We start from the raw sequence: 144179 nt of genomic DNA, 5'->3' as shown, positions 1-144179 counted from the left end.
TATTTTATTTTTTAAAGATTTTATTTATTTATTTGAGAGAGAGCATGAGAGAGGGGAGAGTCAGAGGGAGAAGCAGGCTCCATGCTGAGCAGGGGGCCCAATGTGGGACTCGATCCTGGGACTCCAGGATCATGACCTGAGCCGAAGGCAGTTGCTTAACCAACTGAGCCACCCAGGCACCCCTGATTAGCCATTTTAAACCAAAAAGAAATAAAAAGAAATCCTGATCTAACTAACGAATTAACTAAATTAATAAATACAAAAAATGTGACTTTTATTGCAGTACATTTCTCTCTCTTTTATCCCATACTGTGAATCCAGATCATCAAATATCATGTTATGCCATGTTATGGACTCATGGATTCAGGGGGTACTCAAAAGTATACAATGGATAATTATTCATGTTTGTCCAACATTATATACACAGCAGTCTTAGAAAAAGTTATGCTACTATCAATACAATTAAGAATAATTTTTTTAAATTAAGTTTTTATTTAAATTCCAGTTAGTTAACATACAGTGTAATATTAGTTTCAGGCATACAATTTAGTGATTCAACACATACAACACCTAGTGCTCATTACAAGTACATTTCTTAATCCCCATCAACTATTTAACCCATCCCCCCACCATACTCCCCACTGGTAACCATCAATTTGTTCTCTATGGTTAAGAGCCAGTTTCTTGGTTTGCCTTTTTTCCCCCCATGATCATTTGTTTTGTTTCTTAAATTCCACATATAAATGAAATCATATGGTATTTGTCTTTCTCTGACTTATTTCACTTAGCATAACACTCTCTAGCTCCATCCACGTTGTTGCAAATGGCTAGATTTCATTCATTTTTATGGCTGAGGAATATTCCATTGTATATATAAGTACCACACCTTCTTTATCTATTCATTAGTTGATGGACACTTGTGCTGTTTCCATAATTTGGCTATTGTAGTAATGCTACTATGAACATTGGGGTGCATGTATCCCATTGACTTAGTATTTTTGTATTCTTTGGGTAAATACCTAGTAGTGCAATTACTGGATTATAGGGTAGTTCTATTTTTAACTTTTTGAGGAACCTCCATACTGTTTTCCAGAGTGGCTGCACCAATTTCATTCCCACCAACAGTGTAAGAGGGTTGCCCTTTCTCTATATCCTTGCCAACACCTGTTGTTTCTTTTGTTGTTGATTTTAGCTATTCTGACTGGTGTGAAGTGATAGCTCATCATAGTTTTGATCTGTATTTCCCTGATGATGAGTGATGAGCATCTTTTCATGTGTCTCTTGGCCATGTTGATGTACTCTTTGGAAAAATTTCTATTCACGTCTTCTGCCCATTGTTTAATTGGATTATTTGTTTTTTGTGTGTTGAGTTTTAAAAGTTCTTTATATCTTTTGGATACTAGCCCTTTATCAGATATGTCATTTGCAAATATCTTCTCCCATTCTGAAGGTTGCCTTTTAGTTTTGTTGATTGTTTCCTTCCCTGAGCAGAAGCTTTTTATTTTGATGAAGTCCTAAGACTTTAGTTTTGCTTTTGCTTCCCTTGCCTCAGGAGACATATTTAATAAGAAGTTTCTATGGCTGATGTCAAAGAAGTCACTGCCTGTTTTCTCCTCTAGGATTTTAATGGTTTACCCTGTCTCACATTTAGGTCTTTAATCCATTTTGAATTTATTTTCATTTATGGTGTAAGAGTGTTGACCAGATTCATTCTTTTGCATGCTGCTGTTCAGGTTTCCCATCACCATTTGTTGAAGAGACTGTCTTTTTTCCATTGAATATCCTTTTCTCTTTGTCAAAAATCAGTTGACCATATAGTTGTAGGTTCATTTCTGTTTTAGTGCCAGTACCATACTGTCTTGATCACTACTGCTTTGTAATATAACTTGAAGTCTAGAATTGTTATGCTTCCAGCTTTGCTTTTCTTTTTGAAGATTGCTTTGGCTATTTGGGGTCTTTTGTGGTTCTATACAAATTTGAGGATTTTTGTTCTAGCTGTGTGAAAAATGCTGTTGGTATTTTGATAGGGATTGCATTAAATGTGTAGATTGCTTTGGGTAGTATAGACATTTTAACAATATTTCTTCTTCCAATCTATAAGCATGGAATGTTTTTTCATTTCTTTCTGTCATCTTTAATTTCTTTAGTAAGTTTGTTTTTATAGTTTTTGGAGTAGAGATCTTTTACCTGTTTGGTTAGGTTTATGCCTAGGTATCTTACGGTATTTGATGCAAATGTAAATGGGATTGATTCCTTGATTTCTCTTTCTCTTGCTTCATTATTGGTGTATAGATATCCAAAAGATTTTTGTGCATTGATATTTGTATCCTGTGACTTTACTGATTTTGTCTATCAGTAATTTGCTATTTTTTTGGTGGAGACTTTTGGGTTTTCTACATTGAGTACCATGTCATCTTAATAGTGAATGTTTGACTTCTTCCTTGCCAATTTCCATGCATTTTATTTCTTTGTGCTGTCTGATAGCTGAGGCTAAGACTTCCAGTACTATGTTAAATAACAGTGGTGATGGGGCGCCTGGGTTGCTCAGTCAGTTAAGCATCTGACTCTTGGTTTTGGGTCAGATGTGATCTCAGGGTCATGAGATTGGGCCCCACATTGGGCTCCATGCTCAATGCAGAGTGTTCTTGGATTCTCTCTCCCTCTGCTCCTCCCTGCTCAGGCTCCCTCTCTCTCTCCCTCCCTCTCTCTCTAAATTAAATAAATAAATCTTAAAAAAATAACATTGGTGAGAGTGGACATCCTTGCCATTCCTGACCATACAGGAAAAGCTCTCAGGTTTTCCCCATTGAGGATGATATTAATGGTGTGTATTTGTACATGGCCTTTATTATGTTCAGGTATGTTCCCTCTATCCCTATTTTATTGAGGTTTTTGTTATGTTTGGAAGTTGTACTTTGTTAAATGCCTTTTCTGAGTCTATTGAGAGGATTACATGGTTATTATCCTTTTTTATTAATGTGGTGTATCATGTTGATTGATTTGTAATATTGAACCAACCTTACATCCCAGGAATAAATCCTACTAGATCATGGTGATTGATTCTTTTAATATACTGTTATATTCAATTTGCTGGTATTTTGTTGAAAATTTTGGCATCCATGTTCATCAGGGATATTGGCCTGTAGTTCTCTTTTTTAGTGGAGTCTTTGGTTTCGGAATCAAAGTAATGCTGGTCTCGTAGATTGAGTTTCAAAGTTTTCCTTCCACTTCTATTTCTTGGGATGGTTTGAGAAAAATAGCTACTAACACTTCTTTACATGTTTGATAGAATTCTCCTTGGAATCTGAACCTGGGCTTTTGTGGGAGATTTTTGATATCTGATTCAATTTCTTTGCTGGTTATGGGTCTGTTCAAATTTTCTATTTCTTCCTGGTTCAGTTTTGGTAGTTTATATGTTTCTAGGAAGTTACACATTTCTTCCAGAGCACCCAATTTGTTGGTATATAATTTTTCATAGTATTCTCATAATTTTTTGTATTTCTGTGGTGTTGTTTGCTATTTCTCTTCTCTCATTTATGATTTTTATTTATTTACTTATTTTTATTTTATTATGTTATGTTAGTCACCGTACAATACATCATTAGTTTTTGATGTAGTGATCCACAATTCATTGTGTTCGTATAACACCAGTGCTCCATGTAGTACGTTCCCTCTTTAATACTCACCACCAGGCTAAACAATCCCCCCTCCCCACTCCCCTCTAAAACCCTGCTTGTTTCTCAGAGTCCATAGACTCTCATGGTTCATCTCTCCCTCCGATTTCCGCCCCCTCTTCATTTTTCCCTTCCTTTTCCTAATGTCCTCCATGGTATTCCTTATGTTCCACAAATAAGTGAAACCATATGATAATTGACTTTCTCTGCTTGACTTATTTCACTTAGCATAATCTCCTCCAGTCCCATCCATGTTGATGTAAAAGTTGGGTATTCACCCTTTCTGATGGCTGAGTAATATTCATTGTATATATGGACCACATCTTCTTTATTCATTCATCTCTTGAAGGGCATCTTGGCTCTTGCCACAGTTTGGCTATTGCAGACATTGCTGCTATGAACACTGGGGTGCATATGGCCCTTCTTTTCACTAAATCTATGTCTTTAGAGTAAATACTCAAGAGTGCAATTGCTGGGTCATAGGGTAGCTCTATTTTTAAATTTTTGAGGAATCTCCACACTGTTTTCCAAAGTGGCTGTACCACCTGCACTGCCACCAACCATGTAAGAGGGTTCCCCTTTCTCCACAACCTCTCCAACATTTGTTGTTTATTTCCCTGTCCATTTTTGCCATTCTAACTGGTTTAAGGTGGTATCTCAATATGGTTTTGATTTGAATTTCCATGATGGCTAATGATGATGAACATTTTTTCACGTGTCTGTTGGCCATTTGTATGTCTTCTTTGGGGAAGTGTCTGTTCATGTGTTCTGCCCATTTTTTGACTTGATTATTTGCTTTTTGGGTGTTGAGTTTGAGACGTTCTTGATAGATCTTGGATACCAGCCTTTTATCTGTAGTGTCATTTGCAAAGATCTTCTCCCATTCTGTGGGTTGCCTCTTTGTTTTGTTGACTGTTTCCTTAGCTGTGCAGAAGCTTTTTATCTTGATGAAGTCCCAAAAGTTCATTTTTGCTTTTGTTTCACTAACTTTTGGAGATGTATCTGGAAAGAAGTTGCTGTGGCCAATGTCAAAGAGGTTACTGCCTATGTTCTCTTCTAGGATTCTGATGGATTCCTGTCTCACATTGAGGTCTTTCATCCATTTTGAGTTTATCTTCGTGTATAGTGTTAGAGAATGGTCGAATTTCATTCTTCTGCATGTGGCTGTCCAATTTTCCAGGCACCATTTATTGAAGAGCCTGTCTTTTTCCCATTGCATGTTTTTCCTGCTTTGTGAAAGATTATTTGACCATAGAGTTGAGGGTCCATATCTGGGTTCTCTATTTTCTTCCATTGGTCTATATATCTGTTTTTGTGCCAGTACCATGCTGTCTTGGTGATCACCGCTTTGTAATATAGCTACAAATCGGGCAACGTGATGCCCCCAGCTTTGTTTTTCTTTTTCAACATATCCTTGGCGATTCAGGGTCTTTTCTGTTTCCATACAAATTTTAGGATTGCTTGTTCCAGCACTTTGAAAAATGTCATTGGAATTTTGATCAGGATGGCATTGAAGGTATGGATTGCTCTGGGTAGCATAGACATTTCAACAATGTTTATTATTCCAATCCATGAGCAGGGAATGTTTTTCCATCTTTTTGTGTCTTCTTCAATTTCTTTCATGAGTGTTTTGTAGTTCCTAGAGTATAGGTCCTTTACCTCTTTGGTTAGGTTTATTCTGAGGTATCTTATGGTTTTTGGTGCTACTGTAAATGGAATCATTTCTCTAATTTCTCTTTCTACAGTTGCGTTGTTAGTGTATAAGAAAGAAACTGATTTCTGTGCATTGATTTTGTATCCTGCCACATTATTAATTGCTTTATGAATTCTAGTAATTTAGGGGTGGAGTCTTTTGGGTTTTCCACATAAAGTATCATGTCATCTGCAAAAAGAGAGAGTTTGACTTCTTTGCCAATTTGAATACCTTTTATTTCTTTTTGTTGTCTGATTGCTGTTGCTAGGACTTCTATTACTATGTTGAAAAACAGTGGTGAGAGTGGGCATCCTTGATGTGTTCCTGATCTTAAGGGAAAGGCTCTCACCTTTTCCCCATTTAGGATGATATTTGCTGTGGGTTTTTCATGGATGGATTTTTTGAACTTGAGGAATGTTCCCTCTATCCCTATACTCTGAAGAGTTTTAATCAGGAAAGGATGTTGAATTTTGTCAAATGCTTTTTCTGCATCAATTGAGAGGACCATATGGTTCTTCTCCCTCCTCTTATTAATGTGATTTATCACATTGATTGATTTGTGAATGTTGAACCACCCTTGCATCCCGGGATAAATCCCACTTGGTCGGGGTGGATGATCCTTTTAATGTAATGTTGTATCCTATTAACTAGGATTTTGTTGAGGATTTTGGAATCCATATTCATTAGGGATATCGGTCTGAAATTCTCCTTTTTGATGGGGTCTTTGCCTGGTTTGGGGAATAAGGTAATGCTGCCCTCAAAGAATGAGTTTGGAAGTGTTCCTTCTGTTTCTATTTTTTGAAACAGATTCAGTAGAATAGGTATTATTTCTTCTTTGAATGTTTGGTAGAATTCCCCAGGGAATTCATCAGGCCCCCGGACTCCTGTTTTTTGGGAGGTTTTGGATCACTACTTCAATCCCGTTACTGGTTATTGGCCTATTCAGGTTGTCAATTTCTTCCTGTTTCCGTCTTGGCAGCTTATAGGTTTCCAGGAAAGCATCCATTTCATCCAGATTGCTCAGTTTATTGGCATATAGTTGTTGATAATAATTTCTAATAATTGTTTCTATTTCCTTGGTGTTAGTCGTGATCTCTCCCCTTTCATTCATAATTTTATTAATTTGGGTCCTTTCTCTTTTCTTTTGGATAAGTCTGGCCAGTGGTCTATCGATCTTATTATTTCTTTCAAAGAACCAACTTCTAGTTTCGTTGATCTGATCTACTGTGTTTCTGGTTTCTAATTCATTGATCTCTGCTCTAATCTTATTATTTCTCTTCTAATGGGTGGCTTAGTTATAGTTTGTTGCTTTTTCTCTGGTTCTTTAAGGTGTAGAGTTAGTTGGTGAATTCGGGATTTTTCTATTTTTTCGAGTGAGGCTTGGATGGCTATGTATTTCCCCCTTAGGACCGCCTTTGCAGTATCCCATAGGTTTTGGACCATTGTGTTTTCATTCTCATTGATTTCCATGAATTGTTTAAGTTCTTCTTTGATTTTCTGGTTGACCCAAACATTCTTGAGCAGAGTGGTCTTAAGCTTCCAAGTGTTTGAATTTCTGCCAAATTTTTTCCTGTGATTGAGTTCCAGTTTTAAAGCATTGTGGTCTGAGAATATGCAGGGAATAATCTCAATCTTTTGGTATCTGTGGAGACCTGATTTGTGACCCAGTATGTGGTCTATTCTGGAGAAAGTTCCATGTGTGCTTGAAAAGAATGAGTATTCTGTTGTTTTAGGGTGAAATGTTCTGTATATATCTATGAGGTCCATCTGGTCCAGTGTGTCATTCAAAGCTCTTGTTTCCTTGTTGATTTTCTGCTTAGATGATCTGTCCATTGCTGAGAGTAGAGTATTGAGGTCTTCTACACTTAACATATTACAATCAATATGACTCTTTATTTTGGTTAACAATTGGCTTATGTAGATGGCTGCTCCCATGTTGGTGTCATAGATATTTATAATTGTTAGATCTTCTTGTTGGGTAGACCCTTTAAGAATGATATAGTGTCCTTCTGTGTCTCTAACTACAGTCTTTAGTTTAAAATCTAATTTGTCAGTGCGCCTGGGTGGCTCAGTCATTAAGCCTCTGCCTTTGGCTCAGGTCATGATCCCACGGTCCTGGGATCGAGCCCCGCATTGGGCTCCCTGCTCAGCCAGGAGCCTGCTTCTCCCTCTCCTGCTCCCCCTGATTGTGTTCCTGCTCTAGCTGTCTCCCTCTCTCTCTGTCAAATAAATAAATAAATCTTTAAAAACAAAACAAACAAAAAAATAAAATCTAATTCGTCTGATTTAAGAATTGCTACTCCAGCTTTCTTTTGAGGTCTGCTGGCATGGAAGATGGATGTTCATCCCTTCACTTTGAGTCTGGATGTATCTTTAGGTTCAAAATGAGTCTCTTTACACAGCATATGGATGGGTCCTGTCTTTTAATCCAATCTGCAACCCTGTGTCATTTTATGGGAGCATTTAGGCCATTCATGTTGAGAGTGATTATTGAAAGATATGAATTAATTTCATCATGTTGCCTGTGAAGACGTTGTTTTTATGGATTGTCCCTGTAAATTTCTGTTGTATATCACTCTTGGGGCCTTTCTCCTTTTATAGAACCCCCCTCCATATTTCTTGCATGGCCGGCTTAGTGGTCACATATTCTTTCAGTTTCTGCCTGTCCTAGAAGCTCTGCATTTCTCCATCCATTCTAAATGACAGCCTTGCCGAATAAAGTATTCTTGGCTGCATGTTCTTCTCATTTAGTACCCTGAATATGTCTTGCCAGGCCTTTCTGGCTTGCCAGGTCTCTGTGGATAGATCTGACGTTATTGTGATGTTCCTCCCTCTGTACATAAGGAATCTCTTCCCCCTAACTGCCCTTAAGATGTCTTCCTTGGTTCTAAGATTTGCGAGTTTTACTATTACATGCCGGGGTGTTGGCCTGTTTTCCTTGATCTTGGGAGGGGTCCTCTCTGCCTCTAAGACATGAATGTTTGTTTCATCCCCCAGATTAGGGAAGTTCTCAGCTACAATTTGCTCAAATACATCTTCTAGTCCTCTCTCTCTCTCCACTCCCTCTGGGATTCCAATTATTCTGACATTGGAATGCCTCATGGTGTCACTTATTTCTCTGATTCTATTTTCATGGATTCTGATTTTTTTTTCCCTGGCCGCCTCTTTTCCCTTTTTATCTATTATATTGTCTTCCAGGTTGCTTATTCGTTCTTCTGCCTCACTTACCCTAGCTGTTAGATTATCTAGATTAAATTGGATCTCATTGATAGCATTTTTAAGTTCTGCCAATTCACCTTTCATTTCTGCCCTTAGAGACTCTATGTTGCCATTAATTGATTTCTCTATTCTAGCTATTGTCTTCACAATTGCTAGCCTGAATTCCATCTCTTAAATCTTGGTTATATCTGCATCCATTTGTAAATCTGCGGCATAAGTCATAATCTCTGAGTCTTTCCTATTTTGGGGGTTCCTCCTCCTAGTCATTCTGTTGATTGTTGATTGAGGGTATGTATAGAGTCCAAATTATTGACCAGAACCCAAGGAAGATGCACCTGTTTTCTAGGGACCTTAAGGTTGCTGGCCTCTTGTTTTCCCAGCCTGTCTTCTGTGGGAGGGGCCTGCCGCGCTGTTACTCAGGCAACCCTGTTTGGACAGAGTTGCCCTGCCCCCCTGTGGTAGGGGATGGGCTCAGTGGGAATTAGTTTTTGGGGGCTTTTGTTCTCTGGCGTCTTTCCCTGGTGGCTTTCTGTGTCTCTTCCGAGAGTCAGAGCAGAAGAGACCGTTTCCAACCCTCTGCCTCAGAGCAGAGAGATCGAAGTCTGTTCTTCAGTGAGCTCTCCAGGCCACACCCTCTCCGTTTCTGTCCGTGCTGCTATAAACTGCAGTGTCCTGGGTTGTGCGCTCCTCCACAGCACTCCCATTCCTGCCCCCAGGTCTTGGCACCTCTCTGCCCTTTGTGTTTCTAAAGCCGCCAGCCACTCCCAGTTCGCATATGCAACCCCCGGCAGTCTGGGTTTCCATCCCAGGGGCTGTCCTAAATTCCTTTCCCCACCGCTACCAGTCTGCGTGTCTGTGTCCCACCCCTAGTGTGTGAGGCTATCACTCACCAGTGGTGCAGGATCCCCATGGCCAGGCTCCCTCCCATTGCTATCTATCATCCGATATCTGCCTGTGGAATCATGGCTCCCTGTTTCGTACCTCAAATCCAATTGCCTGCGGTATTCTGTTTGTAGAGATCCAGATCTATTTTCTTACATCTCAGGCTGATTTTGTGGGTGCTCAGAGTGGTATGGTAGATATCCAGCTCAATTCCGGGGACCAGCTGAAATAGTGTCCCCCACTCCTCTGACATCCTTTCTTCCCAAACGATTTTATTTATTTGGGTCCTTTCTCTTTTCTTTTTAATAAGTCTGGCTAAGGGTTTATCAATTTTATTAATTTTTTTCAAGAACCATTTCCTGGTTTCATTGATATATTCTAGTATTTTTGTTTCTATATCATTTATTTCTGCTCTAATCTTTATTATTTTCCTTCTTCTGCTGCCTTTAGGTTTCATTTGTTATTCTTTTGTAGGTCCTTTAGGCATAAGGTTGCTTTGCTGAGATTTTTCTTGCTTCTTGTGATAGCCTGTATTGCCATATACTTCCCTTTTAAGGCTGCTTTTGCTGTATTGCAAAGGTTTTGGACCTTCGTGTTTTAATTTTCCTTTGTTTCCATGTGTTTTTTTTTTCTTTAATTTCCTGTTTGATGCATTTATTCTTTAGTAAGATGTTCTTAAACCTCCATGTATTTGTGGTCTTTCCAAATTTTTTCTTGTGGTTGACTTCAAGTTTCATAGTGTTGTGGTCTGAAATATGCATGATTTGGTCTCAATCTTTTTGTACTTGCTGAGGCCTACTATGTGATCTATTCTGGATAATGTCCCATGTGCACTTGAAAAGAATGAATATTCTTCTGCTTTAGAATGAAATATTTGAATATATCTTTTAAATCCCTCTGGTCCAGTGTATCATTCAAAGCCATTGTTTCCTTGTTGATTTGCTGCTTAGATGATCTGTCCATTGATGTACATGGGTATTAAAGTCCCCTACTATTATTCTATTATTATCAATGAGTTCCTTTATGTTGGTTATTGTTTTCTACATTTCTATATTTATAATTGTTAGATCTTTTTGTTGGATAGACACCTTTATCATGGTATTTCTTGTTACAGACTTTGGTTTAAAGTCCTGTTTTTTAAATGTAAAAATTGCTACTCCAGCTTTCTTTTGTCCTCCATTTGCATGGTAAATGTTTCTTCATTCCCTCACTTTCAATCTGAAGGTGTCATTCGGTCTAAAATGAGTCTCTTGTAGGCAGCATATAGACAGGTCTTGTTTGTTTGTTTGTTTGTTTTTTCTTTTTGTTTTTATCCATTCTGATGCTCTGTGTCTTTTGATTAGAGCATTTAGTCCATTTACATTCACAGTAATTATTGATAACTATGCATTTTGTGCCATTTTATTGCTTGTTTTTTTGTTGTTTCTGGAGATTTTCTCTTTTCCTTTCCAGTCTTTGTTGTGTTTGGTCTTTCTTTCCTATTCAGAGTCCCCTTTAGTATTTCTTGCAGGGGTGGTTTAGTGGTCACAAACTCCTTTAGTTTTTGTTTGTCTCAGAAACTCTTTATCTCTCCTTGTATTCTGAATGACAACCTTGGTGGATAGAGTATTCCTGGCTGCAGATTTTTCCCATTCAGCACATTGAATGTATCATGCCACTCTCTTCTGGCCTGCCAAGTTTCTGTGGATAGGCCTGTTGCTAACCTTATTATCTTCCCTTGTAGGATAGGGACTTGTTTTATCTTACTACCTTTAGGATTTTTTTTTTCTATCACTATATTTTTCAAATTTAAATATAATATGTTTTGGTGTTGGCCTGATTTCATCGATTTTGATGGGAATTCTCTGTGACTCCTGGATTTGGAAGTCTATTTCCTTCCCTAGATTAGGGAAGTTTTGAATTTCCTCAAATAATCCTTCTGCCCCCCTTGCCCTCTCTTCTTCTTCTTGGATACTCCTATGATACAAATGTTATTATGTTTCCTGGAGTCACTGAATCCCCTAATCTACTTTCATGATCTAAGATTTTTCTTTCCCTGTTTTGTTCAGCTTCATTATTTTTCATAATTCTATCTTTTATATCACTTGTTCATTCCTTTTCTTCTTCTATCATTGTGATCATTACATGCAGTTCATTTTGAATCACAGTTATTGCACTTTTCATTTCAGCCTGATTGGTTTTAAGCTCTTTTATCTATGAAGTAAGGGTATCCCTAAAGTCATCCATTCTTTTCTCAACCCCCAACTATTATCCTTAGAATTGTTGCTTTAAATTCTGGTTAGCCACATTATCTATATGTTTCGATGAGATTCCTGGTTGTAATCTTTGATTGTTCTTGCTTTTGGGATGAATTCCTCTGTCTTGGCATTTTGTCTAGGTCCCTGTCTTCTTCTCTGTATTAGGAAAGCCCATTATGTTTCTTACTCTTGAGAGTAATGGCTTTATGAAGAAGAAGTCATATAATGTCCAGGGCCTGGCACTTCAGGAAGTGTCTCTGGTGTATGCTGCATGTACTCTGCTGCTGTGTTATGGCTGTTCTATCCTTCAGGCAAGTCATCTGAAGAGTTTCTCCTTGCCTGCAGTGAGGAGTGTTTGGATCTTGGCCAAAGTGTGACAAGTTTTAACTAGGTATGCTCTGGTCTGCTTGTTAAAAGAGAGCTGGTGCTATTTCCACTATAGCTAAAGCTTTTGCAGAACTCTATGGTCAGTAGATGTGCTGTGTGTAAGGGTCTGTACTCATCTTCTGGGGGATGGGCCCACTACACTGGTTTTCAGGCACACTTACCCAAGAAAAGCAGTACCATCAAAGCACAGGGGGAAGGAGCTTGGTGTAAGCAGATTAGGCAGCTAGTCTTGGTGCTGTACTATTACTGAAGTTAGTTTAGGCTGAGAGGCAGGGGAAGGAAATGACACCAGGCAGCTCTATTGTTCCCAAAGAGGGGAGTTTTTGTTTGCTGCTATCAGGGAAGCCCTCCCAGAGAGCAAATAATTTCCCCTCATGAGTCCTAGGTGTTTTTCAGATCACTGCTTTCACACTGTCTGTGTCCATGGTTGCTTGCCTGCCTGGGGTAGTGCAGTGCACTTTTGCCTCTATACCATCCAGGCGGGCTGAGTTTTAAAACTCCAAATATTAGGGACCTTTTGTAGCTGGGACTTGCAGTGCTCTTCTGGGGGAGGATCTTGTCATGCTGTGATTAATTCAGGGTTGACCCAGATTGGCAGTTGCACCAGAGCACAGGAGCATGGGGTTTGGAGGAAGCAATGCCACCTCTCTCAGATATGCCTTAAACAGAGGGAACCATCTTTCCCAGTATGTCTTAGGTGATCCTCAGATTGCACCATCTGCCCTTTGTTACCTGCCCTTCTTCTCTACTGGAGCAATACAGAGCTCTCAGAGCTCTTTACCAGCACACTGTGGACCTCTAAAACTCCAGTCTTTGAGCCCTGCTATTTGAAAAAACTCACAAAAATCAGCCCCTCTCATTTTTCTAGTCACTGGCTTTGGGGAAGGTTTTCCCTTGTGCAATCCCCCGTGAGCTCCTCTCTCTCTCACCTTTCTCTGCGACCAGGGCTCCCTCCCTTCCATAGTACTCACAGTCTGTTTCTCCTCCAAACCACATCTCTTCACCTCCTGCCTTCCACGATGTGGCCCCTTCTCTCCCTCTACTTGTGCAGTTTGTTCTGTTAGTCCTCAGAATGCTTTCTTGGTTATTCAGGATGATTTGATATTTATCTAGCTGTGTTTGAGGGAGGAGGCAAGTCTCAGGTTTTCCTCCTACTCTGCCATTTATCTCCTTCTCCCAATACACACATTAATTCTATTAATTTCCTTTTACCATTGGTTTTAGTTGCATCCCACAGTTTTACATTATTCCATTCACACCAAATTTTAATTTCCATTCTGAATTTTTCTTTTTACCTATGGGTTATTTAGAATTATTTTTGCTTACTTTCCAAACTTATGGACATTTTCAGTGTTTCTTAAATTAACTTTTTGCTTAATTCATCTCTGTTCAGATTATATTCTGTGTGATTTGGGGGTGCCTGCATGGCTCAGTTGGTTGAGCATCCAACTCTTGATTTTGGCTCAGGTCATGATCTCAAGGTTGTGAGATCAAGCCCCACAACAGGCTCCATGTTCAGTGCAGAGTCTGCTTGTCCCTGTCCCTTCCCCTCTGCCCCTTCCCCCAATCTCATGTGCACATACTCTCTCTATATATCTAAAATAAATAAATAAATAAATAAATAAATAAATAAATAAATAAATAAAATCTTTTTTAAAAAAGAATATACTCTATATGATTTTAAAACGTTGATTATTCAGAGAAGGAGACAAACCATAGAGACTCAACTATAGGAAACAAACAGGGTTGCTGGAGGGCAGGTGGGTGGGGGAATGGGTAACTGGTTGATGGACATTAAGGAAGGCATGTGATGTAATGAGCACTAGGTGTTATATTCAACTGATGAATCATTGAACTCTTCCTCTGAAACTAATAACACACTATATGTTAATTAATTGGATTTAAATAAAATAAATAAAATGTTGAGTATTATTTCAAATTTTGTAGATTTATTATTTGTGCTTTCTACATTTATGACATGCTATAAGAGATTATTTTCCTTCTATATGGAAATGTAATTTAATATTATTGAAGTCTTATAATTACCAATATGTGTAGGTTTTGCTTATGTGAATTTTTTTATTTCCCTTCATTTATGGAGGATAATTTGTTTAGCAGAGTATACTAAATTAAAGTTTATTTTGTTTCAGCATCCTGAAATTATCATTCCATTGTCTTCCAGCTCCCTTTTTACATTTAAAGACATGAAAGTGTAACTATTTCTCCTTCAAAATTAATTTTTCTTTGGATTTGTTTATTTCCCATTTTGTCTTTAGTTTGACTCTGAAATTCCTGTGTATGATTTAATTTTAATATATCCTGTGTGGGGTACACGGGTTCCCTTGAATTTCAATCTTGTCAGTGTTGTACTTTTTGGACAAATCTCAGTTGTTGTCTATTTACATTTTTGGTTTTGTCCCATTCTATATATTCTTTTTCTAAAATTCTAGTTACACATATAGTAAATCTTAATGTTTTATCCACTCTGTCTTTGAACTTCTTTGTTTTTGTATGTTTTGTTCTGTATAGTTTTATCTTTCATTTCACTAAATTTCCTATTGTGTTCAAACTAGTTAAAATATCCAATGAATTCTTAATTTCAATTATTGTATTTTCAGTTCTAGAATTTCCATTTACCTATTTTTCATACTTTCTCATTCTCAACTCAGTTTTTTATCTCATCCTATATCTATTTGAAAAATTAGATGTAGTTAATTTCAAGTCTGTGTCTATTATTACCACAATTTCTATTCCCATGGGTCTTTTTTAAATGTCTGCTGTTTTCCTTGATTTTTAGCTTGTGTTTTGTTTTCTTGTTTCATTTGTGTCTGATTATTTTTTTTTTTAGTTTAAGATATTGCATATGAAAAACTATTATAACATTAATTTCACGCCAAAGATTAGTTTTTTTTTTCTTGTGAAAAAATTTACATTTGATCTAGGGCCACTGGTAATCCCTAATCATTTTAATCCAATTATAGGGATTGAAATGACTTGACACTGTGTTCCCATCACTGAGAGTGCAGGTTTATTTACAGAATCATCCTTTTCCTAGGATGGAAATCTTTAAGGTGCCATTCCAAAGGATGGAAATTTTATTAGGGTGTTCCCTTGTTGACAGAATTTAATAAGAATTTTTGTTCTCTTTAGCCATGTGAAGTTCTTAAATTCTATTCTCAGTCTCCTTGTCAATCAGTGCTTCTTATGGAATTAGCAGGTGACTCTAAAAGAAAAGCTACCATAAATACTGGGTTCACATCTCTGGGTTCCCATATTCTCCACATCTTAAGGCCATAGGTATTTACCACAGTTTTAGCTCTTCATTGCTTTTAAGCATGTTTTTGTAATATTGTGCCCAGGTTTTTTAGTTTTACTCAATAGGAGCATTGTTTTATATTGTTTAGACTGAAATTAGGGTAGATATATATTCCTGTCTTATTTAGGTGACTCTAACTTTTAGAAAGTTCTTGCTATTAGTCAAATATGTTTCTTTATAGCTTTCACTAATTGATACAAATTCTACCGTCATAGATTCATAGCAAATATCTGATCCAACTTCTACATAATTACCTATAAAATACTTGAAGAGAACTGCATTAGCATAAGGCTTAGCTGCTAGTAACAGAAAACTCAAACTAATATTATTTCAAATAAGATAAAATCACTTTCTTATCATATAAACAAAATCCAGAGATATGCATTCTAGGTCTGTACAAAAATTCTATGATTTCAGGATGCCTGAGTGGCTCAGTCAGTTAAGCGTCTGCCTTCAGCTCAGGTCATGATCCCAGGGTCCTGAGATCAAGTCCCACATCAGGCTCCTTGCTCAGTAGGGAGCCTTCTTCTCCCTCTGACTGCTGCTCCTCCTACTTGTGCTCTCTCTCTACAAACAAATAAATAAAATCTTTTAAAAAAATCTATGATTTCTAGTGTATGGGTTCCTTCTAAGTTGTTTTAGTACAATTCTAAGATATGGCTTCCACTTTAGGTAAAAAAATGGCTGCTCCAGATTTATTTACCAGGTCTGCATTCCAGTCATATGTTCAAAGGAAAAGAAAATAGGTCACACCTCTAACTTTGTAGACAATTTCCAGAAGATATACTTATGACTTCTGATGATTCACATTTTAAGGAAACTAGTCATATCATTTAGCTTATGTATAAGTGAAGCTCCTAAATACCATCTTTAATTTTGGAAGGCATTGCCCAGATTAAATTGATGTTTGTATTCCTCAGAAAATAAGAATGTGTGTTGCAATACAATTTTCTTTGCCACAGTGATAGATCTATTTCTCTGCCCTCCCAAATGAAATTGTCTCCATATTTCTTTTTATCTTTCCTCATATGACATAATGCTTTTTCTCTCCATCTAATTGTTAGTTAATGGGCATCTCTTATGTACTAAATATTATTATGTTCATGGAATAAAACATCTAATGAGACTTGGTCCCTGCCCTAATATATAACTATGACTTGTACAAGGTAAAATGTGTATTTTTATTGTCTCCCTAACTTTATCAATCGAGGATAATATTACATTAGTTTTTTGGCAACCATCTTATTCTATTGATTCCAGGTCTGTTAAAGGACAGTTTTAAAATGTTCTATTAAGTCACATTTCTTCAAATATGTTTTTATGTACTTCTTTTTTTTCTAGCTCTATTAAATTTTGTCATGTTGCATATATTCTCAATGTTTAGTACATTTATATCCAATAGTGTGTTATCCAATAATGTTGCCCCTTACAGTATTGGGTCATCTGCAAATTGTATTATCACAGTCTTAATGTGCTTTTCCAAATCATTCAATAATGATAACAAGGAAAACATTTATATAAATATTTCAAAGGGACACCAACATATCTTGATAAAAATCCTTTCCTTTAGTGTTAATGTTCCTATTTAGTAATTATGGATGGTTCATTTTGAACAATGTTTTAATAACTACCATTTGTTATTAAAAACATTTCAAATAAGTTTCTTAATATTTGTAGATAAAAATGCATTCCCAATAGATATCCTTAGTAACAATTGTTTATGTGACTTTTTCTTTTTCCATTTGCCTCTTCAACTATCAGCTTTAATAGATACTTATATAATCACACACACACACACACACACACACACACCAGCTTTCCCACTTAGAAATTTTAGTCATAGATGCCTTAGTATAATTCTATTCACATGGAATAAAAAAGCAACAAAAATAAAACAATTCAGAGCTGGAAACATTAAAATTGCCAATTGTTGCTGGAAGGAACACCCAGAGTTCTTTCACTTTGTAAATGATTGCCTGTTCTCAATACCCACTTTAGTTTTTGACCTGTGGTCTTCAGGGCTAATTTATGTGAGTTCTTTAAAAATCATTTATTCATTGGTTTTGCACTAAAAATAAACAATACATCAGCATTTTGTTTTTATTCTCATATACTATGTGGCATACTAAGTGGTGAAACTATGGAGCAGGCTTTGGCTAACTTAATCCCATAAACAATAAACAAAAGTATATGTAGCTGATTGTATATATGCTTTCTATATGCCATTAATTTCCCACAAAACTATTCCAAGTGACTTCTAAATTGTTTTTAATTTCAAGCAAATTGCTTCCTATCTAGCTGCATTTTTTGCTCAAATACCATGTCTAAGTCTAGAAACATAAATATATACTTTAGCTGGATGAATTAATTTGTAAGTTCATGGTAGGAGAAAAGACAAATTTTAGAAGAGAATGAGAAGATCTTGTGTATATATTTATGATTTTCTGATTATAAGTCATATAGCTAAAAGTGTTTATGAAAAATAAACTTTACATAGTACATCATCTTGATCCACTTTTAACCACAGTTTTTCTCTCTTTTTTTCAAAATAACGTCATTTCCACCTTTTTTTTTTGAAATGATGTCATTTCCACCCTTCTTTCCATACTTGAGTTAATCACCCACTATTTGATTTCTTGGGTAATGCGTTGGTCTGTGTCTTGCTATTTGTTAGTGAGAGTTAGACAATCTGATAACTACTTTTCAGAGTTATTAAACAGTCCATCACAGGTATCTGTGTGCATTAACAGGTGCTTTCTGGAGACATTAGCCAAACCTAAAGATATAATTCTAATGCTGACAATTTCAGGTAGCAAAATAAACCTGAAAGCATCATTTATGGTTTTTCATATAGGTAGCTACCTTCTGTATTTGGGCAGAGCAGAGGCCAATCTTGTTGTTTCCAAGGCCTTTTAAAGACACTTGTCATCTTCAATTATCCATTTAGACCCCAAACAATGTGATTGGCATAGAACTCCCTTTGTCTACAATGAGGTGGTTATCCTATTTATCCTATTTATCTAATAAATAGATAAAGTGTAAGAACTTTTGTTTTAAAATCATATTAGGTGAAATTAAGTAATAACATGGTTTCCCTTTTTATGGCAGTAGTCTTCAGATTTATCTTTGGTGTAAACAACCAGATACATAAAGATATTTTCAGTTTAGAAAGTTAGTTAAGTAATATTCTTACTTTCTAGGTATTATTTCTGGCTAGATTTCAAAATATTCAATTTTAGGAAAAATCAATAACTTAATTGTATTAATATGCATCAAGATCATTAATTTTTGGAGAAAATTTTTATTTATCTATACTACTGAAAACTTTTGTTTATCAGTTATGTATGTTTGGAGTGTGTTCAAGAGAAGATGGGATAAATAGATAGTGATTGTAAACATATCTTTTGAGAGTTTTGCTAGAAAAAGGAATGGAGAAATAGAGGGATTTCCAGAGTGGTATAAAAAGTAAGTTTACTCTTTTTTTTTTTATTCCAAAATAGAAGATATGATAAGATGCATTAACTTTTAATGCACCTTGGTACATATAACATCTTGGCATATTTGGTAAGAATGCTTTTATCATTTACCTAATCTATCATTTCTAGGATTTTAAATAACATACTTTTATGAACTGATTATATTATTGAATAGATATCTAGGTCAAGGGAGCCCAGAGAGTTTCAAATAAGATGAACCCAAAGAGAGCCACACTGAAACACATTATAAGTAAAATGTCAAAAGTTAAAGACAAAGAATCCTAAAAGTATCAAGAAAAGCAACTTGTTTAAAAGGGAACTTCCATAAGGCTATCAGTAGATTTCTCAGGAAACAAAAAAGCAGGCTTTAAAGGAGTGACATGACATATCCAAAATGCTGAAAAGAAAACCTTCCAACCAAGAATATTCTACCCATTAAGGTTGTCATTCAGAATTGAAATATTGATAAAGAGTTTTCTAGATAAGCAAAAGCTAATGGAGTTTATCACTACTAAACCAACCTTCTAAGAAATGTTAAAGAGACTCCTTAAAGCTGAAAAAAATGGCACAAATTAATAATTAGAAAATACACAAAAGTACAAATCACACTAGGAAAAGTAAATATCTAATAAAGATAGAGAATAAATCACTTATAAAGCTAGTATGAAGGTGAAAAGACAGAAGTAGTAAAATTAAAACTACAATAATTAATTAAAGGATACATAAAATAAAAAGAGGTAAAATATGACATTAAAAACATTAAATGTGTAGAGGGAAGCAAAAGTGTGGAATTTTGGAATGTGTACAAATTTAATTTGCTATCAACCTAAAAGACTGTTGTACATAGGATGTTATATTGAATGTCATGGTAACCACAAAGCAAAATCTTATAGTAAATACACAAAAGAAAATGAGAAAAGAATCTAAACCTAACACTAAAGAAAGACATCATACCACAAGGGAAAAAAGAAAGAGGAAAAGGAACAGAGAGAAACTACAAAAACAGGCAGAAAGCAATCAACAAAATTGCAATAAATATGTACCTGTCAATAGTTATTTTGAATGGAAATTGACTAAATTCTCCAATAAAAATACAGAGTGGCTGAATATATTAAAAGGAAAAAAGATCTAGACACTGCCTACAAGATACTTATTTCAAAAATAAGGACACACACAGACTGAAATTGAAGGGATGAAAAAGATATTCCATGCAAATTGAAATAAAAAGAAAGCTGGTATAGCTATACTCATATCAGATTAAATAGACTTTAAAACATAAAAAAGTAGAGCATTATATAATGATAAAGGGGTCAATCCAGCAAAAAGATATAACATATATAAATATATATGCACCAACATAAGAACAGAAAAATAAATAAAGTAAATATTAACAAAACTAAAGGGGGAAATTGACAGCAATTCAATAATAATAAGGAACTTTAACACCCCACTTACATCAATGGAAAGATCATTCAGACAGAAAGTCATTAAGGAAACATTGACACTAAATAACATATTAGGCCAATAAACTTAATTAATAGATATATACAAAACAGTCCCTCCAAAAACTTCAGAATAAACATTTTTCTCAAGTACACATGGAATGTTCTCTGGCATATATCAAATGTTAGGGCAAAAAATAGTCTTAATAGATTCAAGGAAATTGAAATAATATCAATTTGTTTACCATAATGATATGAAACTAGAAATCAATTACAATAAGAAAAGTGGAAAAAACATAAATACATGGAAATTAATCACATGCTGCTGATCAACTACTGGGTCCTCAAAGAAATCAAAGGGGAAATGAAAGAATACCTAGAGACAAATGAAAACAGAAAATTGACATACCAAAATCTATGGTACACAGGAAAAATGGTTCTAAGAAGGAAATTCAGAGCAATAAAGGCCTACCTCAAGAAACAAAAACATGAAATAGACAATATAACTTTAAACCTAAATGAACTATAAAAACAAAGAACAAATGAAGCTCAAAATTATTAGAAGGAAGGGAAGCAGATCAGAGTGGAAGTAAGTGAAGTAGACATTAAAATACAGTAGAAAAGATCAATGAAACTAAGAGTGGGTTGTTTGTAAAGATTAACAAAAATGACAAATATCTCAACTTACCATGAAAAAAAAAGGGCTCAAATAAATATGAAATGAAAGAGAAGTTACAGTCAATACCACAGAAATACACAGGATTATAAGAGACTATAAAAAGCATACACCAACAAATAGGACAACATAGGAAAAAAAACAGATAAATTCCTAGAAACATACAATCTTCCAAGACAAAATAAAGAAGAAAGGGAAGTCTGAATAGACTGATTACTATTAAGGAGATTCACTCAATAATCTAAAACCCCACACAAACAAACTCCATGACAAGATGGCTTCACTGGTGAATTCTACCAAATATCCAAAGAGGATTTAATACTCATTTTTCTTAAATTCTTCAAAAAAATTGAAGAAGAGGGAATGCTCCCAAACTAATTTATGAAGCAAGCATTACCCTGATACCAAATCCAGAAAAAGATACCACAAAAAAAGAAAATTACAGGCCAATATCTCTGATAAACATAGATGTAAAAATTCTCAGCAAAATAGTATAAAGCTGAATTCAACAATACATTAAAGGATCATAAGCAATGACCAAATGGAATTTATTCTAGGAATATAAGGATGGTTCAACATCTGCAAATCAATCAATGTGATACACTACATTAACAAAAAGAAGGATAAAAATCATGATTATATTAATAGATGCAGGAAAATCATTTGACAAAATTTAACACTTTTTAATCATAAAAACTCTACAAAGTGGGTATAGAGGGAACATAGCTTAACATAACAAAGGCCATATATAACAAACCCTCAGCTAACATTATTATAGCTAATAAATTAGTTCAGTAAATTTACAGGATACAAATTTAATATACAAACATCTGTTGTGTTTCTATACATTAATAACAAAATAACAGAAAGGGAACTCAAGGGAAAAAAATCCCATTTACAGTTGCATCAAAAAAGAATAAAATACCTAGGAATGAATTTAACCAATGTGTTGAAAGACCTGCACAATGAAAAGTATAAGACTTTGATAAAAGAAATTGATGAATACACAAACACAAAAATATCCCATGCTCATGGATTAGAAATTTGATATGGTAAAATGTCTGTACTACTCAACCAAATCTACATACATAATGCAATGCCTATCAAAATTCCAATGGTACTTTCCACAGAACTAGAACAAATAACTCTAAAATTTTTATGGAACCAAAAAAGATCCTGAAAGCCAAAGCAACCATTATGAAGAACAAAGTTGGAGGTATCACATTAATAGATTTCAAACTATACTACAAAGTTATAGTAATCAAAACAATATTTTATTGGCATGAAAACAGAAACATAGATCAGTGGAACAAAACAGAGATCCCAGGAATAAACACACTTAGATGGTCAATTAATTTATGACAAAGGAGGCAAAATATACAATGGGGAAACAATCTTCTCTTCAATGGTATTGGGGAAATTGGACCACTATCTTACATCATATACAAAAATTAACTCAAAATGAATTAAGAGTTTAAATGTAGGACCAGAAACCATAAAACTTCTAGAAGAAAACATAGGCAATAAGCTCCTTGACATCTGTCTTAGCAATGTTCTTTTGGATCTGACTCCAAAGACAAGTTTAACAAAAACAAAAATAAACTATTGGGACTACATCAAACTAAAAAGCTTCTGCATAGTGAGGGAAATGATCAACAAAATGAATATGTATGAGAGAAGATATTTGAGAGAAGATATTTGCAAATCATATATTCAAGAAGGAATTAATATCCAAAGTGTATATAGAACACTTACAACTCAATATTTTAAAAAATCCAATTTAAAAATGGGCAGAGGATCTGAATAGATACTTTTTTCAAGGAAGACATACAGATGGCCAAAAGGCACCTGAAAATATGTTCAATATCATTAATCATCAGGGAAATGCAAATTAAGACCACAATGAGATATCACCTTTCACCTATCAGAATGGATCTTATCAAAAAGATAGAAAGCCAGTATTTGGTGGGGATGTAGAGAAAAGGCAACCTTTGTGCATTATTTGTGGTAATGTTGGTGCAGACAATATGGAAAACAGTGTGGAGATTCCTCAAAAAATTATAAACAGAACTACCATATGATCCAGCAATTCTGCTTCTGGGTATCTACCTGCGAAGAACACAAAACAAAACAAAAAAACAAAACACTAATTCAAAAAGGTATGTTTGCCCCTATGTTCCAAGATATGAAAACATAGATGTCCATCAATAAATGAACAGATGTGGTGTGTGAGTGTATGTGTGTGTGTTTGTTACAAAACCCAGATTCATAGGCACAGAGAACAGATTAGTGGTTGCCAGAGGGGAGGATGGCAGGGGGGTTGAAATGTGAAGGGAATTTAAAAGTATACACTTCCAGTTATAAAATAAGTCATGAGAATGTAATGTATAGCATGGGGAATACAGTCAATAATACTATACTAATTTTGTAGAGTAGGGGATGGTAACTGGACTTATTGAGGTGATCTCTTCCCAATATATACAAAAGTTGAATCACTATGTTTTACACCTGAAACTAATATAATATTGTATGACAATTATACTTCAATAAAAACTATTTTTAAAATAATCCCTAAAAAATTAGCCATGACCTGCAAATTTTGCCTTAAAAATAGTAAACTGTTCTGGGATACTTTTGTAGGAATCTTGTCACTTCAGGATGAATTCTGACTGCAAAACTACTGAGGATATTTTTAATATGCAATAAAAATTATACTTTAAAGATAGTTAATTTTCAGGAAAGACAATATGCTGGTTAGATTTAGAAGGGGACACAGATACACAGCCAAAAATACATGATTAATATATGAAAATATGGAGATGTTGTTTAATTATATTTAACAGACCAAAAAACTGAGGCCAAGAAACAGTAGGAGCTTGACTGGTAACAGAATGACCTGGCTGAAGACTTCACAAAATGCTGGTATCATGTTCTTCTCCATGGAAATCAATGTGAATATCCATTTTACTCAGAGTGCTGTCAAATCTTGATTTATTCTCTACTCATTCTCATTCACTATAATTAACTTGTCTTCTACTTAGTGATGTGTAGTAGAGAAGCACTCGTAGTGAGGAAAAGAAGTTGATGTCAAGAACCATAAGATGTTTTTATGTAGGACAGGTTTAAAAAAAACACAACAACCAACTATTGAGATGTAATTCATATACCATAAAATTCATCTACTTAAAGTGTACAATTCAATTGATTTTAGTATATTTCCAGAGTTGAGCAACCATCAACCATCACCACAATTGATTTTTGAACATTTTCATCACCTTGAAAAGAAACCCCAGAAACCTAAGCCTTCAGCCCCAGTCCCCCATTCTCCCAGGCACTATGAAAATATTTATTTTCTTTCTCTATAGAGTTGCCTGTTTTGGACATTTTATATAAGTGGAATCATACAATATGTGATCCTTCGTGACTGAATTCTTTCACTTAGCATAATATTTTCAAGGTTCATTCATGTTGTAACATGAATCAGTAGTTTATTCTTTTTAATGGCTACATAATACTTCATTGTGTGGATATACCCTGTTTTTAAAATCCATTCATCAGTTGATTGACATTTGAGTTGTTTCCATCTTTGGCTATTATGAATAATGCTGCAATATACATTCATGTGTAAGTTTTGTGTGGCTTTATGTTTTCATTTCTTTGCGGTATATATCTAGGAATGGAATTGCTGGGATATATAGAATTTCTGTTTAATGTTTTAAGGAACTTCTAGATGTTTTTCCAAAGTGCCTGCATTAATTATATTCCTACCAGCAACTTCTCCACATCCAATATTTGTTATTATCTATCTTTTAATTATAGTCAACCTAACAGATATGAGGTGGTATTTCATTGTGATTTGACTTGCCTTTCCCTGATGGCTAATGATGAGCATATTTTCAGGTGCATATTGGCCATTTGTATATCATTTTTAGAGAAATATATATTCAGATTCTTTGTTCATTTCTCTTTAATATTGAGTTGTAAGAATTCTTTATATATTTTAGATGCAATTACCTTGCCAAATATATAATTTGAAAAATTTTATCCCATTTTTATGTTGTCTTTTCATTTTTTGATGGTACAAAAGATTTTAATTTGATAATATCCTATTTATTTTTTTGTTGCTTGTACTTTTGGTATCACACCTGAGAAAGTGTTGTATAGTCCAAAATCTGGAAGATCTATACCACATTTGCATATGTTTATTCAGTAAAATTTGTTGAAAAGATTATTCTTTCCCCACTGAACTTTCTTGGCACTTAAGTTCAAAATCAATTGCTCATAAACATGAGGGTTCATTTCTGGACTTTCAATTTCATTCTGTTCATCTATTTGTCTATCATCATGAAAGTACCTCCATTATTTTGATTAATGTAGCTTTTAGTAAATTTTGAAATCAGGAAGTGTGAGTCCTCAAAATTTATTCTTTTTCTAATTTTTTTTTTTGCTATTCTGTGTCCCTTGCATTTCCATATGAATTTTAAGAAAAATTGTTAATTCCTGAAAAGAATGCAGTGGGAATTTTAATAAAAAATTCATTAAATCTGAAGATAAATTTGGAAAGTATTACCATTTTAACAATATTAAGTTTTTTAACTAAATCACACTAGATGTCTTGCCATTTATTTAGATTTTCATAAATTTCTTCCAACAGTGTTTTGTAGTTTTCCCAGTATAAATTTTATATTTATTTCTGTTAAATTTGTTCATAAGTATTTTTTTTCTGTTATAAGTAGAATTGATTTCTTAATATAATTTTTGGATCACTCATTGCTAGTAATTGTTTTTGCATATCAATCTTGAATCCTTCAACCTTGCTGAATTTATTTATTAGTTTTATTTTTTAATAGATTCCTTAGGATTTTCTTTATATAAGATCATGTCATCAGCAAATAGAAATAATTTTATTTTCTTCATTTCCAATCTGGATGCCTTTTTTAAAGATTTTATTTATTTATTTGAGAGAGAGAATGAGATAGAGAGAGAGAGCATGAGAGGGGGGTGGTCAGAGGGAGAAGCAGACTCCCCACTAAGCAGGGAGCCTGATGTGGGACTCAGTCCCGGGACTCCAGGATCATGACCTGAGCCGAAGGCAGTCGCTTAACCAACTGAGCCACCCAGGCGCCCCAATCTGGATGCCTTTAATTCCATTTGCTTATCTAACTGCCCTATCAGAACCTACAGTGACATGTTGACTAGAAGTAATCAGAGTGGATGTACTTATCTCATTCTTGATTTTAAAGGAGTGGTATACAGTTTTACAACATTAAGTATTACTTTTGTTGTGAAATTTTACTAATGAGCTTTATCAGGCTAAGAAAATTCCCTTCCACTCCTAGTTAGTGTTTATCACAAAGGAATGTTGAAATTTGTCAAATGTGGTATTCTGCATCAATTACAATGACATGTTGTTTTGGTCTTTTATTCTACTAATAGAACATATTAGTAGGTTTTAGGAAAATCATTAATGATTTTGGAATATTAGACCAATCCTTGAATTTTTTAGTAAAGTCCATGGTTTTACTTGCTCCTGGTATATAATCCTTTTTATATATTTCTGGTTTCAGTAAACTAGCTTTGTGTTAATGATTTTTGTCTATTTATGAGATATTGATCTATGATTCTCTTTCCTTGTGATAGCTTGCCTGAGATTTTGCTATCAGGTTACTACTGGACTCATGAAATGAGTTGGGAAGTATTCCTTATTCTCCATTTATTTGAGAAAACTTTTGAATAACTAGAATTAATTATCTTTAAATATGTGTTAAAAGTCACCAGTGAATCCATGAAGTCCTGCTCTTTTATTTTTAAGTAGTTTTAAAATTGCCAACTTAGTCTCTTTACTTGTTATAGGTCTTTTTATGTTTTTTATGTCCTCTTGAGTCAGTATTTGTAGTTTGTATATTTCTAGAAATTTGTCCATTTCAACTAAATTATCTAATTTGTTGGCATATGACTACTCACAGTATTCCTTTGTAATCTTTTTTTTTCCATCCAAGGTGATTAGTGATGTCCTCTTTTTCAGTCATAATTTTAGTAATTTGAGTCTTTTCTTTCTCTCTCATCAGTCTCTCATCAGTCTAACCAAAAGTTTGTCAATTCTGTCAATATTTCCAAAAAACAAATTTTAGTTGTGCTAATTTTCTTTATTGTTTTTCTTTTCTCTAATATAATAATTTCTGCTCTAATCTCTATTATTTTCTTTCAATTTCTTTAGGTTCAGTTTGCTTTCCTTTTTTCAAGTTTCATAAGATGGAACCTTAGGTTGTTACTTTGAGATCTAACTTTTTATTTTATTTTTATTTTACTTTTTTAAAGATTTTATTTATTTATTTGGGAGAGAGAGCATGAGCAGAAGGAGGGGAAGAGAGACAGACTCCCTGATGAGTGAGGAGCCTGACCTGGGGCTCGAGGTGAGGCTCGATTCAAGGACCCTGAGATCGTGACATGAGCTGAAGTCAGAAGCTTAACCAACTGAGCCATCCCAGTGTCCCTAACTTTTTTTTTAATCTAGGCAATTCTAACTTTAAATTTCCTTCTAATGACTGCTTTTGCTATATCCCTTTAGTTTTGGTATCTCTTTATTCTCATTTATCTCAATATATTTTCTGATTACCTCTGTAATTTTTTTCTTTCATCTATTAGTTATATAGGAGTGTTGCCTTATTTCCACATAATTTTGAATTTTCCAAATTGTATTGTTATTTGAATTTCCAATTTCATTCCATTTTCAATAGAGAACATACTTGTATGCTTTTAGTATTTTTAACTATATTATTTAAGATTATTTTATGGCCTACCATATACTCAATCATAGAGAGTGATTTAAGTGGACTTGAGAAGAATTTGTGCTATGTTGCTGTTGAATTGAATGGCCTATAGGTGCTTATTGGGTCTAGTTATTATATAATGTTGCTGAAATCTTCTATTTCCTTGTTGATTGCCTATTTGTTTGCTCTGTCATTAAAAACATAATGTCTTCAAGTCTCTATTATTGTTGAATTGTTTATTTCTCCCTTCAATTTTGTCAGTTTTTGCTTCATGTACTTTAGAGCTCTGTTGTTAGGTGTGTATCTGCTTATAATTTTTATATCTTTCTGATAGATTTACCATTGTATAATATCCATCTTTAACATATTTTAAAAAGGCTATTTTGTTTGATATTAGCATAGCCAATCCAACTACCTTATGGTGCTGTTTGTACAATGGCTTTTTCACCTTTCTATCCTCAAATTATTTGTGTCTTTGAGGGCATTCTGTGTGTCCTATAGATAGCATATAATTGGATCTTTTTTTTAATCCACGGAAAATCTCTGTCATTGGATGGAACTATTTAAGACATTCTCAATCTTATTGACATTGGATTTGTATTTGTCATTTTAATGTTTGTTTTTTATGTCTCCATATTTTCTTAAAGATTTTATTTATGAGAGAGAAAGAGAGAGAGAGTATGAGCAGGGAGAGGGGCAGAAGCAAGCTCCCTGCTGAGCAGAGAGCCCAAAGGGGTGGCTTGATACCAGGACCCTGGGATCATGACCTGAGCCAAAGGCAGATGCTTAACCAACTAAGCCATCCAGACATCCCTGTCTCAATACATTTTTTATTTTTCTGCTCTTCTTTTACTGCTTCTTTTTTGCATCATGGCAGTTTTTTATTGTTTCATATTTCATTGCATCAGTGATTATGTTACTCTATTTTTTAGAGTTATTTTGCATTGTTTCCTCTAGGATTTACCACATATACATCTTAATGTAAGTGAATCTACTTCAGATTCATAATAACCTAATTTAAGTGAGATTTAGGATTGTTATTCACATAATACTTTAACCCTCTATTTTGCTATTATTGTTATACATATTATGTCTATGCATTAAAACCCAACTTTATATTGTTTTAATGATTACTTTGTAAAACATTATGTGTATTAAAGAAGCTAAGAGAAGAAATAACGACAAATTTGTATTTAGGGATTTTGTTATATTTGCTTTTTTATTTACCAATTCTAGTTCTCAATATAGGTTTTTATGGATTCAAATTACCATCTAGTGTCACTTCCTTATTTCATACAAATTTGCTCTCACTTACCTATTCATGTTATTATTGTCAGATATATTACATTCCAATATGTTATACACCCAGCACTACATAGATAGATAGATATAGATATATAATTATATAATTACTTTGCTGGTGCTCTTTGTTTTATTATGTGGATTTGAATTACTGTCTGGGATCATTTGTTTTTAAACTGAAGAACTTTCCTTAGTATTTGTTTTAAAGCATGTTCACTATGAAAGGATTCTGTTTTTGCTTATTTTAGAATGCCATACCTCATTTTGATTTTTGAAAGATGATTTTGCTGAATAAAAGTTTCTTGATTGCCACTTTTCCCCCTTCTATTAGCTTTTTAAATATGTCATCCCACTGTCTTCTGGCATCTGTTATTTTTTTAAAGGTTTTATTTACTTATTTGACAGAGAGATAGCGAGCACAAGCAGGGGGAGCAGCAGGCAGAGGGAGAGGGAGAAGCAGGCTCCCGGCCGAGCAGGTAGCCCAATGTGGGGCTCGATCTCAAGACCCTGGGATCATGACCTGAGTTGAAAGCAGATGCTTAATGACTGAGCCACCCAGGTGCCCTGGCATCTGTTATTTTTAAAAAGTCAGGTGTTAAACTTATTGACGTTCCCTTGTATGCAATGAGTTATTTTCTTTCCTGTTTTCAAGATTTCCTCTTCTCTTTGTGTTTATCCTTTGTGGACTTTCTTTATCCTTTTGGATGTATAGATAAATGCTTTCCAGAAAATTTTAGAAGTTTTTAACCATTATTTATTTGAATATTTTTTCTACTCCATTCTTCCTTTCCTCTCATTTTGTCATTCCTAATATGTATAAATTGGTTCATTTAATGATGTCCCATATTTCTCTGAGACTTTGTTTATTTTTCCTTTTTCTCTGTTCTTTATGTTGTATAATCTGTATTGATCTAACTGCATGTTTACTGACTCTTCTGCTAGCTCAAATGAACTCTTGCACCCTTCCAGTAAATTTTTCAGTTTGGTTATTGTTCAACTCCAGAATTTAAATTCAGTTCTTTGTTATAATTTCTCTTTATTGATATTATACATTTGATGAGATATTGATATTATAGCTACTTTTATTTTTTAACCATTATTTTCTTTAGTTAATTTAACATATTTGATGTTGCTCTTCAGGGAGCTCAGCCTTGGGCATATACACAGTAACTGTGATTATAATAGTTGAGCAGGGCTCATTTTGACCATTTTTTTCCTTGATTTCTCTGTTAATCTATGCCTCATTTGTTATCAATTGCAGCTGTTAGGCTCCACTGATTTACCTATTTTTTCAGTAATTCTTTAGGGTATACATTGCTTCACAATCTAATCCAAACAACTTCAGGAATAAGCAGAATTTTAAGCCAGTCTTTGAGGTTTGTTCTAACTTCAGGAGGCCTCTTCTTCTCTGGCTCTTTACCGGTTTTCTCTCATGAACTACCTGGCCTATGGTCTAGCTTTTTGCTATTAATTAAGAAAAGTCATATTTGAGTGCCCTTAGACTTGAACTTCTTTGCATTCTGTTCACATAAAGTCAGTTCATTTGGGTAGGTATAGGTATTTTTAGCTTTCGTTTCTTATGAAATTCCTTTATACCTGTGAAAATTTGCTGAACCACTACACTGGGCTGGGGAAAAGGTTTTAGCCCCTAGCTTTCTTGGCTCACTTCTCCTGGTGTGGACTCTCTGCCCTAAAAGTGAAGTGGTAGAGCATGATTGAGAATAGTATTTCTCAGCCTGATGCACCTGAAGTAGATCCTTCATTTAATGAATGGTGCCTGGTTGGAGTAAGAGAGCCCCTGATCTTTTGGCTACACTCACAAGGAATTTAGCCTCTTCCACTGAGATGGAAGGTATTTGAAATGTGGAAGCTTACTCCACCCAATGAGAATTTATACATTTGATTGTGCACTAAATGTTTTAGAAGTCCCATCTTCTTGACCATTCCCACTGGATTGGTGCTTTTGTTGAGCTAACCTGCAGACAAGGGAAACTGAGACTCAGGCCATTGTTGAAATACCACAGATTCCACTTGCTCTTAGAAAGTTTTAGTTAATTTTCTTGGATATTCGTTTGTTTGCTGCATGAACATATGACAGTTTCCAGAGACTTTAGATTAATTAAAAAAAAAAAAACAGATTTCGACATTTTGCTTGTTTCACTGAGGATTGGGTCCAGTGAGATCCTTACAATGCCATCTCAGAAGTACAGCTAGAAGATGACATGATTTTAACATTATCAATCTTTATAAGCTTTATGTCATTTTTTCTAGCTCTTAGATTTTATAGAACACTGTGTATGTAGGTATTAAAATATAATTCTTTAGTGTATTTATTAGTTTCTCAAGTTAATATGAATTTTCCCATTACCTTCTTTGAGAAAATTCGAGAACATAATAAGAGCCCTCCATTCTATCGTTTGATTATATGAACACAAAAAATAGAATCGAGTATTTAATGTATGCAATTCTCGGTGCTATGTAGTGATTGATAGAGGTATAAGCTATGACTTCTGCTCTTGTGGTGGTTAATTTTGTATCACCTTGACCTGCCTTGGGGGCCCAAATTAAACATTATTTCTGTGTGTGTCTGTAAGGGCTTTACTGGGTGAGATGAACATTTGATTTGATGGACTCAATAAAGAAGATTGCACTTTGCAATGTGGGAAGGCATTATCAATCCACTGAGAGCCCGAATAGTACAAAAATCAAAGGAAGGAGGAATTTGTCTCTTTTTTCTTGCCTCACTATTTGAGCTGGGGCATATCATAATGTCTGCTCCTGCTCTTGGACTGGGCTCTTGGTACTTCAGGGCTTTGGACTCAGAATGAATTAAACCATTGGTGTTCCTGGGTCTTCAGCTTGTAGATGGCAGATAAATTATGAGACATCTCAGTCCCCATAATCATGTGAACCAATTCCTCATAACAAATCTCCTTTTATCTATCTATCTATATATCTACATCTATCTCTCTGTAATTTTTATTGGTTCTTATTAATCTCTGGAGAACCCTAATAAAGACTTTAGTACCAAAAATGGCCCTAGAGAAAGAGAATTTTAAAGATAAGTTTTCTAAATTGGTCTTAGGATTTCTAAAATTGGCTCTTTAATATAATTAGTTTTGAAAATACTGATATCCCTATTTCCAGTAGTAAAGAGAGTACTGAAAACCCATGGTGTAAACTGTTTATAGAGACATGCAAAATATCTGCATTGGAGGGGCGCCTGGGTGGCATCTGCCTTTGGCTCAGGTCATGATCCCAGGGCCTTGGGATGGGGCTCCACATCGGGTTCCCTGCTCGGCGGGAAACCTGCTTCTCCCTCTCCCACTCCCCCTGCTTGTGTTCCTGCTCTCGCTGTCTCTCTCTCTGTCAAATAAATAAATAAAATCTTTTAAAAAATCTGCATTGGATACACCTAATCAACTATTTACAAGAATCAAAGAGCAAGGTGATTCTGTATATACTTTTGAATATTTTTTTGAACACTAGCAAATATAATAACATTGGTAGTTTGCTCCTAATTTCCCTTGACAAAGTGGCGAAGGTAAAAGATGAGCTCAGGGTTTCAAATCCCCAGCTCAGGTACCATATAAATGACCTAAGAGCTTCTAAGTGTACCCTGAAGGAGACCTTTATTTCCTGTAGCTGCAGGGCTGAAATTGCTGAAAATCAAACATAGAACCTCATACTGCAACTGACTGAATTACATTGCAGTTTGAACTTCCAGTCTCATAAAGTGTCTACTGTTAAATTGAGGACATTGATTAGGAAACAATGGGATCTAAGTTGGGATAACGACAAGTGGGCAAAACCTATTGAAGCTGGGGACATTAAGCTCCTAAACTTTGATGATACTTTACCTGTAGAAGAGTTCTCTCCAATTGCCAGTGAGATTGGCCATCTTAACTCAAGCAGAAGTGACTTCCCCACTCCCACTGGCAGCAGTATCCCCATCCCAAGTGATATTGGCCTCTTTACCCAAAGTGATATCAACCTTTTCATCTCAATCTGATTAGATTAATGTGGCATTGCATGTGGAAACTGTAATGGCTTTACCTAAGGGAGTTGTCATGCAAGATAATGCTGATTCTTCTTAGGACCAAACTCTACCATCCCTCTTGGTTTCTATAACTATAGCTAGACTCAAATCCCATCAGGCACCTAAAGATAAGATCCAGCAAGCCCTTAAATGTGACCCATAAGGAGGTGTACTACACCCCAAAAGAACTACTTGCAGTTTCTAATGTGCAGACAGAAATCTGGTGAACATGTTTGAGAATAGATACTAAGAATGTGGAATCATGATGAAAGGAACATAAAGTTGGATCAGGTAGAATTCTTGACATGAGCTTACTAACAAAAGGTTCTGCATTTAATGTTGCATCTGTATAGTTAGAAAGAACCCTAATGGTTTTTTGTTTGGTTGGCTGAAACATGAACCAAAAGGAGACCCACCATGAGCAAATTGGAAACGACAGATATGTTTTGGTTTAATATAGTAGTTGGGAGTCAAAGGCTTAAGGGGATTGGAATTTGAGAAAGGATTTGTCAACAAAGAGTTATCCACACCGGGAGGATCCAGATTATATACCTTTTACCAACACTATGAGAAATAAATTTGTGATGGGAAATAGGCATCCCTGAAGAGCTCTGGGATCATTTCTTTTTAATGTAGGACAGACTGCACAGTAGGAACTGCAGTCACTGAATTGAGAAACCAGAATGCAATGCAAGAGTTCTTGGAGTGACTTCAGCAAAATGGTGCTGTAAGAATTTCTACCCCTTGCCCTTCTCCCCAAAACATTAATTTGAGCAACTGTGTGTATATAAAAATACCTTCACAAGAGTGAAGGGCTGCATTTGAGGGATAACAACAACTGGATGAAGACCAGAAATAAGAAAAAGACACATTGAGAATGTTAGAAAAGATAGAACTCCTATTACTCCTCCTCCAAGCCTGGGCAGCCCAGCATGGAGGCACATTCCTCATGAGAGAAGGAGAGTAAAATGACCACCTGACTTCACTGTGGATTAAAGGGACTGCCCACCCCAAAACCAGGTCAAATCTTGCCATCCTAAGTGGCTACCTGTGGGCTCCCACAAACCCAGGGCCCAGGCCCACACTAGAACCTGTAGGCTCTGGTGGCCACAAAGGGATCCTTGGCTCCAGGCTCCTGGCAGGCTTTTATGAACCCAGACCCTGGCTCATATTGGTGCCTGCCTACTTCAGCAGCCTAGGAAGCTTCTATGACCCCAGGCAGCTTCCATGGCAGGGTTCATCATGGGTTTTAAGGCCCCAGGCTCACCCTGGCATTTGCTGGCTCAAGAAACCTGAGGCATATCCCATAGCAGTTGGTTCCCTTCAGGATCCTGGAAATTCAGGCGCCCATCTCATCCAGTCACCTGCTGGCTTAACATAAGACTTAATGTAAGACTGCATGTGAAATCCAAAACTGTAAAACTACTAAAAGATATCATAGGTAATCAGCTATATAACATTGGACCTGGGGATGAGTTTTTGGATATGACACCAAAATCACAAGCAACACAAACAAATATAAACAATTAGGGCTACATCAAACTAAAAAGTTTTTGCATAGAGAAATAAACAGTCAGCAAAATAAAAAGCTGTTCTACAGAATGGGGGAAAATTTGTGCAAATCATATATCTGATGAGGGGTTAATATCCAAAATATATAGGGAACTCATACAACTCAATAGCAAAATAACAAGCAGACCAATTTAAAAATGGGCAAAGGACTTGAATACACATTTTTCCAAAGACATGCAAATGGACAATGAGTACATGAAAAGATGCTCAACAATGCTTTCATCAGCATTATCCTAACCCATTTACTGATTGACCTGAAAAGACACTAGTTTTGAGTAAGGCCCAGAAGAGAAGGCTCTGCAACTAGTCGAGGGTGCTGCTGCTGTGCAAACTGCTCTGCCACTTGAATTATATGATACCACAGGTCAAATGGTGCTTGAGGTATCAGTTTCAGATAGGGATGCTCTTTGGAGCTTTTGGCAGGCCCTTATAGGTGAACCACAGTGCAAGCTTGTAGGATTTTGGAGCAAGGCCTTGCCATCATCTGCAGGTAACTATTTTCTTTATTATAAACAGTTCTTGGGGCACCTGGGTGGCTCAGTCATTAAGCGTCTGCCTTTGGCTCAGGTCATGATCCCAGGGTCCTGGGATTGAGCCCCATATCGGGCTCCCTGCTCAGCAGGAAGCCTGCTTCTCCCTCTCCCACTCCCCTTGCTTGGGTTCCCTCTCTTGCTGTGTCTCTCTCTGTCAAATAAATAAATAAAATTGTTAAAAAATAAAAAATAAAAAAATATATAAATAGTTCTTGGCATATTACTGGGCTTTAGTAGATCCTGAATACTTAACCATGAGCCACCTGAATTGCCCATCATGAACTGGGTAAGCCTACCAAGCCATAAAGTTGGGCTTGCCCAGCAGCACTCCATCATCAAATGGAGATAATACACACATATCAGGCCCAAGTAGGCTCTAAAGGCAAATTAAGTTACATGAAGAAGTATCCAGAATGCCCATGGTCCCCATTCCTGCTACACTGCCTTCTCTCTCCCAGCTTGAACTTACGGTCTCATGGTAAGTTCCCTATAATGAGTTGACAGAGAAAGAGAAGATTCAGGCCTAGTTTACAGATCACCCTGCATGATATAGAGGTACCACCTAAAGGTGGACAGCTGCAGCACTACAGCCCCTCTCTGGGACATCTTTGAAAGATAACAGTAAAGAGAAATCCTCCCAGTGTGCAGAACTTGAGCAGTATACCTGGTTGTTCACTTTGCCTAGAAGTAGAAATGAACAGGCATACATTCATGAGCCATGTCCAATGATTTGGCTATATGGTTAGGGCTTTGGAAGGAACATGATTGGACAATTGGCAAGGAAATTTGGGGAAGAGGTATATGGTTAAACCTCTCTGAATAAGCAATAAACATGAAAATATTTGTGTCCCATGGGACTGCTCACTAAAGGTTGACCTCAGTCAAAGAAGATTTAAATAAGCAAGTGGATAGGATGACCCATTATTTGGATACAAGTCAGCTTCTTTCCCTGGCCACTCATATCGTTACCTGGTTGGTGAACAAATTGGCCATAGTGGCAGTTATGGAAGTTACTCATGGGCTTAAAAACATAGACTTCTATTAACAAGCTTGCCTATGGCTACTGTTGAGTGCCCAATATGCTGGCAACAGAAACAAATACTGATTTTCCTGTATGGCTCCATTCCCTAGGGTATCAGTCAGTACCTGCTAGTGTATTAATCACATTGGATTCCTTTCATCATGGATGAGACAGCATTTTTTTGTTCTTAACGGAATAGATATTTACTGTGGATATGGATCTGCCTTCCATGCATGCACTGATTTTGCCAAAACTATCATCAATGGGCTTATAGAATGCTTTGTTCACTCTCATGTTTCTGAACTCACTTTATAGCAAAATAAGTACAACAATGGGTCCTTGCTCATAAAACTAATTTTTACATGTTCCCCACCATCCTGAAACAGCTGGCTTGACAGAATGGTGGAATGGCCTTTTGAAGACTTGTTACAGTGCTAGCATGGTGGCAATACCTTGCAGGGCTAGGGAACGGTTCTCCATAGGCTTTTTATGCTCTGGATCAATATCCAATATATTTGCTACCCATTTACTACCATTTATTTAATAGCCAGATTTCATGGATCCAGGAACCAATGGCTAGAAGTGGGTGTGGCACCAATCACTATTACTCTTAGTGATGCACTAGCAAAATATTTGCTTCCTGCTTCCATAACTTTATGCTCAGCTAGCCTAAAGATCTTTGTTCCAGAGGGATAAATGCTCCCACCAGGAGACAGAACAAAGATTCCTTTGAACTGGAAGTTAAGACTGCCATTCAGCACCTTTGACATTCTCATGCCTCTGAATCAAGAGGTAAAGAAAGAAAGGTGTTACAGGGTTGTCTGGGGTGATTAATCCTATCCAGGGGAAATTGGATTACTACTCTACAGTGAAGACAATAAATAGTATGTCAGGAATAAAGGAGATCCATTAGAGTGCTTTAATGTTACTGTAATCTGTGATTAAGGATAATAGAAAACTACAACAATCCAATCTAGGCAGGTCTAGTTATGGTCCAGACCCTTCAAGAATTAGTTTGAGTCATCCTACCAGATAAAGAACCACAACCAGTTGAAGTGAGGTGCTTGCTGAAGGCAAAGGAGATACAGAATGGGCAGTGGAAGAAGGTATTTATAAACAACCACATAACTAGTTACAGAAAATAGTATTGTAATTGTCATGGGTATTCTCTCCTTATTTTGTTATGTTTGCATGTGTATGTGTGTGTGTGTGTGTGTGCATGCACACACTATTTATTTATTTATTTATGTACTTACCATATATATCTGTTTTCTTTTATCTTTTATTCTGTTATTATATAACATAAGATGTATTGATGTTTTATATCATAGTATTTAAGTTATGAGATATCAAGAAGAGTAAACAATGCTCAAAGACTTTACCTCCTCCTCTGGGGAAGGGGTTAGTGCATGTTCAATTGTATGCAGGATAGTTGTATAATGTTAGGTGGGATTATGATCATTCTTGTGTTTATTGGGGGATTAAGTATGGTTTAAAGAGATGCATATGGGTGCCAGATTAACAAGATGTGGATTTGTAATGGTTATCTTTATATGTCAACTTGACAGTCCATCAGGTACCCAGATTAAACATTATTTCTGAGTTTTTTTCTGGGTGTTTCTAGATGAAATTAGCATTTTATTTGGTGGACTCAGTAAAGTAGATTACCCTCCCTGATGTGGGTGGGCATCACCAATCCACTGAAGTCCTGAATAGAACAAAAGACAGAGGAAGGAAGAATTTGTATTTTCCCCCTCTTGCTGTTGAGCTTGGACATCTTATCTGTTGAAACTGGGATTTATACCATCAGCTCCCATGGTGCTCATGCCTTCAGACTCAGACTGAATTACACTACTGGCTTTCCTGAGTCTCCAGCTTGCAGATGGCATTTCATGGGACTTCTCAGCTGCCATAACTATGTGAGCCAATTCCTCATGGAGAACCCTGACTAATACTGTTCTTAAATAACTTTCAATTCAAGGTATAGAAAAAGACATTTGCTGTCTGGGATGGAAAGTTTCTTCCTCATTCCTGGCTCCTTCCATATATACTAGTGATTCCACCCATTATCATAACACTCCAAGACATTCACTTTTTTCCTCCTCAGTGGAGGAACTAATATGGAAATGAATAAAGTATTTGCTAAAAATAAACTGGGCATGCTTGATTCAATTCCTTTTTCCCTTTTCACTCCTGTCCTTCTAAACTCCACACCCACTTTGGAATCAGATTTTCCACAGGGACCATTTGCTCTGCTTTCTTCCTATATGGCTTAATTTTTATAGGATTGGACTATACTATTGAAAAAATGGGTTTTGGGAGCAAATATAGTGCAATAGACAAAAAACTTGAAAAATATACAGAAAGTAGAATTTTGAGACAAATATATAGGTCAAGTTAGAGATCACTTATGTTAGCTGTGGTTGAATGGTGAGTCCATTGGCACATCATTGGGTTTCCAAAGACAGTAGAGTGGGTAGTCGGAGTGAAAGTCCTGTGGAAATTGTTCTATTAACAGAATCCTAAGCAGATTTTTCATTTGGTACTATCTTGGGTATGGCTTGGTTTCCTCTGCCTTCCCACTTTCAAGTTCATTTATGAACTACCTTTCCAATAAATTAATTTTAGATTTAAGTTAGTCAAAAATGGTTTCTGTTTGGGGCACCTGGGTGGCTCAGTCTGTTAAGCATCTGACTCTTGATTTTGTTCAGGTCATGACCTCAGGGTCGTGAGATCAAGCCCCATGTGGGGCTCCACGTGGAGCTCTACAATGAGTGTGGAGCCTGCTTAAGATTCTCTCTCCCTCTGTATTATGCTAAGTGAAATAAGTCAATCAGAGAAAAACAATTATATGATCTCACTGATATGAGGAATTTGTGAAACAAGACAGAGGCTCATAGGAGAAGGGAGGGGAAAAAAATGTTCCTCTTATAGAAACAAGAGGAAACCAGAGAGGGAAACAAACCATAAGAGACTCTTAATCTCAGGAAACAAACTGAGGGTTGCTGGAGTGGAGCGGGGTGGGAGGGATGGGGTGGCTGGGTGATGGACATTGGGGAGGGTATGTGCTATGGTGAGTGCTTTGAATTGTGTAAGACTGATGAATCACAGACCTGTATCCCTGAAACAAATAATACATTATATGTTAATTAAAAAAAAAAAGAGAGAGACACATGTATCTTAAGCCAAATGGGAAATTCTCAGCTGTTGGACACAGTGGTGGAGGTGTGGGCCGGTGTAGTGTGCTGCAGGAAGGGACCTTGAGCTTCTCTGGTTCAACCCTCCTGATCCCCTGCCTCCCCAGCTTCCCCTGGGAACTGCAGCAATTTCTCTGTGGTCCCAAACAATCCAAGGTGTCAGCCTCTCCACTCTTCCTCCAGAGCCCTCCGTCCTCAGTGTGGGCCATCCTAGCTAGGAGATGGGAATAGAGTGGGGTAACCCAATTCATCAGCTACAGCTGACCTGCTCCAGCCTGGGTGAAGGGGGGAGGAGTAGGTTTTCAAGAGGCTTTCTGGGAGCGTGTGCTGAGACATCTTATAGTGACAAAATGGTGTCTGCATCCCTTACATATTCCGGGGTACCTCTTCCCTCACAATTTAAAATCTGAATGCAGAGGTGGCCACGACTCTTGTGTGCTAGGCACGTTCCCCCGTGAGCACCTTCTAAGCTGAACTGGAAGTAATTCACACCCCCCATAGTCCAAGACCATATAGATAATCACCTCATTCTGCTTCTCATATTCATATATCACCTTTCTTCTGTTTCGTTATAGGGTTTTCAATTAATAAAAATGAATTTAACAACAACAAAAAAATTCTCTCTCCCTCTCCCTCTGCCCCTCCCCCCACTCGCACATGCACGTGTGCACACTCTCTAAAAAAAGTAGTTTCTGTTTTTTGCAACGAAGAACCAAGTACACACTGTCACTTGTGTCACTGTCACTTGTAAGATAAGGATACTATTAGTAGAGGATTTCATGAGAACCCTCATAAAAAGTTTTTAGCACAGTGTGTGACATCTAATAAATGTTCTATAAATGTAATTTTAGACATGTATTATTTTGACAGATTTCAACAAATTTATAAAATGAGAACAGACCCTAATCAGGGCAGTAAAAGTCATCTAAATGAATTATGTCATTTAGCACAGCCTGGCAAAACAAGGTAAATAATCAATATGTTAATTCCTGTGGTACAATGGCTGGCTAACATTTTGGTTATTAAAGTCATATTAAAATATAATGGATGATACAATTATAGTTAATGATCAAATGGGTTAATTAAAAAATATGACATGATAGACTGATTTGAAACTATTATGAAAAATAAAAGTTCCAGTTTAAGTACCTGAGAGTAGTTGTTATAATAAAATATTGAATAAGCCTAGGTTATTGTTTCAAAGGCAAAATCTATATTTCTTATATACTTAGGAAATTCATTTTATGAAACAAAAAATAATTTTTGGCATAAATGAACTTTAAAAATTTAAGCTAGTTTATTCAAAGAGAAAACTACAGTTGATAGAAGTATACTAATGATGAAGATTAATGATATAAATTTTTATTATTTAATTAAGAGCTATTATTTTGCCTTTTACTCCAACGCAAAGTATTTTATTGTTTCAGTAAAATCTAAATGTTGGAATCTAGGTTCAGGGCTACACATTATACATTAAAGAGTAGAGTTGTAAATTGTTTTGTTAATTAAAATTACACAGAACCTAAAAGGACAATTTTGATTTAAAAAATTATACCTTATTTTGGGCTCTGAAATATCAAGATGATCCATCTACATGGATCACGTTAATAGAATTATCACCACCTTTCTTTTCATTTCATGCCAAGTAAACAATGTTTTGTATTTCCTATTAAAAAACAGTGAAAACAGGGCTCACATTTCAGACATTGTGGTGCCACTGCATTTTTTATTGCATAGTAAAGCACATTTATTTGAAGCAGTCACTTTGACAGTTTTTATATATTATATCCCTCGTATACTATACTTTACAGATTAGGTAGTAATTCACAATGAATTCTAGTAGAAAAAAGCGAGGAACTTACTGTGAAAGCAAATCTATGGTCTATAACTAATAGTAGTTAGGAATCTATATTTAAGCATAGCAAGAGGTGAAATTGCTTGGTAGTAGTCTGCAGTATTCCAAATCTCCAATTTGCCAAAATTTTTTCTATGATTGGTAATTAACATATGTAACAAAGTCTGACTTTAATAGTTAAATGGTTAGGGGCCCTCATTTTATCAGTTTTTTCTTTTAGTATAAACACTTAATATGTGATTGATGTTATTCACTATTTTTTTTCTTCACAATTTTCAAGTGGATAATTCCCCATTTCTCCCATGCCCCAGCCCCTGACAATCAACATTCTATCTTTATTTCTGACTTTGAATATTTTAGATACCTCCTATAAATGGAATCATGTGGTATTTCTTTTGTGTGACTGGCTTATTTCACTTAGCATAATGCCTTCCAGGTTCATTTATGTTGTCACATATGGAATAATTTCCTTATTTTTTAAAGTGGAATAATATTCAACAGTGTGTACACAGCACATTTTCTTTATCCATTCATCTGTCCACATCTTGGCCATTGTGAATAATGTCACACTGAACAGATATTTTTTGGAGATCCTGATTTCAAAGCTTTTAGATATATACCCAGATATGGAATTACCAGATCATATGATAGTTCAATTTTTAATTTTTTGAGTAACTGTGTTCCATTATGGCTGCACCATTTTACATTCCCATTAACAATTAACAGTGTACAAGAGTTCCGATTCCTCCTCATCTTCACCAACACATATTATTCTATCATGTATTATTATTTATAATGTGATAATAGCTATCCAAACAGATTTAAGATGATATCTCATTTTGGCTTTAATTTGCATTCTCCTGATAATTAGTGATGTTGAACATCTTTTCACATATCTGTTAATTATTTACATGTCTCTTTTAGAAAAATATCTATTCAGATCCTTCCCCATTTTTTTAAATTGTGTTATTTGCTTTTTGATACTAAGTTGAAGGATTTCTTTATTTTGGATTTCAAGCACTTAGCAGATAGAGCCTTTGCAAATACTTTCTCCCATTCTGTATATTTCCTTTTGACGCTATTGATTGTTTCTTTGCTGTGCAGAAGTATTTTAGTTTTAAATAGTCCCATATGTCTATTTTTGCTTTTGTTGCCTATGGTTTTAATGTCATATCTAAGAAATCATGCCCAGACAACATTATATTTTTGCTTGTAGTGTAAGATAAGGGTCTAGTTTTATTTTTTTGCATGTGGAAATCCAGATTTCACAGCACCATTTGTTGAAGAGATTATCTTTCCTAATTGTGCATTTCTAACACCCTTGTTAAAAAATTAACTGTATGTGCCTGGATTTATTTCTGGACTCTTTATTCCATTTGGTTTATATGTCTATTTTTATGTCAGTGCCATACTATTTTAATAACTGTAATTTTATTTTTTTTCTATTTTTTACTATTTCTGTGAAAAATGCATTAGAATTTTGATAGGTATTGCATTGAATCTGGAAATTGCTTTGGATAGTATTGACATTTCAACAGCACTAAGTCTTCCAATGTATGAACAGAGAAGTCTTTGCATTTATTTATGTCTTCTTTAATTTCTTTCACCAATATTGTCATTTTCAGTGTACAAAGCTTCAGCCCTCTTGGTTAAATTTATTTCTAAGTATTTTATTCTTTTGATGCTTTTGTAAATGGAATTGTTTTCTTTATTTCTTCTTTGGACACTTCATTAGTAGCATATAGAAACAAAACTTATTTTTGTATTTTGATTTTACATTGTGAAACTTTCCTGAATTTGTTTCAACATTCAAAAAAATTTGACTGGAATTTAAATAGAAACTGAGTGTATATTAGAGTCGCTAGGGCTTTCTACATGTAAGATTATGCCATATGAAAACAGAGATAATTGTACTTCATATTTTTCAATTAGAATGTCCTGCCCTGACAGCAGGAAAAGATGGGGAGGAGTAGGGGACCCTATTCCAACTGGTCCCCAGAACTGAGCTGGATATCTACCTGACCCACTCTGAACACCTACGAAATCAGCTTGAGATGTAAGAAGATAGATCTGGATCTCTACAAATAGAATATCGCAGGTGGTTTGTTTTGAGGTATGAAGCGGAAAGCCATGATTCCGGGCAGATATTGGAGGATAAACGACAGTGGGAGGGAGCCTGTCCATGGGGATCCTACACCACCAGGGAACGATAGCCTCCTGCTCTGAGGATGGGGCACAGACTCACAGACGAGTAGAGGTGGGGAAAGGACTTAAGGGCAGCCCCCTTGACAGAAACCAGAGCAGCAGGGTGGTGCATGTGAACTGGGGGCAGCTGGTGGTTTTAGAAGCACAAAGGGCAGAGATGTGCCCCAACCTGGAGGAGAGGAGTGGGAGCGCTGCTGAGGGAATGCACAACCCAGGACGCTGCAGTTTATACCGGCACAGACAGAAACAGAGACAGTGTGGTCTGGAGAGCTCACTGAAGAACAGACTGCAATATCTCTGCTCTGAGGCAGAGGGTTGGGAATGATGTCTTCTGCTCTGACTCTCGGAAGAGACGTGGAAAGCTGCCAGTGACAAAAGCCCCCCAAAACCCGTTTTCACTGACCCCATCCCCTGCCACAAGGGTCAGGGCAACTCTGCCCAAACAGGGTTGCCTGAGTAACAGCATGGCAGGTCCTTCCCCCAGAAGACAGGCTGGGAGAACAAGAGGCCAGCAACCCTAAGGTCTCTATGAAACAGGTGCATTTTCCTAGAGTTGTGGTCAATAATTTGGACTCTATACATTGCCTCAAGCACCCAACAACAGAATGACTAGGAGGAGGAACCCCCAAAATAGGAAAGACTCAGATTATGACTTATGCCACAGATTTACAAATGGATGCAGATATAACCAAGATGTCAGAGATGGAATTCAGGCTAGCAATTGTGAAGACAATAGCTAGAATGGAGAGATCAATGGCAACATAGAGTCTCTAAGGGCAGAAATGAAAGCTGAATTGGCAGAACTTAAAAATGATATCAATTTGATCCAATCTAATCTAGATAATCTAACAGCTAGGGTAAGTGAGGCAGAAGAACGAATAAGCAACCTGGAAGACAATATAATAGATAAAAAGGGAAAAGAGGAGGCCAGGGAAAAACAACTCAGAATCCATGAAAATAGAATCAGAGAAATAAGTGACACCATGAGGCATTCCAATGTCAGAATAATTGGAATCCCAGAGGGAGTGGAGAGAGAGAGAGGACTAGAAGATGTATTTGAGCAAATTGTAGCTGAGAACTTCCCTAATCTGGGGGATGAAACAAACATTCATGTCCTAGAGGCAGAGAGGACCCCTCCCAAGATCAAGGAAAACAGGCCAACACCCCGGCATGTAATAGTAAAACTCGCAAATCTTAGAACCAAGGAAAACATCTTAAGGGCAGTTAGGGGGAAGAGATTCCTTACGTACAGAGGGAGGAACATCACAATAACGTCAGATCTATCCACAGAGACCTGGCAAGCCAGAAAGGCCTGGCAAGACATATTCAGGGTACTAAATGAGAAGAACATGCAGCCAAGAATACTTGGAGATGCAGAGCTTCCAGGACAGGCAGAAACTGAAAGAATATGTGACCACTAAGCCGGCCATGCAAGAAATATGGAGGGGGGTTCTATAAAAGGAGAAAGATCCCAAGAGTGATATACAACAGAAATTTACAGGGACAATCCATAAAAACAACGTCTTCACAGGCAACATGATGACAATTAATTCATATCTTTCAATAATCACTCTCAACATGAATGGCCTAAATGCTCCCATAAAATGGCACAGGGTTGCAGATTGGATTAAAAGACAGGACCCATCCATATGCTGTGTAAAGAGACTCATTTTGAACCTAAAGATACATCCAGACTCAAAGTGAAGGGATGAACATCCATCTTCCATGCCAGCAGACCTCAAAAGAAAGCTGGAGTAGCAATTCTTATATCAGACGAATTAGATTTTATTTTATTTTTTGTTTGTTTTGTTTTTAAAGATTTATTTATTTATTTGACAGAGAGAGAGGGAGACAGCTAGAGCAGGAACACAATCAGGGGGAGCAGGAGCGGGAGAAGCAGGCTCCTGGCTGAGCAGGGAGTCCAATGTGGGGCTCGATCCCAGGACCCTGGGATCATGACCTGAGCCAAAGGCAGAGGCTTAATGACTGAGCCACCCAGGCGCAGTGACAAATTAGATTTTAAACTAAAGACTGTAGTTAGAGACACAGAAGGACACTATATCATTCTTAAAGGGTCTACCCAACAAGAAGATCTAACTGTAAATATCTATGCGCCCAACATGGGAGCAGCCATCTACATAAGCCAATTGTTAACCAAAATAAAGAGTCGTATTGATAACAACACATTAATTGTAGGAGACCTCAATACTCCACTCTCAGCAATGGACAGATCATCTAAGCAGAAAATCAACAAGGAAACAAGAGCTTTGAATGACACACTGGACCAGATGGACCTCATAGATATATACAGAACATTCCACCCTAAAACAACAGAATACTCATTCTTTTCAAGCGCACATGGAACTTTCTCCAGAATAGACCACATACTGGGTCACAAATCAGGTCTCCACAGATACCAAAAGACTGAGATTATTCCCTGCATATTCTCAGACCATAATGCTTTAAAACTGGAACTCAATCACAAGAAAAAAATTGGCAGAAATTCAAACACTTGGAAGCTAAAGACCACTATGCTCAAGAATGTTTGGGAAACCAGGAAATCAAAGAAGAACTTAAACAATTCATGGAAAAGAATGAGAATGAAAACACATCGGTCCAAAGCCTATGGGATCCTACAAAGGTGGTCCTAAGGGGGAAATACATAGCCATCCATGCCTCACTCAAAAAAATAGAAAAATCCCAAATTCACCAACTAACTCTACACCTTAAAGAACTAGAGAAAAAGCAACCAACGATGCCTAAGCCATGCATTAGAAGAGAAATAATTAAGATTGGAGCAGATATCAATGAATTAGAAACCAGAAACACAGTAGATCAGATCAACGAAACTAGAAGCTGGTTCTTTGAAAGAAATAATAAGAGCGATAGACCACTGGCCAGACTTATCCAAAAGAAAAGAGAAAGGACCCAAATTAATAAAATTATGAATGAAAGGGGAGAGATCACGACTAACACCAAGGAAATAGAAACAATTATTAGAAATTATTATCAACAACTATATGCCAATAAACTGAGCAATCTGGATGAAAAGGATGCTTTCCTGGAAACCTATAAGCTGCCAAGACTGAAACAGGAAGAAATTGACAACCTGAATAGGCCAATAACCAGTAACGGGATTGAAACAGTGATCCAAAACCTCCCAAAAAACAGGAGTCCAGGGCCTGATGGATTCCCTGAAGAATTCTACCAAACATTCAAAGAAGAAATAATACCTATTCTACTGAATCTGTTTCAAAAAATAGAAACAGAAGGAAAACTTCCAAACTTCTTCTATGAGGCCAGCATTACCTTAATCCCAAACCAGGCAAAGACCCCATCAAAAAGGAGAATTTCAGACCAGTATCCCTGATGAATATGGATTCCAAAATCCTCAACAAAATCCTAGCTAATAGGATCCAACATTACATTAAAAGAATCATCCACCATGACCAAGTGGAATTTACCCCTGGGATGCAACGGTGGTTCAACATTCACAAATCAATCAATGTGATAGATCACATTAATAAGAGGAGAGAGAAGAACCATATGGTCCTCTCAATTGATGCAGAAAAAGCATTTGACAAAATACAACATCCTTTCCTGATTAAAACTCTTCAGAGTATAGGGATAGAGGGAACATTCCTCAAGTTCATAAAATCCATCCATGAAAAACCCACAGCAAATATCATCCTCAATGGGGAAAAGCTGAGAGTCTTTCCCTTAAAATCAGGAACATGTCAAGGATGCCTACTCTCACCACTATTGTTCAACATAGTACTAGAAATCCTAGCAACAGCAATCAGACAACAAGAAATAAAAGGGACTCAAATTGGCAGAGAAGAAGTCAAACTCTCTCTCTTCACAGACGACATGATACTTTATGTGGAAAACCCAAAAGACTCCACCCCCAAAACACTAGAACTCATAAAGCAATTCAGTAATATGGCAGGATACAAAATCAATGCACAGAAATCAGTTGCTTTCTTATACACTAACAACGCAACTGTAGAAAGAGAAATTAGAGAAACGATTCCATTTACAATAGCACCAAAAACCATAAGATACCTCAGAATAAACCTAACCAAAGAGGTAAAGGATCTATACTCTAGGAACTACAGAACACTCATGAAAGAAATTGAAGAAGACACAAAAGATGAAAAAATATTCCATGCTCATGGATCGGAAAAACAAAGATTGTTTAAATGTCTATGCTACCCAGAGCAATCTATACCTTCAATGCCATCCTGATCAAAGTTCCAATGACATTTTTCAAAGTGCTGGAACAAGCAATCCTAAAATTTGTATGGAAACAGAAAAGACCCCGAATTGCCAAGGAAATGTTGAAAAAGAAAAACAAAGCTGGGGGCATCACGTTGCCCAATTTGTAGCTATATTACAAAGCGGTGATCACCAAGACAGCATGGTACTGGCACAAAAACAGACATATAGACCAATGGAACAGAATAGAGAACCCAGATATGGACCCTCAATTCTATGGTCAAATAATCTTTGACAAAGCAGGAAAAAACATGCAATGGGAAAAAGACAGGCTCTTCAATAAATGGTGCCTGGAAAATTGGACAGCCACATGCAGAAGAATGAAACTCAACCATTCTCTAACACCATACACAAAGATAAACTCAAAATGGATGAAAGACCTCAATGTGAGGCAGGAATCCATCAAAGTCCTAGAGGAGAACATAGGCAGTAACCTCTTTGACATTGGCCACAGAAACTTCTTTCAAGATACATCTCCAAAAGCTAGTGAAACAAAAGCAAAAATGAACTTTCAGGACTTCATCAAGATAAAAAGCTTCTGCACAGCAAAGGAAACAGTCAACAAAACAAAGAGGCAACCCACAGAATGGGAGAAGATCTTTGCAAATGACACTATAGATAAACGGCTGGTATCCAAGATCTATCAAGAACTTCTCAATCTCAACACCGGAAAACAAATAATCAAGTCAAAAAATGGGCAGAAGACATGAACAGACACTTCTCCAAAGAAGACATACAAATGGCTAACAGACACATGAAAAATGCATCATCATTAGCCATCAGGGAAATTCAAATCAAAACCACATTGAGATACCACCTTACACCAGTTAGAATGGCAAAAATGGACAGGGAAAGAAACAACAAATGTTGGAGAAGTTGTGGAGAATGGGGAACCCTCTTACACGGTTGGTGGGAATGCAAGTTGGTACAGCCACTTTGGAAAACAGTGTGGAGATTCCTCAAAAATTTAAAAATAGAGCTACCCTAGGACCCAGCAATTGCACTCCTGGGTATTTACCCCAAAGACATAGATGTAGTGAAAAGAAGGGCCATATGCACCCCAGAGTTCATAGCGGCAATGTCTGCAATAGCCAAACTGTGGAAATAGCTGAGATGCCCTTCCACAGAGGAATGAATAAAGAAGATGTGGTCCATATATATAATGGAATATTACTCAGCCATCAGAAAGGGTGAATACCCAACTTTTACATCAACATGGATGGGACTGGAGGAGATTATGCTAAGTGAAATAAGTCAAGCAGAGAAAGTGAATTATACAGTTTCCCTTATTTATGGAACATAAGGAATAGCATGGAAGACATTAGGAAAAGGAAGGGAAAAATGAAAAGGGGGTGGAAATCGGAGGGAGAGATGAACCATGAGAGTCTATGGACTCTGAGAAACAAACTGAGGGTTTTAGAGGGGTGGGGTGTGGGGGGGATGGGTTAGCCCGGTGGTGGGTATTAAGGAGGGCATGTACTGCATGGAGCACTGGGTGTTTTATGAAAACAATGAATCGTGGGTCAGTACATCAAAAACTAATGATGTATTGTATGGTGACTAACATAACTTAATAAAATAAAATTAAAAAAAAATGTCCTGCCCTTTCTTTCTTTTTTTCTTGTCTAACTGTTCTACCTAGGACTTTCTGATACGATATTAAATAGAAGTTGTGAGAGTATATCCTTGTCTTGTTCCTGATATTAGATGAAAAACTTTCAGTTTTTCATTAGCTGAGGAATTTTCATTTATTATGTTGAGGTAAATTCTTTCTTTAACTATTTTTTTAGAGTTTTTACCATGAAAAGGTGTTGAATTTTGTCAAAAGTTTTCCTGTATCTACTGAGATAATTATGTGATTTTTATCCTTCATTCTATTAATGTGGTGTGTCACATTAATTGATTTGTATATGTTAAATCATTCTTGCACCCCAGGCATAAATCCCACTTGGCTTATGGTATATGAATTTTCAAGGTACTGTTGAATTTGGTTTGTTATTACCCAGAAGAGAGCAATGGTGACTGTATTTGTGGGAGACCAAAGAGTTCTTAAGTCAAAAACTGTCACAAGAGACAAAAAGGGACATTCTGTAATGATAAAAGAGACAATTCACCAAGGAGATATACCAATTATAAATATATATACACTCAACATCAGAATACCTAAATATATATAACTTTAAGGGAGAAATACATAGCAATATAATAAAAGCAGGGAACTTCAATGCCACAATTTCAATAATGGATGAAACATCCACACAGAAAATTAAAACAAAAGAGTAGGCTTGAATAATCCTAAAGACCAAATTAACCTAACAGACATATAGTACATTCTACCCAACAGCAGCAGAATATACATTTTCCTCAGGCACCTGGGTGGCTCAGTCGTTAAGCGGCTGCCTTCGGCTCAGGTCATGATCCCAGAGTCCTGGGATTGAGTCCCACATCAGGCTCCCTGCTCAGCGGGAAGCCTGCTTCTTCCTCTCCCACTCCCCCTGCTTGTGTTCCTGCTCTCGCTGTCTCTGTCAAATAAATAAATAAAATCTTAAAAAAAAAAAAAGAATATACATTTTCCTCAAGCACACATGGAATACTCTCCAGGATAGATTCCAAGTATTAGCAAATTTACCTAGCAAATCCTACCAAGTATCTATTCTTATCACATTGGAATGGAACTCAACTTTCATTCTTGTTATTGGTTGAGAAGATTTCCTGTTTCTTGGATTCAAAATTTATGATTCAATTGTAACGCCTTGTGCATTTTTTGGAATTATCTGTGTTTTTTTCTAAGATATCTGATTTGTTCGTATATAATTGTTTATAGTAATTGTTAACACACTATATATTTCTGTGGTTGGTTATGTTGTATTATTTTCTCTTCCATTTCTCATTTTGGTTTTTGGGTCTTTTCTTTCTTAATGTAGTTAAAGCACTGGTAATTTTGTTTATTTTTTTTAAACTTGTCATTACTTTCAACGTCATGTTATTGTTTATTTTGCTCTCTATTTATTTCAGATTTTTCTTTGTTATTTTCTTCCTCTACTAAATTTCAGCTATGTTTCTTCTTTTTCTAGTTACTTGTGGTTCAATTTTTTTTTGGACTTTTTTCTTAATACGAGCATTTATAGCATAAATTTCACTGTAACATCTGCTTTTGCTGCATCCCCTAGGTTTTGGAATATTGTGGGTTTTTTTTCTTTTTTCTTTTTTTTTTTTTAAGATTTTATTTATTTATTTGAGACAGAGAGAATGAGATAGAGCATGAGAGGGAGGAGGGTCAGAGGGAGAAGCAGACTCTCTGCCGAGCAGGGAACCTGATGCGGGACTCGATCCCGGGACTCCAGGATCATGACCTGAGCCGAAGGCAGTCACTTAACTGACTGAGCCACCCAGGCGCCCCTTTTTTCTTTTGTTTTAAGACATATTTTAATTTGCCTTTTGATTTCTTACTTGGCCCATTAGTTGTTCAGTAATGTGTTGCTTAATATTTACATATTTAAATTTAATATTTACATTGTAGGTTGTAGATTTTCCAGCTTTGTTTTATTATTGATCTTCAGTTTTGTACCATTGTGGTTGGAATATATCCTTGGTATGATTTCAGTCTTCCTAAATTTGTAATATTTGTTATGTCTCTTTTTATGTGATTCAACCAGGGGATTCTTATGAGTGTACTTGAAGAAAATGTGTATTCTGTTTTTCTTGGATGGAATTTTTTAAAAGATTTTATTTATTTATTTGAGAGAGAGAGAGAGTATGAGCAGGGGTAGGGGTAGAGGGAGAAGGAGAAGCAGACTCCCTTTTGAGTGTAGAGCCTGATGCAGGGCTTGATCCCACCCCAGCCCCCTGAGATCATGACCTGGGCTGAAGTCAGATGCTTAACTGACTGAGCCACCCAGGCACCCCTGGAGATATATATACACACACACATACACACACATATCTTTTAGAACCATGTATTCTAAAGTATATGTCAAGTAAAAAAATGTTCTTATTGAAAAAAAAAATCTTTAACTGAGGGTACTCACTTAAAATAAAGCATATCAGATATAAATAAATAAATAAAGCATATCAGAAGGGAAGGGGGTGGGGGGAAGGGGGGAAGGGGATTAAGATTACACTTATCATGATGAGCCCTGAGTAATGATGTATAGAATTGTTGAATCACTGTATTGTACACCTGAAACTAATATAACACTCTATGCTAACTATATTGGAATTAAAATTAACTTAATAAAAAAATCCATAACAAAATGAAAACGTGAAGATACACAAATAATTGGAATAAAACAATACATTCTTGAACAGTGTATTAAAGAAGAAATCAAAAGGTATTTTCTAATATCTTGAGACAAATAAAATGAAAATAACTTACCAAAACTTATGGGATTCTGTGAAAGTAGTACTAAGAGGGAACATTTTAGTGACAAATTCCCATATTAAAAAAGAAGAAAAATCTGAAATAAACAACATAACTTTATACCTGAGCCATAAAGAAATAGAAAACATGAATAGATCTATAACTAGCAGGAGATTGAACTGATAATCAAAAACTTCCCAATAAAGAAAAGCCCAGGACCACATTGTTTTAAGGGTGAATTCTAACAACATTAATACCATTTTTTTTCAAACTCTTTCAAAGAATTGAAAACACTCCCAAATTTATTTTATGAGGCCAGAATTACCCTGATACCAAAGCTGAAGAAACTATAGGAAAAGAAAATTATAGGCCAATATCCTTGATAAACATAGATGAAACACAAAACAAATAAATAAACAAACCTCAACAAACTGCTAGCCTCCAAATTTATCTTAACACAAAATATAAGGGCCTGCTGCTATAACCAAACAATCCATTGAACAATTTCATACATTTCTAATTTCAAGATCTAAGATTTAGCTCACACCAGCACACACTTTTAGAATACGCTCTTGCTCCCTGGTAATTTAATTCCATGACTTTTCTTAACCAGTATTGGAAACTTTTGAGCATCACCACTTCCGAAAGAGTTGACAAACCTCAACTTACTCCATCTGTTATCTTAGTTTTAGTCTTTTCATCACTTGAGTACATTATTTATACTAAATATAAATTTTACTATATAATCATTATTTGTTCACATAGTATTCTTCTATCTGTATTGTAATCTGTTCCTGGTTATCAGCCTGGTTTTTCCCTCTCAGACACACATAATCATGTAAGTACATATCATAACAATTAAATAAGTGTCTGTGAAGGACTAACTGTACAGTTTAACTGAAGTACACAACTATAATGTTTAGCTTACTGAAGTAAACTCAAAATTTCATGGGCTATTCTTGTTTCCCTAGTAACTTAATAAAAATCTGTAAATGGTTAATATTCAGGTACACCATGAAAATTTAAAAATGTGCCCCTACTTCATATTCTAGAATTCTGAGTGGTGGTTTTGTCTTTAAAGAAAAGTGATAAAAGAAAGCATTTTTTTCATATAATTTTTAAAGCAATGAAAGTAAAATGATGCCTTCAAAGAGTATTCACAATTTAATGTAGCTATTTTATGAGAAGAAAGTACTACTATTATAGAATGACCCTGGTGTTTGGAAAAATTCACAATGAAAAAAATTCTCAGTGAGTCTTTGAACTCTTATTTTATATACACATTACCCTAGCTAATATTTCTGGTTGTTGGCTATATAGTGGCTGACAAGGCCTTCAGAAAGCAAGTAGGATACAGAGGTATTTATCATTTAGGTTGATAATTCAACATTCTTTAGATATTTTCAAGTGTTAGCTTCATGGCTGAACCTTCTATGGCTAATGAGCAAGTATTGTTACTATGGAAATCTATTCTTGAATCATACTAGCTTGAACACATTTATATACTATATTGAAGTTTTTTAAAGGAATTAGTAATTAGTGTAACAATAAACAACAACATATTGTCTTCATACACTGAAGTGGCAGAACCACTTTATTTTGTACAGCATTCAATGATCCTTATACTTTGAAGGAAGAAACCATATCCTATATTCTCAAAATTTTACTAGGTTTAGGGATTAAGTAGAGAATTGAAACTTTCAAGCAATAACAGTTATTTTTATTACAGAAACAAGAATAATAAAGATAAAGGAAGAAATTTCTTGGTAAAATATCACTGAATATAACTTCTATATATGACAAAAAAAATTATAGTCTGTAACTTTTGGATCAGTCAGAAACATCAGTTGAACATTGAGGAGTGGGTTGTGCTTACCCCCTCCATTCATATGTTGAAGATCTAACATCCAATATCTCACAATGAGACTGTATTTGGAGATAAGGCCTTTACAGAGGTAATTGAGGTTAAGTGATATAATAGTTATAAATATATATACTCAACATCAGGGCACCTAAATATATAAAACAAATATTGACAGATATGAATGGAGAAATAGCAATACAATAATAATAGGAAAACTCCATACCCAATTTTCAGTAATGGATAGAATAACTAGACAGAAGATAAATTGACAAAGGACTTGAATAACACTATAGACCAAAGAGACTCAACAGATATACAGAATACCCAATAACAGCAGAATATACATTCTCCTCAAGTGCACATGCAACATTCTCCAGGATAGACATGTGAGGCCACAAAAAAGCCTCATTTTTTTAATAAAAGAAATTATACAAATAATCTTTTTCTGATCACAAAAGAATGAAACTGGAAAGCAATATGAGAAGGGGAATTGGAAAATACCTTGAGACAAATGGAAACTTAAAGACAACATACCAAAACTTATAGGATATATTGAAAGTAGTCCTAAGAGTGACATTTATATCTGTAAATGAATACGTTAAAGAAGAGAAACCACAACCTACTTTATACCTCCTGAAACTAGAAAAAGGAGAAACAACTACAGTCAGGCTAATAGAAGGAAGGAAATAATAAAGATTAGAGCAGAAATAAAATAGGGATTAGAAAACAATAGAAAAAAATGAATGAAACAGTTAATTTTTTGAAAAGAACAATAAAATTGATGTATTTAAATAAATTAACTGATAAGAAGGAGAAAAGATTCAAATAAGTAAAATCAGAAGTGAATGTGGAGAAATTAAAACTGATGACACAGAAATAAAAAGGATTATAAGAGAATACAATGAAGCATTTTATGCCAACAAATTGGATAACTTAGGAAAAAATGGATGAAGTCCTAGCAATGTTCAATCTACCAACACAGAATCATGAAGACATAGAAAAGCTGAACAGACTAATTATGAGTAAGGAGATTGGATCAAAATTTTTTTTAAAAAGGCTCCCAAAAGAGAAAATTGCAGGACCATATAGTTTCACTGGAGAATTCCATCACATATTTAAAGAAGAAATAATATAAATATTTCTGAAACTCTTTAAATAATTAAAGAGGAGGAAAACTACTAAGCTCAATCTATAAGGCCAGCATTATTCTGATGCCAAAGCCAGACAAAGACTACAAGAAAACTATAGACCAATATCCATGACTACTACCGATGCAAAAATTGCCAACAGAATCCTGGCAAACTGAATTCAACACCACATTAAAGGGATTATATACTATTAAAGAATGGGAGTTGTTCCTGGAATCCAAGCGTGGATAAACATATGGAAAATCAATCAATGAAATACACCATATTTTTTTTTTTTTTAGATTTTTTTAATTTGACAGAGTGTACAAGCAGTGGGAGCAGCAGGCAGATGGAGAGGGAGAAGCAGGCTCAACAGGGAGCCCAATGTGGGGCTTGATCACAGGACTCTGGGATCATTTTTTTTTTTAGAGAGAATTTATATATATATTCATTTAACTACATGCTTTAATTATGTACATATCTTGGCTATTGAGGAATTTACATTGTGTCCCAATTATTTCTTAGAAATGAGTAATGAATTATCCTGGAATTGAAATATTCTATTTTTTTTATGTTATGTTAGTCACCATACAGTACATGATTAGTCTTATTTTTTACATTATTTTATTTTATTATGTTATGTTAACCACCATACATTACATCATTAGTTTTTGATGTAGTGTCCCATGATTCATTGCGTATAACACCCAGTGCTCCATGCAATACATGCCCTCCTTAATACTCATCCCACCACCACCCTCCTCCCTAAAACCCTCAATTGTTTCTCAAAGTCCATAGTCTCTCATGGTTCATCTCCCCCTCCGATTACCCCCCTTCATTTTCCCCTCCTTCGCCTAATGTCCTCCATACTATTCCTTATGTTCCACAAATAAGTGAAACCATTTCATAATTGTCTTTCTCTGTTTGACTTATTTCACTTAGCATAATCTCCTCCAGTCCCATCCATGTTGATGTAAAAGTTGGCTATTCATCCTTTCTGATGGCTGAGTAATATTCCATTGTATATATGGACCACATCTGAATGTTGAAGGGCATCTCAGCTATTTCCACAGTTTGGCTATTGTGGACATTGCTGCTATGAACTTGGCCTTTTGGCTAAGATCAAGTGTATGAACATTGCAGTGCATATGGTCCTTTTTCTCACTACATCTGTGTCTTTGGGGTAAATACCCAGGAGTGCAATCCTGGGTCCTAGGGTAGCTCTATTTTTAATTTTTTGAGGAATCTCCACACTGTTTTCCAAAGTGGCTGTACCAACTTGCATTCCCACCAACAGTGTAAGAGGGTTCCCCTTTCTCCACAACCTCTCCAACATTTGTTGTTTCTTGCCTTGTCAATTTTTGCCATACTAACTGGTGTAAGGTGGTATCTCAATATGGTTTTGATTTGAATTTCCCTGATGGCTAATGATGTTGAACATGTTTTCATGTGTCTGTTAGCCATTTGTATGTCTTCTTTGGAGAAGTGTCTGTTCATGTCTTCTGCCCATTTTTTAACTTATTTGTTTTTTGGGTGTTGAGTTTGAGAAGTTCTTTATACATCTTGGCTATCAGCCCTTTGTAGTATCATTTTAAAAATCTTCTCCCATTCTGTGGGTTACCTCTTTGTTTTGTTGACTGTTTCCCTTTGCTGTGCAGAAACTTTTTATCTTGATGAAGTCCCAAAAGTTCATTTTCGCTTTTGTTTCCCTTGCCTTTGTAGATATGTCTTGAAAGAAGTTGTTGTGGCTGAGGTAGAAGAGGTTACTGCCTATGTTCTCCTCTAGGATTTTGATTGATTCTTGTCTCACATTTAGGTCTTTCATCCATTTTGAGTTTATCTTTGTGTATGGTGTAAGAGAATGGTGAAGTTTCATTCTTCTGTATATAGCTGTCCAATTTTCCAAGCACCATTTATTGAAGAGACTTTGTTCCATTGTATATTATTCTCCTGCTTTGTTGAAGATTAGTTGACCATAGAGTTGAGGGGCCATATCTGGGCTCTCTATTCTGTTCCATTGATCTATATGTCTGTTTTTATGCCAGTACCATGCTGTCTTGGTGATCACAGCTTTCTAATGTAGCTTGAAATCAGGCAACATGATGCTCCCAGGTTTGTTTTTCTTTTTCAACACTTCCTTGACAATTTGGGGTCCTTTCTGATTCCATACAAGTTTTAGGATTGTTTATTCCAGCACTTTGAAAAATGCCATTGGTAATTTTATCAGGATGGCATTGAAGGTTTAGACTGCTCTGAGCAGCATAGACATTTTAACAATATATTTTTTTAAAGATTTTATTTATTTGCGTTGGTGGTATAGTGGTGAGCATAGCTGCCTTCCAAAGATTTTATTTATTTATTTGACAGAGAAAGACACAGTGAGAGAGGGAGCACAAGCGGGGGAGTGGGAGAGGGAGAAGCAGACTCCCTGCCGAGCAGGCAGCCCGATGCGGGACTCGATCCAGGGACTCCAGGATCATGACCTGAGCCGAAGGCAGTCGCTTAACCAACTGAGCCACCCAGGCGCCCCGACATTTAACAATATTTATTCTTCCAATCCATGAGCACAGAATGTTTTTCCATCTTTTTGTGTCTTCTTCAGTTTCTTTCCTGAGTGTTCTGTAGTTCCTAGAGTATAGATCCTTTACCTCTTTGGTTAGGTTTATTCCAAGGTATCTTCTGGTTTTTGGTGCCTTTGTAATTGGAATTGATTCTCTAATTTCTCTTTTTACAGTTATATTATTAGTGTATAAGAAAGCAACTGATTTCTGTGCATTGATTTTTGTATCCTGCCACATTACTGAATTGCTGTATGAGTTCTAGTAATTTGGGGATGGAATCTTTTGGGTTTTCCACATAAAGTATCATGTCATCTGTGAAGAGAGAGAGTTTGACTTCTTCTTTGCCAATTTGAATACCTTTTTATTTCTTGTTGTTGTCTGATTGCTGTTGTTAGGACTTCTAGTACTATGTTGAACAATAGTGGTGAGAGTGGGCATCCTTGTCATGTTCCTGACCTTTAGGGAAAGGCTCTCAGCTTTTCCTCATTGAGGATGATAGTCACCATGGGTTTTTCATAGATGGATTTTATGAAATTGAGAAATATTCCCTCTATCCCTATACTCTAAATAGTTTTAATCAGGAAAGGATGCTGTATTTTGTCAAATGCTTCTTCTGCATCAATTGAGAAGACCATATGGTTCTTCTTTCTCCTCTTATTAATGTGTTCTATTGCATTGATTGATTTGTGAATGTTGAACCACTCTTGCATCCCGAGGATAAATCCCACTTGGTCATGGTGGATGATCCTTTTAATGTAGTGTTGGATCCTATTAGCTAGGATTTTGTTGAGAATTTTGGAATCCATATGCATCAGGGATATCAGTCTGAAATTCTCCTTTTTGATGGGGTCTTTGCTTGGTTTGGGGATTAAGGTAATGCTGGCCTCATAGAATGAGTCTGGAAGTTTTCCTTCTGTTTCTATTTTTTGATACAATTTCAGGAGAATAGGTATTATTTCTTCTTTGAATGTTTGGTAGAATGCCCCAGGGAATTCATCAGGCCCTGGACTCTTAGTTTTGGGAGGTTTTGATCACTGCTTCAATATTGTTACTGGTTATTGGCCTATTCAGGTTGTCAATTTCTTCCTGTTTCAGTCTTGGCAGCTTATAGGTTTCCAGGAAAGCATCCATTTCATCCAGAATGCTCAGTTTATTGGCATATAGTTGTTGATAAGAATTTCTAATAATTGTTTCTATTTCCTTGGTGTTAGTCAAGATCTCCCCCTTTCATTCATAATTTTATTAATTTGGGTCCTTTCTCTTTTCTTTTGGATAAGTCTGGCCAGTGGTTTATCGATCTTATTAATTCTTTCAAAGAACCAGCTTCTAGTTTTGTTGATCTGATCTACTGTATTTCTAGTTTCTAATTCATTGATATCTGCTCTAATCTTAATTATTTCTTTTCTAATGCATGGCTTAGGCATCATTTGTTGTTTTTTCTCCAGTTCTTTAAGGTGTAGAGTTAGTTGTTGAATTCAGGATTTTTCTATTTTTTTTCTTTCTTTTTTTAAATTTTTTTTATTTTTTAAGATTTTATTTATTTATTTGAGACAGAGAGAATTAGAGAGAGAGAGCACATGAGAGGGGGGAGGGTCAGAGGGAGAAGCAGGCTCCCTGCCGAGCAGGGAGCCCAATGCGGGACTCGATCCAGGGACTCCAGGATCATGACCTGAGCCGAAAGCAGCCACTTAACCAACTGAGCCACCCAGGTGCCCTGGGATTTTTCTATTTTTTTGAGTGAGGCTTGGATGGCTATGTATTTCTGCCCTAGGACCGCCTTTGCAGTATCCCATAGGTTTTGGACCAATGTATTTTCATTCTCATTGGTTTCCATGAACTGTTTAAGTTCTTCTTTGATTTCCTGGTGGACCCAAACATTGTTCAGCAGAGTGGTCTTTAGCTTCCAAATGTTTGAATTTCTTCCAAATTTTTTCTTGTGATTGAGTTTCAGTTTTAAAGCATTGTGGTCTGAGAATATGCAGGGAATAATCTTACTCTTTTGGTATCGGTTGAGACCTGATTTGTGACCCAGCATGTGGTCTATTCTGGAGAAGGTTCCATTTGCACTCAAAAAGAATGAGTATTCTGTTGTTTTAGGGTGGAATGTTGAATGTTCTATGAGGTCCATCTGGTCCAGTGTGTCTTTCAAAGCTCTTGTTTCCTTGTTGATTTTCTGCTTAAATGATCTATCTATTGCTGAGAATGGAGTGTTGAGGTCTCCTACAATTAACATATTCTTATCAATATGTCTCTTTATTTTGCACTTGATCTTAGCCAAAAGATTGAGAAGCAATATATGTCTCTTTATTTTGGTTAACAGTTGGTTTATGTAGTTGGCAGCTTCCATGTTGGGGGCGTAGATATTTACAATTGTTAGATCTTCTTGTTGGATAGACCCTTTAAGTATGATATAGTGTCCTTCTGTGTCTCTAACTACATTCTTTAGCTTAAAATATAATTTGTTTGATATGAGAATTGCTACCCCAGCTTTCTTTTGAGGTCCGTTGGCATCAAAGATTGATCTCCATCCCTTCACTTTCAGTCTGGATGTATCTTTAGGTTCAAAATGAGTCCTGTGTAGACAGCATATGGATGGGTTCTGTCTTTTTATCCAATCTGCAACCTTGTGCCGTTTTAGGGGAGCATTTAGGCCATTCATGTTGAGAGTGATTATTGAAAGATATGATTATATTGTCAACATGTTGCCTGTGAAGTCCTTGTTTCTATAGATTGTCTCTGTAAATTTCTGTTCTATAGCACTCAGGGTCTTTTTTTTTTTTTTTTTTTTATAGAACCCCCCTTAATATTTCTTGCAGGGCTGGCTTAGTGGTCACATATTCTTTCAGCTTCTGTTGGTCGTGGAAGATCTGCATCTCTCCATCCATTCTAAATGAGAGCCTTGCTGGATGAAGTATTCTTGGCTGCATGTTCTTCTCATTTAGTACCCTGAATGTATCTTGCTAGCCCTTTCTGGTTTGCCAGGTCTCTGTGGACAGGTCTGACGTTATTCTGATGTTCTTCCCTCTGTACATAAGGAATCTCTTCCCCCTACCTGCCCTTAAGATGGTTTCCTTGGTTCTAAGATTTGCAAATTTTTCTATTACATGTGGGATGTTGGTCTGTTCTCCTTGATCTTGCGAGGGGTCCTCTCTGCTTCTAGGACACAAATGCTTGTTTCATTCCCCAGATTAGGGAAGTTCTCAGCTACAATTTGCTCAAATATATCTTCTAGTCCTCTCTCTCTCTCCACCCCCTCAGGGATCCCAATAATTCTGACATTGAAATGTTTCATGGCCTCACTTTTTTCTCTAATTCTGTTTTCATGGATTTTAAGCTGTTTTTTCCCGGCTTCCTCATGTTCCTTCTTTTCTATCAGTTTATCTTCTAGCTCACTAATTCGTACTTCTGCCTCATTTACTCTAGCTGTTAGAGTATCTAGATTAGATTGGATCTCATTGGTAGCATTTTTAAGTTCTGCTAGATCAGCTCTCATTTCTGCCCTTAGAGACTCTATGTTGCCATTAATTGATTTCTCTATTCTAGTAATCATCTTCATAACTGTTATGCTGAAGTGTATTTCTGACATCTTGCTTATATCTATATCCATTTGTTCTGTGGCCAAAGTCACAGTCTCTGAGTCTTTCCTGTTTTGGGGGTTCTTCCTCCTAGTCATTCTGTTGAGGGGTGGTTGGGGGAATGTACAGAGTCCAAATTATTGACCACAACCAAAACAAGAGTCACCTGTTTTATAGGGACCTTAGGGTTGTCGGCCACTTGTTCTTCCATCCTGTCTTCTGGGCGAGGGGTCTGCTGTACTGTTACTCAGGCAACCCTGTTTGGGCAGAGTTGCCCTGCCCCTGTGGCAGGGGATGGGCTCAGTGAAAACCGGTTTTTTGGGACTTTTGTTCTCTGTCGGCTTTCCCTTGCAGCTTTCCCCGTCTCTTCTGAGAGTCAGAGCAGAAGTCACCGTTTCCAAACCTCTGCCTCAGAACAGAGAGATTGCAGTCTATTCTTTAGTGAGCTCTCCAGGCCACACTGTCTCCATTTCTGTCTATGCTGCTAAAACCTCAGCATCCTGGGTTGTGCCCCACAGCAGCACTCCCAGCCCTCACTTCCATGCCCAGGCCCGTTTCTGCCCTTTGTGCTTCTAAAACCAAGCAAGCGTGCCTCCACAGCTCCAGGTTTCAGTCAGGGGGCTGTCCTAAAGTCCTTTCCCTGCCCCTACCAGTTTGCAAGTTTGTGCCCAGTCCCCAGCATGGGAGGCTTTTGTGCTCCTGTGTTATTTCACCCCTCCTGGCTCAAGTGCTTATGGCAGCTCCCTTCCCCTTCCATTTATCTTCTGATATCTGCCCACAGAATCACGGCTCCCCACTTCATACCTTGAAACCAAACCCTGGGTATATTCTGTTTGTAGAGAACCAGATATATCTTCTTACATCCCAGGCTGATTTTGTGGGTGTTCAGAGTGGTCTGTAGCTATCCAGCTCTATTCAGGGGACCAGTTGAAATAGCGTCCCTTACTCCTCCACAATCTTTGCCACTCCCCCAGGACCCTGGAATCATGACCTGAGCTGAGGGCAGATGCTTAACTGAGCCACCCACATGCCCCATGAAATACACCATATTAACAGAATGAAGGACAAAAATCTCATCATCATCTCAATTGATGCAGAAAACTGTATTTGACAATATTCAATACCTTTTTATAATAAAAACATTCAACAAACTAGGAATAAAAAGAAAGTACCTCAATATAATAAAGACCATACAGTTACCATCATACTCAATAGTGAAAGACTGAAATATTTCCTCTAAGTTCAGAACAAGGCAAGGATGCCTTGTCTCAATACTTCTATTCAATACCATAATGGAATTCCTAGTAAGAACAATTAAGGAACAAATAAATAAAAGGCATCAAAATTGGAAAGGAAGAGGTAAAATTATCTCTTTTTCATAGCTTGCATAATCAAAACTCTAGATATTTCACAAAAACCTGTTTACAACTAATAAAATAGCTTGTCAAAGTTGTAGTATACAAGTTAACACACAAAAGTCAGGCTTCTATACATTAATACTGAATAATTGGGAAAGTAAATAAAGAAAAATTCCATTTATAAAAGCATCAAAAATAATAAAATGCTTAGGAATAAAACTTATCAAGGAATTGAAAGACTTGTACACTGAAAACTACAAATTATTGCTGAAAGAAATTAAACAAGACACAAAATGGAAGTCATCCATGTTCATGGGTTAAAAGACTTAATATTGTTAATAGGCTTTTTCTACCCAAAGCAATCTACAGACTCAAGACAATCCCTATCAGCATTCAATGACTGTTTTTGCAAAAATATTTTTTTATTATATTATGTTAGTCACCATATAGTACATCATTAGTTTTTGATGTAGTGTTCCATGATTCATTGATTGCGTAAAACACCCAGTGCTCCATGCAATGCATGCCCTCCTTAATACCCATCACTGAGCTAGCCCATCCTCCACCTCCTCCCCTCTAAAACCCTCAGTTTGTTTCTTAGAGTCTAAAAATATTTTTAAGAAATCATTCTAAAACTCACATGGACTATTGAGATCCTGAACAGCCAAAACAATTTTGGAAAATAAGAACAATGTTAAAAATGTCACACTGCCTGATTTCAAAAACTACAATGCCACAGTAATCAAAAAAGTGTATTACATGCATGAAGTCAGACATGTAGACCAATGGAATAGAGTAGAGATTCCAGAAATAAACTCTTGTGTATTTTGTCAATTGATCTCAAGGGTGCCAAGACCATTTAATGGGGAAAGGGCTATCTCTTCAACAAATAGTCTTGCGGAAACTAGATAATTTCTACAACTAAAAACAACAACAACAACAACACAGTTTAAAAATTGGCAAAGGACTTGAATAAACATTTCCCAAAAGATGATATATAAATGGCCAGGAAGCCTAGGAAATTATGCTCAACATCAATCTCAGAAAAATGCAAATAAAAGTGACAACGTGTTGTTATATCACAACTATTAGGGTGACTACTATCAAAAATAAAACAAAATAGGAGAGTTCTGGGAATATGGCAGAGTAGGAAGATCTTGAGCCCACCTCATTCCATGAACACATTAAGATAACTGCCATATCAGTGTAACTAACTCTGATAATGATTTGAAGACTGGCAGAACAGACTTTCTACAATTAATCATAGAGAGGAGGCCACATCAAAAAGGGTAGGAGGGGTAGAGATGTGGTTGGGAACCAAATTCCCCAGCAAGACTAACCAAAAATAGAAGGGACACCAAGAGCACAGAAAAACGAGAGGATCAGACCCTACATCAGGAACCCCAGACTCAGGTCCCACACTGGGAAGATGAGTCCCCATAGCATTTGGCTTTCAGAACCAGTGAGGCTTAACTTCATAAATTTTTATAATTAGCTGGGATTAACTTCTGACACTTTAAAAATTAATGGGTTTAGGAGAGCTGGAAGGCTATTAGGCAACTCAATCCCTACCCTTAAGAAGGCAGCATAACAAAAACTTCTCTGAGATATAGCATGGAAGCAGAAGTTTGAAAAAACACCTGGGGTATATTGAAGAAAATATATTTATTAATTGCAAAATGTCCCCTGGAGGGACAGGGATCTTTAGGAGACTTCTCCAAGAACAAAGTGCTGGCAGGGCAGGTGCCATTTCTCTCCCTTCCCCCTGGCCTAGATTGTCAGACACTTGAAGGAACCAGCACAAACACTCTCCACCTATCTTGCCAGCACTGCACATTTTGCACCCTCACTGTCCAGTGGATCTGCACAATCAAACATACTCCACTTGGAGGCATTCCTACAAAGCATCTCATGCACCAATATACCCTGTAAGCAACCCCAGCATGGACCTGCACCACTCTAAAATGACTCCTTCCCTGTGGATAGGGGAAGATAACCACACACCACTGCACCTGAAATCCCAATAGCCAAAGCTTATAGCTGGCAATACAGAGAGTGCCCTATCAATCAGTCCTGGAATTGGGCCAGACATCTGGTCTGATTACAGGCCCTGCCCACAATAAAAGTCTCTCAGGGGATAATGCAGGGAGAGCACCCTGCAGATCAGTGCAATTGCAGCCCCAGCATATTAGATAAGGGCAGGTATCTTGTCTGACTGTTGACACCACCCAACTACAAGACTGCTGTGTTCCCAGACTGGCCTCTTAACAGCGTAGGAACCAAACCCTGCCTGGTGTGCCCACAACTGGCCAGGTGGGCCATAACACCCAAATGGACTAAAAGCAAATGTGGCTCAGCCACAACAGTAGGGCACACCCCTGCACACATAGGAGACACTCCTAGAATGCCTGGTTTTGGTGAATGGGGGTCATTGTGCTACAGGTTACCACAGGACCTCCTCATAATGCCCCTACTTTCAAGATCAGGAGACATAGCTAACTTTCTTACTACATAGAAACAAACACAGAGAGTTAGACAAAATGAGACAGAGGAATACATCTCAAATGAAAGAACAAGACAAAACCACAGCAAAACAGCTAAATGATATGGAGATAATCAATATTCCTGACAAATAATTCAAAGTAATGGTCATAAAAATACTCGCTGGACTTGAGAAAAGAGTGGAGGATCTCAGTGAGCCATTCAACAAAGAAAATATATAAAAAAAGACCTAGAGATGAAAAATCAATAACTGAAATTAAAAAACACACAAGAGGGAATTAATAGAGTAGAGCAGGCAGAAGAGTGTATCAGCTATATGGAAGACAGGTAAATGGAAAGCAACCAAGCTAAACAACAAAAAAGAAAAATAATAATAAAAAAATGAGAATAGTTTAAAAGAACTCATCATCATCAAACGTAATAGCATCAAATGTAATGACATCAAATGTAATAACAGTGACATCATCAAATGTAGTAACATTCACATTATATGATACCAGAAGGAGAAGAGAGAGAGAAGAGGACAGAAAATTTATTTGAAGAAAAAATAGCTGAAAACGTTCCTAATCTGGGGAAGAAACAGATGTTCAGAAACAGGAGGCACAGAGTCTCCCAACAAAATTAACCAAAGAAGGTCCACCTCGAGACACATAATAATTAAAATGGCAAAAAAGTAGTGATAAAGATTTGCATTTCCTTGATGATAAGTGATGTTGAGCATCTTTTCATATGTCTGTTGGATATCTGTATGTTTTCTTTGGAAACATGTTTATTCAGGTCCTCTGCCCATTTTTTTTTTAAGAGGGAGAGAAGGGTGGAGGGGTAAAGGGAGAGGGAGAGAGATAATCTTAAGTGACATGGGGCTCAATCTCACCACCCCAAGATCTTGACCTGAGCCAAAATCAAGAGTCAGATGCTTAACCAACTGAGCCATCCAGGCACCCCTCCTCTGCCCATTTTTAAATAAGACTCTGCTTTTGGGGGGTTTTGAGTTGTATAAGTTATTTATAAAATTTGGACATTAACCCTTTTATCAGATATATCACTATCTTCTATTCAGCAGTTGCCTTTTTATTTTGTTGATTGTTTCTTGTGCTATGAAAAAGCTTTTTATCATGATGTAGTCCCAATACTTTATTTTGCTTTTCTTTCCTTTGCCTTGGGAGATAACCTAGAAAAATGTTGCTATGGCCAATCTCAGATAAATTACTGCCTGTGGTCTCTTACATGATTTTTTTAATTTCAGGTCTCACATTTAGGTTTTAATCAATTTTGAGTTTATTTCGTGTATGGTGTTAGAATGTTGTCCATTTTTATCCTTTTACATGAAGCTATCTGGTATTCCCAGTGCCATTTATTGGAGAGACTGTCTTTTCTCCATTGTATATTCTTCCCTTTTCTGTCATACATTAATTGACCGTAGAAGCATGGGTTTGTTTATGGGATCTTTATTCCGTTCTATTGATCTATGTGTCTATTTTTGTGCCTGTACCATACTGTTTTGATTACTATAGTTTGTTGGTGGGAATATAAATTGGTACAGCCACTATGCAAAACTGTATGGGGTTCTTCAAAAAAATTGAAAATAGAATTATGATATGATACAACTATTCTAGTACTATTTCCCCAAAGAAAGCAAAAACACTAATTGAAAAGTTATATGCACCCTTATGTTTAATGCAGCATTATTTCCATTAGCTAAGATATGGAAGCATCTAAGAGTCCATCAATAGGCAAATGGATAAGAAAAATGTGCTACATACATACAATGGTATATTACACAGCCATAGAAAAGGCTGATATCATGCCATTTGAGACAACATAGATGGACCTAGAGGTTATTATGCTAGTGAATTAAGTCAAATTGAGAAAGAAAAATACCATATAATTTGATTCATATAAAACATGAATAAACAAAAAAGCAGAATCAGACCTGTAAATACAGAGAACAAATTGATAGCTGCCAGAAGGAAGGGGAGTTGGGGGATGGACAAAATGTGGAGGGGAGTGGGAGATACAGGTTTCCAACCATGTCTTCACCTCTCCTACACTTTTTTGATGTGGCATCCTCTGTATAATTGTGGAAAGTCTGTTTTGCTAGTCTTCAGGCCAGTTTCAGAGTTAATTTTACAGATGTAGGTACTATCTTATTGTGTCTGTGAGATGAGGTAAGCTCAGGATCCTCCTACTCCACCATCTACCTAGAAGTGCTTTATTTATTGCCATTTTCAAGTGTACAGTTCTGTCACACTAAGTACTTTCACATTGTTGTGTAACTATCATCACCACCCTTCTCCAAAACTATCTGATCTTTCCCAAATGAAACTCTGTAAGCATTATACACACTACCCAGGCCTCTGGAAACTACCATTCTACTTTCTGTCTTTATGAATTTGACTCTTTTAGGTTCTTCATATAAGTAGAATCATTCAACATTGCCCTTCTGTAACTGGTTTATTTTACTTAGTGTCTTTAAAGTTTATCCATGTTGTAACATGTGTCAGAATTTCCTTTCTTTTTCAAGCTCAATAATCCATTTTATGTATATACTATATTTTGGTTATCCATTCATCTTTCAATGAACACTCAGGTTTCTGGGTTGCTTTCACCTTTTTCCTATTGTGAATAATGCTGCTGTGAATATGTATATACAAATATCTGTTTGAGTTGAGTCTCTGATTTCTTGGTACCTTATTAAAAATCAGTTGACTGTATGAAGATTTATTTCCTGACTTTTTAATATACTCCATTGTTGTGTATGTCTGTTCTTATGAAAGCACCATGCTGTTTTAATTACTGTAGCTTTGTAGTATATGTCAAAATCAGGAAGTGAGAGTCCTCCAACATTATTCTTCCTTTCCAATATTGTTTTGGCTACTCTGGACTTCTTTCAATTTCACATATATTTGAGGATTTGATTTTCCATTTCTGTGAAAAATGCTGTTGCAATTTTGATAGGGATTTTGTGGAATAGGTACACTGGGGATGTAGTATTGACATCTTAACAAAGTTAACTCTTCCTATCCATGAACATGGGATAGGTTTTCATTTATTTAGATCTGATTTAATTTGTTTTAGCAACATTTTATAGTTTTAACTTACAAGTCTTTCACCTTTTTGATTGTTTATTTCTATATATTTTATTCTTTTGATCATAAATGAAATTGTTTTCTCAACTTTCTTTTCACATTGTTCATTGTTAGCATAAATAAACAAAGCTGGTGTGTGTGTGTGTGTGTGTGTGTTAGTTTGTGTGTTATGCGACTTTACTAATTTTTTTATTAGTTCAGGTAGCCTTTTTATATCAAGAGACATAACCAACAAGTTGACTGACAAAGAAGAGAAGCCAGAAAAGAGACAAAGAATAAATATTAAAATCCTATAGTGTCACTGTGAGCATGGAGACATATATGGGCTCCAAATGAGTTGGAAATATTAAATTGGATGAAAGATAACACAAATGATTTTTCTTTTTTATAAGGGACAACAGAAATTTGAACAATTTTTTATTGTTTTATACTTGTTTAGTATAAATTTTGTCTGCAAAATTTTATTCTTATTCAAATTTCTTTTATTGTGAGGTTTAATATTAACATCCATTGAGAAATGTGTTTTATTTTTGATCTTTGTCACATGGAGATTACTATTTTATGAATGTATCAGGACTTGTTTGTACAGTTTGCATTACATAGGCATTCACTTACTTGAGGTAAATGAATGAATAACAGCTTGGTTATTTTTTGGTACCATGGGTTTGAAATGATCACATCACTCTAGGGGGAGTGCCTGTCCTCTTTTACCTTCTCCATCTTTCCTTTTATTTTTCACATATCCTTTTTTCCCAAGGTTTAGGGGAGGGAGATTTTGGGAAATATCGAAGGGAAAAAAATAAAACAAACTCTTCTGTTCTGACACTATTATTTTAGTCTCAGGTTAACATTAGTTTTCTTCTCCTTTCATTAAGTAAGCTTCTTGAAAGCAGGGTTGCTATATAAAACTTCTTTGATAACTCTTATATTACCAAATATAATATATTGAACCAAAACCAGATATTTAGGAAATAACCATTGAATGAAAAAAATGAATGAATGATTATTCAATCATTAACACCCGATAGCTAATATGCCATGTAGACACAATTCTAATGTTAATTAGAGTGTGTGAAAATAAAAATTCCCTTCCCTGGGTATTTAATTGAAATATTATTTCAAAGTTAGTGTTGACTACTTAACATAAATGTAACACACTTTTATGTTTCTTACCAACTGTTTCATCACAAGGTTCAGATAAAGCAGAGCTTATTAAAGAAAATAAGAGAATCATATAATTTACACTGGCAAGGGGAAATATCAAATTAAAAAAGACATACTTTAATATATTATTTAGATGGTCTGAACATCAAGACATACTTTATTATTTAGATGGTCTGAACATCAGGTTACTAACCAAATTGATCTCAAAAATGAAGAAGAAAGTAAATATTACAAAATAGGTTATTATAATGCTGTTTTAACATAAACTATGTGTTATGGCCTAAATTATGTCCCCTTAAAATTTATATGTTGAAGTCTAAGCCCAGTACTCCAGAATGTGACCATAGTTGAAGATAGGACCTTTAACGTGGTAATTAGAATAAAATGATATCATTTGAGTGGTACCTAGTCCAATGACTTGAGTCTTACAAGAAAAAATAGGACACAGACATACATAGAGGGAAGAAAATGTGAAGACATAGAGGGAAGATGGCTATCAGTAAGTAAAGGAAAGATATCTTAAAAGAAACCAACCGGTCTATGTGTAGATCTTGGGCTTCCAGCCCCCAGAAGTGTGAGAAAATAGATTCCTGTTTAAGTAATCCAGTCTGTGAGATTTTTAATGGCAGTCCTAGAAAATAATACACTATGATTATTTAATTTTTCACAGTGTAAATACATACAGAGATACTTATACTTCTAATGAAGGAGTTAGAACAATATAGTGGACAACACTATAAATTAGATGAATTAATAAATTAGAGCTAACCATTCATTATTTAAATAAATAAACAAACAGTATCCTGCCCTAAGAGAGGAAATATTAAACTGGAATCTCTAAATATAATAATAAGACATTTTTCAAAGCTCTTCAGGTGATTCCATGGATTTTAGTGAAAAACTTTAATTCTTCTTTCCTTCAGTTTCCCTCTCAATATATTGGTGTTAGAATCCTTATCTGAATATTTTTACAGAGGTTTTATAATGTACCAGCATGAAAAATTTGAGAAACTTTGAGATATTAAAGAAATATTTATGAGTTTATTCAAAATATTCTATATTTGAATTTTATTTTTTATTTTATTTTATTTTTTATTTATTATTTTTTAAAGATTTTATTTATTTATTTGACAGAGAGAGACACAGCGAGAGAGGGAACACAAGCAGGGGGAGTGGGAGAGGAAGAAGCAGGCTTCCTGCTGAGCAGAGAGCCTGATGCGGGGCTTGATCCCAGGACCCTGGGATCATGACCTGAGCCAAAGGCAGACGCTTAATGACTGAGCCACCCAGGTGCCCCTATATTTGAATTTTAAAACTATTCAAAATATATTTTGAATTTAAAATATAAATGTTTAGGTATTTTATTTTATTTTAAGATTTTTGTTTATTTATTTGACAGAGAGAGAGAGATAGTGAGAGCAGGAACACAAGCAGGGGGAGTGGGAGAGGGAGAAGAAGGCTTCCCACCAAGCAGGGAGCCTGATGCGGGGCTCGATCCCAGGACCCTGGGATCATGACCTGAGCCGAAGGCAGATGCTTAATGACTGAACCACACAGGTGCCCCAGGTTTAGGTATTTTAAATAGAATATACTTTGGAAATACAATTTTACTTGAAAGTGTAGTTAATAAAAGATCCACTCTTTTAACAAATTAGAATTCTGCAAGCTCCATAATTTTTAAAAAGATTTTATTTATCTATTTATTTATTTATTTATTTATTTATTTATTTATTTATTTATTTAAGAGACAGAGCACACGTGAGCAGGGGGAGGGGCAGAGAAAGAGGGAGAGAGAGAATCTCAAGCAGATTACATGCTGAGTGCAGAGCTGACTTGGGGCTCAATCTCACCACCCCGAGATCATGACCTGAGCCAAAACTAAGAGTTGGATGCTCAACCAACTGAGCCACCCAGGTGACCCTGCATGCTTCATACTTTTATTCATTCATTCATTTATTTATTATAATTTTTAAAATTATGTTATGTTAGACACCATACAGTATATCATTAGGGTTTTTTTTATTATTATTCATTTGAGACACAGAAATACAGACAGAGAGAGAGCATGAGCAGGGGGAGAGGCAGAGGGAGAAGGAGAAGCAAGCTCTCCACTGAGCCAGGAGCCCAATGTGGGGCTTGATCCCAGGACCCTGGGATCATGACCTGAGCTGAAGGCAGATGCTTAACCATCTGAGCCACCCAGGCACCCCAGTACATTAGTTCTTGATGTATTGTTCCATGATTTATTGTTTGCATATAACACCCAGTGCTCTATGCAATATGTGTCCTCCTTAATACCCATCACCAGGCTAAACCATCCCCCCATCCCCTCCCATCTAAAACCCTCAGTTTGATTCCCAGAGTCCATAGTCTCTCATGGTTCATCTCCCCCTCTGATTTCCCACCCTTCATTTTTCCCTTCCTTCTCCTAATGTCCTCCATGCTATTCCTTATGTTCCACAATAAGTGAAACCATATGATAATTGTCTTTCTCTGTTTGTTTTATTTAGCATAATCACCTCCAGTTCTATCCATGCTGATGCAAATGTTGGGTATTCATCCTTTCTGATGGCTGAGTAATATTCCATTGTCTATATGGACCACATCTTCTTTACCCATTCATCTGTTGAAGGGCATCTCTGCTCTTTCCACAGTTTGGCTATTGTGCACATTGTTGCTATGAACATTGTGATGCATATGGCCCTTCTTTTCACGACCTCTGTATCTTTGGGGTAAATACCCAGTAGTGCAATTGCTGGGTCATAAGGTAACTCTGTTTTTAATTTTTTGAGGAACCTCCACACTGTTTTCCAAAGTGGCTGTTCCAGCTTGCATTTCCAACAACAGTGTAAGAGGGTTCCCGTTTCTCCACAACCTCTCCAACATTTGTTGTTTTTTGCCTTGTCAATTTTTGCCATACTAACTGGTGTAAGGTGGTATCTAAATGTGGTTTTGATTTGAATTTCCCTGATGGCTAATGATGATGAACATGTTTTCATGTGTCTGTTAGCCATTTGTATGTCTTCTTTGGAGAAGTGACTGTTCGTGTCTTCTGCCCATTTTTTGACTTATTTGTTTTTTGGGGGTTGAGTTTGAGAAGTTCTTTATAGATCTTGGATATCAGCCCTTTGTCTTTATTGTCATTTGCAAATATCTTCTCCCATTCCGTGGGTTGCCTCTTTGTTTTGCTGACTGTTTTGTTTGATGTGCAGAAGCTTTTTTTCTTGATGAACTCCCAAAAGTTCATTTTCGCTTTTGTTTTGCTTGCCTTTGGAGATGTGTCTTGAAAGAAGTTGCTGTGGCTGATGTAGAAGATGTTACTGCCTATGTTCTCCCCTAGGATTTTGATTGATTCTTGTCTCACATTTAGGTCTTTCATCCATTTTGAGTTTATCTTTGTGTATGGTGTTAGAGAATGGTCAAGTTTCATTCTTCTGTATACAGCTGTCCAATTTTCCAAGCACCATTTATTGAAGAGACTTCGTTCCATTGCATATTTTTTCCTGCTTTTTTGAAGATTAGTTGACCATAGAGTTAAGGGTCCATATCTGGGCTCTCTATTCTGTTCCATTGATCTATATGTCTGTTTTTGTGCCAGTACCATGCTGTCTTGGTGATCACAGCTTTGTGTTGTAGCTTGAAATCAGGCAACATGATGCCCCCAGGTTTGTTTTTCTTTTTCAACATTTCCTTGGTGATTTGGGGTTTTTCCTGGTTCCATACAAGTTTTAGGATTGTTTGTTCCAGCACTTTGAAAAATGCCATTGGTATTTTTTTTTTTAAGTTTTAATTAATGATGGTTAACTTTTAATGCTTGGTATTTTTTTTTATTATGTTATATTAATCACCATATAGTACATCATTAGTTTTTGATGTAGTGTTCCATGATTCATTATTTGTGTATAGCACCCAGTGCTCCATGCAGAACGTGCCCTCTTTAATATCCATCACCAGGCTAACCCATCCTCCCATGCTGCTACCCTCTAGAACCCTCAGTTTGTTTTTCAGAGTCCATCGTCTCTCATGGTTCATCCCCCCCTCAGATTTCCCCCCCTTCATTCTTCCCCTTCTGCTATCTTCTTCTTCTTCTTTTTTTTTAACATATAATGTATTATTTGTTTCAGAGGTACAGATCTGTGATACAACAATCTTGCACAATTCACAGCGCTCACCATAGCACATACCCTCCCCAATGTCTATCACCCAGATATGAGGAATTCTTAATCTCAGGAAACAAACTGAGGGTTGCTGGATGGCATTGAAAGTATAGAGTGCTCTGGGCAGCATAGACATTTTAACAATGTTTATTATTCCAATCCATGAGCATGGAATATTTTTCCATCTTTTTGTGTCTTCTTCAATTTCCTTCATAAGTGTTCTGTATTTTCTAGAGTATAGATCCTTTACCTCTTTGGTTAAGTTTATTCTAAGGTATCTTAAGGTTTTTGGTGCTATTGTAAATGGAATTGAATCCCTAATTTCTCTTTCTACAGTTACATTGTTAGTGTATAGGAAAGCAACTGATTTCTGTGCTTTGATTTTGTATCCTGCCACATTACCGAATTGCTGTATGAGTTGCTCCATACTTTTAAAAATTAAGTGAGTTATTTACTTTCTTGCCATGGATATACAGAGTTCTAAGACTGTATATTTTATATACATAGAGAATATGTAGAGCTTAGAACAAGTTCTGCTGCACCAAGAGCATACATAAATGTCTTTGAAACTTCCCTCCAGTTGCAGCATTTCCTAATCATTACATGTAAAAACACGATTCTCCCCAAATTTAATGGTTTAAATTAACAATTGGGAAAGTGCTTCTATTGCAAAAGGATTGGTTTCAAAAATTTTAAACTATGCTCTTAATAGATATTAAAATCCCAAATATCAAGGTTATAATGAGAAAAAAATCTTTTGTTTTAACCAAAGCATTGTTTGCAAAATATAAACATGGCACTATAGTATAAAATTTTTCTCTAATAAATACTAAATCATAGGGTGTACTACTTTTAGATAAAATTGTGTAACTAGAGCCAATATTTAAAAGAACGTACAGAAATAAATTAGAAATTTAACAGAGATAGAAATCCTAAAATAACAGATATTCTTGAGCTGAATAACTCAATGAATGAAATTTAAAAAAGACATAATTAAGAGCATTTACAACAGCATAGAACAAACAGATGATAGAATCAGTGAATTAGAGAATAAGAATTTTGAAAAAAACCCGGTCTGAGGAGAACAAAGAAAAAGAATGAAGAAAGAGTAAATAATCCATGGACACCATAAAAAAAATGAATATCAGAATCATTGGATTGCCAGAAGGAGAAGAGAGGGAGAAGGGGGAAGATAAAATTTATTTAAAGAAATAACAGATGAGAACTTCCAAAGTCTGGGGAGAGACTTGGATGTCCAAGTTCATGTAGTTAATATATTATCTCATTATTTCAATTAAAAATTACATTCTCTAAGAAACATTGTAATGAAACTATCAAAAATCAAAGACAGAGAATCCCAACAACAAGAGAAAAAAATATTGTAAACTGGAAAGGAAACTTGATTAGGCTATCAGTGAATTTCTCCTCAGAAACCTTAAAAGGAAAGGAGAGAATGGAATGGTGGATTCAGTGTTTAAAAAAAATTATCTACTAAGAATACTCCATCCATCAACATTATCTTATAGAAATTAAGGAAAATTAAAGACATTCTCAGACAAACAAAAGCTAATTAAATACATCATCACTAGACCTGCTTTACAAGAAATGCAGAAACGGGTGTTTCAAGCTGAAATGCAAAGACACTAATTAGTAACATGAAAACATACCAAGATACAATACATTGGTAAAAGTAAATATAAAGTCAGATTTAGAAAATTCTAATTCTATAAGATGATGTGTTAAACACTTAGCTATAGTAATAAGGTTAAAGGACACAAGTGTTTAAAATAACTATAGCTACTATAATTTGTTAACAAATACACAATATAGAAGAGATAAATTGTGACATGAAAAAGATACAAGGGGGGAAAGGGTAGAGTTTTTTATGCAATCAAACTTAAGCTGATATCAGCTTAAAAGGGGCTGTTTTATTCTACAACTGTTCTGTAAGTTCTACATCTATACTTCCTCAGGCCCGTTTTCTGTTGATTGATTTTGTTCACTTGAATGGGTCATACTTTCCTCTTTTATTATATATCTTGTGAATTTTTGTTGTTGTTGGAAACTGGATATTTGAATCTTATAATGTGGTGACACTGAAAATGAGATTCTATCCCCTCTCCAGGGTTTGCTGTCTTTTTAAATTATTTTAGTCTATGTGCCAGGGAACAAACTAATGTGAAAGCTGAAGGTCCTCAAAAGTCTTTCCTGAGCTTATATCTTTCCTAGTTTTGCATGGTGGATTTTTTTTTAAGATTTTATTTATTTATCTGTCAGAGAGAGAGAGAGAGCCAGGCAGGGGGGGCAGCAAAGGGAGAGGGAGAAGCAAGCTCCCTGCTGAGCAAGGAGCCCAAAGCAGGACTCAATCACAGGACCCTGGGATCGTGACCTGAGCCAAAGACAGATGTGTAACCGACTGAGCCACTCAGGCATCCTTGCATGGTGGATTTTTTAATTTCTCCATATATGCAGTTTTTTAGTGTTCAAAAAATAGGCCTTGTGCCTTTAAATCTCTTGGAAGTTTCTTCAGCTAGTGGTGGTTAAAACAATGGTATCTCACTTCTGTGCCTATACTTTTTTTTTATTTTACATTTTTTAAATTTTATTATGTTATGTTAATCACCATACATTACAACATTAGTTTTTGATGTAGTGTTCCATGACTCATTGTTTGCATATAACACCCAGTGCTCCATTCAATACATGCCCTCTTTAATACCTATCACCATGCTAACCCATCCCCCCATCCCCCTCCCCTCTAGAACCCTCAGTTTGTTTCTCAGAGTCCATAGTCTCTCATGGTGTGCCTATACATTTTTTTTTTAATTTATTTTTAATTTATTTTTTTCAATTTTTTTTATTATTATGTTATGTTAATGATAACAAACAGCAATCTAAAATCAGAGCACAGTATCCCAGTATTTGGAAGGATGAGGTTCTTATTGCCCACTCTGGCTTCATCAAGCTGCACCAGAAACAAGTTGCTGTTCTTAAGACTACCAGACATGGGGCTGGGATGGTGGGGGATGGGTATTCACTTCCATGCTGAAGGCTGAAATCTACCAGCGTTAATTAATTCCCCAACCTATCTTTCTCCTGAAGCTACAAGCATTCAAATTAACTCCACAATTCCAAATAGTCACTTCAGATCATTTCTGCCAGTGTAGTTGTTCAGGTGGAGAGATGGATCCCTGGCACTTTTTATTGTACCATCATACCTGACTTAACTATCATAGTCTGTTTTTATCCTTTTAATACCTATTAAGTCTGTAATTATAACACTCTTTCATTCCTGATATAGGTGTTTTGTGTTCTTCCTCTTTTTGTCTTGATCCTTTTATGGGTGTTTATTGATTTTGTCGATTTTTTATGACAATTTTGGCTTTGATAATTTTCTCTATTTTTGCCTGATTTCAGTTTTTAAAAATTTAATTTTGGTCTCATCTTTATTATTTCCTTCTTTCTACTTGCTTTGATTCATTTTGTTTTTCTTCATTTTCTGTCTTCTTGACATGCAATATTAGTCATCTGGTTTTATTTCTAATTTTCTAATATAAAGTAATATAATGTAAATAGTATATACATATATCAGATATATAGGTTATATTTGTTAGATTAAATTATACTTATAATATGATATTTCTTATTTTCTAATATAAATTTTAAAGTTATAAATCTCCCTCTAATTTACTGCTTAAGAAGCATCTCATAATTTTTGATATACTACATTTTCTATATCAAAAAGTTCAAAATAGTTTCTACTTTAATTTGTGGTTTATTTAGAAGTGTGATGATTAGTTTCTAAATAACTGGGGGTTCTCTTGATGTATTATTTTTATTAATTTCTAATGTAAATCCATTGTGGTAAGTGAACACCTTGGGTCTGAATTTAATCTCTTTAAATTTATTGAGATTAATTTTATGACCCAGCATAAAATCTATCTTGGTGAACTTACCATGTGCACTTGCTAGGAATGTGTATTTTTTCAGTTGTTGGTTGGTGTGTCACCTAAGTTAAAGTCACTGACAGCATTGTTCAGGTTATCTGTCTTTACTGACTTTTAGGCTAGTTGTTCCATGAATTGCTGATTGAATGGTGTAAAATATCCTTTAATTTTCTGAATTTCTACCTTATATACTTTGAAGATCTGTTGATAGATGCATAGATGTTTATTATTGTGATATCTTCTTGATAATTTGTCTTTTATTATGAACTGTTACTCTTTACCTCAGGTCATACATATTTCATGCTCTATTTTGTCTGATGTTAACATAGCCACTTCCACCTTATTATGATAGTTTTTTGTGTGGTATATCTTTATTTACCATTTATCTTTAACATCTCTGTGACTTTACACTGAAAGTGCTGTCCTTATAGAGATCATATACTTGGGTATTTTTAAAATCTACTTTGACATTCTGTGCCTTCTAATTAGAGGGTTTAGCTATTTACCATTTCGTTTAATTATTAGAATGGTTGAATTAGGTCTAACATTTTATTATGTATTTCTCTCTCTGTTATGTATTTCTCTGTTCTACCTTTCTGGCCTTCTTCTGCATTATTAGAACAACTTTAAATTGTTTTAAAATAGCTATTTAATTTTTAGCTATACTTTATTTTTATAAGTTGATCTAGGTATTATATCATTAACTGTTCACAGTTTACAGAATATTGTATTGCTTCACATGAAATATAGAAATCTTGCAACTTGATATATCTATTTAACCCCCACCTCATTCCTTCCAGTAGTTTTCATATGCAGTACATATAAATCTATTTCAATCTTGTATTAAATCTTTTATTTTAAAATACATTAGAGAATAATGTAATTTCTATACTTTTCAACATTTTTAAAAGTAAACATATTTTCTTATATTTGTCCAGATATTTACTATTTCTGATGCCTTTTTCCCTTCCAGGACATCTAAGTTTTCATGTTATTATAGTGTTTCAGCCTGAAGAATTTCCTTTGGCATTTTTTTTTTTTTTAGTGCAGGACACCTGACACCTTATTGTCTTTTTTTAATTTAATGTCTTTATTTCACATTTACTTAAATTTTAATAGACTTTTTTGGGGAGCAAATTTAGGTTCGCAGTAAAATTGAGCAGAAAGTACAAACAGTTCCCATATACTTCCTGCCCCCCAAATGTGCACAATCTCTATCACTAACACCATCCTGCACCACAGTATTATATTTTTTAGAATTGATAATACCACATTAATACATCCTTATCACTCACAGTTCATAGTTTACATTAGTGTTCAGTCTTTGTTGGTGTTGTAAATTCTATGGGTTTTGACAAATGCATAAAGATATGTATCCACCGTTTTAGTATTATGTAGAATAACTTTACTGCCTGAAAAATCCTCTGTGTTCCATCTAATTCATTCTTCCCTGCTCCTTAATCCTTGACAGCCACTAACCTTTTTATTGTTTCCTAGTTTTGACTTTCTCACAATGTAATGTAGCCAGAATGATATAATTACTGATCTGTTTTTGTTGATTTTGAGGGGAGTTCCCTGTGGTTCTTGGACTTGAATGCCTGTTTCCTTCCCCAGATTAGGGAAGTTCTCAGCTATAATTTGTTCAAATAAACCTTCTGTCCCCTTTTACCCTGCTCTTCTTCTTCTGGGACTCCTATGATACAGATATTATTGTGCTTTGTGGAATCGCTGAGTTCCCTGAGTCTATATTTGTGATCTAAGAGTTTTCTTTCCCTCTTCTTTTTGGCTTCATTATTTTCCATAATTTTATCTTCTATATCATCTATTCATTTTTCTGTTTCTTCCATCCTCCCTGTGATTACATCCAGTCAGTTTTGCATCTCAGTTATAACATTTTTTATTTTGGCCTGACTAGTTTTTAGGTCTTTTATCTCTGCAGCAAGGGTTTCTCTGGTGTCTTCTATGCTTTTCTTCAAGCCCAGCTAGTATTCTTATGACTGTTGTTCTACATTCTTGTTTGGATATATTGCTTATATCTGTTTTGAGCATAAACCTGGCTGTGATTTCTTCTTGATTTTTCTTTTGGGGAGAACTCCTCTGTCTTATCATTATGTCTAGGTATCTGCCTTTTGCATGTTATGAAAACTTGTTATGTTCCCTGCTCCTGAGAGTAATGCTATATTAAAAAGGGGTAATTTACTACCCAGGACCTGGCACTTCAGGAAGTGTTTCTGGTGTATGCTGTGTGCACTCTGCTACTGTGCTTTGGCTGCTCTTTGACACAGGTCAGTCCTCTGCAGAGTTCCTCCCTGCTTGCATGGGGAATGTTTGGATCTTTAACTAGGTGTGCTTTGATTTGTTTGTTAAAATAAGCCTGATTAAAAAAAAAAAAAGCCTGATTCAAAAAAGGAGAAAAGAAAAGGAACCAAAAAAGCAATTTGACCTGACTCCAAAGAAAAAGAAACAAAGAAAAAAAAAAGAAATAAAAACGAAACCTGATCCAAAAAATGAGAAAAAGTAAACAACAACAAAAAAAACTATAAGCCTGATGCCAAAGAAAAAAGGAAAAAAGAAGAAAGAAAGAAAGAAAGAAAGAGAAAAAGAAAGAAAGAGAGAAAGAGAAAAAGAAAGAAAGAAAAAGAAGGAAAGAAAGAAAGAGAAAAAAAGAAAGAAAGAAAGAAAGAAAAGAAAAGAAAGAAAAGAAAAGAAAAGAAAAGAAGAAAAGAAAAGAAAGAAAAGAAAAGAAAAGAAAAGAAAGAAAGAAAAGAAAAGAAAAGAAAAGAAAAGAAAAGAAAAGAAAAGAAAAGAAAAGAAAAAGAAAAAGAAAAAGAAAAAGAAAAAGAAAAAGAAAAAGAAAGAAAGCCAGCCTGGTTTTATTTCCACTATAACTGAAGCTGATGCTTTGGAACACTCTATGTTCAGTAGACTTTGGTGCATGCCACCAGGGGAGGGGGGAACATCTTAACTAGGGCAGGTCTGACTGTGAGCCACTACAATGGACCTCTCCCTCAGAGGACCAACACAGCCCCCCCCCCCACAGGGGTGCCCCATGCCACGAGGGTGGGGTTTTGGGGTTTGGTGTAAGCAGCTCCCACTGGGGGTGCTGTGTGTTTCACTGAAGTCCCACATGCTGGTGGGCTGGGGTGGAGGTGTTAGGGGGGTGGAAGATGGTGTCACCCCGCCCTGTCATCCAGGGGAGGGTAACCCACACCCACTACTGTTCAGGAAGCCCACACATAAAAGCGAACAATCTCCCCTCCTATATCCCAGCCTTCCATCAGATCCCTGCCCTCACCCTGTCTGTGTCCGGGCCTATGGCATGTCTGGCACCACAGTTTTGTGTTTTATCTCTGGTGCACAGCTGGGATTCAAATCTCCAAATCTTAAAGGACCCAGCAAGGCACAGACCTGCTCCCCTCTCCCAGAGGAGAGCCTCTTAGTGCTTCACCCAGTGCCGTTCTGTCCCAGAAAAGCAGTAGCTGGGCTGCACAGGTACCTGGAGTATATGGTGAAGCACAGCAAAAAGCTGCAACCAGGTTATCTACCCTCTGGGTGTCCCTGCTGTTGAATGGCCATTCAAGGGTGCCCTCCGTGTCACTTGTCCTTGGAGAGGCAATATGCCCTCTTCCAAATATACTCCAGGAAGGGGAACGTTCTCTCCCACTGTGACCCAGGGGATCCCCACTCCACTCTGTCCACTGTCTGCTCCCAGGCCTCTGCCCTCCCTCTCCCCAGGAGCACCACTGCCTGCCAGGCTTGACTCTGGCAAATGGCGTGGACTTCTAAAACCTCGGAATTTGAGGTCCACTGTTTGCAAAATACTTGCCATAGTCAGTTCATCCCTATTTCCCAGTCAATGGTCTTGGGGGACTGTTTCCTTGCGTGAAACCAATACACCGCTCTCTCTCTCTCCCTCTCTCTTCTTCAATTCCGGTCTTCTCTCTGCAAAAAGGGTTCCCTCCCCTCTTGGATAAACACCAAGAAGTGAGACTGCTGGTTTGTGTGGTAGGAGTATGTTTAGTTTTGTACACATTTATTTTTGAATTATATTTACACCAGATATAGAATACCAGGTTGAAGGTATTTTTTTTTTTCTGTATCTTAAAGATGTTTTCCTCCTCTCTTCTGGTCCACATTGTTTCTAATATCAGTCATCATTAGAATCATTGTTTCCTTGAATTTACTGTGCCATTTTTCTATGCTTTCAAAATTTTCTTATTTTTTTTTCTTTAGCTACTTGACTATAATGTGCTTAGAGATATTTTTCATTGTGTGTATCTGTTTGCCTTCTCTAACCTTCTTAAATCTCTAAATATACCTTTGTCATTAAATTTTTGAAATACTAATACATTTTTTTCATCAAGCAATTATTTTTTTCCTATCTCTCCCTCCTCTCATTCTGGAATGTCAATTACAAGTATGTTAGATATTTTGTCACTGTCTTACAGTCTCCTGAGGCTCTGATTATTTTTTCCATCAGCTTTTTTTTTCCATTTTAGGTTGCATTAATTCTATTTACTAATTTTCAAGTTTATAGGCTCTTTGCTCTGTCAACATTATCCATCTAAATCCACCTAGTAATTTTTATTTATTTTATTTTAATTCCAGTATAGTTAACATACAGTGTTATATTAGTTTCAGCTGTCCAATAAAGTGATTCAACAGATCCCATACATCAGCCAGTGCTCATAACCACAAGTGCACTTTTTAATCCCTATCACTTATTTCACCCCTCCCCCTGCAACTTCCCCTCTGGTAACCATCAGTTTGTTCTCTATAGTTAAGGGTCTGTTTCTTGGTTTGTCTCTCTTTCTCTCTTTTCTCCTTTGCTCAGTTGTTTTGTTTCTTAAATTCCACATATGAATGAAATCATATGGTATTTGTCTTCTTCTGACTGACTTACTTCATTTACCATTATACTCTCTAGTCTATGATGTCATTGCAAATGGTAAGATTTCATTCTTCTATATGTCTGAAGAATATTCCATTCATCTATCAATGGACACTCGGGCTGCTTCCATAATTTGGCTATTGTAAGTAATGCTGCTATAAACATTGGGGTGCATATATCCCTTTGAATTAGTGTTTTTGTATTCTCTGCATAAATACCCAGTAGTGTGAATGCTGAATGTGGGGTAGTTCTAAGTTCTAATTTTGAGGAACCTCCATACTGTATTTCACAGTGGCTATACCACTTTGCATTCCCACCAACAGTGCAAGAGGGTTCCTCTTTCTCAGGGCACCTGGGCCACACAGTGTGTAAGCATCCAGCTCTTGGTTTTGACTCAGGTCATGATCTCATGGGTTGTGAAATTGAGCCCTACATCAGGCTCCGTGCTCAGTGGGGAGTCTACTTGAAGATTTTCTCCTTCTTCCCCTCCCCCCACTCTCATGTACTCTCTCTTTCTCCCTCTCTCTCTAAAATAAATAAATAAATGCTTAAAAAAATAGTTGGTTTCTCTTTCTCCACATCTCATCAACACATGTTATAGCTTGCTTTTGAATTTAGCCATTCTGACAGGTGTGAAGTGATATCTCACTGCAGTTTTGGTTTATATTTTCCTGATGGTAAGTGAAGTTGAGCATCTTTTCATGTGTCTGTTGGCCATCTAGATGTCTTCTTTGGAGAAATATCCATTCATGTCTTTTGGGATATGTTCCCTCTAAGCCTACTTTGTTGTGGGTTTTTATCATGAATGGATGTTGTACTTTGTCAAATGTTTCTCTGCATCTATTGAAATTATCATATGGTTTTATCATTCCTTTTATTGATAAGATGTATCACATTGATTGATTTGTGGATATGAAACCACCCTTGCATCCCAGGAATAAATCTCACTTGATCCTGGTGAATGATTTTTTTTTTTTTTATAAATGTGTTGTTGGATTCAGTTTGCTAGTATTTTGTTGAAGATTTTTTGCATGTTTTTTCATCAGAGATATTTGTCTGTAGTTCTCTTTTTTGGTGATATCTTTATGTGGTGTTGGTATTAGGTTGATACTATCCTCATAGAATGAATTTAGGTTTCCCTTTCTCTTCTATTTTTGAAGTAGTTTGAAGAGAATAGGTATTAAATGTTTGGTAGGGAAAACAAGATTAAAAATATTCTGTAGAATTTGTCTCTGATGTCATTTGGTCCTGGGCTTTTGTTTGTTGGGAGTTTTTTGATTTCTGATTCAATATCCTTGCTGGTAGTTGTTCTCTTCAAATTTTCCATTTCTTACTCCTTCAAATTTGGCAGGTTATATGTTTCTAGGAATTTATCTGTAGCTTCTAAGCTGTCTAATTTGTTGGCATACAGTTTTTCATAATATTCTTTTACAATTTTTCTGCTGTTGGTTGTTATTTTTCCTCTTTCATTTGTGATTTTGTTTGAGTTCCCCCCTTTCTTTTGATGAGTCTGGCTAGAAGTTTATCAATTTTGTTGATATTTTCAATGAACCAGCTCTTAGTTTCATTGATCTGTTCTATTGGGTTTTGTTTGTTTTTTTCTTTTTTCTTTTTTTTTGTTTCTTTACTGTATATATTATTTATTTCTGCTCTATTCTTTATTATTTCCTTCCTTCTGCTTTTTTTGTTTTGTTTTGTTTTGTGTTCTTATTGTTATTTTTCTTTAGGTGTGAGGTTAGGTTGTTTGCTTGAGGTATGTCCTGCTTGTTAAGGTAAGCCTGTATTCATATAAACTTCCCTCTTAGAACTGCTTTTCTTGCATCCCAAAGTTTTTTGGTCATTGTGTTTTCCTTTGTTTGTCTCCAAGTATTTTTTATTTCTTCTTGATTTCTTGGTTGACCCATTCATTATTTAGTAGCATGTTATTTAACCTCCATGTATTTGTGGTCTTTTCAAATGTTTTCTTGTGGTTGATTTCTAGTTTCATAGAGTTGTGGTCAGACAAAATAAATGGCATGTCTTCAATCTTTTTGAATTTTGGGAGGCTTGCTTTGGGGCCTGATATATGATCTATTCTGGAGAATGTTTCATGCGCACTTGAAGAACATGTATATTCTGCTATTTTAGGATGGAATGTTTTGAATATATCTGTGAAATCCATTTGATCCAGTGTGTCATTCAAAGACACTGTTTCCTTGCTGATGTTCTGTTTGAATGTCTGTTGATCAGTGTAAGTGGGGTGTTAGGGTCTTCTACTATTAATATATTACTATCAATTAGTTCCTTTATGTTTGTTACTTACAGTTTTATGTATTTGGGTGCTCCCATGTTAGGTGCATAAACATTTACAATTGTTAGATCTTCTTGTTGGATTGTCCGCTTTATGATTATATAGTGTACTTCTTTGTCTCTTGTTACAGTCTGTTTTAAAGTCCACTTTGTCAGTTATAAGTATTGCTACTCCATCTTTCTTTCAACATCCATTTGCATAACAAATGTTTCTGCATCCCTTCACTTTCAGTCTGCAGGTGCCTTTAGGTCTGCAGTGAGTCTCTTATAGGCAGCATATAGATGGGTCTTTTTTTTTCTACTTTGCACCCTATGGCTTTTGATTTTGGCATTTAGTCCATTTATATTCAAAGTAATTATTGATAAATAATGTATTTATCATCATTTTGTTATTTGTTTTTGTAGTTTTTCTCTGACCTTTTTTTCTCTTTCTGTCTTTTATAGTTTGCTGATAGTCTTTACTGATATATTTGGATCCCTTACTCTTTATTATTTGCGTATCTATTACTGTTTTTTGATTTGTGCTTACCATTTGGTTTATATATAGCATCTTCTGCATAGAGCAGTTTATATTAAGCTGATGATCGCTTAGTTTTGAACCCACTCTTTACTCTTCTACCCTCCACATTTCAGGTATTTGGTATCATATTTTACATCATTTTATTTTATGCTTTTCTTGACTGATTTTTATAAGTACACTTTTTTTTTTTTTTGCTTTTGTGCTTCCTATTTTTTTCTCTTACTTATTTTTGTTTGTTTTCCACTCACAGAGTCCCCCCTAACATTTCTTGTCAGGATGATTTACTTGTCATGAATTCTTTTAACTCTTGTTTTCTGCAAAACTCTTTATCTCTCCTTATTCTGAATGATAGCCTTGCTGGAATAAGTATTAGTGGATGTGGATTTTTAACTTTCAGCATTTTGAATGTATCATGCCACTTTCTTCTGGTCTGCAAGATTTATGCTGAAAAATAAGCTGATAGCATCATGGGGTTTCCTTTGTATGTAACTATCTTCTTTTCTCTTGCAACCTTTAAAATTCTTCCTTTATCACTATTTCTTGTCATTTTAATTATTGTGTGTCTTGGTGTGGACCTCCTGGGATGAATTTGTTTGGGGATTTCTGTGCCTCCTGAATCTGGATCTCTGTTTCTGTTCCCAGATTTGGGAAATTTTCAGCTATTATTTCTTCAAATGCATTTTCTGCCTCCTTTGTCTTCTTCTAGGAAACAAATAATGTGAGTGTTATTATGCTTGTTGGAGTCACTGAGTTCTCTAAATTTATTCTCATTATGCAGTATTTGTTTGTCTCTCACCTGTTCAGCTTCATTGCTTTCCATTGCTCTATTCTCAGGTCACTGATACATTCCTCTCCTCCTGTAGCCCACTATTTATTCCATCTATTGTATTTTTAATTTCATTTATTGAGTTCATCTTTGATATGTTATTTTTTATCTCTTTGTCAAGGGTCTCACTGATATCCTCCTCCCTTTTCTGAAGTCCAGTGAATATCTTTATGATCATTTAAGTTCTCTATCAGGCATATTACTTATTTCTGTTTTGGTTAGATCTCCTGCTGTAATTTTGTCCTGTTCTTTCATTTGGGATATATTCCTATGTCTCCTCATTTTTTCTACCTATCTGTGTCTGTCTCTGTAGACTAGAACCTGGCACTTGAGGGGAGTCTCCTATGTGTGTTGCTTGTACCCTTTGTGTTTGAGTCACTTTTTCTTTCATTCCAGATGTTGGCACTGACTCTCTGCCTGTTGTGGACTGTGCTTGTTTTCTGTGGTGTCAGTGAGACTCAGGCAGGCTGGCTTTGAGGAGACAAGGGCACAGGAGGGCTGGGGAGGGGCTATGGTGTTAGCAAAATTTTCTATGAGCCCTAGGTCTAGGCCAGATCCTGAAAGTGCACACTAGTGGTGGCAGCCAGGTCATGAGGCGCAGAAGTGTTGAAGAGGGCAGGAGTGCCTGGTGTCTGTGTGTGTGGTGGCTTGGCAGGTTGCAAGCAAGGCTTTAGCAAAAGTTGTGCTGAGCTTCTAGCCTAGGCCAGATCCCCCAAGTGTGGTGGCCACCAAGGACACAGCACAGTGGTGGCTATGGGCATGGTAAGCGTTAGTGGCTGTGGTGGCCAGGAGTACAGTGCACAGAGATGGTGGTGGCCTTGGGGCATGCAGCAGCTGTGTGAAGGGTGTAGTGTCTGTGTGCAAGGTAGCTGTATCTGGAGACAGTGGTGGTGGCCTGGAATGCAGGGTGTCTGTGTGTGGGGCAACTGGGTGTGGTGCACATGGAGTTAGCAAAATTTGTGCTGAGCTACTAGTCCTAGGCTGGATCCTCTGAAGCTTGGTGGCCACTAGGGGTGAGGCTTGTGGCAGTGACAGCAACTGGGGCACAGTGTGCAGCAGCCATTGGTCCTTGTCAGCTGGGATGGTCACATGTGGCTCTAAAAAATTTTGCTTTGATTCCAGGACCAAGGCCTGTAGGCTTGGAGTGAGCAGGTGTTCACAAGAACTCAGGTGGGGCACACTGCTAGCAGGTTAGGTAGCAAGTGTATGTGTAGCACTACTTCCTGCAGGTAGCTCTGTGTTTATGCTGGGGGGCAGGGGAGGAAAATGGCACATCAGCTCCTTTGTTCCCAGAAAAGTCCCCCAAGATGCTCCAAAATCCATTTAAGTAGATAGAGCTCCTGTTTGTCCCATGCTTTGTGCAAGCTGTGGCTTCTATGTTGCCTCTCTGTGGACTGTTATCTCTTTAAGGGCAGGGTCCCAGCTATCCCTAGCCCTACTAGCTTGCTCAGTGCTGAGTCAGCTGACTTTTAATGCTCCAGGCTCCAAGTCCTGCTGGTTATATAAAATCATGGCTTTCAGCCCCTCTGGTTTTGAAGGCCAGACGTTATGGGGGTTCATTTCCTTGTGTGGACTCCCTGGTGCTTTCCCCTCTCTGTTCTTGCAGCTCCCTATCTCCTGTGGCCAGCTCCAGACCACTGTTTCTGGCCTTCCTAAACTCTCAGATGTGGTTTCTTCTCTAAATTTAGTTGTGGAGTTTGTTCTGCTGAACTTCATGTCACTCTCCAGTTTATTTACTCTGATGTGAGTGATACTGAGTTGTAAATGTGGCTCAGGGTGAGCTTGGGGTTCTCCTATTCCACCATATTCCCCAAAATCCCCATCTAGTAATTTATATTTTATTTTTATATTTCTAAAATTTTCATTTTTTTTTCCTTTTTAATGGTTACCTCCGTTATTCACTTTTTAAATTCCAGTATAATTAACATACAGTGTTATATTCACTTCAGGTATACAATATAATGATTGAATAATTGTGTACATTAGTCAGTGATCATCATGATAAATGTACTCTTACTCTACTTCATCTGTTTCACCTATTCCCTCACCCATCTCCCCTCTAGCAACCACCAGTTTGTTCTTTATATTTGTGTCTGGTTTTGTTTATCTCTTTTTTTCTTTGTTCCTTTGTTTTGTTTCTAAAAGGCCACATATGAGTGAAATCATATAATATTTGCCTTTCTCTGACTAGCTTATTTCACTTGGTATTTATTATATCTTCTAGATCCATCTATGGCATTGCAAATGGCAAAATTTCATTCTTTTTTTATGGCTGAGTAGTATTCCATTATATATATAATATTCCTCATAATATGTATATAGATATATAGATTATATTATATTAACATTATATAGATCTCACATCTTCCTTATCCATTTATCCATCTATTGATGAAGACTTGAGTTACTTCCTTATCTTGGCTATTGTATGTGATACTGTAATAAACATAGAGGTGCATATGTTTTTTTGGATTAGTGTTTTCCTTTTCTTTAGGTAAATTCTTAGTGGTGGATTTACTGGATCACATGGGTAATTCTATTTTTAATTTCTTGAAGAACCTTCATATTATTTTCTATAGTGGCTGAACCAACTTGCATTCCCATCAACAATGTACAAGAGTTCTTTTTTCTCCATATCTTCACCAACACTTGTTATTTCTTGTTTTGTTTTTTAACTATTCTGACATATGTGAGGTGATATCTCATTGTGATTTTGATTTTCATTTCCCTGATAATTACTGCCATTACACATCTTTTCATGTGTCTTAGAAAAATGTCTATCCATGTCCTCTGCCCATTTTTAATTGTATTATTATGTTTTTAAGTGTTGAGTTGTATAAGTTCTTTATGTATTTTGGATATTAACTCCTTATCAAATATATCATTTTAAATATATTCTCCCATTCAGTAGGCAGTCTTTATGTTTTGTTAGTGGTTTTCTCCAGTAAGCAAAAGCTTTTATTTTGGTTAGTTCCAATAGTTTAATTCTGGAGATATGAAAAATTGTATAAAAATGTTTCTACGACTGATGTCAAAGTGATTACTTCCTAAGTTTTCTTCAAGGATTTTTTTTTTTTTGGTTTCCAGTTTCATATTTAGTTCTTTAATCAATTTTTATTTTATTTTTGTTTGTGGTGTAAGAAAGTGATCCCATTCCATTCTTTTACATGTAGCTGTTCAGTTTTCCCAGCACCATTTGTTGAAGACGCTCTCTTTTTCCCATTGTATAGTCTCACTCATTTGTTGTAGATTAGTTGACCATAAATGTGTGGGTTTATTTCTGGGCTCTCTCTTCTGTTCCATTGATCTATGTGTTTATTTTTGTGCCACTACAATACTGTTTTGATTAATACAGCTTTGTAATATATGTTGAAATCTGGTATTGTGATTCCTCCAGCTTTGTTTTTCTTTCTAAATATTGATTTGGCTATTTTGGGTCTTATTGTGGTTCCATACAAATTTTAGGATTATTTGTTCTACTTCTGTGAAAAATATTCTTGATATTTTAATAGGGATTCATTAAATCTGTTGATTGCTTTAAGTAGTATGAACATTTAAAAATATTGGTTCTTTGAATCCATGAGCATGCAATATCTTTCCATTTGTGTCATCTTCAATTTCTTTAATCAATGTTTTATATTTTTCAGAGTACTGGTCCTTCACCTTATTGGTTAAGTTTATTCCTAGGTATTTTATTCATTTTGGTGCAATTGTAAATGAGATTGTTTTCTTAATTTCTCTTTCTGCTATTTCATTATTAGTGTATAGAAATTCAACAGATTTCTGTATATTAATTTGTATCCTGTGAATTTATTGAATTCATTTATCAGTTCTAGTAGTTTTTTTTGGTGGAGTCTTTATGGTTTTCTGTATATATATCATGTCGTCAGCAAATAGTGAAAGTTTTACTTCTTACCAATTTGAATGCCTTTTATTTCTTTTTGTTGTCTGATTGCTGTGGCTAAGACTTTAAGTAATATGTTTAATAGAATTGGTGAGAGTGGACATCATTCTTATTCCTGAATCGTAAAGAAAAAGCTATTAGCTGGGCGCCTGGGTGGCTCAGTTGGTTAAGCGACTGCCTTTGGCTCAGGTCATGATCCTGGAGTCCCGGGATCGAGTCCCGCATCGGGCTCCCTGCTCGGCAGGGAGCCTGCTTCTCCCTCTGACCCTCCCCCCTCTCATGTGCTCTTTGTCCCTCTCATTCTCTCTGTCTCAGATAAATAAATAAAATCTTAAAAAAAAAAAAAAAGAAAGAAAAAGCTATTAGCTTTTCACCACTAAGTATGATGTTAGCTGTGGGTTTTACATATATGGCCTTTATTATGTTGAGGTATGGTCCCCCTAAACTTACTTTGTTGAAAGTTTTTATCGTGAATGGATGTTGTATATTATCAAATGCTTTTTTGGCATCTATTGAAGTGATTATATGGTTTTCATGTTTTCTTTTGTTAATATGATGTTTCATGTTGATTTAGTTGTGAATATTGGACCACTCTTGGTGCCTGGAATAAATCCTGCTTGATTGTGATGAATTTTTTAATATATTGTTGGATTTGGTTTGCCAATATTTTATTGAAGATTTTTGTATCTATGTCCATCAGAGATTTTGGACTATCGTTTTCCTTTTTTATTGTCTCTATTTGGTTTTGGTATCAGGGTAATCTTGGCCTTGTAGAATATATTTGGAACTTTTTTCCTGTTTTAAAAATTTATTGGAATAGTTTAAGAAAAAAAATATTAACTCTTCTTTAGATGATGGTAGAATTCACCTGTGAAGCCATCTGGTCCTTGACTTTTGTTTGTTGGAGTTCTTTTTTTTTTTTTTTTAATGTTCTCAGTTTATTTTTTCCAATATTTATTTATTTTTAAATTTAAAATCAATTAATTAACATATAATGTATTATTAATTTCAGAGCTAGAGTTCAGTGATTCATCAGTCTTACATAATACCCAGTGCTCATTACATCACATGCCCTCCTTAATGTCCATCACCCAGTTACCCCATCCCCCCACTCCCCTCCCCTCCATCAACCCTCAGTTTATTTCCTATGATTAAGAGTAGTCTCTATTTCATTTTTTTCTGCTCTAATATTTATTATTTCCTTCCTTCTACTGGCTTTGAGCTTTGTTTATTTCTTCTTTTTCTAACTCCTTTAGGCATAAAATTAGGTTTTTATTTGAGTGGGTTTTTGTTTGTTTTTGCTTCTTGGAGTAGGCCTGTATTGCTATAATCTTCCCTGTTAGAATAGATTTCACTGCATCCAAAAGATTTCAGACCACTGTGTTTTCATTTTCATTTATCTCTCTTTTTTTTTTAATTTCCTCTGATTTCTTGGTTAACCCATTCATTTTTTAGTAGCATGTTATTTAGCTTCCAAGGATTTGTGTTCTTTTAAGAAATTTTCTTGTGATTGATTTCTAGTTTCACACCGTTGTGGCTGAAAAGATGCATGATAAGATTTCAATCTTTTTTTTCCCTAAGATTTCAATCTTTTTAAATTTGTTTTGACTTATTATGTGGCCTAACATGATCTAGTCTAGAGAATGTTCCACTTGAAAAGAATGTGCATTCCAATGTTTTTGGATGGAATGTTCTAAGTGTATCTGTTAGATCCATCTGGCCTAATGCGTCATTCAATGCCAATGTTTCTTTGTTGATTTTCTGTCTAGATGATCTATCCAGTGATGTAAGTGGGATGTTAAAATCCCTTCTATTATTTTTTTCCATCAATTTCTTCCTTTATGTCTCTTATGGTTGCTTTATGTATTTTAAAGCTCCAATATTAAGTGCATAATATTTACAATTGTTTTATCTTCTTGTTGGATTCATCCCTTTATGATTATGTAGTGTCCTTCTTTGTCTCTTGTTACAGTCTGTGTTTTAACATCTATTTTGTCTGATATAAGTATTGCTACCCCAGCTTTCTTTTTGCTTCCACTTGAATGATAAATGTTTTTCCATCCCTTCATTTTCAGTCTGCATGTGTCTTTAGGTCTGAAATAAGTCTCTCATAGGCAGCATATCAATGGGTCTTGCTTTTTAAAATCAATTGCATCACCCTATATGTTTTGATTGGAACATTTAGTCCATTTACATTCAAAGTAGTTATTGATAGATGTATACCTATTGCCCTTTTGTTATGTGTTTTATGATTGTTTTTACAGTTCTTCTCTGTTCATTTCTTCTCTTGCACTCATCCCTTGTGGCTTGATAGTTTTCTAAGTGATATGCTTGGATTCCTTTTTCTTTATTTTTTTGTGTATCTATTACAGCTTTCTGATCTGTGTACCATTAGGTTTACATATAACATGTTATGTTTATAGCAGTCTCTATTAACATGATGATCACCCTCCTCCATGTTTAATGTATATGATGTCATACTTTACATCCTTTTATTTTGTAAATCACTTGGCTGATTTTTATATATAATTTATTTTACTGCTTTTCTTCTTTAACCTCTGTACTAGTTTTATAAGTGATTAATCTACTACTTTTATTATGTTTGTATGTACCTTTGAATTTTTTTCTTTTCCTAATTTTCTTATTCTTGACTACAGCCTTTTCTTTCCACTCAAATAATTCCCTTTAACATTTCTTATAGAATTGGTTCAGTGGTGATGAATTTCTTTAACTTTTATTTGTCTGGGAAAATCTTTCTCTCTCCTTTTATTCTGCATATAGCCTTGGATAGAATATTCTTGGCTGCAGTTTTGTTTTTTTTTTTTTTTTTTTTTTTTTCCTTTCAGCACTTTGAGTATATCATGCTACTCCCTTCTGGCCTACAAAGTTTCTACTGAAAAATAAGCTGATAGCCTTATGAGATTTCCCTTATATATAACTGTTTTCTTTTTTCTCACTGCTTTTAAAATTGACATTTTAATTTTTATGTGTCTTGACGTATACCTTTTTTGGTTCATTTTTTGGGGGCTCTCTGTACCTTGTGAATCTAGATGTCTGTTTCCTTCCTCAGATTAGGGATGTTTTTATTTCTTCAGATAAGTTTTCTTCCCCCTTCTCTTTTTCTTTTGGGATCCCTATAATGCAAAATTATTACACTTCATGATGTGCCTGAGTTCACTTAAGGTATTCTCTGTAAGATTTGTTGTTGTTGTTGTTCAGCTTGGTTGCTTTCCATTACTCTTTCTTCCCAGTTAGCTGATCCATTTTGCTCCCTGTTATCTACTGTTTATTCTCTTTAGTGTACTTTTAATTTCAGTTGAAGGTCTTACTGAACTCCTCCACTCTTTTCTCAAATCTAGTATCTTTGTGAACGTTCTTTGGATTCTCTATCAAGAATATTGCTTATATTTATTCCAATTAGGTCTTTTGCTGTGATTTTGTCCTGTTCTTTCATTTGGGATATATTCTTCTGTCTCCTTATTTTGTCTAACTCTCTATGTCTGTTTCTTTGTATTAGGAATGTCAGCTATGCCTCCTGATCTTGAAAGTAGTGACCTTATGAAGAAAAGGTCTTATAGTACCCTGTAATGCAATGTCTGCTGTTCACCAGCTCCTGGCACTGTAGGGGTGCCTCGTTTGTGTATTGTATGTGCCCTATTATTGTGGTTGAGGTGTGTTTGCATTCAGTCCATTTGGCTGTAATGGCCCTTTTAGCCTGTTTTGGGCAGGTTTCATCTCTTTGCAGTTAAGGGGCCAGTTTGGGCTGCCTTGATTTATAGTATGGTCAAACCAGATGCCTTCCCTCAGTTCATTTGCTGTAACTGTGGTCACACCAAACTGCAGGGAACTCTCTTTGCCTTGTCCCCTGAGAGCCTTTCACTGGTGTGCAGGGTCTGTAGTCAGACCAGATGTCTGCCCCCCAAACTGTTGGGTTTGCAGTGACCCCAATTTACAGAGCTCTCTCTTTGTGCTGCCTCCTGTGAGGTATGTATTGGTGGGTGGGGCTGGCAGTCAGATCAGATGTCTCCTCCTAGCTCATTGCTTGGGCTACAGTGGAACTGGTGTGTGTGATTATCTTTCTCTTTCTCTAGGGCAAGAGTCACTTTGCAGTGGTGTTGGCCACTTTCAGGGCTTCTTACAGAATAAAACATGACAGGAGCCACCTTGGACATAATCTTGTCCAGTGGGGTGGGTTGGATGGGGCAGACTGCAAAAGAATATGAGGGGCAGGGCATGCCGTATTTGCAAGCTAGGTGGTGAGTGTTCATGCTGATTCCTGCAGGTGTGTAGGTATCTAGGCTGGATAGGTAGAGATAAATAGTGCTAACCTGATCTTTTCTTTTTTTCTGGGGATGTTTTCTAAAAATCCCTGCCTCTCAAGCACATGTTCTGAGATTAGTAAATTAATCTTCATGTATAACCCAGGAATTTTTCCAACTGCTGCTTCTATGCTGTTTCTTGGCAGGGTTGTTTGTTATGCTGTCTCTTTAAGGGTGAGGACTCAATTTTCTCTCACCCTCTAGCTCTACCAAAGGTGACCCAGAGATTTTTAAATTTACTAGTGTTAAGCCCTACTAATTGTAAAAACTTGCAGAGTTAAGCCGCTCTGGTATACACAGCCAAATACAATGGGTACTCATCTTCCCAGTACGGGTCCTTCTTGTGTGGGGTGCCTAGTGTGGAGTCTGTTCCATTCCCCACCCCCTTTTTTTTTTGCTCATGGTGCCACTCCCATATGTGGTTATTTGCAAGTTAGCTTGGTTCCAATTCAAGACACTACCTTTCCTGTGATGTTTAATATGCCCCCCTCTCTATGATTAACTGTGGAGAGTCTGTTTCTGCCAGTCTTCAGTTTGTTTTCTGGGTTAGTTATATTGATGTGGCTTTTTTATCTAGGCATATCCATGGGGGGAGGTGAGCTTAGGATTCTCCTATTGCACTATCTTCCCATGTTCCGCCTCTATTATTCACTTTTTACTTTTATGATATTTCCATTTCCAAAAGGGCAATCTCCAAAAGTATTAATCATCTTTATAGTTCTTTTTGGGACAGCCTTCCCTGGATGAAACTATTAACTTGCTATTTATTCTGCTTATTATGCCTACTTTACTTCTTACATATAAATGTTTTCACTTAGCCTTTGTTATTTCAGCCACCTATCATTGGCATTGCTATCAAGGAGCCCCATTCTATAACAGCATCTTTTACCAGCAGCCATGACCTTTGGAGGATATCCAAAAGATTGTCAACAATGCTGGTGTCCTTCTCACCAGCAGATTTATTATTTTGAAAAATAAAACCCTCCCAGAGAACATAGTTGGTTGGTAGGTTTTTATCATCTCTATGTGGTATACATACTCTGGCAGTCCTACTTTTCTAAAACTTTTGATCCCTTCTACTGTCTTACATGGGAATTCATTTATTTCTTCATTATCTAGGATGGGCCATCACATTGCCTAAGCTTCAAGGGCCATCTTTTTTTTTTTTTCTTCCCAAGAACCATCTTAGAAGTGCATTAGCACCACCTTCCAGAGTTACTGCTTTGTTATTAAAACTGATGTTAGCAGGCCCACCCCTTCCTTGTTCAAATTATGTTGTGATTTGACTACAGTTATTTGTCTTAGTGGCCAGAAGCACTATTGTAGATAAAGCCTGAAGGAGGACATGTGATGTAATGAGTACTGGGTATTATATGAGACTGATGAATCACTGACCTCTACCTCTGAAACTAATAATACATTACATATTAATTAATAAAATTTAAATATAAATAAATAAATAAATAAATAAATAAATAAATTCATTAACAAAAAAGCCTGAAGGGACCTTTGAAGTTTTCTAATGCAGAGACCTCCACATCATCTCAAAAGAAGAAAGGTGTCAGACTGTAACAGGGAGCAGTGGACCACCTTTGCCGAATCATATGTTTCAGTGAAATATGGTGATTCAAGATTTTTAAGTCTGTTTCTTTGGATGTCTCCATCTTATATTTCAGGGCCTCACTCCTTCCCAAATAGGGCCCTGACCTTAACATAGCAGCCATGCAAAGGCTGAGAGTTAAAACATATCTGGAACCCCACTACCCTTATAATTAAATTCTGAACCTGATTCTTATTTTTGTCCTCTGGATGTGAGAGATGACAGTCTCTTTAGAAACTGTCAAAGAGGTCCTCACTTTTGCACTTTGCATTATATTGTTGATTAATTACCTTTCATTGTCTTTCTCCAATGTAATGATGTTACTGAACAGGAGCCATCAAATTCCGTTGTCCTTATAATTACTGCTTTCCCCAAACTTCTCAGAATCCTGAAATACAGCACCCATCAGTGTATTCCTTCTCATTAGTATATCTGATTCCAGCCCATCACTGGTGAGATTATTTTTCTTTTACAACTGCACCTCTAGAGCATGATAGATACCATCTGTGGGGTCATTGCCTCCTGGCCAGTGAATTATTAAGATTCAAAATTCCATTTTAGATTCTGCTTCCTCAAATTACTTCAGAGGCAAACCCTTTTATGTTATGTTTTCTAGGATATGGGCATTAAGACTGATATTTGCATTCAGAGAGTATGTTGGTGAGTGCTATTGACAACAATACATAGAAGGGAGTGAGGGTAGCAAAACTGAGCAGTCATAAATTGAACTGTGTGGTTTATTTGCACAACAAGCTTCAGCTAATCCCATGGGGAGCAATTGACCTGGTATGGGCCTTCACAGTTCATGCAATTTGGATCAAGGGGGCTAGGACAATACCTCCCTCATTGACCAGTCACTGGGTGCAGGCTGCTCCCGGCGATGCAACACAACCTAAGGCATTTTAGCTCCCATTAGCTGAGAAGAATATCTAGGAAGATCCCTGGCTGTGAGTCATCAGCAGGCAACACTCCCGGCAGCTGGGAGATAAAAATACATTGGTTCTTAATGGTGGGAACTGGGCAGTACAACATAGCACTTACTACTATATTACAAATAGTCACACCTATCTGCCATGGTTTCTGTTTATGTTCTTTTCTCTTCCAGTTGAAATCCTTCTATTCCTGCTTGTAAATGCATTTTCAGACTGTTCATTGGCCTTGTATAAAATAAAAACTATTATATTGATTTTTTAATTGAATATTGATTATATTGATTTTTTTTAATTCCACAACCTTGCTGACATTTTTGTTTGTTTGTTTGTGGATTCCTTAGGATTTTCTATATATAGAATTATGTTATCTGTAAATGCATATAATTTTATATCCTCCTTTCCAATTTGGAGGCCTTTTAGTTTATTTCATTGACTAATAGCCCTAGCAAGAATGTTCAGTATAATATTGAATAAGAGTAGTGAGAATGAACATCTCATTTTGTTCCTGATATAAGGGGAAAGCATTCAGTCTATCACTATTATGTATAATGCTAACTATAGATTTTTTCATAGATGTCTTTTATGAATTTGAGGAAGTTAAATTCTATTACTCATTTTTGAGTGTTTCTATTATGAAGGATGTTGGATTTGGGCAAATGTTTTTTTTCTCTACTGAGACTATATGGTTTTTATCTTTTATTAATATGATATATTATATTGAATGATTTCTTCATTTGAACCAACCATGCATTGCTAGAATAAATTCCACTTGGTCATGGTATATTATTCTATTTCTAAATTACTGTATTTAGGATAGCCACATGCAAGAGAATGAAGTTGCACCTTTACCTCACACCATATGCCAAGTTAAATAAGTATGGATTAAGACATAAAAGTTTGATTTAAAATTGTAAATCTCATAGAAGAAAACATAGGGGTAAATCTTCATGAATTCAGATTTGACAATAGAGTCTTAGATATGACGCAGATAACACTAGCAGCAAGAGATAAAATAGGTAAATTGTAGTTCATCACCAATGCAAATGCCTGTGGGGCACCTGAGTGGCTCAGTCAGTTAAGTGTCTGCCTTCAGCTCAGGTCATGACCTTGGGGTCCTGGGATCAAGCTCCACATCAGGCTCCCTGCTCAGTGGGGAGTCTGCTTCTCCCTCTCCTTCTGCCTCTCCCCCTGGCTCCTGCTTTCTCTCTCTCAAATAAATAAATAAAAATCTTAAAAAAATACAAATGCTTGTGATTTGAAAGACACTATCAAGAAAGTGAAGACAACTCACAGAATGAGGAAAATATTTGAATATCATATATCTGATAAGGTAGGTTTTTTTAAAGATTTTATTTATTTATTTGAGATAGAGAGAGAGTAGGAGCAGGGGAGCAGAGAGAGAGGGAGAAGCAGGCTCCCTGCTGAGCAAGGAGCCTGATGTGGGGCTTCATCCCAGGACTCCAGGATCATGACCTGAGCTGAAGGCAGATGCTTAACCGACTGAGCCACCCAGGTGCTCCTAAGAAGGTAGTTTTACCTAGCATATATAAAAAAACTATCATGACTCAATAATAAAAAGACAAACTTACTTTATTTTTTATTTATTTATTTTTATTAAGTTCAATTAGCCAACATATAATATATCATTAGTTTTTGATGTAGTGTTCAAGGATTCATTAGTGCGTATAACACCCAGCACTCATCACCCTCCTTAATACCCATCATCCGGTCACCCCATCCCCCACCCCTCTCCCTTCTGTAACCCTCATTTTGTTTCCTGGAATCCAGAGTCTCTCATGGTTTGTCTCCCTCTCTGATTTCTTCTCATTCAGTTTTCCCTCCCTTCCCCCATGGTCCTCCGCACTATTCCTTATGTTCCATATATGAGTGAAACCATATGATAATTGTCTTTCTCTGCTTGACTTATTTCACTTGGCATAATCCCCTCCAGTTCCATCCATGCCAATGCAAATGGTAGATATTCATCCTTTCTGATGGCTGAGTAATATTTCATTGTATATATGAACTACATCTTCTTTATCCATTCATCTGTTGAAGGGCATCTCAGGTCCTTCCACAGGGAGCTATTGTGATATTGCTGCTATGAACACTGGGATTCATGTGCCCCTTCTTTTCACTACATCTGTATCTTTGGGGTAAATTCTTAGTAGTGCAATTGCTGGGTCATAGGGTAGCTCTATTATTAATGTCTTGAGGAACCTCCATACTGTTTTACAGAGTGGCTGTACCAGCTTCCATTCCCACCAACAATGTAAGAGGGTTCCCCTTTCTCCACATCCTCACCAACACTTGTTGTTTCCTGTCTTGTTAATTTTTGCCATTCTAACTGGTATAGGAGGTATCTCATTGTGGTTTTGATTTGTATTTCCCTGGTGGCTAGTGATGTTGAACATTTTTTCATGTGTCGGTTAGCCATTTGCATATCTTCTTTGGAGAAGTGTCTGTTCATGTCTTCTACACATTTCTTGACTTGATTATTTGTTTTTTGGGGGTTGAGTTTGAGAAGTTCTTCATAGATCTTGGATACTAGCCCTTTATCTGTAATGTCATTTGCAGATGTCTTCTCCCATTCTGTGGGTTGCTTCTCAGTTTTGTTGACTGTTTCCTTTGTTGTGCAAAAGCTTTTTATCTTGATGAAGTCCCAAAAGTTCATTTTTGCTTTTGTTTCCCTTGCCTTTAGAGACCTGTCTTGAAAGTAGTTGCTGAGGCCAATGTCAAAGAGGTTACTGCCTATGTTCTCAGGATTTTACTGTATTCCTTTCATCCATTTTGAGTTTAGAAACATTTAGGTCTTTCATCCATTTTGAATTACAAACTTACTTTAAAATGGACTGAGCAACTGAATAGATATTTCTCCAAAACAATAAACTAATGGCCAATAAACATATGAGAAGATGCTTGACATCTTTAGCTATCAAGGAAATATAAATCAAAACCACCATGAGATGTCATATCATACTTAATATAATGCCTATAATAAAAAAGTCAGATACTAATTAGTGTTTGTGATCATGTGGAAAAGTATAAGCTCTCCTACACTGCTGGTTTGAATGTAAAATGCCTCAGACATTTTGGAAAACAGCTGAAAGTTCCTTAAATGATTAAACATAGTATTATCATATTTCCAAGCTTTTCCATTTCTAGATATATAACCAAGGGAAATGAAAACATAAGTCTTTCCAAAAACATATTCAAGATTTTTTTAGCAGCATATTTCTTAATAGTCAAAGATGGGAAAAATCCAAATGTCTGTTAACTGATGAATGGATAAACAAAATGTGCTCTCTCTAAGAAATGTATTAACCTTGAAAACAATATATAAAGAAAATGAAATTGGTCACAAAAGTTAACATATTTTATGCTTCCATTCATAATATGCAAAAGAGGTAATAAATCCATAAAGATAAAAATATATTCGTGGTTTCTTAGGGCTTGTGGGGAATGGTCTGAAGATGTGCTATTTGAAGGATATGGGATTCTGTTTGTGCTGATGAAAATATTCTAAATTGATATCTATTATGTTTGTACCTATCAGTGGATATACAAAGAAGCATCATGTTATATACTTTAAATGGGTAAATTTTATGGTATGTGAAATTTGTCTCAATAAAGTTGTTTAAAAATAATTGTAAGAAGGGGGAAAGACAAATGTTCTGAGTGATGCTGGAACTGAGTTACAGGAATCCCCACTCAGACCCAGACTTGTATCTGGTGCTTAGCTTCTCCCCTTACAAAGGGAAGGGTATTTTCATCATCCCATAAACATCAGATGAACAGAGTAGAAGAAACCAGTTCGCTGGGACAAGGACATAGCTTTGTAGCTTCACTTGGTGCTAAAGCTTGGTCTCTGCTTCAAGTTCACAGGTTTATTTATCAAAGCTGTTCATAGGTATAATTTGCCTTACTCTGCTTATGTTTCACCAAGCAGGAAATGCATATGGCTCAGAAACCATACTCTTTAAAATCTCTCTGATATTCTCTGAGGACTATTTTTGCTATGGCTAGATTGTTACATAGGGGGAAATCATCCCTGAAATTGCCTCAGTGGGCCTTAGGCTCTCTGAAAGGAGGCAAGATTCACAGGTTGAGGACAGTGTGTTTAGGGGAATTGGGGACAACCTGGTAGCTCTGCCTGAGTGTCAACATGAGAACTTTGGAATCCTGTGGTTGTAAAACATCCAGAGGTGCTTGTTGTCTTACAAAGTGACCAAGTTTCCTTTATTTTGTTGAAGTTTGGAAGAGCATACTGTAGAAATATTTAACACATATGTATTAGATATTCCAGCTATAATTTTTGACAATGGACCAAGACTCTGCAAAGCAGCCATATCTGGAGAGATTGGACCTCATCATGTCATCAGTTTTGTCATGGGGCATCCAAAATTAAATATGCTTTTGTCAGGGGCCTATTAGAAAAAGTACTTTATAGGGAAGAAACCCTGTAGAAGTATGAAGTCTTGCATTTACACTACCCCCATGAGTATGGACTGGTAATAGGATATGATGACAGGGAGAAACTCTGAAAGTATCTTTTTGAGTGGGAGCTGGAAGTAAAACCCTATCAATGGGCTGTGCTCATGACTAAATCCTTCTTGGACCCAAGAGAGATTTGAGAAAAAATAGCAGAAGTGATGTTTGAGACCTTCGATGTGCCTGCCTTCTACCTGTCTAACCATGCAGTGGTAGCTGTATAGCTCTATACAGCTATACAGCTCTACCTCTGTCATGGGACTAATGGTGGACAGTGGGGATGGGGTTCCTTGCACTGTCCCTATCTTTGAAGATTATTCCCTACCTAATGCTCTCACCAAGCTCTAAATGGCAAGAAAGGACATCACAGAGCATATCACCTGGCTCCTCCTCACTAGTGTGAGCACCTTCCCTCATATATTTGACAAGTCTTACTGGGTGATATCAAAGAGAAGCTGTGTTATGTGGCCTTGGAGCCAGAGAAAGAACTATGTAAGAGGCCAGATGATATCATGCCAACTGAGAGAATATAAACAGCCAATTGAAAATGTCATCTATATTGAGAACCAGCTGTACCAGATGCCTGAGATTCTTTTTGCACCTGTCCAGCTGGGTATCCACAATCTGGGACTCTCAAAAACAGTCTCCAGCAGCATTACGAAGGGTAGCACTAAAATTCAGAAGAATCTTTTTGTGAAAATTGTGCTGTTTAGGGGCATCACTTGCTTCTCTGGGCTTGAGGAAAGTCTTATGAAAGAACTGGAATAGCTGGCTTCCAAAGGGACTCCCCATCAATATCACAGCTTCTTCTGATGTGTTTATCTGTGTGGATTGGTGCATCCATTGAGACTTCTCTGAACAATTTTAAACAGATGGGGATTATCTGTGAAAGTCTTAAGGAGTTTGGGAGATTTATCATTTAGAAAAGATGATTTTTAAAAACCTCACATGGTGGGGACAAGTCTAAATGTCAGATCATAGGAACACCAGTGGGAGATGATATTGTTCTTCAAGCAAGATATTTAGTAAAAGTATTTTGCCATTTTGGGTTTCAGTTCACTCTTGGTGGCACATTGTTGTAACCACTGCTGTATAAATATCAGTGTCTCCACTTTCAACTCCTTTGGGTGTATATTTAAGAGTGGAATTTCTGGGTCATATGTTAATTTTATGTTTAAATGTTTGAGGAACTACCAAAATGCTTGGTTAGCAGCTGCACCATTCATTTTACATTCCTAACCACAAAGCATGAGGGTTCTTTTTCTTCACATATTTGCCTACACTTGTTATTTCCTGTTTTTGAATAATAGCCATTCTAAAGTATATGAACAGGTATCTCGTGTTTTGATTTGCATTTCCCTAATGATTAGTGATATTCAGTATCTTTTAATATGTTTATTTTCCATTTGCATATTCTCTTTGGAGAAATATCTATTCAAGGCTCTGGCCCAATTTTTAATTGGGTTGTTTGTTATTTTTGTCGTTGAGTTGTCAGAGTTGTTTATATATTCTGGCTATATAACCATTATCATATATGTGGGTTTTCTTACTATTTTTTTTGGATTGACTTTTCACTCTCTGAACAATGGCCTTTGATGCATAAGAGAATTTAATTTTAATGAAGTACAATTTAACAATGTTTTCTTTTGCTACGTGTACTTTTGGTGTCATTTCTAAGAAACCATTGCCAAATTGAAGGTCGTGAATATTTGCCCTTATGTTTTCTTCTAAGAGGTTTATATAGTGTCAGTTTTTAAGTTTGTTTTTAATCCATTTTGAGTTAATATTTATATATGTTATAAGTAATCTAACTTCATTCTTCTGCATGTGGAGATCTAGGTTTCCCAAGGTCATTTGTTAAGAAGACACTTCCAATTGTATACTCTTGGCAGCCTAGTAGAAAATTGATTGAGTGTACACATATGGACTTATTTCTGGAATATATATTTTATTCCATGGATCTGTAAGCCTATCCTTATGCCACTACCACACTGTTTTGATTGCTACAACTTGGTAGTAAATTTTGAAATTGGGAAGTGTGAGTCTTCCAACTTTGTTCTACTTTTTCAAGATTGCCTTGGTTATCCAAGGTCTCTTTAAATTCCTTATGAATTTTTGGGGCGCCTGGGTGGCTCAGTCGTTAAGCGTCTGCCTTCGGCTCAGGTCATGATCCCAGGGTCCTGGGATCGAGCCCCACATTGGGCTCCCTGCTTGGCAGGAAGCCTGCTTCTCCCTCTCCCGCTCCCCCTGCTTGTGTTCCCTCTCTCGCTGTCTCTCTCTCTCTGTCAAAAAAAAAAAAACTTAAAAAAAAATTCCTTATGAATTTTAGATTATGTTTCTCAATTTCTGTAAAACCACCATTAAGATTTTAATGAATCTTAAATTATTAATGTTGAATTTGTATATCATTTTCAGTAATACTGTTGTCTAAGCAATACCAAGTTCTCCAGTTCATTCAGACAGAATATATTTTTTTTCTTATTCACTTTTTTTTATGTCCAATTAGCCAACATATATATAATACAGCATTAGTTTTTGATTGATGTAGTGTTCAATGATTCATTAGTTGCATATAACACCCAGTGCTCATCACCACACATGCCCTCCTTATATTTTCATTTTTAAGGTACTCTTTGTTCTGTTTTATTTTTCAACAATGTTTTACAGTTTTCTGTGTACTAGTCTTGTGCCTCCTTAATCAAATTTATTCCTAAATATGCTTTCTCTTCTTTTTGATGCTACTGTATACTGACTTTGTTTTCTTAATTTCGTTTTCAGGCTCTGGGCTAATTTTAACTACATGTTTCAACTCTATATATTATCTATTGACTATTATAAAGATGAGGAAATTAGCATAGTAACACTTCCTTCATTGTCTCCTTCCTCCTATCATGAGAGAGTTGTGATTCTGGACAATCCTTAGCCTAAATTTGTGTTTATTGACTTATTTACCAAATTTATGTCTTCTCCCCGGGGGAAAATTCTCTCATCAAATTCTGACCTTCAAAAATTATGTGGGAAATCATGTTGAACCCTGTTAAGTCAGTATTTTTCTATGTTGTGACCTGGAAAATGCTAATTATCCTTTCTTCTTCAAGTTGCCATTGCTCACCACTCTTTGTCAGCTAGGAAACTAATAAACACACACACACACGATGTTCCATTGATATGATTTCTCCTTCACCTCCACATCCTTTGCTTTTCTTCCATAAAGATCTGATCTGCAGAAACAGTCCCCATTTCTCCTTTGGTATTGTTCATGTTCTCAGGTTTAATTATTTAGATTACTACTTATCCAGATTATTATTGCATATGTCTACTATAACTCTGAATTTTACTTTTGGAGAAAGCTGTATCATACTGTAAATATGAAATTATATCTGCATATAAATATTATCTCTCGTTTTTGTCCTTATTGTATTTTGTGTCAGTTTGTGACATTGTTTTAAATTGATGATAGAGTGTTATCTATTACTATTTTGGGGGATACTTTTCAAAAGAAGGAAGTGGAGTTAAGAATAGCTACATTTCTAACTTGAAATTTGAAACTCAACTGCTTGTTAAACTATATATTTATACTATATCATGACATGTATTACAAACCTGCTTTATTTTTCTCTTCATTATCATCAGCATTCCTGCCATTTTCTTTTTTCAGATGAATTATGAATCAGTCTGTTATTTTCCACAAAAAGCATTCTAAACTTCATTAGGATTATATTTAATTCATACATTTATTTGTAGAGTTTTTAACTTTATAATAGTAAATCTTCCAGTGCAGGAATATTCCATGACTTTCTATTTACTCAGGAAAACTTCATAGATTGTTTTTCATTTAGGTCATTCAAATTTAATCTTAGATTTAGTTTCACATTTTTTATGGTATTGTACTGTTATGAATAGGAGATACGTCTATAATATTTTCAAATTGACCATTGCAAGTGCATAGGTAATCTATTTTTATGATAATCTCATATTTCACACTTTTCCAGACAATTCTAAAATATTTTGTAATCATTCTATTAGATTTTTAAGTAGATGATCACAATTGCAAAAAGCCATAGTTTTGTCTCTTTCTTTCTAGTATAGAATATTTATTTATTTTTCATTACTTAGTGAAATAGTAAATAGTATTGGAATATTAGTGTGATATATGGTGCTCATATATTTCCTTTTGCTTTATTAAGAAAAATTCCCATATTTCTCAATTAAGTATAATATTTACCAGAAATTTATGAAAGTTACTATCATAAAATTTTAGAAATTTAGAAATATTTTTCTATTTTTTAAAAAAAATTAGGAAATGGTAAAATTTACAAAATGCAATTCTGGCATCTACTAAGGCAGCCATATTTTTCTCCTTTATTCAATTCATGTGGACAAATATTATTAATAGGTGGCTATATTTGGTGATCTAATATTTTATTTAAGAACATTAAATCTAATCCTAAGTGAGTTTGGTATAAAAAGTATTTTTTTTGTTAAATTTATTCCTAAGTATCTTATTCTTTTTAATGCTATCATACAGTGTGGCCTGGAGAGCTCAGTGAAGAGCAGATTGTGATCTCTCTGTTTTGAGACAGAGGTTTGGATGCAGTCACTTCTACTGTACACTCTATAAAAACTGAAGTTTTATAACTGAGGATGTGATGGCTTCAGAGAATGAGTTTGGAATCCGCATATCTCTAGGGACAGTGACATCCATGATTTTGTCTTTTCATAATTCTTTCTCATTCATCTTCTTAAATAAATACTATATTCTTATATTCCTAAAAATTTTAGAGTTGTATTCTTCAATTTTGATTCATTAAGCTATCTGAAAATTTATACACATTATTTAAGAAATGAGTCCAATTTAAATATTTTTATTTTCTTTCAGCCTTAATGAAATATGATTGACAAATCAAAATTATATGTATATAGGCTGTACATTGTACCTTTTTTAAGGTAAACAAAATTGTGGTTTAATATACACATGCACTGTAAGATGATTATCACCATCAAGTTAATTAATACATTCATCATCTCATATAGTTATCTTTTTTGTGTGTGTGGTAAAAAGACTTAAGATTTTTCTCAAAAAAATTTCAAGTATATAATACAATGTCATTAACTATAGGCACATGATGTACATTACACTCCTGGAATTTATTCATCTTATAACTGAAATTTTGTATCCTTTGACCAACATCTCCCCATTTCCCCCACCACCCAGCATCTGACAACCACCATTTGACTCTCTGGTTTTAGGTGTTTGATTTTGATTCCACCTATGAGTATTCCACAATACAGTATTGTCTTTCTGTGTCTGGATTATTTCACTCAGCATAGTGTTCTCCAGGTTCATCCATGTTGTCACAAATGGCAAGATTTTCTTCTTTTTATGACTAAATTATATTCAACTGCATATATTATAGATATAATACATGTAGATATAGATACATATAGATATATATTGTAATAGATATATATGTAACATGTAATATATAATAAATACATAGTGTAATAGATATGTAATAATAATATATAATGCATAGATATATAGATATCTATTATAATATATATTATATTTATATATATAATATTTTCTTTGTCTATCAACAACAGATATTTAGGTTGTTTCCATATCTTGGCTATTGTTATTCATAATAGCATTATTATTAATACTGTTAATAACATTATTCATGCTGCAGTGGACATGGGAATGTACATATCTGTTTGAGATCCTGATTTAATTTCCTTTAGATATATACCCAGAAGTGGGATTGCTAGATCATATGGTATTTCTATTTTTAATTTTTTGAGGAGAATTCATACTGTTTTCCATAATAGCTGTACTAATGTACATCCTCACAAACTGTATAAGGCTTCCATTTTCTCTACACACTTGCCAAAACTTATCTCTTGTGTTTTTGATAATAGACATTCTATCAAGTGTAAGGTAATTTCTCATTGTGATTTTGATTCCATGATGGTTACTAATGTTGAACACCTTTTCATATACCTGGTGGCCATTTGTAGGTCTTCTTTGTAGAAATGTCTATTCAGACACTTTGCCCATTTTTAAACTGTGTCATTTGTTACTTTGCTATTGGTTCATAGGTGTTCCCAATATATTTTGGATATTATCCTCTTATCAAATATACAGTTTGCAAATATTTTTTTCCATTCAAAAGATGGCCTTTTCATTTTGATTGTTGCCTTTACTGTAGAAAAGCTTTTTAATTTTATGTAGTTCCATGGTTGATTTTTTTCTTTTGTTGCCTTGCTTATGGTGTCATATCCAAAAATTCATTGTCAAGACCCATGTCAAGTAGCTTTTTCTTTATGTCTCTTTTAGGAGTTTTATGGTTTTGGGTATTACACTTAAGTCTTTAATCCATTTGGAGTTAATTTTTGTTAAGGATCCAGTTTCATTCTTTTGCATGTGGTTATCCAGTTTTGCCAAAGATATTGAAGAGACTATCCTTTCCCCATTGTGCATTTTCGGCAACCTTGACAAACATTAATTGACTGGATATGTGAGGAATTATTCCTGGGCTCTTAATTCTGTTCCATTGGTTTATGTGTCTGTTTTTATGCCATTACCATACAGTTTTCATAGCTTTGTAATAACAGTTTGAAATGAGGAAGTGTGATGTCTCCATCTTTGTTCTTTCTCAAGATTGCTTCAGCTATTCAGGGTCTTTTTTGGTAGCATATGAATTTTAAGATTGCTTTTTCCTGTTTCTGTGAAAAATGCCATAGGAATTATATTGAATTTTAGATTGCTTTGGGTAGCATGGAGAATTTAACAAAATTAATACTTTCAATCCATAAACATGGGATACTTGCCATTTATTTGTGTCTTCTTTCATTTCTTTCATAAATGCCTTGTAGTCTTATAGTTTTCAGTGTATAGATTATTAACCTCTATTGTTAAATTTATTCCTAAGTATCTTATTCTTTTTAATGCTATCATACAGTGTGGCCTGGAGAGCTCAGTGAAGAGCAGACTGTGATCTCTCTGTTTTGAGACAGAGGTTTGGATGCTGTCACTTCTGCTCTGACTCAGAAAGCCACAAGGGAAAGCTGCCAGAGAACAAAATCCCCCCAAAAAATGGTTTTCACTGAGCCTATCCCCTCACCCACAGGGGGCAGGGCAACTCTGCCCAAGCAGGGTTGCCTGAGTAACAGCCCAGCAGGACCCTCCCCCAGAAGACAGGCTGGAAGAACAAGAGTATGACAACCCTAAGTTCCCTATAAAGCATGTGTATCCTGTTTAGATTGTGGTTAATACTTTGGACTCTGTACATTCCCTCAACCACCCCTCAACAGAATGACTAAGAGGAGGAACCCCCAACAAAGAAAAGAATCAGAGACTGTGGCCTCTGCCACAGACCTAATGGATATGGATATAACCAAGATGTCAGAAATAGACTTCAGAGTAACAATTATGAAGTTGTTATGTATGCGTGAGAAAAATATTAATGACAATATAGAATCTCTAAGGGCAGAAATGAGATCTAATCAGGCCGAACTTAAAAATGTTATGAATGAAATGCAATCTAAACTGGATCCTCTGACTGCCAGGGTAAACGAGGCAGAACAAATTAGTGAGCTAGGAGATAGATGATAAAAAAGAAGGAAACCAAGGGGGCATGGGAAAAACAGATTAAAGCCCAAGGGATCAAACTGAGAGAAATTAATGACTCAATGAAATGTTCCAATATCAGAATGATTGGGATCCCTGAGGGGGTGGAGAGAGAGAGAGGTCTAGAAGATATACTTGAGTAAATTGTAGCTGAGAACTTCCCTAATCTGGGGAAGGAAATAAGCATTCGTGTCCAAGAGGCAGAGAGGACTCCTCCCAAGATCAATGAGAACAGACCTACACCACAACATATAATAGTACAATTAGTAAATCTTAGATCCAAGGAAACAATCCTGAGAACAGTGAGGGGGAAGAGATTTCTTATGTACAGAGGGAGGAACATCAGAATAATGTCAGACCTGTCCACAGAGACCTGGCAAGCCAGAAAGGGCTGGCAAGACATATTCAGGGAACTAAATGAGAAGAACATGCAGCCAAAGATACTTTATCCAGGAAGGCTGTCATTCAGAATGGATGGAAAGGCAAGGAGCTTCCAAGACCAGCAGAGACTTTAATGCTATTATAAATAAAATTGGTTTCTTAATCTTATTTTTGGTTAGCTCATTGATAGCATATAGAAATAGAAATGATTTTTGTATATTAAGTTTGTGTCCTGCAGCTTTACTGAATTTATTTGTTAGTCCTAACATTTTTTAAATTTTTTTTTTAAGATTTTATTTATTTATTTGAGAGAGAGAGAATGAGAGAGAGCACATGAGAGGGGGGAGGGTCAGAGGGAGAAGCAGACTCCCTGCCGAGCAGGGAGCCCTTGTGGGACTCGATCCCGGGACTCCAGGATCATGACCTGAGCCGAAGGCAGTCACCTAACCAACTGAGCCACCCAGGCGCCCCCATTTTTTTTTTAATTTTTAAGGTTTTGCATATTTAAGATTATGTGAACTGGAGATAAATTCGACTAATCCTTTTCTCATTTGGACCCTCTTAATATTTTTTCCCTAATTGTTCTGTGCAGGACATCCAGTATTATGTTGAATGGAAGTGGTGAGAGTGGTCATCATTATCTTTTTCCTGATCTTAGGGGTAAAGCTTTCAGCTTTTTTACTAATAAGTATGATGTTAGCTGTGGGCTTGTCCTATATGGCCTTTATTATATTAATGTATATTATTTCTATAACTATTTTATTAGAATTTTTGTCATGAAAGGATGTTCACTTTTGTAAAATAGCTTTTTCCTCATCTATTGAGATGATCATATGTTTTTTATCTTTCATTTTATCTTTCATTCTATTAATGTGGTATCACATTTATTGATTTACATGCATTGAACCATTCTTCCATCCCAGAGATAAATTCCAGTTGATCATGTTGTATGATCCTTTAATTTAATTTTATTTTCATATTTTTGTATGATCCCTTCAATGTGCCCTTGAATTTGTTTCTATATTTTGTTGAAAAATTTTGCATCAATATTCATCAGGGATGTTGGCATATAGTTTTTTCTTGTAGTGCCCTTATGTGACTTTGGTATCAAGATAATGCTGGCCTTGTAAAATGAATATTAGAGTTTTTCCTCCTCTTCGAATTTTTAGAAGATTCTAAGAAGGATTGACATCAACTGTTCTTTAAGTGTGGTAGAATTCACCTGTGAAGTCCTGGGCTTTTTTTTCTTGGGAGGATTTTGATTACTGATTCAATCTCCTTACTCTTTATTAGTCTGTTCAGATTTTCTATTTCTTCATGTTTCAGTCCTAGTAGATTGTATGTTTCTAGGAATTTATGTTGTCTAATTTGGTGGCATAAATTTTTTCATAACAGTCTCTCATGATACTCTATTTCTGTTGTAACATTTCTTCCATTATATTTTATTATTTGAGTCCTCTTTTTTTCTTGGTAAGTGTATCTAGAGGTTTGTCAGTTTTGTTTATTTTTTAATAAGCCAACCCAGTCTTTGGTATTTTCTATTCTTTTCTTTTTCTTTTAAATATTTTATTTATTTATATGACAGAGAGAGACAGCCAGAACAGGAACACAAGCAGGGGGAGTGGGAGAGGGAGAAGCAGGCTTCCCGCTGAGCAGGGAGCCCGATGTGGGACTCGATCCCAGGACCCTGGGATCATGACCTGAGCCGAAGGCAGACGCTTAACAACTGAACCACCTGGCGCCCTTCTTTTTCTTTTTTTAATTTAAATTCAATTAGCCAACTTATACTGTTTTCTTATTCTCTATTTCATTTATTTCTGTTTTACACATTATTTTCTTTCTTATGCTAACTTTGGGTTTAGTTTGTTCTCCTAATTCCTTGAGGTGTAAAGTTAGGTTGTTTATTTGAGATATTTATTTTTTCTTAGCATATGCATTTATCACTATGAACTTCCCTCTTAGAACTGTTTATGGTGCATCCCATAAGTTTTGAGATGTTGTACTTCCATTTTTGTTTGTTTCAAACGTTTTTTTAAGTTTCCCTTTGGTTTCTTCTTTGAACCATTGGTTGTTCAGAAATGTGTTATTCAATTTCCACATATTTGTAGATTTTCAAGTTTTATTTCTGTTATTGAATTTTAGTTTCATACCATTGTGGTTAGAAAAGACAGTTGGCATGATTTAAATCTTTTTAAATTTGCTAAGACTTGTTTTGTGAGCTAGCATATTATCTGTGCCAGAGAATGTTCCATGAGTACTTAAGAAGTGTGTATATTTTACTGCTGTTGGAAGGAATGATCTTTATGTTTATTAGGTTTACATGATCTAAAGTATGGTTGAAGTCCAATGTTTCCCTATTGATTTTATGTCTGGATGATCTACCCATTGTTGAAATACCATTACTGTATTTTTCTTTTTTTTTTTTTTTAAGATTTTATTTATTTATTTGACAGAAAGAGACACAGCGAGAGAGGGAACACAAGCAGGGGGAGTGGGAGAGGGAGAAGGAGGCTTCCCGCCAAGCAGGGGGCCTGATGTGGGGCTCAATCCCAGGACCCTGGGACCATTACCTGAGCTGAAGGCAGACACCCAACGACTGAGCCACCCAGATGCCCATTATTATTGTATTTTTCTACTTCCCCCTTCAATTCTGTTAGTATTTGTTTAATATATTTGTCATCTCTGATAATGAGTGCACATATATTTGCAACTGTTTTATGCTCTCAATGTATTTATTCCTTTATCATAGTATAATGGTCTTCTTTGTCTCTTATAGTTTTTGACTTGAGGTATGTCTTGTCTGATATAACTATCTTTTTTGTCTTTTAGTTTTCATTTACATAGGTTATCTTTTTCCATCCCTTCTCTTTGAGCTAATTATCTATCTATCATCTATCTATCTATCTATCTATCTATCTATCTATCTATCTATCCTTATATCTATATATCCTTAAAGCTCAAGTGAGTCTCTTATATACAGCATATAGTTGGACCTTGTTTTTTTCTTTTCGTTAAGATGTGCACTTTATTGAACTGGTCTCAAATCAGTGAGTCAGTGTACTGGTAAGCCCTGGCAGCTTCCATGCCTCAACCATACTCCCAGGGAGACCAAAAGCCTTCATACATCTCAAGTTGTGGGGAGGGGGGGCATAGAAGGGGGCCATGATGGCAGACCATTCAAAATAAAACAAAAATAACAAGTATTAAAATGAAGATTTTTTTTAATGGACTGCATAATTTACACAAAAGCAATGCTATCACCCTCTCCTGTGTGAGCTCCACAAGTACTGGCCTTTCTATCTCAGGGAGAAATGGAGTGGCTTTTGGGAAGGCAAGGGACTTCCTGTAACAATGAATCTCATGATATTTGGAGTGACTATTTTAGAAAAAGAACAATGTATAAAGTCCTTGACCACACTGTAACACTTTGGGGATGCTCTCCCCAACCAACTGCTGTTACCTTTACTGTTCTAGTCTTTAAATCCTGAGTCAATCACCAAAAACAAAATGAAAAATAAAATAAAGCAAAGCAAAAAAAAAACCAAAATAAAAAGAAATTTTAAAAAGTCAAAGACCAAAACACATAAAGCCATGCCAATCTCATTTTGTTTTCTGTGCAAGTTAGGTTTTGTCAAGAAGGGGTGTGACTAAAGTAACAGTCTGCCTAAAAGCATTTGCAGTGGATGATGAAGAGACCTTACTTGTGGTACTCCTGCTTGCTGATCCACATCTGCTGGAAGGTGGATAGTGAGACCAGAGTGAAGCTGCTGATCCACACAGAGTACTTGTGTTCAGAGGGTGTGATGATCTTGATCTTCATTGTGCTGGGTGCCAGGACAGTGATCTGCATCCTGTCAGTGATGCTGGGGTATATGGTGGCCCCACCAGACAGCACTTTGTTGGTGTAGAGGTCCTTGCAGATGTTTATATCACACTTCATGATGGAGTTGAAGGTAGTTTCACAGATACCACAGGATTCCATGCCCAGGAAGGAAGGCTGGAAGAGTGCCTCAGGGCAGTAGAACTGCACATTGTCAATCGTGATGACCTGCCCATCTGGCAGCTCCTAACTCTTCTCCAGGGAGGAGCTGGAAGCCACAGTGGCCATCTCCTGCTCAAAGTCCAGGGCAACGTAGCACAGCTTCTCCTTGATGTCACACATAATTTCCTGCTCAGCAATGGTGGTGAAGCTGTAGCCATGCTCCATGAGGATCTTCATGAGGTAGTCCATCAGGTCCCAGCCAGCCAAATCCAGATGCAGGATGGCATGGAGAAGGGTGTACCCCTCGTAGATATGCACAGTGTGGGTGACCCAGTCACCAAAGTCCAACACAATGCCAGTGGTATAATGAGAGGAGTACAGGACAGCATGGTCTGGATGGCCACCTACATGACTGGGATGTTGAAAGTCTCAAACATGATCTGGGTCATCTTCACATGGTTGGCCTTGGGCTTCAGGATGGCCTTGGTTAGTAGCATGGGGTGCTGCTTGGGGGCCACATGCAAATCATTGCAGAAGTTGTGGTACCATATCTCCATGTCATCCCAGTTGGTGATGATACCATGCTCGATGAGGTACTTCAGGGTCAGGATGCCCTTCTTGCTCTGGGCCTCATCACCCATGTAGGAGTCCTCTGGCCCATGCCCACCATCACACCCTGGTGCCAGGGGTGCCCCACGGTGGAGGGGAAGACAGCCCTGGGGGCATCCTGGGTTGTGAAGCCAGCCTTGCACATGTTTATTAAATCATTTCAGCCATTCAATGCCTTTTGATTGGAGAATTTAAACCATTTACATTTAAAATAATTATTGCTATATAAGAACTTAGTAGTACTATCTTATTAATTATTAAATATAATTATATATAATTAAATTTGTATGTATTTATATATTAAAATATATTACATATATACATATGTATAATTGGTATTTGTCTCATGTTTGTCTATCATCTTATTCATTTCTACCTTAATTTTAAGTGATTTAAAATATCTTTAGTATTCTATTTTATTTTTTCTAATGGTGTATTACATCTACTTTTTAGCATTTTTATTGATTTCTCTAGGGATCAACATGTGTATCCTTTTTAGAATTAATATTTTACCCTTTCACATAAAATGTAAGATTCTTATAGGAATTGAGGTCCATTTACCCCCATTAATTATTCTGTTGTTTTTCATATCTAGTCCCATGAGTATTTTAAAACAAAATACAAAAAAAAAAAAAAACTTTGAAAAGTCAGTTGTTTTTATAGAAATTAAGAGAAAAAATAGTCTTTTATATTTAACCACATATTAACCATTTCTGGCATTTTTATTCCACCTGGAGATTTGAGATTCCATCTAATATGGTTGTCCATTATCCTAAAAAATTTCCTCCAGCATTATTTATTAAGGGTATTCTTGTAATTAATTCGCTTATCTTTTGTTTATCTGAAAAATCTTCATTTTTCTTCATTTATAAGAAATTTTTTCACTGTATAAAGAATTTTAACATTTTAGAATCATGAGGCCTCCATTGTTTCTGATAAGAAGGTCACAACAATTTTGTGTAAATTTCTCTCCTTTTATAATATAGCCTTTTTTTCTGTTTTCAAGATTTTCTCTGTACTCCGGTTTTCATCAGTTTTACTATGATGTTCTTAGATTTTATTTATATGTTTTAAATTTGCTGCATACTGGTATTTTTCACCAAATTTGGATGTTTTCAGGTATATTTTCTGATATTCTTTTTACTTTAGAGCAGTTTTAGATTTACAAAGTAATTTGAAGTTAGTACAAGAGCTCCCATTTCCCACACACCTACTTTCCCCTATTATTAACAACTTACCCTAGTGTGGTATATTTGCTACAATGAATGGACCAATATTGATGCATTATTATAACTAAAAGACCACAATTTATTTAGATTTACTTAGTTTTTACTTAATGTCATTTTCTGCTTCAATATCCCATCCAAGATAATGCTTTATATTTAGTCATCATGTTGCTTTAAGTTTCTCTTGACAGTGACAGTTTCTTAGACATTTCTTGATTTTGATAGCATTGGTAATTTTGAGGAATATTGATATTGTAGGATGTCTACCTTTATAGAAAACATAAATTTTAAGATGTCTGATATTTTTCTCATGGTTAGTTTGGGATTTATGATGTTTTGGAGGAATACCACAGAGATAAATTGCCATTTCCCTCACATCATATCAAGGGTACACTCTGTCAACATCACTTATCACTGATATTAACCATGATTACTCTGCTGAGGAAATATTTGTTAGTTTCATCCACTGTAAAGTTACTTTTTCCTCCTTTTTTGTGCTGTATTCTTTGGAGCAGACGTCATTATGCAAAGCATAACCTTACGTAAGGTATGGAGAGATATGCTCCACTTCACTGGAGGTGGAATATCTAAATGAATTATTTGGAAATTTTTCTGCATGGATTATTTGTCTCTTCTTCCCAATTTATTTATTCTTTCAACCATTCATTAATATAAACATGAATTTGAAGGTATTTATTTTCAACATTAGATTATTATCTCATACAGCTTTACTTACTGTGTTGCTCAAATTTCTAGACAGCTTTGGCCATGGGGAGTTCACTTTCAGTTGCCTCATTTAATAATTTGTTGTGAGTCATATTTTTAGTACTTTTTTACTTTTTGGCACTACAGGTTCTTTTTTATACTTTCTTTCATAGTCCTAACTTAAGGTTTTTCTTCAACATGTCCTGACTTTTTTTGATTAGAGAATATAGTATTAGAAATCAAGTCTGGTAGCTAGATGTGCACTTTGCTATTGGGGTGGCATTATTTCTATCCCTCTCAGCTACAAAGCATGGAAATATGTGTATGTATACTAACCCATGTACATAGTTATCTATAAGTATTTTTATAAGAAATCATTTGTACCTATATTAAGCTAAATATGAGTTTATATTGATGTTTCAAACTCTAATTTATGAACACATTGATCATGTTACCTTCCTGCCCTTTCTTACTTGTAACCTCCCACTCCAACAGTGAGAAACCCGACTCCCTCCTTGCACTATATGTTTATTTAATTGTTCAATTTCAGCATATGTTTATAGTGGAGTCAGAATTGTTTACCTCTACCCCTGAGGGAAATAACTTAATTCACTATAGTCCAGTGCTTATATACAGAGTCTTTTGCCTTTAATCTCCGCTCATTTCCCAAACTATTTAGGTTAGAAACTTTATCCCTCACCCTCTACAGTGTGTCTGTTTCATGCATTTTGTATACATTTTTAATACAGTGAGATTGTTTTGTTACATCATGTGATCCATCCTGAGGTCCCTTAATCTCCTAAGTAATTTTTTAAAAATTTATATTCATTTAGGGTCACTCATGTACTATAAATTTCCATGGGTTTTCATCAATGCACTGTGTCATGTATCTACCCTTTTAGTATCAGAAAGATTAGTTTCACTGCCCTGAAAATTTCTATTTGCTTTAACTAGTCAACCCTCCCCTTTTCTCCTGAAGCCCTAAAAATCATCAATCTTTTTACTGTTGCTATGTTTTGTTTTTCATTTTCTGGAATGTTATATAAATACAGTATGCAACCCATACAGACTGGCTTCTTTCACTTAGCAATATGCATTTAAGATTCATCTATGGCTTTTCATGACTTGATAACATTCATTTTCATCATGGAATAATATTTTATTTTATAAATGTACCAATATTGTTTTTTCATTCACTATTGAACAGTATTTTGGTTACTTCAAGCTTTTGGCAATTATGACTAAATCTCCTGTAAACATTATCATTCAGCCTGCAGCTTTCTGTGTGGATGTTTTGAAGTCATTTGTATAAATCCCTAGGAGCATGATTGCTGGTTCATAAATTCATATGTTTATGACATGTTTATTTATAAAAAGAACTGTGTTTATCTATGTTTGTCTGTGTAAGAAACTTCCAGCTGTATTCCAAAGTGACTGTACCATTTTGCACTTTTATCATCAGTGATTTAGAGTTCCTGTTGGTCTGTATCCTCATTAGCAATTAACATTGTTAGTTATTTGTACTTTTCTAATTGATGTATAGAGATAACTCGTTTTAATTCACAGTACTCTAATTATAAATGATGCTGATCATCATATGATTATGATTATTCTCCATCTGAATAATTCTTCTATGGAGTGTTTTTTATACTTTTGTCCATTATGGGTTGTTTGTTCTGTTATTTTTGAGTTGCATATATTGGAAAGAAGCCCTATAACAGATAAGTGTTTTGCAAATATGTTCCCTCAGTTTGTAGTTTGTCTTTTCACTCTTAATTGTGTCTTCAGAAAAACAGATTTTTTTTCGTTTTCATAAGGTCCAGATTATTTTGTTTTCTTTGACTAATCTTGTTTTTGGTGTCACACTAAAAACTCATTACTAAATCCAAGTTCACCAATATTTTTCCTATGTTTTCTTCTACATTTTTTATAGTTTCACATTTTAAATTTAAGTCTATGATTCCTTTTGAATTAATTATGTTGAAATATGTAAGGTCTTTGTCAGATTTATTTTTGTTTTTGCTTATGAACATATAATTGTTCTGGTGACATTAGTTGGAAGAACTATTCTTTCTCATTAAATTAGCTCTGCTCCATTGTCAAAATTCAATTGGCTATATTTGTGTGGGTTCATTTCTAGAATTTCTATATTGTTCCACTAACCTATGTAGTTATTATTGTACTAATACCAAATTATTTTCATTACTGTAGGTTTATATGGAACCTTGAAATCAGATAGTGAGATTCCTCCAACGTTGTTCTTTTTCAGGATTATGCTGGATATTCTAGGTGTTTTCCTTTCCATATAATCTTTAGAATTAGTTTGTTAAAATCTACAAAATAGCCTTATGGTTTTAATTGGAGTTTTGTCTAATCTAATGATAAAGTTGGGAAGATGGGACATATTAATAATATAACATCTTCCAGCTCATAAACACACAAAAAGCTTTTAATTCCTTTAGATCTTTGATTTTTTTTTTCGGCTGAAATGAATTTTTTTTATTATGTTATGTTATCACCATACATTACATCATTAGTTTTTAATGTAGTGTTCCATGATTCATTGTTTGCATAAAACACCAGTGCTCCATTCAGTACGTGCCCTCTTTAATACCCATCACCAGGCTAACACATTCCCCCACCCCCCTCCCCTCTAGAAACCTCAGTTTGTTTCTCAGAGTCCATAGTCTCTCATGGTTCGTCTCCCCCAACCATTTCCCCCCCTTCATTTTTCCCTTCCTGCTATCCTCTCCTTTTTTTTTTTTTAACATACAATGTATTATTTGTTTCAGAGGTACAGGTCTGTGATTCAACAGTCTTACACAATTCACAGCACTCACCATAGCACATACCCACCCCAATGTCTTTTACCCAGCCAACCCATGCCTCCCACCCCCACCACTCCAGCAACCCTCAGTTTGTTTCCTGAGATTAAGAATTCCTCATATCAGTGAGATCATATGATACATGTCTTTCTCTGATTGACTTATTTCGCTCAGCATAATACCCTCCAGTTCAATCCATGGCATTGCAATTGGCAAGATTACATTCCTTTTCATGGCTGCATAATATTCCATTGTATATATATATACACCACTTCTTCTTTATCCATTCATCTGTCGATGGACATCTTGGCTCTTTCCATAGTTTGGCTATTGTGGACATTGCTGCTATAAACATCAGGGTGCACATACCCCTTCGGATCCCTACATTTGTATCTTTGGGGTAAATACCCAATAGTGCAATTGCTGGGTCGTATGGTAGCTCTATTTTCAACTTTTTGAGGAACCTCCATACTGTTCTCCAGAATGGCTGCACCAGCTTGAAATCCGACCAACAGTGTAGGAGGGTTCCCCATTCTCTGCATCCCTGCCAACATCTGCTGTTTCCTGACTTGTTAATTTTAGCCATTCTGACTATTGTGAGGTGGTATCTCATTGAGGTTTTGATTTGGATTTCCCTGATGCCGAGTGATGTTGAGCACTTTCTCATGTGTCTGTTGGCCATTTGGATGTCTTCTTTGGATACAAGTCTGTTCATGTCTTCTGACCATTTCTTGATAGGAACATTTGTTCTTTGGGTGTTGAGTTTGATAAGTTCTTTATAGCTTTTGGATACTAGCCCTTTATCTGATATGTCATTTGAAAATCTCTTCTCCCATTCTGTCGGTTGTCTTTTGGTTTTGTTGACTGTTACTTTTGCTATGAAAAAGCTTTTTATCTTGACGAAGTCCCAATAGTTCATTTTTGCCCTTGCTTCCCTTGCCTTTGGTGATGTTTCTAGGAAGAAGTTGCTGCAGCTGAGGTCGAAGAACCTGCGTTCTCCTTTAGGATTTTGATGGACTCCTGACTCACATTGAGGTCTTTCAATCATTTTGAGTCTATTTTTGTGTGTGGTGTAAGGAAATGGTCCAGTTTCATTCTTCTGCATGTGGCTGTCCAATTTTCCCAGCAACATTTGTTGAAGAGACTGTCTTTTTTCCATTGGACATTCTTTCCTGCTTTGTCGAAGATTAGGTGACCATAGAGTTGAGGGTCCATTTCTGGGCTCTCTATTCTGTTCCATTGATCTATGTGTCTGTTTTTGTGCCAGTACCATACTGTCTTGATGATGACAGCTTTGTAATAGAGCTTGAAGTCCGGAATTGTGATGCCACCAGCTTTGCTTTTCTTTTTCAACATTCTTCTGGCTATTTGAGGTCTTTTCTGGTTCCATACACATTTTAGATTATTTGTTCCATTTCTTTAAAAACGTTGATGGTATTTTGATAGGGATTGCATTAAATGTGTAGCTTGCTAGAGGTAGTATTGACATCTTCACAATATTTGTTTTTCCAATCCATAAGCATGGAATGTTTTTCCATTTCTTTGTGTCTTCCTCAAATTCTTTCATGAGTATTTTATACTTTTCTGAGTACAGATTCTTTGCCTCTTGGGTTAGATTTATGCCTAGGTATCTTATGGTTTGGGGTGCAATTATAAATGGGATTGACTCCTTCATTTCTCTTTCTTCTGTCTTGTTGTTGTTCTATAGGAATGAACTGATTTCTGTGCATTGATTTTATATCTTGCCACTTTACTGAATTCCTGTATGAGTTCTAGCAGTGTTGGGGTGGAGTCTTTTGGGTTTTCCACATAAAGTATCATATTAACTGCAAAGAGTGAGAGTTTGACTTCTTCTTTGCCAATTTGGATGCTTTTTATTTCTTTTAGTAGTCTGATTGTTCTGGGAAGGACTTCTAATAGTATATTTAATAGCAGTGGTGATAGTGGACATTCCTGCCTTGTTCCTGAACTTAGGGGGAAAGCTCTCAGTTTTCCCCATTGAGAATGATATTCACTGTGGGTTTTTCATAGATGGCTTTTATGATATTGAGGTATGTACCCTCTATCTCTATACTCTGAAGAGTTTTGATCAAGAAAGGATACTGTACTTTGTCAAAAGCTTTTTCTGCATCTATTGAGAGGATCATATGGTTCTTGTTCTTTCTTTTGTTAATGTATTGTATCACATTGATTGATTTGCAGATGTTGAACCAAACTTGCAGCCCAGGGATAAAACCCACTTGGTCGTAGTGAATAATCCTTTTAATGTACTGTTGGATCCTATTGGCTAGTAGTTTGGTGAGAATTTTTGCATCCATGTTCATCAGGGATATTGGTCTGTAATTCTCCTTTTTGATGGGGTCTTTGTCTGGTTTGGGGATCAAGGTAATGGTGGCCTCATAAAACGAGTTCGGAAGTTTTCCTTCCATTTCTATTTTTTGGAACAGTTTCAGAAGAATAGGTATTAATTCTTCTTTAAATGTTTGCTAGAATTCCCCTGGGAAGCCATCTCGTCCTGGACTCTTGTTTGTTGGGAGATTTTTGATGACTGCTTCAATTTCCTTAGTGGTTATAGGTCTGTTCAGGTTTTCTATTTCTTCCTGGTTCAGTTTTGGTAGCTGATACATCACTAGGAATGCATCCATTTCTTCCAGATTATCTAATTTGCTGGCATAGAGTTGCTCATAATATGTTCTTATAATTGTATTTCTTTGGTGTTGGTTGTGATCTCTCCTCTTTCATTCATGATTTTATTTATTTGGGTCATTTCTCTTTTCTTTTTGATAAGTCTGGCCAGGAGTTTACCAATCTTGTTAATTCTCTCAAAGAACCAGCTCCTAGTTTCGTTGATCTGTTCTACTGTTCTTTTGGTTTCTATTTCATTGATTTCTGCTCTGATCTTTATTATTTCTCTTCTCCTGCTGGGTTTAAGCTGTATTTACTTTTCTTTCTCCAGCTCCTTTAGGTGTCGGGTTAGGTTGTGTATTTGAGGCCTCTCTTGTTTCTTGAGAAAGGCTTGTATTGCTATATACTTTCCTCTTAGGACTGCCTTTGCTGTATCCCAAAGATTTTGAACAGTTGTGTTTTCATTTTCATTGGTTTCCATGAATTTTTTTAGTTCTTCTTTAATTTCCTGGTTGACCCATTCATTCTTTATTAGGATGCTCTTTAGCCTCCATGTATTTGAGTTCTTTCCGACTTTCCTCTTGTGATTGAGTTCTAGTTTCAAAGCATTGTGGCCTGAAAATAGGCAGGGAATGATCCCAAACTTTTGGTACTGGTTGAGACCTGATTTGTGACCTAGGATGTGATCTATTCTGGAGAATGTTCCATGGGCACTAGAGAAGAATGTGTATTCTTTTGCTTTGGGATGGAATGTTCTGAATATATCTGTGAAGTCCATTTGGTCCAGTGTGTCATTTAAAGTCTTTATTTCCTTGTTGATCTTTTGCTTAGATGATCTGTCCATTTCAGTGGGGGGTGTTAAAGTCCCCCACTATTATTGTATTGTTGTCGATGTGTGTCTCTGCTTTTGTTATTAATTGGCTTATATAATTGGCTGCTACCATGTTAGGGGCATAGATATTTACAATTGTTAGATCTTGTTGTTGGATAGACCCTTTAAGTAGGATATAGTATCCTTCCTCATCTGTTATTATAGTCTTTGGTTTAAAATCTAATTTGTCTGATATAAGGATTGCCACCCCAGCTTTCTTTTGGTATCCATTAGCATGGTACATGGTTTTCCACCCCCTCAATTTCAACCTGGGGTTGTCTTTGGGTCTAAAATGAGTCTCTTGCAGATAGCATATCGATGGCTCTTATTTTTTTTTATCCAATCTGATAGCCTGTGTCTTTTGATTGGGGCATTGAGTCCATTTACATTCAGGGTAACTATTGAAAGATAGGAATTTAGTGCCATTGTATTGCCTGTAAGGTGACTGTTACTGTATATTGTCTGTGCTCCTTTCTGGTCTATATTACTTTTAGGCTCTCTCTTTGCTTAGAGGACCCATTTCAATATTTCTTTTAGGGCTGGTTTCGTGTTTGCAAATTCCTTTATTTTTTGTTTGTCCTGGATGCTTTTTATCTCTCCTTCTATTTTCAATGACAGCCTAGCTGGATATAGTACTCTTGGCTGCATATTTTTTCTCCTTTAGTGCTCTGAATATATCATGCCAGTCCTTTCTGGCCTGCCAGGTCTCTGTGGATAGGTCTGTTGCCAATCTAATGTTTCTACCATTGTAGGTTACAGATCTCTTATCCCGAGCTGCTTTCAAGATTTTCTCTTTGTCTCTGAGACTCGTAAGTTTTACTATTAGATGTCGGGGTGTTGACTTAGTTTTATTGATTTTGAGGGTGGTTCTCTGTGCCTCCTGGATTTTGCTGCCTGTTTCCTTCCCCAGAATAGGGAAGTTCTCTGCTATAATTTGCTCCAATATACCTTCTGCCCCCCTCTATCTTTCTTCTTCTTCTGGATCCCAATTATTCTAATATTGTTTTGTCTTATGGTATCACTTATGTCTTGAATCCTGCCCTCCTGATCCAGTAGTTGTTTATCTCTCTTTTTCTCAGCTTCTTTATTTTCCAACATTTGGTCTTCTATATCACTGATTCACTCTCCTGCCTCATTTATCCTAGCAGTGAGAGCCTCCATTTTTTATTGCATCTCATTAATAGTCTTTCTGATTTTGACTTGGTTAGATTTTTTTTTTAAAGATTTTATTTATTTATTTGACAGAGAGAGACACAGCGAGAGAGGAAACACAAGCAGGGGGAGTGAGAGAGTGAGAAGCAGGCTTCCCGCTGAGCAGGGAGCCCAATGTGGGGCTCGATCCCAGGACCCTGAGATCCTGACCTGAGCCGAAGGCAGACGCTTAATGACTGAGCCACCCAGGCGCCCCTTGGTTAGATTTTAGTTCTTTTATTTCTCCAGAAAGGGTTTCTCTAGTATCTTCCATGCTTTCTTCTATCCCAGCTAGTATCTTTAAAATCACCATTCTGAACTCAGTTCCAACATCTTAGTAATGTCTGTATTGATTAGGTCCCTGGCAGTCGGTACTGCCTCTTGTTCTTTTTTTTTGAGGTTATTTTTTCCATCTTGTCATTTTGTCCAGAGGAGAATAGATGAATGAGAGAACAAAATGTTAACAGGGTAACAACGACCTCAGAAAAATATACACTAAACAAACCAGAAGAGACCTGAAATCAGGGAAAAGAAAGGGAAAGAAAGAAAAAAGAAAAAGAAAAGAAAGAAAATTAAAAAAATTAACTTTGAAAGACTAAAGAATCATGGGAAAAAAGCCATGAATTCTATGTGCAGTATTTCCCTAGTGCTGGAGTTCTGCCCTTCTCATTGATCGGTAAACTTGGTCTTGGCTGGCTGTTCTTGCCGATCTTCTGTGGGAGGGGCCTGTTGCCCTGGTTCTCAAATGTCTTTGCTGGATGCGGAATTGCCCCACCCTTGCCAGGGGCTCGGCTAAATGATCTGCTGGGGTTTGCTCTAGGGAGCTTTTGTTCCCTGAAAGCTTTCCCTACAGCTTTGGAGGAAAAGAGTGAAAATTGTGGCCTCCCAATCTCCACCCTGGAGGAGCAAACAACTTCCCCACTCCTCGGTGCGCCCCCAGAGAGAAGCAGTCAATCACTCCTGTATCCCCGGTCTCTGGCCACACTGCATGCTCACCTGGCCTGTGACCGAGCATTTCTATCTCTGGCACACAACCCCGTGTGGAGTCTCCAAACCCAGCAGATTCCTGGGGTGTGCTCCCATGCCACTCCTCCCAGCAGAGGAAGGGGAGTCTCCCCTGATCTGCCGCTTGTTGGGTCCCTGCTGGAGGAGTAGTGGCCCGACTGTGCCGCAGATCACGGTTTATGGCAACCCTGAGTTGAGAGCCCACTCCTCAGCTCTGTCTCTGCAGCCGGCTTCCCCGTCCCATACCTGGGAGCTCTGCCGCACTCAGGCACCCATGGTCTTTCTGTGACCCCGAGGTTCCTGAGACCACACTGTCCCAGCGAGGGTTCCATCCCCCACTTAGCCACTGGAGTGATGTCCCTCAGCAGAGCCGAATTCTAAAATTTTCAATTTTGTGCTCTGCTGCTCTGTCACTAGCCAGTAGCAGTGGATGGAGGCCCCCTCCACTGCCAACTATCTTCCCAAATATCACCTCAGATTCACTTCTCTGCATGTCCTACCTTTCAGAAAGTGGTCGCTTTTCTGTTCAGAGAGTTGCTGATATTCTTTTCTTCCATCTCCTGTTGAGTTTGTAGGTGTTCAGAATGGTATGATCCCTATCTAGCTGAATTCCTGGGACCTAGATCTTTGATTTTTATCAGACATTTTAAATTTTATGCACTTAGATCTTGTACATATTTTATTAGATTTATACCTGAGTATTTTATTTTGGGGATGCTATTATAAATGGTATTGTTTCATTTTTTTAGGGGATTTCAAATTCAAATTGTTCATTCCTTGTATGTGGAAAAGCAATTGATTTTGTATATTAACCTTTATACTTCAACTTTGATATACTTGCTTATAAGTTACAGTATTTTTTATTTGCTAATTCTAAGAAATATTCTAAATAGATAATTTTTTTCATCTGCAAACAAAGGCAGCAACACAAAGGAGTCTTTGTTTCTGTATTCTCAATCTGTATAATTTTTATTTCATTTTATTGTTCTATTACAATAGAATAGTAATGTTTAGTTTGTTTAGTAGGAATGGTGAGAGAGGACAGGTTTGCCTTATTCCCGCTAGAGAAAAGAATCCATTTTCTCACAATTAAGTAGCATTTTAAATGTTTTTTTTTTTGTAGATATTTAATAAGTTGAGGAAGTTCTCTTCTATTTCTAGTTCAATAAACATTTTTTAATCAATGGATGTTAGATTTTTCCAATTGCTTTTTCTACATCAATTAACATAGTCACATGGTTTTTCTTCTTTAACCTGTGGGAGTGGTGGATTAATTTAATAGATGTTCAAATGTTGAACCAGCTTTGCAAACCTGGAATATCACAACTGTTTGTGCTCTGTAATTCTTTTCATACACACTGGATATTATTTGCTACTATTTTCTTGATGATTTTCGCATTTATGTTTGTGAGAGATACTGAACTATAGTTTTCTTTTTTTGTAATGTGTTTATCTGGTCTTAATATTAGTGTAATGCTGGACTCACAGAATTGATTAGGAAATGTTCCTCCTACTTCTATTTTCTTGAAAAGATTGTGGCAAATTACTGTCATTTCTTCCTTGAGTATTTGGTACAATTCACTACTAAGACTAGCTTGTCCTGGTGCTTAATTTTTGGAAATTTATTATTCATTCATATACTTTAATATAGTCCAATTCAGATTATTTTTTTCTTCTTCTATGAGGTTTTGTAGTGTTTGTCTTCTAAGGACTTGGTCCCTTTTATTTAAGTTATTAAATGTGTGGGCATAGAGTTGTTCATAGTATTATATTTTATCATTTTATGGTTCATAGTAATAACATTGATGAACTATCTTTCATTTATTTTATTGATAATTTGTGTCTTGTTTGTTTACCTGGTTAGAAGTTTATCAATGTTATTGATCATTTCAAAGAACTAGCTTTTGGCTTCATTAATTTTCTCTATTATTTTCCTCATTTCAATATCATTGATTTATGCTGTAGCTTTTATTATGTCTTTTCTAATAATCACTTTAGGATTAAATTGCTGTTTTTTTTCCTAGTTTCTTTTTTTTTAAAGATTTTATTTATTTATTTGACAGAGAGAGACACAGCAAGAGAGGAAACACAAGCAGGGGGAGTAGGAGAGGGAGAAGCAGGCTTCCCGCAGAGCAGGGAGCCCGATGCGGGGCTCAATCCCAGGACCCTGAGATCATGACCTGAGCTGAAGGCAGACGCTTAATGACTGAGCCACCCAGGCGCCCATTTTTCCTAGTTTCTTAAGATGGAGGCCTAGATTATTGATTTCAGATCTTCTTTTCTTATATACAAATTTATTGCTCTATACTTTGATACTTTTGCTGTGTTCTCCCAAAAGTTTGAAAACATTTTCATTTTAATTTAAAACAGAATATTTCTAAGTTTCTCTTGAGACTTGTTCTTCTTATAGTATTTAAGAGTGTGCTTTTAAATTTCTAACTCTTCTGGAATTTTCTATCATCTATTGTTAAATTCTTATTTAATGTCATTGTGTGCTGATTACATACTTTGCATGATTTCTATACTTTAAATTTGTTAAATTATTTTATGGCTCAGACTGGTTCTAACTCTGGAAATGTTCCATGTGAGCTTGTGAATATGTATATCCCACTGTTTTTGGAGACAGTATTCTCTAAATGTCAATCAGATTGAGTTGATTGACAGTGTTGTTTGGGTCAATTATATTACTAATTTTTTGTCTGCTTGATGATCTATCAATTATTGAAAGAGAGGTGCTGATATCTCCAACTGTAAAAGTGTATTGTCTATTTCCCCCTTTAGTTTAATCAGTTTTTACCTCTAATATTTTGTCACTCTCTTTTTAGGCACATAAATAAGATTGTTATGTCTTCTTGGAGAATTGACCACTTTCTCATTATGTAATGTCCCTCTTTATCCCTGATAATTTTCTTTATTCTGAGTTCTGCTTTGTCTGAAATTAATATAGCTACTCCAGCTTTCTGGAGTATATCTCTCATTCTCATAATATTTAACTGAGTGAATTTTTGTATTTGTGTATAGTGAGGGATATAAATTCATGCTTTTTTCATATGAATACCCAGTTATCCTCTTACAAGTTTTTGAAGATAATATTCTTCTCCTACTTAATGGTCTTGATACCATTATTGAAAATCAACCATCCATAGATACATGATTTTCTTTTAGACTTCCTATTCTTTTTTTAAAAATTTTATTTTATTTTATTATGTTACATTAGTCACCATCATACATCATTTGTTTTTGATGTAGTGATCCACAATTCATTGTTTCCTTATAACACCCAGTGCTCCATGCAGTATGTGCCCTCTTTAATACCCATCACCAGGCTAACCCATGCCCCCACCCCCCTCCCCTCTAAAACCCTCAGTTTGTTTCTCAGAGTCCATAGTCTCTCATGGTTTGTCTCCCCCTCCAATTCCCCCCCCCTTCATTTTTCCCTTCCTTCTTCTAATGCCCTCCATGCTATTTCTTATGTTCCACAAGTAAGTGAAACTATATGATAATTGACTTTCTCTGCTTGACTTATTTCACTTAGCATAATCTCCTCCAGTCCCATCCATGTTGATGTAAAAGTTGGGTATTCATCCTTTCTGATGGCTGAGTAATGTTCCGTTGTATATATGGACCACATCTTCTTTATCCATTCATCCATTGAAGGGCATTTCAGCTCTTTCCTATTCTATTCCATTTTTCTATACATCTATCTTTATGCCACATTGTTTACATTACTGTAGCTTTGTAGAAGGCTATGAAATGTGAGTTCTTCAACTTTTATGAAAATATATCTTCATAGAATAAATTAGCAAGTGCTCCCTAATCATCTGTTTTTGGAAGAGTTTGAGTAGGATTGGTGTTCTTTAAGTGTTTGGTATAATTCACAAATTAATGAGATTTCTTTATTTGGATTTTTGAAATTAAAAACCTTATTTTTGGTTCGTCTCCAAACCATGAGATACTATGGACTCTGAGGAACAAACTGAAGGTTCTAGAGGGGAGGGGGTGGGGGGATGGGTTAGCCTGGTGATGGGTATTAAAGAGGGCACCTACTGAATGGAGCACTGGGTGTTATATGCAAACAATGAATCATGGAACACTACATCAAAAACTAATGATGTAATGTATGGTGATTAACATAACATAATAAAATTAAAAAAAAAAACTTTATTTTTTTAAAGCAATTTTAGGTTACCAGCAAAATTAAGTGGAAAATACAGAGTACTCATATTTCCCTGTCTCCCACTTTTACCCACACACAACCTCTTCTACTACTGACATTCTGCACCACAGTAGTACATTTGTCTAAATCAATAAACCTATATTGAAACAATTTCACTCAAAGTCCATAGTTTACATAAAGATTCACTTTTGGTTTTGTACAGTTTGTGGGTTTTGATAAACTTAATGACATGTATCAACCATTGTAGTATCATACAGAATAGTTTCAGTGTCCTAAAAATCTTCTATGTTCTTCCCAGTCATTCCTCCCTCCCCAGTAACTTCTGGCAACCACTTACCTTTTTACTTTCTGCATAGGTTTACTTTTTCAGAATGCCATGTAGTTGCAATCAGAATATGTAACCTTTTCAAATTGGCTTCTTACACTTAGTAATATGTATTCGTTTGCTCTATGTCTTTTCATGGCTTGATAGCTCCTTTATTTTTAGCATTAAATTCTATTCCAATTTCTGGATGGGCCAGTTTATTTATCCATTCACCTACTGAAGGACATCTTACTTGCTCACATGATTTGGCAATCATGAATAAAGTTGCTATAAAGTTTTATGTGCAAACACATGTTTTCAACTCCATTCGGTAAATACCAAGGAGTACAACGGCTGGATTGTATAGTAAGAACATGTTTAGTTTTGTAATAATCTGTCAAACTCTCATTCAAAGTTGTTGTACCATTTTACCTTTCCACCAATAATGAATGAGAGCTCTGTTATACCATATTCTCATTCACATTTGGTGGTGTCAATGTTTTAGATTTTGGCCATTCTAATAGATTTGTACTGGTATCTCATTGTGGCTTTCTTCTGCATTTCCTGATTACAAATTAAGTGGAGCATTTTTAAAAAATGGTTATTTGCTATATCTATATTTTTGATCAGATGTCTATTCAGGACTTTTGCCTATTTTTAATTGAAGTATTTGTTTTCTTGTTGTTGAGTTTTAAGATTTTTTTTAAAGATTTTATTTATTTATTTGAGAGAGAGAGAATGAGAGAGAGAGAGCACAAGAGGGAAGAGGGCAGAGGGAGAAGCGGACCCCCTGCTGAGCAGGGAGCCCAATGTGGGACTCGATCCCAGGACTCCAGGATCATGACCTGAGCCGAAGTCAGTCGCTTAACCAAATGAGCCACCCAGGTGCCCTAAGATTTTTTTTTTAATATGTTTTAGATAATAGTCCTTTATCAGAAATGTGTTTTGCAAATATTTTACCTTAGTCTGTGGCTTGTCTTCTCATTCTCTTAATATGTCTTCCACAGCACAGAAGATTTTAATATTTTTAAAGATTTTATTTATTTATTTGACAGAGAGAGACACACAGCGAGGGAGGGAACACAAGCAGGCGTAGTGGGAGAGGGAGAAGCAGGCTTCCCGCTGAGCAGGGAGCCCAATGTGGGGCTTGATCCCAGGACCCTGGGATCATGACCTGAGTTGAAGGCAGATGCTTAATGACTGAGCCACCCAGGCGCCCCCAGAAGATTTTAATTTTAATAAAGTCAAACTTATGAATTATTTCTTTCATGGATCACATCTTCGATGTTGTATCTAAAAAGTTATTGCCAAAATACATACTTGTGAATTTTAAAGTTTTCATTCTGTCATTGATTTTTTGTTGTTGTTGTTTCATTGCATTGTAGTTGAAAAAGATACTTTGTATGATTTCAAACTTTTAAAATTTATTTAGAGTTGGTTATTGGCCTAACATGTGGTCTAGGAGAATGCCCCATGTGACCTTGAAAAGAATGTATGTTCTGCTGTTTGGGGGTATAGTGTTTGGTTTAGTCTGTTAGATATACTTGGTTTATAATGTTAAATCTTCTTTTTCTTTTATTGATCTGGTTGTTCTATGCACTATTGAAAGTGGAGTGTTGAAGCCTCCAACTATTATTGTAGAACTGTGTATTTCTTTCTTCACTTATGGCAATTTTTGCTGCATATATTTGGGGACTCAGTTGTTAGGCATTAATAGTTCATATTTTTTTATGTTCTTGATGAATATACAATCCTATTGCTATTTAATATCCTTTGTCTCATAAGTTTTTAATTTAACTTTTTTTTGCATCCTTTCACTTAATCTATTTGTATCATTGGATCTAAAATGAGTCTGTCTAAACTGCATAAAATTGGATTATATATATTTTTTACCCATTCTGCCAGTCTATATCTTTTATGTATTTATTTATTTTTTCATAGCAATCATTTATTGGGAAACTACTATGTATCAGACAATATTCAAAGAACACTACATATAATAATTCATTTAATTTTTCTCATAATGTGTCCACTTAGCTTTTTACATGAAGTTTTTATTTTAATTCCAGTATAGTTAACATTCAGTGTTATATTAGTTTCAGGTGCACAAAACAATTCTATACATTACTCAGTGCTCATGATGATAGGTGTACTCTTTTATCCCCATCACCTATTTAATCTATTCCCCCACCTATCTCCCCTCCAGTAATCATCAGTTTGTTCTCTATAATTAGGTGTCTGTTTCTTGATTTGTCTCTTTCTCTTGCTTTCCATTGTTTGTTCTGTTTCTCAAATTCCACATAGTAGTGGAATCATATGGTATTTTTCTTTCTCTGACCGACTTATTTCCCTCAGCATAATACTCTCTAGCTCAATCCATGTTGTTGCAAACAGTAAGGTTTCATTCTTTTTATGACTAAACTCTTCTTTATCCATTCATGTGTTGATGGGCACTTGGGCTGCTTCTATAATTTGGCTATCGTAAATAATGCTGAAATAAACTTATAGGGGTGTATGTATCCTTTTGAATTACTGTTGGGGAAATACCCAGTAGTGTGATAACTGAATCATAGAGTAGTTCTATTTTTAACTTTTTGAGGAACCTTTGTATTGTCTTCCATACTGGCTATACCAGTTTGCATTCCTAGCACAAAGACTCCTTTTTTTCCTACATTCTGACCAACAGTTATTTTTTTTTTTAAGATTTTATTTATTTATTTGACAGAGAGAGATGGCGAGAGCAGGAACACAAGGAGGGGGAATGGGAGAGGGAGAAGCAGGCTTCCCATTGAGCAGGGAGCCCGATGCAGGGCTCAATCCCAGGACACTAGGATCATGACCTGAGCCAAAGACAGACACCTAATGACTGAGCCACCCAGGTGCCCCTTTTCTTTTGTTTTTGATTTTACTCATTCTGACAGGTGTGAAGTGATATTTCATTACAGTTTTGATTTGCATTTCCCTCATGATAAGTGATGTTGAGCATCTTTTCATGAGTCTGTTGGCCATCTGTATATTTTCTTTGGAGAAATATCTGTTCATGTCTTCTGCCCATTTTTAATTGGATTATTTGTGGGTTTTTTGGTGATGAGTTGTATAAGTTCTTTATATATTTTGGATACTAACCATTTATCAGATATGTCGTTTGCAAGTATCTCTCCCATTCAGATTTTCTTTTAGTTTCATTATTTGTTTCCTTTGCTACAAGAAGCATTATATTTTGATGTATAGCCAAAACAATATTGAAAAAGAAAAACCAAACTGGATGTATCACAATTCGACTTCAAGTTATATTACAAAGCTGTAGTAATCAAAACCGTATGGTACTGGCACAAAAATAGACACATAGATTAATAGAATAGAAGAGAACTATGGAATAAACCCATGCTTATATGATCAATTAATATTCAACAAAGGAGGCAAGAATATGCAATGGGAAAAAGACAGTCACTTCAACAAATGGTATTGGGAAAACTGGACAGCTACATGTGAAAGAATGAAACTGGACCACTTTGTTACACCATACACAAAAACAAACCCAAAATGTATTAAAGGCCTAAATGTGACACCTGAAACCATAAAAATCTTAGGAGGGAACACAGGGAGTAATTACTCTGACATCAGCTATACCAACATTTTTCTAGATATGGCTCCTTTATTTCCTGCAGCTGAAATAAAAACAACAATAAACCATTGGGACTACAGTCTCTGTCTTTTAATTAGAGAGTTTAATTCATTCTCATTTATACCAATTATTGACACAGAAGGCCTTAGTTTTATTATTTTGTTTTCTGTATTTTTTAAGGTTTTATTTAAATTCCAGTTAGTTCACTTACAGTGTAATATTGGCTTCAGGTGTACAATATAGTGATTCAATGCTTCCATATAACAGCTGGTGCTCCCACAACTAGATCCCCATCACTTATTTAACCCATCCCCCATCCCACTCCCATCTGGTAACCATCACATTGTTCTCTATAGTTAAGAGTCTGTTTCTTGGTTTGCCTCTCCCTCTCTTTTTTCCCCCTTTATTCATTTGTTTTGTTTCTAGAGATTACAATTAACATCTTAAACATAATAGTTTTGTTTCAATTAATGCAAAATGAACTTCAATAATATACAAAAATTCTGTTCTTATATAGCTCCATCCTTTTCCCTTTATGTTGTTGCTGTAACAAATTACATCTTCATACATTTTGTGTCCATTGATATTTTATAATTATTATTTTATTTATGTTTTAAATAATATTTGAGAAAAGGAATTATGACTCAAAATTCAATAATAATACTTGAAATTCAATAATAATTCAGCAAGTACTCAAAAGATACTTTATCAGTGTTTATTTTTATTCATCTTTATGGCTTTGAGTTAATGTTTAGTGTTCTTTAATTTTAGCCTAAATAATTTTTATTAGCATTTCTTTTAGGGGATATTTATTAACAATGAAATAGTTCAGCTTTTTTTTTTTTAATCTGGGAATTTCTTAATTTCTCCTTAATTTTTTAAGTATAGTTTTGTCAGATTAGAATTCTTGGTTGAAGTTTATTTCACCACTTAAATATGTTATCCTAGTGCATTCTGGCTTTTATGGTTTCTGTTGAGAAATTGCTAATCTTATTGAGGATCTCTGTATACAACAACATGTTTCTGAAAGACAATTCTCTTTGTCTTTGGTTCCTAGCAATTTGATTATAATGCATCTTGCTGTATATCTCTGTTTTTGTCTTACTTGAAGTTCACTGAACTTCTTGAATTTGTAGATTTATGTATTTATCATATTTTGGAAGTTTTTGGCCAATATTTCATCACATAGCTTTTTGGACCTTCCCTCCTCCCTTCCTCCCTCCCCACCCCCATCCTCTGCTCATTTTATTTCTTTCTATTCCTCTGACTGGATAATTTCAGTTAACCTATTTTTTTAAGATTTTATTTATTTATTCACCTGAGAGAGAGGAAGAGATTAAGAGAGAGAGAGAGCAAGCATGAGTGGGGGAAGAAGCAGAAGGAGAGAGACAAGCAGACTTCATGCTGAGCACAGAGCTCAAAGTGGGACTCCATCCCACAGACCCCAAGATCACGACCTGAGCTGAAATCAAGAGTCGGAAGCCACCCAGGTGCCCCTAATTTAATCTGTTTTTAAGTTCACTGACTGTTTTTTCTGCATTCTCAAATATGCTGTTCAAATGATTTACTGAATGTATTTTTTAATTTCAACTATTATACTTTTTATCTTAAAATTTTTTTCAGTTTCTATAATTTCTATCTTTACTGATATTCTCTCTGTTGAGACATTGTTTTGCTAATTTCATTTACTTAATCCATGATTTTTTTTTAGCTCTCTGAGCTTAAGAAAGTTTATTTGAAGTTTTAGTCTCATAAGTCCAATGTCTTGTTCTTCCTTATGCACAGTTTCTGTTAGTTTCTTCTGTGAATGGGCCATATATTCTTGTTTCTTTAAACAACTCATAAATCTTTGATCAAAAGTGGAAATTTTGAATAATATATTGTGGTAATCCTAGAAATCAAATACTCCCTCCTCCTCTAGGTTTTGTTGTTGTTTGCTGTGACTGGTCCTTGCCTTTTCTTAAATTTGCTTTCCTAACTATTTTTAAAAACTGTATTCTTTAATATATATGATCTCTGAAGTCTCTGTTCTTAACTTGTGGTCAGTTAGTGGTGTGATAGAGAATTTTGAAAAGAAAAATATGGAGTCAAAAAAAGAACAAAAGATAATTTCAAAAATACTTATGCAATCTTTGCAGATTGGTTTCTGTTGGAATACACCTTTAATACACAGCCAAGTCTATTATAATTCTGTCTTAGCTTTCACTTCCTGCTCATGGCTATCCTCAAAATAAACCATAGATGAAGGCTTAGCATCTTCCCAGACCTTTTCAGAACATATGTCTAGCCATGGGCATGCGTGCAGTTTTCTAGAAACTCCATTAGTTCAGGAGCTTTAAAACTCATATCCCCCAAAGTAATACTCTCCCCAGCTTTTTTTCCCAGGATTTTGTTATGTCTGTTGCTTGACTCAAGTCTAATATCCTGATCCAGGCAACAGGATTTGTTAATTTCCTTTTCACCATTTTTGATGGACATTACTTAGCTGCTTTTCTTTCATGAGAGTTCTGATTGAGGTGAAACAAAGGCAAGCATCTCTTAGTGGTCAATGAGGGGAAACCACAGAGAGGTCAAACGACAAACACAATTACTTGAAAACAAGGTCTATTCTGCTGCTTCAAGATACAGGTACCCTCACCGGGAATACAAACTGCCACCTTCAAAACTACTGCCACACCAGGGCTAGGGTTGGGCAAGACTAGATTAAAATCACATTAAGCTCTATTGCTCTATTCAAGTCAACTATTATCTCATTCAGTGTCCAATTGGAAGCTATAATCCTTTGACTATTATTCAATACTCCAACAAAATTGATTCTGACAGTTTTTGCTCATTTATTCAGTATTTCTGTGGAGAGATAGGTCCTTAGAATCTTCTACTCTGGGATTTTTTGTTTGCATTACAGTACTTTGATTTATAGAATTTTTTATGAGTTTCCTTATCTCTTCTTTCATCATCTGTTTTTTTCATGTTGTCTACTTTCCATTAGAGTCCTTAACATAGTAATGATGGTTAATTTATCTTCCTTTTCTGATAATTATCAAGTCTGTGTTATATATGAGTTGGTCCTGATGGTTGCTTTCTCTCTTCATACTGTGCTTTTTCTTCCTTTTGTTATGCCTTGTGATGTTTTTTCTATTTTTTTGTTTCAAATTTTTATTTAAATTCTAGTTAGTTAGCATACAGTGTAATATTGGATTCAGGAGTAGAATTTAGTGATTCATCACTTACATATAACACCCAGTGTGTTCTCTATAGGTAAGAGTCTCTTATGGTTTACCTCTCTCCCTCTTTTTTCCCCTATGTTCATCTGTTTTGTTTCTTAAATTCCACATATGAGTGAAAGCATATGGTATTTGTCTTTCTCTGATTGACTTATTTCACTTAGCATAATACACTTTATCTCCATCCATGTCATTGCAAATAACAAGATTTCATTCCTTTTGAGAGAGGAGTAATATCCCATTACATATTTATATATATTACCTCCTCTTTATCCATTCATCAGTCGATGGACATTGGGCTCTTTCCATAATTTGGCTACTGTTGATAATACTGCTGTAAACATCAGGGTGCATATACTTCTTCATATCAGTATTTTTGTACCCTTTGGGTAAATACCTAGTAGTGCAATTGCTGGATCATAAGGTAGTTCTATTTTTAACTTTTTGAGGAACTTCCATATGTTTACCAGAGTACCTGCACCAGTTTGCAGTCACCCGAACACTGTAGGGGAGTTCCCCTTTTTCTGTATCCTTGATAACATCTGTTGTTTCCAGTGTTGTTAATTTTAGCCATTCTGACAGGTATGAGTATCCCATCATGGTTTTGATTTGTATTGCCCTGATGATGAGTGCTATTGAGCATCTTTTCATGTGTCAGTTAGACTTCTGGATGTCTTCTTTGGATAAATTCATGTCTTCTTCCCATTTCTTAACTAGACTATTTGCTTTTTGGGTGTTGAGTTTGAGAAGTTCTTTATAGATTTTCGATACTAACCCTTTACCAGATATGCCCTTTGCAAATATCTTCTCTCACTCCATTGGTTGCCTTTTAGTTTTGTTGATTTTTTGCTTTTCTGTGCAGAAGTTTTTTATCTTGATGAAGTCCCAATAGTTTATTTTCACTTTTGTTTCCTTTGCCTCCAGAGTCATGTCTAGTAAGAAGTTATTACGGATGATAGTAAAGAGTTGGTGCCTGTGTTCTCCTCTAGGATTTTGATGGTTTCCTGTCTCACATTTTGGTCTTTCATTAATTTTGAATTTATGTTTGTATGGTGTAAGAAAGTGGTCTAGTTTCATTCTTCCCTATGTTGCTGTGCAGTTTTCCCAACACCATTTGTTGAAGAAGCTGTCTTTTTCCATTGGATATTCTTTCCTACTTTGTTGGAGTTTAGTTGACTGTACAGTTGTGGTTCCATTCCTAGGTTTTCTATTCTGTTCCATTGATGTATGTGTCTGTTTTTGTGTGAGTACCATACTGTCTTGATCACTACAGCTTTGTAATATAGCTTGAAGTCCAGAATTTCGATGACCCCAGGTTTGCTTTTCTTTTTCAGGATTGTTTTGGCTATTCAGGGTCTCTTCTGCTTCCATACTATAGGATTGTTTGTTCTAGCTCTTTGAAAAATGCTCATGGTATTTTGATAGGGATTATATTAAATGTATAGATTGCTTTGGGTAGAATAGACATTTTAACAATATTTATTCTTCCAATTCATGAGCATGGAATGTTTTTCCATTTCTTTGTATCATCTCCAATTTCTTTCATAAATGTTCAATAGTTCTCGGAGTACAGATCTTTTACCCCTTTGGTTAGGTTTATGCCTAGATATCTTATGGTTTTTGATGCAGTTTTAAATGAAATAATTTCCTTGGTTTGTCTTTCTGCTACTTCATTATTTGTGTATAGAAATACAGCCAGATTTCTATACTTTGATTTTGTATCCTGCAACTTTGCCGGATTTGTATATCAGTTCTAGTGGTCTTTTGGTGGAATCTATCAGGTTTTCTACATAGAGTATCATGTCATCTGTGAATAGTGAGTTTGACTTCTTCCTTGATGATTTAGAAGGCTTTTATTTCTTTTTGTTGTCTGATTGCTGAGGCTAGGACTTCCACTACTATGTTAAAAACAATGGTGAGAATGGATACCACTGTCTTATTTCTAACTGTAGAGGAAAAGCTCTCACTTTTTCCCCACTGAGGATGGTATTAGCTATGGGTCTTTCATATATGGTCCTTATGATGTTGAGTTATATTCCCTCTATCCTTACCTTGTTTAAGGTTTTTATCAAGAGTGGATGCTATATTTTGTCAAATGCTTTTTCTGCATAATTGAGAGGATCATATGGTCCTTATCATTTCTTTTATTAATGTGGTGTATCATGTTGATTGATTTGTGAATATTGAACCACCCATGCAGCCCAGAAATAAATCTCATTTGATCATGGTAAATAATTGTTTTAATGGACTGTTGGATTCAATTTGCTAAGACCTTATTAAGAATTTTTGCATCCAGATGTGTCTGGGTGGTGCAGTCAGTTAAGCATCTGACTCTTCATTTCAGCTCAGGTCATGATCTCAGGGTCCTAGGATTGATCCCCGTGTGGGGCTCCATGCTCTGTGGAGAGTCTGTTTGGAATTTTCTCTCTCTCTCTGCCCCTCCTGCTCATACTCTCTGTCTCTCTAAAATAAAGAAATAAATTTAAAAAATAATTTTTGTATCCATATGCATCAGGGATATTGGCCTATATTTCTCATTTATAGTGGAATCTTGTTTGGTTTTGCAATTAAAGTAATGCTGGCGGGTGCCTGGGTGGCTTAGTTGTTTAAGCAACTGCCTTCAGCTCAGGTCGTGATCCTGGAGTCCCAGGATCGAGTCCCACATTGGGCTCCCTGCTCAGCGGGGAGTCTGCTTCTCCCTCTGACCCTCTCCCCTCTCATGCTCTCTCTCATTCTCTATCTCTCAAATAAATAAATAAAATCTTAAAAAAAATAAAGTAATGCTGGCTTTGTAGGATGAGTTTGGAAGTTTTCCTTCCATTTCTATTTTTTGGAACAATTTGAGAAGAATAAGTATTAACTCATCTTTAAATGTCTGGTAGAATTCCCCTGGTAAGCCATATGGCCCTGGACTTTTGTTTGGAGATTCTGATTACTGATTCCATTTCTTTGCTGGTTATAGTTCTGTTCACATTTTCTGTTTCTCCCTGTTTCAGTTTTAGTAGTTTATATGTCTCTAGGAAGTTATCCATTTCTTCAGATTCTCCAATTATTGGCATATAATTTTTCATAATATTCTCTTATAATTGTTCATATATCTATGCTGTTGGTTATGATCCCTCTTATCTCATTCATGATTTTATTTATTTGGGTCCTTTCTCTTCTTTTTAATAAGTCTGGCTAGGGGTTTATGAATTTTATTAATTCTTTCAAGAACGATCTCCTAGTTTCATTGATCTTTTCTACTATTTTTTTTGTTTCTATATCATTTATTTCTGTTCTAATCCTTATTATTTCCCTTATTCTGCTGGCTTTACAGTTTATTTTGTTTTTCCTTTCTAGCTTATTTAGATGTAAGGTTAGGTTGTGTATTTGATACTTTTCTTGCTTCTTGAGGTAGGCCTGTATTGCTATATGCTTCCCTCATAAGACTGCTATTTGCTGCATCTCACAGGTTTTGGACCATTATGTTTTCATTTTCATTTGCTTCCATGTCTTTTTTTTTAATTAAATTTATTCTTTAAATTCCTGGTTAACTCATTCATTCTTTATAGGATGTTCTTTAGCCTCCATGTTTTTGTGGTCTTTCCAAATTTTTTCTTGTGTTTGACTTCAAGTTTCATATGTTGTGGTCTGAAAATATACTTGTTATGATTACAATCTTTTGTACTGGTTGAGGCCTGATTTGTGACCCAGTATGCAATCTATTCTGGAGAATGTTTCACGTACACTCGAAAAGAATGTGTATTCTGCTGCTTTAGGATGAAATATTCCGAATATATCTGTTAACAGGTCCATCTGGTCCTGTGTGTCATTCAAAGCCATTGTTTCCTTGTTTATTTTCTGCTTAGATGCTCTGCAAGTGGGGTTGTAAAGTCCCCTATTATTATTGTATTGTTATCAATGAGTTTCTTTATGTTTGTTATGAATTGACTTATATATTTGGGTGCTCCTAAGTTCAGGGCATAAATATTTACAATTGTTAGATCCTCTTGTGGATAGACCTCTTTGTTATGATGTAGTGCCCTTCTTCATCTCTTGTTAATCTTTGGTTTATAATCTAGATTGTGTGATATAAGTATGCCTACTCTGACTTTCTTTTGTTGCCATTAGCATGATAAATGGTTCTCCATCCTCTCACTTTGTGCAGATATCTTTAGGTCTAAAATGAGTCTCTTGTAGGCAACATATAGATGGGTCTTTTTTTTTTTTTTAAAGATTTTTTATTTATTTATTTGACAGAGAGAGACACAGAGAGAGAGGGAACACAAGCAGGGGGAGTGGGAGAGGGAGAAGGAGGCTTCCCATAGAGCAGGGAGCCCGATGCGGGGCTTGATCCCAGGACCCTGGGATCATGACCTGAGCTGAAGGCAGACGCTTAACCACTGAGCCACCCAGGCGCCCCTAGATGGGTCTTTTTTTTTAATCCATTCTGATACACTATGTTTTTTGAATGGAGCATTTATTCCATTTACATTCAGAGTGATTATTGATAGATATCTATTTTGTGCCATAGTATTACTTGTAAAGTCAGTGTTTCTGTAGATTTTTTCTGTTCTTTCCTAGTCTTTGTTGCTTTTGGTCTTTCTTTTCCACTCAAAGAGCCCCCTTTCATATTTCTTGCAGAGGTGGTTTAGTGGTTATGAACTCTTTTTATTTTATTTTATTTTTTATTTTGTTTTGGTCTGGGAAACTCTTTATCTCTCCTTTCATTCTGAATGACAACCTTGATGGATAAAGTATTCTTGGCTGTATATTCTTCCCATTCAGCATGTTGAAGATATGCTACTGCCTTCCGGCCTGCCAGGTTTCTGTGGAGAAATCTGCTGCTAACCTGATTTGTCTTTCCTTGTATGTTAGGGATTTCTTTTCCCTTGCTGCTTTCAGGATTCTTTCCTTATTTGTCTATTTTTCAAATTTTGTTATGTCATGTCTTGGTGTTGGCCTACTTTTGTTGATTTTGCTGGGAGTTCTCTGTGCCTCTTGGATTTAGATGTCTGTTTCTTTCCTCAGGTTAGGAAAGTTTTCAGCTATCATTTGCTCAAATAAACCGTCTGCCCCCTTTTCCCTTTCTTCTTCTGGGATTCCTCTGATACAAATGTTATTACACTTTATGAAGTTGTTGAGTTTCCTAAGTCTACATTCATGATCCAATATTTTTTCTTTCACTTTTATTTTCAGCTTTATTTTTCCATAATTGTATTTATTATGTCACTTATTCATACTCTGCTTCTTCCATCCTTGTAGTCATTACATCTAGTCAGTTTTGCATTTCGATTATAGCATTTTTTATTTTGACCTGACTAGTTTTTAAGTCTTTTATCTCTGCAGTAAGAGTCTTTTTTTTGTTCCTTCTATGCTTTTCTCTAGCCCACCTACTTTCTTTATGATTGTTGTTTTAATTTCTGGTTCAGGCATTTGATATCTGTTTTGATTAGATCCCTGGCCATGACCTCTCTTGTTCTTTCTTTTGGGATGAATTCCTCCATCTTGGGATTTTGTCTAGGTCTCTGTTATGTTTGTTAGGAAAGCCTGTTATATTTCCTGCTTCTGATAGTAATGGCTCTATTAAGGAGAGTTCGTACAGTGTCCATGCCCTGGTGCTTCAGGAGATGTTTCTGGTGTATGCTGTGTGCACTCTGCTGTTGTGTTTTGGCTGCTCCTTCCCCCAGGTCAGTCCTCTGCAGAGTTTCTCCTTGCATGCAATAAGGAGTATTTGGACCTTGCCCACTGTGTTGCAAGTTTTAAGTAGGGTATGTTTTGGTCTGCTTGTTAAAAGACATTAGATCTTATTTCCCCTAGTACTGAAGCTTTGCAACACTCTTTGATCAGTAGATTTGGTACATGTGAGGGGTTTGTGCTGGTCTTCTGGGGGAGGGGCCCTCTTCTGCTTTGACTCTCAGGCCCACTAGCTCTAGTAAAGAAGCATCTGCAGAGTGCAGGGAGGCAGAGCTTGTTGTAAGTGGTTCAAGCCTTCACTGTGGGAGCTGTGCTGCTCACTGAAGTCCTTCCATGCTGATGGGCTTGGATAAAAATAACATTAGCCGGCTCTCTCATCCCAGGAGAGGGGAGTTTATGCCTACTGTTGTTCAGGAGGCCTTCCCAGAAGAGTGAACATTCTCTCCTCATACATCCAGGCATCACTCAGACCCCTGCCTTCACCCAAGCCATCTACCCACCTGGCAGCACAGTGCTCCTGTTTTATCTCATGCATGCCAGCTGCATTTCAAAACTCCAAATTTTAGGGACTTGGCATGGCATGGACCCATGCTGATCCTCTGGGTGAGGGTCTCACTGTATTTTGATTGGTGTCAGTTTGTCCCAGAAGGGCAGTTGCATGAACACACAGGGACTTGGAGTTTATGGTAAAGCACAGCAAAAAGCCAGTCCAGGTTAGCTGCCCTCAGCAGGTTCCTCTGCTCGTATGCTAATGCATGGAGCAGCTCAATGGTGTCCACTTGCTCTTTTGTCCCTGGAGAGACAGTGCCACCTCTCCTAAATTCAATCCAGGAAGGGAACCATCTCTCCCAATGTGACCCAGGGGATCCTCAGACCATGCGCTCCACCCTTGGCAGTCTTGGGCCTCTGCCTTCCTTCTGCACAGGAGCACCTCTATGCCCACCAGGCTCTACCCTGGCAATGGTGTGGACTTCTAAAACTTCAGACTTTGAGCTCTGCTGCTTGTGAAAACTTGAGATTATCAGCCCCTCTTTTTTTTCCCTGTCAATGGTTTTGGGAAAGTGTTTTTCTTGTGCAATGCCCTGCATGTTGCACTTTCTCTCTCTCTCTTTCTCTCCTCTCTCCCTGATCAGGGCTCCCTCCTCTCCACAGCACCAGCAACCTTTTTCTCCCCAAAATCACATCTTTGCATCTCCTACCTTCCATGATGTGGCCTCTTTTCCCCTTCTATTTGCACACTTTCTTCTCTCAGTCCTCAGATCAAGTTCCTGGGTATTCAGAATGATTTGATATTTATCTAGTTATGATTGAGGGATGAGGCAAGTATAGGGTCCCCCTACTACCCTGCCAAGTTAACCAGATCTCCTTTCCCTTGTAATGTGTTTGTTGAAAGTCGTTCATGTTGTATCAACAGTAGGATCTGAGGAGAATAGACCTGTAGTGCAAAGAGGAATGTTAATATGGCTAGGAGTTGGACTGTTTGTGATTCTTGATGTATCTGTAGCTGGTAGAGCCTTGAAATACCTCTTGTGTCCCTCTTTTTGTTTCCTCTCTTGATTTTCGGCTTTCCTGAGTACTTCTTTTCAGGGAACATCTGCATTTTGTAGATGTTTTATCTCTAATCCAAAATTATACTGCAACTTGTTAGCATGGTAATAAGATGTGGAGGGGGAAGCCTTCTATTATCTTATGTTAAATCTCAGTGTTTTAGTGCACCTGTGTCTCTGGACTTTGAGACTTATGCATGTTTCTTCAGGGGTATAGCTCTTCCCACTTTGGTGAGACAAAAGTCTAGAGGGGAATGGGTTGGGAATAATGCCCTTTTCCCAGTTAGAATAAGGCTCTGGTAAAATCTTTTTCCCTGTAGAGTCACTCTTAATTTTGGAAAATTCTTTTGAAACATTTTAGAAAAATTATTTTTCCCATACCCCTGCCAGATACAAGGGGGGAGATCTTTTTCACATGTTTACTTTGAGAACCTGGTGCTATTCTTGAGGTAAAACATACAAAAAGTCATAGTATCTAACACTTTCAATCCAGATTTTTTTTTTTTACTTTCATAGTAGTTTACACTGAGCCCTCAAGATTTGTCAAAATTATCACTTCAGTGTTCCAACAAGTTTATACCTCCTGTGGCTTCTGCCACAGGTAAACCAATCTCAGGTGCAACTCTGTATATTTCTATTTCTACAGATTTTGTGATGGTGGTTTACCTTGCAACATGTTTTTTGATGGGAGAAAAGCTCACTTCTTTTTAGTTAGTTTTACTTTTTCTTGTTTTAAGGGTTGGAGTGATAATTTACAAGTTCTTTACACTTCAGAGGTGAAAATGCAAGTTCTACATAGTTTTTCTCCTACTGTTTTTCCTTTCTGCTTTTTTAGAGCTTTAACTTCTCATTTGTTAGACTGCTTAATAGTTTACTGCAGATCAGTGTAGTCATGCTAATTATTTAATCATAGGGATGTCAGTTCAGAGATACATCTTGCCCAATTCCTGAAAACAGTTGTCTCATATACTTTGTTCACTTTCATAATTGTTCACAGTGGGGGCGGGGCATGTCTCAGACTTATTTCATCATGAGCAGAAAATATTTTCTTTGTTGAAATGCCATCTTTCTAGCTTCTACCACATTACACTTTTTGCCTACCTTTCTTCTCACTATTCTACATAAAATCAATGAACACACTAATTTAGCAACTGTTAATGGACAAATCCCTTTTTCAAGAAATCCAGAAACTAGTTGAGAGGCTCCTAAACCTGAAGTGAGTGTGAAAATCAGCCACATTGAAACTGTAGGAAAATAGAAAAGACCATTTCACCAGAATCCCTGCCTCTAGCATAGTGTCATATTATCAGAAAGAAATTC

The 144179-nt window shown here is 36.0% G+C and overlaps 2 pseudogenes; one reads left to right on the top strand and one right to left on the bottom strand.

Annotated features, from left to right (window-relative positions):
* The first annotated feature begins 30785 nt into the window (after positions 1-30785).
* LOC123846937 (actin-related protein T2-like) lies at positions 30786-102212 on the top strand (annotated as a pseudogene).
* A 10632-nt stretch (positions 102213-112844) lies between these two features.
* LOC123849530 (actin, cytoplasmic 1-like) lies at positions 112845-114000 on the bottom strand (annotated as a pseudogene).
* Between the last annotated feature and the right edge of the window lie 30179 nt (positions 114001-144179).

The sequence above is a fragment of the Mirounga angustirostris genome, unplaced genomic scaffold (assembly GCF_029215605.1).
Source record: "Mirounga angustirostris isolate CCGP_5_RB_7025 unplaced genomic scaffold, mMirAng1.0.hap1 SCAF_11, whole genome shotgun sequence".
Lineage (NCBI taxonomy): Eukaryota > Metazoa > Chordata > Mammalia > Carnivora > Phocidae > Mirounga > Mirounga angustirostris.
This window is presented reverse-complemented; position numbering and strand designations above follow the sequence as displayed.